Below are 144,179 nucleotides of genomic sequence, written 5' to 3'. Positions count from 1 at the left end.
TGTCCTTATTAGAAAAGGAAGACACCAGAGTTTTTTTCTCTCTGCCAGCGGGAAGGCAGTCATCTGCAAGCCCTCACCAAGAACTAAATCTTCTGACACCTCATTCTTTGGCTTCCCATCCTTCGGAATTGTGAAAAATAACTTTCTGTTGTTTAAGCCCCCCAGTCTATGGTATTTTGTTATAAAAGCTCAAGCTTGTTAAGACACAGACCAAAGTCAAATACCATGTGCCATCAGATAGCTAGTATAATAGGGGAACCTGGGTGGCTCAGGTCATGATCTCACGGTTTGTAGGTTCAAGCCTCGTGTCAGGCTCTGTGCCAATAGCTCAGAGCCTGGAGTCTGCTTCAGATTCTGTGTCTCCATCTCTCTCTGCCCCTCCCCTGCTCACAATGTGTCTCTTTCTCTTTCTCTCAAAACTAAATAAATATTTTTTTTAATTTTTAAATATATATATTACAAAGTGCCAAGACAAAACAATCTACACATACATTAAAATCAAATGTCCAGGAGTGACTGGCCGGCTCAGTCAGTGGAGCATGTGACTCTCGATCTCAGGGTTGTGAGTTTCAGATCCATATTGGGTGTAGAGATTACTTAAAAATAAAATATTCAAAAATAAAAATCAAATGTCCAAAGCCGCATAAAGCTTCTTCCTGTATTAATTTTCATCTCCAAGTTCTATTCTTTGTTAGATCATGCAATATTTCTGACCTATACAACAATGCTAGGACTTTCAAAGGGTTAATAAATACCACCCCTCTCTCCTGCTGAGATCATTTAGAAATTCAAAAAGGAGACATTTTAGCTGCTGGGCAACCAAAATTTCACCTTTACAGTTGATAAAGCCCCAAGTAGAGGACACGATTTAGTGTGATGGCCAAATGTACCTGCTAACTGAACCCTAGACTCAAGCAGACTTATTTATTCAGGCGTAGGCAGCACTGATGAGAGTTGTGGTCTTTGTGATGGGACGTGGGTGGTCTGATCCAGTAAGAATTACTGCATGGAAGGTTGAAGTTATCCTGCTTCCTGGTTCTTGCTTCCCTCGGGCTTTTATTCTCCACAAGAAAAAGAGTGGAAACCAAGACAAGCAGGTTTAAGTTATTCATCTAAAATGCAGAGCTCAGATGCATCATTGATTGCTCTCTGGGATAGATTAAGTAAAAGGAGTGAAATGACACTAATCAAGCTACCTCTACATTGAAGGATATATCTCTCTAAAATCAACAAATGGAAATGGAAAAATATTCAAAGGCATAATGGGAAAAAATGTCCTGCGTTGAAGGAAAAAGAAAACATGCACATTAAAATGGAACGCTGTGAATTCCACTGCTACCCATGAAGAAATTCCGTGAAGCCTTTTCAATTGATGGTACTGGAACAATTGGATATCAATTGTTTGAAAGTGAAACTTGACCTGAATGTCACACCGTATATAAAAATTTACGCAAAATAAATCATGTACTTACATTATAAAAATTAAAGAGCTATTACCAAAAGACAAGGCAATGGTCAGTGAAGAACTTTAATGGCTAAAAAAAAGTGTCCTTAACTAGCAACTGATTTGAAAGAATCTTTTCCTGCCAGAAGTATCAATGTTGTGTGGCACTGATCATCATTCATTCATTCATTCATTCATTCATTCATGTCACTCTTCTTGGGGGAGTTCAACACATGGGAAAATGACATATTTGTTCTTCTCCAGTCATTACAACTGCTGATTTGTGCTCATGTTAATCTGCCAGAAGAGGTAACACAGAACCCACAGGGGGTACCTACGCCTCTTCTGGGGCACCCTGCAAGTGCACCAAGAACACTGCATTGGCTGGATTATGGCGAGCAAGTGGGGAACTCTGCTATCACCAGCTCCCCGGACACTTCATGTCCTCTTCTACACTGAGATTCAGAGACAGGATCTTTTGGGTCCTTGGTAATTCTGCTCTCACTTTAGTAATTTTTTATCAGAAGCAGCACAGAGAGAGAAAAGGGGGCAAAAAGGCATTAGCCGTAGTATTTTCATAACCATGAAAGGCTATCGGGTTGAAGGTCTTCTGACTCCTTGCCTGCTTTCTATTGCCAAACACCACATTTATTAAAACATACCCAAAGCCAAATAGGCTGGTTGCTGGCAGCGAAGTTAATTTACAGAACTGAAGTAGGAAGATTACAGAACTGGAGAGCTAGGAGAACTACTTTCGGAAGAAAACTAGACAGCCAGGATAGCGCTGGAGTTTTTGCAACTGAAATGAGTGCTAATGTAGGCAGTTGCTCCAATATATCTGAAATACCCTCCCTTTGAATGTGGCTGTATCAGAAGTAATATTATCAATGATTTACTAATATCAAAAATGAACATGAGATATTAGCAATGATCCACTAATTTTTAGATTTAGAAACTATGTTGATTTTTATTATCAAAAACTCCATTTCTATTTCCTGTAAATTACTCTTATTTACATTCTTAAAGTCTGTATTTAGTAAATAATTAAGGGGAAGAAAGAAAGAGAAAAGGAAAGAGAGAGAGAGAGAAATAAAGAAAGAAAAGAAAAGAAAGAAGAGAGAGGGAGAAGATAGGGAGGGGAGGGGAGGGGAGGGGAGGGGAGGGGAGGGGAGGAGAGGAAGAAAAAGAAATTTCCACTTGTATGTTCTTTGTTTTCTAAATCATCTCTTAGTGAGCTGAATTTGACTCTTTCGTGCAAAGAAATCTTAGATCTTTCTGCCTGACTTTCAATAGAGGGTCCCAGTAGCAGCACCAAAGTGAATTGGTGAGCTCCCAGTTAGGAGGGCTTTCTATCCTGTCCCTTGTTAAGGACCATGAACATTTGCTCACTCTCAGGTTCAGTCCTATGCCAGTGCTGTTTCAAGCCCAGTCTTACTGCTAGTTCATCCTATGGAAAAATGTAGGCGCTGTCAGCAAGTGGATTTAAGATTTGCAAGGAGCTTTACAGTTTAAAAACACTTTCTTTTTACTGTTTTTTATGTTTTAAAAACTCTAACAACTTGCATATCACCTCTTACACAAATTCTTTCTTACTTTAATCGCATTTGTGACAATCTTCTATACAGGAACAAAACTAGATTACTTAGGATTTTACAGAGACTTTATATATTATATATGTGAAGTAGGTATTTTTACCCTTTTTTGTAGAGGCATGGAAAAAGATTCACCAACATGCTCAAGTCCCCCTAGTTAGTAGGTGGAAGAATGGGAACTTAGACTTGGGTTTTCTGAACAGGTTTATCAAGCATTTCCCTCTATTAGAAATAACAACAATCACTTATATTTTTATGACATTTGGAAATATCAAAGCGTTTCACATGCACCATCTCATCTGATCCTAGAAGTATGCTACAAAGTAAGCAGAACAAAGTATTGCATCTCCATTTTATAGATGTAAAAACCAAGGTCCTGGGCAGGGATGGAGATGGGGTTAAAAGATTTATCTAAGACCAAACAACTTTGAAGTGGCAAAGTGAGATGGAGAAGCCAGGCATCCGGACTCCTCACTCACAGTGTATCCCAGTCCCACTCCGTCGGCTTGGACTTTGCCTCTCATTCAACCACTTTCTCAGTTCATCTAAGTAAATTTGTCATAAACAGTTTTCCCTCCATACATGAAGAAAACTGGACTACTTGCATTTTAAGAGGATTGGGGGATATTTTTATGGGGTGAAAGCTTCTCTGGAAGAGTTCTGCTCACCAGGACCTAGAATGATTAGTGAAGAAGATGACAATGGTGATAAAGATAAAATAACCTGGTGATTATTTCCAGGGTGTTTGTAGCTTTCTGATCATGGAGATTATGCCCGATCTATTTAAAATACCATTAGTGTGGGACCCTCGGCTGGCTCAGTCCTTATGGCATGGGACTCTTGATATTGGGGTTTTGAGTTCAAGCCTCACATTGGGCCTAGAGCTTACTCAAAAAAAAAATTGTTTTTTAAATTTAGGGACACCTGGGTGGATCAGTTGGTTAAGAGACCCAGTCTTGGTTTTGGCTCAGGTCATGATTTCATGTTTGTGAGATAGAGCCCTGCATCAGGCTCTTGGCTGACAGAACAAAGCATACTTGGGATTCTCCCTCTCTTCACCTCTTTCTGTCCCTCCCCCACTGTGTGTATGCACATGCACGTGTGCTCTCTCTCTCTCTCTCGAAATAAATAAACTTTTTAAAAAATTTTAAAAATTTAAAAAATAAATAAAATGCATTAAAATACCATTAGTGTGATTTAAAAAAAAATTTTTTTTCATAGAATTGATGACTGCATTGTGAGAAGTATGGATGAACATTTGAGAGGTGTCTTTAAATAATCTACTAAGCTTTTATTTAAAAATTCTTTTTTTACATGTTTTATATTTAAAAAATTAATTCTTAAGAAATTGTGATACAATATTTGTAGGCATAGAAAAACTCCAACAACTGGTTTATGTGAGCTAGGATCATTTGATGTATACACTTATGTCTTTTTGACATGAAGAAGGTGAAATTACAGTTTTTTAAAAACAGAACTGTTTGGGCACCTGGGTGGTTCAGTCGTTTAAGCATCCAACTTCGGCCCAGGTCATGATCTCGGAGTTTGTGAGTTCAAGCCCTGCATCAGGCTCTGTGCTGACAGCTCAGAGGCTGTAGCCTGCTTCAGATTCTGTGTCTCCTTCTCTCTCTGCCCCTCCCCTGCTTGCACTCTGTCTCTCTCAAAAATATATATACGTTAAAATAAAATTTAAAATAAATAAATAAAAATAGAACTGTTAAAGATTGTGTCAAAAGTTTCCTCCACTTGATTTTTTATTGTAACAAAAAAAAAAATGTGTGCTTCAGCCCCATGTGGCATCACATGGAAATCTAAATGTCCTTGAAATGTTCTTGACTCAGTCCAAAGGGTGCAGATAGCTGGCCTTCATTGAATAAGAGCACAACTGTGAAGGTTGTACTCAGAAGGTTTAAAAACTTTTCTCTAAACATTGCTATCAGTAAATATGAGGACATTGATAGAAAGAAGAGAATAACATTCCCTTCTTTTGTAAGAAGGTAAGCTTTATTCTTGCTAACATCAGTTCTTACTACTACCAAAAAGGTAGGGCACCTGAGTGTCAGTTATTTAAGCTTCTGACTCTTGATCTCAGCTCAAGTCTTATCTCAGGGTCTTGAAGTCAAGCCCCACAGTGTGCTCTGAAGTGCTGGGCATGGAGCCTACTTAAAAAAAAAAATATATATACACACACACACACACACACACACACACACTAATAAGGTAGAGTGTGTGTGTGTGTGTGTGTGTGTATATGTGTGTAATTTAAATATTTTGCCAACTGCTGGGCACTATTCACATGTAGAGTATTTCTTTACCATTTCCCTATTTGGGAATTTAAAATATCTCATTTGTTTGGTTCCCGTTAGCCTTTAGTGTCTTATTACTAGGCAATAGAGCTTCATGGATAATAAAGGTGAAATATCAAATAAAACTTTTTTAAGGAAAAAAACCTCTAGCTATGCCAAAGTTCTGAGAGTTCCATGTTGTGCAACAAAGCCACTGGCTTTGAATCAGTGCCATGACTCTAGCACCTTGTGCCAGATACTACATTTACTCAGGGTCATGTGGGCAAAAGTAATGAAAAACATTAAAGCAATGTTTATGCAGCAGATATGCAATATCAATCATGTTACGTACATTGGTGGTATGAGTAAAGATTGGGTTGTTTGGGAGAAAAGTGACATTTTCTCTTCAGTAGTGGAAAATTACCAGTCCATAGTGTGTTTGAGTTTTCTACTTAACCTTATTCCTTTATTCTTCCTTATCCAGCTCCACTGTGAATCATTATGATAGCAAAAAATTAAAAAGAATCATCAGAAATGTTTTCTAGAAGTGATCTGAAGGTCAAAGTAACATGGTGATAATTATACATTATCCAGTCTGTTATTTCTATGATTAGATAAATGGGCAAAGTGTCGGAGCAATAATTACACTCAGAAAATGCTTATTAGTTGTCATCTAATGGCAGACCACTGTCCAGATCCTACCTTCCCCAGACTTACTCTGATAAATTCTAAAGACTTACAATTGTGGCAAACAAGCTACTTAGCAATGTATCACAAGCCCTAGAACCACCAATAGGTTCAAGCTGAAAGTTGTTTTGTGGCCCCAAATGTGGTTTTCTTTGAAATCCACTCGTTTACTAGCTGCTCCTCAAACCCCTGCTATGCTTGTTCCATCCCAGCAACTGAGTTTTCTGTATTAGTTTATTCAGTCAACATTTTGTTGGGTCCTTAATTCCCTACCCAACTTTTATAACTCCTGTCCAAAACACTAGCTCTTGAAACTGTTTTTTTTTTTTAATTTCCAAACTGAATGTCATTTCCCTAAAATACAGGGTTCTAATGATTATTAATCCCAAAAGCCTAAGTAGGTCCAACCCACAAAAGCCCAAGTCATCCATATACCTCTGGATGGTATACCTAAAATTGTATTTCAGGTACTTCCACCTATTTCCTTTGCCACGTCGTTTCCTTTGGAGAGAAGTACTGAATTCTCACTAGAGAAGCCACGGGAGAATATCTTTCCTTCAATGTAACAGAAACCTTTACCTATCCTTTAAGAGACAGAAGTGGAACTAAACTTACAGCCTGTATTGCTGCCCCAGGCACTTTACATAGGTTATCTCATCTAACCCCCAAGTAAAGAGTACACACATATTACAAATGGGGAAACTGAGGCCCAGAGACCCCAAAGTGAAAAAAGGAGCAAGTGATCAAATCAGGATTCACACCGCTGGTAGTTGAATTTCATAATTCATGCTCCTTCCAAGAACACCATCCTGCCTTTCAAAAGAAGAGGGTGAAGCCAAAGTCAACTACTGCTTGGGTGTTCTTAGGAGGAACAAAGGGAAATTATTCCTGTTGCGGGCTGATTTGTATCCCCCAAATTCATATATTGAAGCTCTAACCCCCAGTGCTTCAGAATGTGACTGTATTTAGAGACAGAACTTTTAAAGAGGAAATTAAGTTAAAATGAGACCATCAGGGTCTGGTGTCCTTATAAGAAGAGGAGATTAGGACACACAGAGAGACACCAGAAATGCACATGCACACACACACAAAAGAAAGATCGCATGGGAATAGAGCGAGAAGGAAATCATCTGCAAGCCACGGAGAGAGGACTCAAGGAAACCAACCTTGCCAACACCCTGATCTTGGACTTTCAGCCTCTGGAATTGTCAGAAATAAATTTCTGTTGTTTAAGGCACCCAGTCTGCAGAATTTTGCTATGGCAGCCTTAGCAAACGAAGTCAATTTGCATAGTAAGAAGTGCTGGGTCTCCTATCCATTCAAGTGGGATGAGTTACATATTTTTTTTACTTTTTTTTAAGTTTACTTATTTATTATGAGAGAGAGAGAGGGAGAGAGAGAGAGAGAGAGAGAGAGAGAGAGAGAGAGAGCATGCAAGCAGGAGAGGGGTAGAGAGAGAGGGAGAGTATTCCAAGCAGTGCAGAGCCTGATGTGGGGCTCAAAGCCACAAACCATGAGATCATGACCTGAGCCGAAATTGGAAGCTTAACCGACTGAGCCACCCAGGTGCCCTGTGGGATGATTATTTTGAGGCTATTGTTGAATGATCCAATTCATCTTTTTCTAGGCTTGAGGTCCAACTTCTGTGAGCTTCCTACAGGAACCAACTCAGTCTTATTCCTATTAGGTCTTCAAGTATTTTCTTTAGGCACAGAAGACCACATCAGTGTACGGGACTGAGATAGAATAAACATGAAAAAGATGCCTAAATGTACCTAAATGACTGGCACCCTCCTGTTCTGTGGGAGAACTCAGCTTCACACCCCAAGGTGGTAATGAGGGTAGGTAGAGATTTAGCTCTATAAAAACTCTTGGACAACAGGATTTGATAAGCTTCGGAACTGGTGAGTACATGGAGGAACTGGAAGGGTAGCCACCTTAGGAAGGCATGGAAACTATGCCCCTTCCCCCTTCCACATCTTGCCTCATTCATCTCTTCCATATGGTTGTTTCCAAGTTGTATCCTTTGATACTAAATCAGTAAATGTAAGTAAGCATTTGCCATTCTAGCAAATTCTTGAACCTAAGGAGGGGGTCAGAGATTCCAGCCGGTAAGTATAGGTGGCAATCTGGACTTGTAATTGGCATCTGAAGTGAGGGCAGTCTTACGGGACTGAGGCCTTGACCTGTGGGATCCAATGATATCTCCAGATAGATAGTGTCAAAATTGAGTTAAATTTATAGGACACCCAGCCAGTGTCCACTGAAAGTTGGAGAATTACTTGGTGTGGGAAAAATTTGCAAAGCTGCTATTGGAACTATTGGTAAGAGAGGAGAAAAACAGTTTCCTTTTATAATACTGTACGAAGTTCCTAAACCTTGGGCTCACCTCAGAACATCACTGGCCCCCCACTGCCTCTAGAAAGGGAATGACCTACACCTGAGCAAGGTTCCTGGCCTGCTTCCAGGATACACTCACGCTATCCAGGAAGAGGAGGAAGTACCAGGAGTACTGCTAAAGGCTGCACTTGCCACAATGTAGAGCCTCAGGATGTCGAACCTCAGAAACCTACTAACTTCTGCTTTCGTCTGAGAGCTTTAATAGTTACAATGCAGGATGAAATTGAGGCGCCTGGGGGGGGCTCAGTCAGTTGAGTGTCCGACTTCTGTTCAGTTCGTGAATCTCACAGTTCGTGAGTTCGAGCCCCGCGTCGGGCTCTGTGCTGACGGCTCAGAGCCTGGAGCCTGCTTCAGATTCTGTGTCTCCTTCTCTCTCTGCCCCATCCCCACTCACGCTCTGTCTCTCTATCTTAAAAATAAATAAAACATTAAATTTTTTTTAAAAAAATGCAGGATGAAATATTTAACCAGTACTGCAAGACACATTGCCTTCTTCCACATGACATGCCTTGATATGCCTGATGACTTTGAACTAGCACATGAGCTTTTTATTTCCCTTAGCATACACAGAAGTTGACTTGGACAACTATGTTTCCCTTCATCAATCCATTCCAAACTTCTGGTGTGGGTGGGAGGAGAATGGTGCTAGAATTATCACTGCGTTTTTAAATTTTGTTTCCAAAAGATGCCATGGGCAATACATTATTGAAGGAGTTATAAGCTCCTCAGGAGCCTCCTGGGCGAAATCTGAAACCAGCTTCTGAATGCAGAGAGCAGGGAGAGACCAGAGGAAGGGGAGGGCCACTTGGGTTGGTAGATGGCAGTTTTAATAAGCAGAGGGAACTTACATTCGAGGCTTGTGTTGGGCGGCAGCAAGATATGTGGATCCCTGCACCTGCCCACCATATCTTAAAAGTTTGTAGAGACCTTAACTAGGTTCAGTCACATATACCGTGCAGGCGTTGTCAATACCAAATCACTATCTCAAGGTTATGTGCTTGGAGCAGCCTCTGAGGGCAGGAAAGGAAGGAGCACCCACGTTCCAAGGAGAGGGGAGAGGGTGAGAAGCTTCTGAGAGCCCCAGGGCCTGCTCAGGGATCAACCAGTGGCCATGTCTTTTTGATGACCTTCCCCAACAGAAGCCCCAATCTCCTTCATAGCTGTTAGTCATGAGGGCGAGTTGACTTGTAGGGAGGGACGCATGCTGGGATTCATGGGGCTTCCCCTGCCACACTCAGTGTGTTGCTCCCTGGTGCCCGAGGCACTCACCTTACTGTGCCCATGGACTGGAGACTGTGGGAAAGCGGGAAGGACATAAGGGGAACAAGAAGGGAGGTCAGAGATGAAAACTCTGTCCTCCAATACGATTATCAGCTTGTTTTCCCCTGTCAAAGAATGAGTTTAATTATGCACCATTTTCCTGGTGCCCTGGAAGAACTAATGGTAATGCCAAGGCAACCAAGACATGCCTCAATTCATGATCAAGGCTAGAGAAATAACAGCCTCTGAGGGAAATGCTAGCACTTGCCCAGACTCAAAGGGAAACTGCCAGCCTAATGTCCACTAGTCTGGCATCACAAATACATGGGCATCAATGTTATTTCACTAGAACTCAACCCTTTATCACAAATTACTAGTATCGTATTTTTCAGGAAAGCATATTCCTTTATTAAAGGTTAGCTCCCGCCTGCCACTCTTTATTTTTCATCCACAGTATTCTGAGATGAACTAAGTCCTCTTTCGGCACTCAGGGCAGGAAGGTATCTCTGGGGTGGTGAAGGAGACACCCCCTGTTCTCTCTCCTTTGGCCCCTGGCCGGGGCTGCTGGCAGAAGTGCACGAGTTACACCATCTAAGAAGCCGTGTAGGAATATTCCCTTCGGGGAAGCCGAATGGGGGCCAGCACTGGAGGGGAGAGCAGCTGCACCGAACAGCTTCCCTGGAGCAGTCTCAGACACACCATCTTTCTGGGAAGTGCAGCCAAGAATGTCTGCGGAGCCAGGTAAGGAGATGAGGCAATGTGGGAGCAAACCAGGTATGCAGCTTTTCTCTGAGGAAATCTGAGGAGGGACAGGAGGAAGAGCGAGCATGCCTCACTGGTTACTCACCGTCCAATAACAGGAGAAAATGGGCTTCTGGAAGTCTCAAACAACAGCAGCACCAGCAATAAGAGTTCCTTAAGAAATTCCCTTTGCCGATGAGTGTTCCCATTTCCTCTCACACAGCAGAGAATGAAGAAGGGAGGTTGTGACAGGACATGCTGCAAGTCATGTAACATCTGAAACTAGGGATTCTGAGAGGAAGAGAAGAGGGATAGTCTTTTACTCTCATTGCGAAAATCCCCCATTGCTGATCCACTAAAGAGAACTGATTATCTGGAGAAATAATGGATTAATAAAACTATTATTAATAAATAATGTTATTTATTAATATATTTATTAATAGTCATCAATATTATTAATAAGGGGAAATAAAATGAGGCATTACCCTTGTTAATTGCGGGAAAATTTTTTCATTAAAAAAAAATAGGTTTGACTTAGGAGAGCTTGGCTGGCTCAGTCTGCAGAGCATGTGACTCTTTTTTCTTTTTTTCCTTTTCTTTTAAGCAGGTCTCACACCCAGCACAGGGCTTGAACTCTTAACTCTTGAACTTGAGACCCTTGAACTCAAGACCCTGAGATCAAGAGTCAGAGGCTTAACCACCTGAGCCACCCAGGCACCCCTAGAGCCTGTGACTCTTGATCTCAGGGCTGTAAGTTCAAGCCCCATGTGGGGTATAAAGATTACTTAAAAATAATATCTTTAAAGAAATTAGCTTTAGCTTAAATATGATATATCTCACCATGGACTTCTTATAAGTTAGAATCTAAGCAAAGATCATAAATGGAAAATAATTTTAACAAACACGTAGAGTTTACAATAATATATTACCTTTGGTGCAGCATAACATCCTTGTAACACATACAAGAAAACTTAATTAGACATAGAAAAATGATTACTTTTCCCATTTCTGAAAAATTATGAATGACATTTGTTAATGCTTTAATAGCCTCATATTAAATATTTCTTCTGTAAAACCAAACAGCAATATAAAATTGATTATATTGCCTACTGTTGCTATAATTTATGATTGGTATCCCTTATGCATCTGATGGCAAAGGGAGTTTGCTGAGGAGCCTATACATGGATAGACAGCCCCCTCCACATGTGTGTAAAATCAACATTTTCAAGTCATGCTACCCAAATACATGTGTGATTAAACGTTGAATATAGGGGTGTCTGGGTGGCTCAGTCAGTTAAACGTCCGACTTTGGCTCAGGTCATGATCTCACAGTTTGTGAGTTCAAGCCCTGCATCAGGCTCTGTGCTGACAGTGCAGAGCCTGGAGCCTCCTTCAGATTCTGTGTCTCCCCCTCTCTCTGCTCCTCCCCCGCTCATGCTCTGTCTCTGTCTCTCTCTCCTTCAAAAATAAATAAAAACATTTTTTTAAAAAATTTTTAAAAATAAATAAATAACATTGAATATAGAATTTAGAAGTTGATTTTCACTTCTTAAAATCCTTTTTACTGTATTCATTTTTTGTAGGTTTCCTCTTGTAAATCTTGGTGTGGGGTGGGGGGTGTGGGTGTGTGTATTTTTCTCCTGCTTTAAAATAATACAGGCAAGGGGCACCTGGGTGGCTCAGTTGGTTAAGCATCTGACTCTCGATTTCGGCTCAGGTCATGATCTTATGGGTTCATGAGTTCAAACCCCTCATTGGGCCCCTCGCACTGACAGCGCAGAGCCTGCTTGGCATTATTTCTCTCCCTTGTTCTCTGTCCCTCCCACACACATTCTCCCTCTCAAGATAAATAAATAAACCTTAAAATAATAATAATAGTAATACATGAATAGAATTCAATATAATTTAACTACACAAATTCAAATAGTACCAGAATATACAATAACAGACAATGAAAGGCCCCAACAATACCACTCATAAGGCCGAAGAGTCTGATGTTTTCCATGAAAACATTGGTTTTAGACTGCCTGCATTCAAGTCCCATATTAGCTACTTGTTACCAATGGGCTGTTGGTTGAGTTATTTCCATCCATGAAAAGAGGTAACAACAAAACCTACCCCCAAATGTTGTGAATAATCAACAAAATAAAACACATAGAACATAGTTCAGTTCCCAGCACATACTAAGAACCCAATAAATAACAGCTCTGCCTCTTCTTCCCCCTCCTCCTCCTCCTCCCCCTCTTCCCCTCATCCTCAAATCATGTTTGACAGGCAACCACCTTCAATGCTTTGATTTAATTTTAAGTTACTTCATTATTCTCAGTGACTTAAAGATCCTTTCAGTTCACTTCCCTTTAACAGATACTGAGGCCTATTTCTCTGAATTTACAAGAACCAAATTCTGTGGATTACAACTAAATCCTAGAATAAGTAGAAGCAGAAAATTAAGACAGCATCCGCCCTTTTTCTCTGCTACCTACTGGAATTTCCAATTACTCATTTACTATCACCAGGAACAAATGTGATAGGCCCATTCACAAATGGGTCTTCCTGACTTATTTGGGCATAGATTAGAAAAGACTTGTGCAGCTAAGTCATTGTGGTTGATATCTATAGGGAATCTACCTACTCTGCCCTGTGAATCCAACACATCTCCTCTACCTTCATGGATCCCGCCCAATTACACATTCATTCTCTATGGTCCACTCGGGGCTTCACAAATTGCTCATCAGGCTGTCCATCTCACCCCTCATGGCTGTAGCCCCTTGAAAGAACCTAGTGTTGGCATTTCAGCTTTGATTCCTAATGCTTGGCAAGCTCTAGCAGTCCTCCAGTCTGGAGGTCGCTGGCATGAGCTGTATGTAACAATCTATTGTGGTGTGCGGACCTACAGTCAGTTCCGCTATAATGCCCGTTTTGAAAATGAGAATTTATTCCAATGTGACTAAGTTAGGAGAAATTTTAGGACCATGCTAATTTTGCAATTGCTTGTGCCGGTTTCATCACCAGGCCCATGCAAAAAACTGCACCTGGCTGAACTGGGCTGCCCAGGAACCATCGCAACGCATGCACACACTCATCTCTTGAGGACAGTGAGCTCTACATGTGCTGTTTCCTTTACTGCTGCAACTTTCTACGCCTGCAGCTTTCCATCTGACTTCAGGAAACCTCTTTCAATGACTCACAAGCTGCAACCCTGGCCTACCAACCACTTGACCCTACTCCTCCCCTTGCATTGTTCCTCTCTTCTCACTCGGCCTATTTTGTATTTTTTCTTCCGCTCTCTGTTCTTTTTCTCTCTTTATTCTGCTTTCTCTCACTCCTTTTCTATCTCCCCATTGTTCTCTTCCTCTGGCACATAGGGTGGGAGCCATGGGAACAAGGTGGGCATGCCTTGGGAGCAATTGTAGGAGTGCTCACTCTCATAGACAAATGAGACATTTTTCAAGGTAAAGTGACATATTTATTTCAGTTGATGTATTTCTTCACCATTTACCATGGATAAAACCATGCTACCTTTTCATTATGTTACTTTCTTTTTTATAATGTATCATTGATGAAATTTTTTTAGTTTCTGTATTTATTTTGAGAGAGAGAGAGCACAAGTGGGGAGAGGTAGAGGGAGAGAGGAAGAGAGAGAATCCCAAGCAGGCTCTGCACTGTCATTACAGAGTTCGACATAGGGCTTGAACTCACGAACCCGCAAAATCATGACCTGAGCTGAAGTTGGATGCTTAACCTACTGAGCCACCCAGGTGCCCCTTTTTTGAGCATTTACCCCAATCCCAGCCCTATAGCTTCTACTGCATGATTTTTGCATAGCATAGTGAGACTTAGGAACACATATGTTAGGAATAGTAGAACTGACAATATCTACCATCTCTATAATTTATTGAATTTTAGCAGATTCTCAAGGGAATTCATTATTATTCAAAAAAAGTTTAAGAACTTTTGGTCTAGACGAGTTCTCTCCATTATAAATGTGAGCTGCTTATGTAACAAATAGTGTTAAGTAATTAAAAAGTAAAAAGAAACAGGTTAAATTAATGTTAACAATGTTTTATTTAACCCAACTATTGTCATTTAAACACATAGTCAGTATAAAGTATATAAATGAGATATTTCTCCTTTTTTGTACTACGTCTTTGAAATATGGTGTACATTACAGTACAATTCAAGTACTCAGTAGTCACATATGGCTAATGGCTACTGTTAACAGTGTATCCCTAAAGGATTCCTGTCCTTTTGACCAGAAAAAGATAGAAGCAGGGAAGAAGATAGCTGATCCACCTATATTTCTCAGATAATGTAAATAAAGCTAAAAGGTAGTTTTGGTTAAAGAGGACCTGATATGCTTTCTAACCTGATTCGGATTAATGCCTTGCTTAGTGTTAGATTTGATATGGTCCAAAGGTGGGAAAACGTGCACCCATCTAAATATATAATCTAATCTATTCCATGTGGAACTCCTGGGAATACAGAGGAACTCTTCTCTTTGCAAACTGCCATCTCTTAGACTATGAGACTTATGAGCAAACTTTTGACTAATAATTCTTCTAACAATAAGAAACATAATTTTAAAAATAGCTTTCATGGGGGTGCCTGGCTGGCTCAGTTGGAAGAGCATACAATTCTTGATCTTGGGGTCCTGAGTTCGAGCCCCACACTGGAGGTAGAGATCACTTAAATAAATAAATAAACTTTAAAAAAATAGCTTTTGTGAACAAAACAAGATAAAGACACACATTTAAGTTGATTTACATAGGACGAAAAATTCATAAAGGATTTATTCATAAAGAAATTAATTCCTAAAGAACCCATCTTAGAAAAATGTAAGCTTTCAGTGAAAAGTTTCCAAGTTCAGTTGCTTCAAAGTATCAATTTGATCATCAGCAGAACACTTTCATAGTTTTCTGAAATTTTTTAAGGTAATTCTTTCTTCATGAGAAATACTATGCAAATGCCAAATATGTAAAGTCAAAGCTCCATTCCCTCCTCCCCAGCATTATGTGGATTGTTGCAACTCTATAGAGCATCACAGAAAAAAAAAAAAGGAAAAAAAAGAAAAAAAAAACCCTAATAGCTCTATCATTAGAATAGTCTGGGTAGAAAATTAAATTAAGCACTTAGGGAAATGCAAAAGATGTGAACAGCAGTGCTGGACTTAACAAACTTAAAATATATCATCTGAAAAGACAGAACTAAAAACAAATACATAAAAAAATTAGAGAACAATTATGTGAGTCCAATAGTAAATGTAAAAGTTGAAGAAGGGGTGCTTTGGTCTCTTTAATTCTTACACTCTAATGCAGAGTGACTTTATAAGTAGGCTAAGTAAGCATTAGTCCACATATCACAGTTTGAGAGGCAAAGGGCATGACCCAATAATACCTCCCAAAATTCCCACTTTGGGGCAGTTGTCTATGTGGCTTGTAGGTCCTAACTGAACATGCACTCATGTGTACAAACCCTCTCCAAACTCAGGATGAAGGAACATAGCAGCACATTGGGGTCAGTATCAAATCAGTCTTAGCCCTGACTGCTCCTACCCCATGATCCAGAATTGGGACCCTGCCATAAATCCTCCTGACTCCAGAGCCCCGCTTCAGGAATTGTGTCTTGTCTTTACTTCAATTCATGCCTGGTACTCCAGGTCTTCCAGCACTGGAGTCCTAGAATATACGCACACTTCAAACACTCACCCTCCCCGTTCTTTCCAGAGGGTAGAAATCCCATACCTAAACTCCGGTAGCTATGGCTGGATCTCGGCCTCTCGCTAACATTGCCACTTGCCTACATCTTTACCTGGTGTTGTCTGGGGTGTTAGGATGATCTGACCCTCCAGCTTATCAAGGTTGGGTTAAGTTTGACTTAGGAGCTCTGGCTTTCTACCCTGTTATTTTTTCTTCACCATTCACGGAGCACTCCTCACAAAGATGCCTTTTTGAGAGGAAAGTATTGTTAATTTCTATCAAGGAAATGCAGCTCTTGTCTTCCCTGCTAAACAGCACCTCCCCCACTCTTTATTGTCTATTGCTTGGAGATTGCTTCATTCTCCACTCTATTCCCAAGGGCCTGTCCATTTTCTAGAAGCAACCCTTCTCCCGTCTGCTCTATCTTACTAGCAGCACTGTCTCTGAAACCTACTGTTAGAAACACTTCCTTTGAAAGCTTAGAGATTCTCCAGAGCTCCTTATTAAATGCATATATCCCTAGGCGAAACAGAAAAAGTTGAAGATGTATAAACAGAATCTTCACATTAAACACCTTTAAGACACAGAATATAGTACTATAATAAAGAATATAATAAAGATTTAGAAATGGTTTAATGCAAGTATTTGATAAATGAATAATATATATGGCTCAACATACTCTACTCCGTGAAAGTCAGGAGTCCCAGAAAACCAACTGATGAATTCAATGAATTCTAAAAATCTTTAATTATAATTCAGACAGCAATATTAACTAAATTAATGAATTTCCAAATATCTTCTATATAGGAAGGTATAGATTGCAGTACTGATACAACAAGGCGTTTAATAAAAAAAGGCAATTGTCCAGTGATAATGTCACTTCCCCGTCAATATTATTTACTAGTGTAAAGATGTTCAAATAGCCTACTGACTACTAGATCTGGTTACTGAGAATTAGTTATACAGGACTAATAGTCACCCTAATAAATTAAGAATAGTTGTGTTTTATGTCCTCCTTTATGATATGAGAAAGGAAAAGTTCATTTAAAAAAAAAAAAGGATTATGTGGCACCTGGCTGGCTCAGTCGGAAGAGCATGGAACTTTGAACTCGGGGTCATAAGTTCAAGCCCCACGCTGTGTGTGGAGACTATTAAAAAATAGTAATAATAATAAACTTGAAAAAATAAATTTAAAAAGAATTATAATTATCTAGATAGCCCAATTACAGTATCACTGTTAAATGTTAGGAAAGAATCTATTTTCACAACCTACATTGACACATGTTTCCAATCAAGGAAAGACTTGTATGTAGAAAGGGTATTTAAAGATCAAACAATTATAATTTCTTGTGCTGTCTTTTCACTCGCAAGTTGGTGAGCTAACTATTGCAGGAAACCAGCAGAGGGAGCACCGACCATTGTTTTTTTGTATGTGTGCTCTAAAAACAAAGGGACTATCTTTTCTTTACACTTTAGACACTTTATCAAGATTGGCAAAACCTTCGTAAAATACAAATATGATTTGTGACTGATAAATTTTCTTTTCAATCGTTTTTATTAAATCAGTACTGAAACATTTTCTTTGTTAATATTTTAGTTAAGAAAGTACCACATTTTGTACAAAGTGAAACAAATCAGGAAAAGAAGTTTAAAAAGTTAATAATCTCTTACCTCCCCTTGAGATCCTCTGTGTTATAAACAGACTTGTATGTGTCTTTTCATATCCTCATTAAAACAAGGGGGAAAAAAGTTGTAGGAGTTCCTCACTTGTTTTTTTTAAGTGGAGTCCTACTAAAAAAAGCCTATCTGTAGGTAGCAAAATACCATGAAACATCCATGAATATGCAGTGGATTCAAGAGGAAGTATCAAATAAACACAATGTCAAGCCATATAGAAACCATGTGTGTACAGAGGGTCAAAAGCATAGAATACCAAAATGATATCAGTGCCTTCCACATGGAAAAAAAAAAAAAAATCTAAACACATCTCAATGAATGTGTGGATCTGGAAAAACAAATAAACAAGCCAGAATGCTCAATGACCTTTTAAAATGGCATGAGGAATACTAGGTGAGTTAATTTCTAGTATACAATTTATATTACCAAGCTCTTCACAAAACAAAAGGAAAACAAAACAACCATAATAAAACTCAACCAAACTTTTTAAAAAGCGGAATGTATTAAAATGGATTTTTTTCAAATTCACAATATTTCACATATTTCAATTGAAGTAATGGACCAAACCCTTTCCATTCAAAGCTGTGTTCCATTCATTTGCATAATTTAACTGGAAAAGAAAAAAGGATGTAGCCATAGATACGGCCAGAAGAGGCCCTCCATCCCATCCCATTGAGAGAATCCATGGATTTCTCCATAGGTTCCTACCCTCATCCAACCTCACCTCTTTGCAAAGAGAACCTTCTAAGTAACTGGTTCCAGGTCCCAGAGAGACCTATCTAGCCGGCTGCTGGCTAACTTCTGAAGATTTATCTTTGTGAGCCCAAGAAAGTTGCAGAAGCTTCCATAGCCCTGGCTGTCTCCCCCCTTCCAGTTAACTCAAACAGCCTTCCTTATTTTCCTCTGTGTCTCTGAATACCCACTTTAGACAGAACCTACTAGAGGTTTCCCTCACCTTTGCCAGTTCCCTATGCACCTTGATCATATAGCATGTGGCTATGAAGGAAACATTGCAGGGGTGGAAGGAAAGGGAAAGAAAGGGATGAAAAGAGAGAAGGGAAGAGAAAGAGCAAAAGAGCAAAAGAAAAGGCTGAGAGAAAGCTGACCAGGATAGGAAGGGAAATTCCCTACAGGGAGGATTATAGAAAGAATTCCTTCCGGAAGCGGGGAGTAATTAATCAGCCGTGATTTCCTTTCCATCTCCCCAAAGCAGAAAAAGTCATTTTATCTGATTTATTTTTCTCCTTTTTGCTAAGGGACTTAGGGATACCAAAATTTTTTCAATGACCGCGCCTTCGTGAGAAAATAAGAGAACACAGCATACGAATCCTCATTTGATAGATGAGGAAAACTGAGGAATGGAGAGGTCAAAAGCCTGGCTCAATGTCACAGGAAAGGCAGTCACAAAGTTAGGATAAGACCCTGGGTTCTTGACTCCAGCCCTTTACTTTATCCACAAAGTCAACACAAGCAGTCTAGATTTGTTATCTCACCCCCTTCTTTCTCAAAGGCTGAGTGACAAAGAGTGCTTAGTGTGATACTGAGTGTAAATGACAGCACAGGAAGTCCATTCTCAGGGCAAGCTGTGAGACTGGCAGCTGAACGGGAGGCTAGAAAGCAAGTCTGTGCAGAGCACTTTCAGTCTACACTCGCTATCTCACCCCTGCAGCGGCCAGAGTCTGCAGGACCATGGGAGGAGATGTGAGGCTGTCGGGAACATCAGCAGGTTCAGAGTCCACTTAACTCATCGAGTCCTGAGCATCTCTTAGCAAAATGAAAGGCTGTGACTTAACCAGGAGGGAAGGAGTCACCTACAAAAGTGGGTATTTTGTATCATTCAGAATACGTGATTTATAGAACTCACATATGAATTCTGAATTGTATTCTGTAGTCATTTATATGATCGTATACATAATTATTGTGCAAATTTTCAAGGAACATTGTTTTCTGACATGGTATTAACCTCAGAATTGAACTCTTTGAAACCTGTTAATACAGTTCTCAAGGAAGTCTATCCAGTCACATATCACATGTTTGAAGTTAGAAATGCTGAAAGTAAAGAAATGTTACATCTAAACAGGTTCAGGATGTATCAACCATATATGCAAGAACATTTATACGGACACCACACCCACTGCTGCGTTCACAGGCTTCACCTGAGCCATGGTGTATATACAAAGTAAAGTGTGCCGGTCTAGCTTACAGCTCAAAGACGGATTTATTGTGCTGTTATGGCGCTGTCATTTACTCAAAACACAAAGAAAAAGAGGTAGATGAAGAAAAGAATAGAAACAGAAGCCTACAGTAGCTTAATTCTATGTAAATTCCACTATTATCTTCCTGTAAACATACTTTTTACTGTAATTGTTTTATTACAAATGAGTAATCTCTTTAACAAAATGAAGGAGAAAAATAAACTTATCGTACAGATAAGAAAGCATCCCGAAATTTAATTAAGTAGTTTCTTATATAATGCTAAGCTATGATCAGTAATTCTTTTTGTAATTTTCAAGTACTGGTCAAAATAGCATATGAAAGAGGTGTGTTACCTAATCTTTATATCTAATCTTGACTGTTTAATTATATTTAAATTGATTAAAAGAGATGTAGTGCCCTAAAACTTGACAGATACTCAAATACATTTCCTTCCTAATTCTAAATGTCCACAAGTTGTGAAAAGCTAATCTCTGACACACACATTGACTAATCATACAATATTTCCATATAGAATGGATCTGTTCAAAGTACCAGTCATCTATGAAATAAAGAGTAATCATCACAGAAGGGAGTTGTTTTCTGTCACTTATTTATACTCAAATTTCTAATTATTCTTAAAGTCAATCAGAAGTTGGCAGATGTTTCCAGAATCCAGAGGGCAAACATATTCAACAAGGGAGACACAAACAGAGACACAAAGAGACAAAAAGAGTGCACAATGTACTTTCTTAAAATACCAGACTACTTCAGTTACGACATATGTACTAGCTTGGGGTTTCTAAATCAACAGACTGAAGAAAAAGTGCCTTGTCATCAGAACTTCGAAATATATGGATCTCACGAGAAACAAAGACGTGAAGCTGTAGATCTACAACCAAACTCTGTCTGTAAAAGAAAACAAATTTGAGCTGTCCACGTTGAGCAACTTGACCAATACACTAGAAATTGCACCGAAACTATTCTGACAGGAGACTGGGCTCATTTTCCTTTCCAAACTGAGAAGAGAATAGATAAGAGACACGCGCAGCAAACAGAATGCAAAACTGAAAAGCCTAAATAAAAAAAGACCGGTGAAAGCATAACATTAAAAAGAGAAGTGTTTAGCTGTTAAATCATCCAAATTGCTTTGCCAAATTTTGACATGCTTGACTTCCTGTAGTAAAAAAAGAAAAAAACCTCTTCTTTTTTTTGTTTTTGAAAAAAAAAAGTGAGGAAAAATAACCAGCTGTTCCTTGTATAGTTCAGGAAACGAGTTTGATTTATTACTTTAAGGTTATTTTTGAATGAGCTGCTTGTGGCAGCCAGAGTGCAAGAAAAGTCACTGAGGCCTGTCCACTTGAAGGGCTCAAACTGTTTCCTGAACAGTCCTTCACTCTGCACCTCCGACGGCTATTATTGACAACGTGTGACTGGGGCCTTCCAGGATTTTAAAACAGCAGGGGTCCCGGCCAAACAATCGGGCTGTCAATTACCTTTTCCCCTGTTGTGAAAAAGGGACCCAAGACAATGCAACTTCTCAGCAGGGAGGTGTGCGGCTCCAGCACGTAACCCCCTCTCGCACCGTTCGGCATTCAAATCCAAGTAAATGCCTGGTGCCTTCACTTTTGTCTGCGTGTGTCAGCTCCAACCAGAATTACTGCAAGGTAGATGTCTCCATGGAAGGATTTTTACGTTCTTGCTAGGGCAAAATGGACTCTGGATATTGTTGTCTCTGGGCTCCGTGGACATTTTTTTCTGAGATCCATACAGACACAAAGAGTGCCCCGCTCCCAGCCCCTTTCTGTAGGCTTGTCCTCCAGGAACGCCCAACCCTCTCTACCTATATTGTGGCTTAGAAACTTCCTGTGGGCATTGACGACTTGCTGTGAGGACTGTCCATCATCCCGCCCCTTTGTCTGGCAGTCACTGCCATCCGAATTTGACTGACTGAGGAAGCCTGAGTTATTTGTAAAGAACAACAAGGCTTTTCATTCATAATTTTAGTAGGGGGACAGGGTGCTAATGACTGAGCTTGAATAACTAGGGAATGTGGTATTCAAGGCAGGAAGAAGCCCAAACCGGCTGCCAATGAGGGAAGGAGAGGATGTAGGTGAAAAGTTCCTGGGTAAAAAGCCAAACAATGACATGAGGATCACACATATATACAAATACAAATCAAGTTTTTAAAAGGTGAGACAATCGAAAAGGTGGAAGCAGGAAGGAGGGCAGGGAAAATCTAACAGGATTTCATTAGCTTTGGGGTCAAGTTACATGGCAGAGTTTACAGAATCCGAAACCCATAAAGTGTCTACGGAGGAAGTGATCTTTTCTTCCACTGCTGGTTCTCCTACAAAAACAAAGTTAAAAAAAAAAAAAAAGAAAAAGAAAGAAAAGAAAAAAAAAGTAAAACTGGTTTTCACTCTCTTTTGGTACCTTTCATATGTTCAGACAAAGAGAGTTTGTTTTCCGAGGGTATTCAGCCTGGCAATCAAGTCTGGGTTCCAAAGAGCTTACTTTCGGGGTTTCTACTGAATTTTATGTGCATGCAGCATAAACACAATATGTAATAATTTTACATACCTGCTGCTTCCCAGGAGGAGAAATTATAAAAATGTAAATTTCTAGTTGAGTAACTGTATAACTCAGTATTAGGAGATTTATTTTTATTGCTACAATAATAAAATCTTGGTTTGGATTTTCTTTATTAAGAAATTAAAAGTATCACATTGACATTTTTACATGCATGATTTTATACACAGATTCATAGGAAATAATCCAAAATAACAATGTTGCACATTTTAAATCTATTACGAAGTAGCAGAATGATGCAAGCTGCTTTTTAAAAAACCATTGTAATTCCCTAAGTGAAGAATGTTTCGGTCATTACTAGAAAATGTTTACTATGTCTCTTTTGTTAAAGCAAGTTAGCAAAAGGTAAAGTTGAACAATAAAAAAAATGCTGATTTGCGTGGAAAATAAATTTCCACATACAAATTTTAGACAATGAGATTCTTTAGGTTTATCTAGCTTTACTGAGTCTATTAGGACTCATGGTCTTAAGGAGTACAGAGGGCTACTGAGGCCCGAAGTCAAAGTTCAGACTCTGGGCTGGGTGCCTTACTTTACCCTAAGTTCTTAGGTCATAAACTGACCCAACAAATATTCTTTAAAACTGAGGCGGTAACTACAAGTACTGTGCGATTATAATCCATTATCTCATTTCATTGTGACAAACATCCCATTCTGATCAATAAGGAAACTGAGGCACAGAGACGCTCCAGTACTTTTCAATACTTTCCAACTATTTCCACTGGAATACCCAACGAAGGCAAAGGACTGTAAATATGCTCCTGCAGCATTCCAAAATTAACCTTAAGTAGGTCTCAAGTGGGATTTCATCATCATCATCATCATCGTCATCATCATCATCACCTCGTCATCATCATGGTCATTATTAGCTGCTTGTGTTTTAAGAATTTAAGTGAATGAAACTACACGCACCATGTTTATCTTATGGCTGCCTGTGTCCCCCCGTATATCCTGTGAATCCTTAGTGTTTCACCCCACTTTACTGAGGTATAATTTAAAAAATTGTAATATATTTAAAGTGTACAACATGATGATTTGATATATGTATACATTGTGAAATCATTCCCACAAGCAAGTTAATTAACATGTCCATCACCTTACATAGCAACTGGTTTGTTTGGATTTTTTTCTTTTCTTTTGGTGAAAACACTTAAGATTTACTCTCTTAGCAAACTTCAAGTATACAATACACTATTTTTAACCATAGTCATCATGCTGTAAGTTAGAACCTCAGAACTTATTCATCCTATAACTGACAGTTCATACCCTTTGACCAACCTCTCCCAATTTTCTCTGTCACCTAGCCTCTGACAACCACCATTCTACACTCTGTTTCTATGAGTTTAAATCCTTAGGTTGTTGAGAACAGGTTTAAGTAATTTACCTCAAAACTTAGAATTAATGATTAGGTAAGAGTTCAATCACAGTCTAATGATTCTCGATTCAAAACCAAGTGAAGACCACCATGCTCTTTCTCTTAGAACCCTTTGGGACTCAAAGCTCAGGCCATGGAACCATGAATGGCATAGGCCATGTTTGGCCAGGCCCATGTAGTACGTATATTTTGTTTTTCACTCCAGACTTCCTTGTCAACTGCCTTGGCCCTCTCATGTAAATATAAATGTTAATAACCAGATCTCTGGGGCAAAAGAAAGAAAGAAAGAAAGAAAGAAAGAAAGAAAGAAAGAAAGAAAGAAAGAAAGAAAGAAAGAAAAGAACACCTTGATTTTAGCATTCAGTGATTTCTTTATTGTAAACATACCCATCTTGGCTGATTTTCAAACCTAATATTGCTAGGTGTAGAGACAAGAAGAGATATCCACAATCAGCCCTTGCAAGCAGGTATGAGCCTGTTCTAGCATCTTCATCTATCTATACTTTGTTTGATGTCTATTCTATTTTCTGTTCTTGTTCTTGGTGAGCTATGAATCTCTATTATAGTCTTGTTATAATAACACAATGACTTTCATTTATTGAAGAGTTATTGTAGATCAGACTTCTAAAATTCCAATGCATTATCCCTCACAATGATGCTTAGACATAAGAATAGTTTTATCCTCACTTTTTACTACCACTGTGTGTGGGGGATGAGGGTGGGGGGAAAGGAAACTAAGACAGTGGAAGATGGAGAAATTTATACAAGTCCTCCCTCTGAGATCAACCTAAATCAGACTATGTAAAAGATCTTATCATCTGATTTTTTTTTAAATCTCCAAGTGGAATTCTAATATGCAGTCAGGGCTGAGAATCACTGAATTTGAAAACAAAGCAAGGACTCTTGTTATTTGAAAAAAATATTTAATAAGTTGCCAACTGAATGTGGCTAACTTTATGTTAGGTCTTGAATAAAGCTTAATTCACACTTCTATAAAGGATTTTTAAAATAAATATTCATCAAATATTAAGCATAAGTGGGATTTGATGGAAGTCATCAAAATATACTAGAGATTTTTGGTAAAATCCCCACTCTATTACTGAAGTAGTCTAAATCCCTCCCAATCCCAGCTGATTTGATTTATAATACATGCTGAGCAGGAATGCTGGTGACTACCACATGGAAGATGCCTTTTGCCACTTAAGTACCATGGACGCAGGATGTCTGACATTATATTAAATTTCAGAAGTATCATGATCCACTAATAACCAGAAAAGTGGTCAAGAAGATAGGGCATGAAAGCAACTTATTTTAACAATTCTATAAAGTTCTTGAGAAAAGCATGCCAAATACAGGAACACAATCATTTTTTTGCCCCCAAACCTGGCACTGCCTGATTTTGAAATGCCCCGATGATGTCTTGAATATACTTACTTATAGGACTTTTTAATGCAATTAACATATTTCACCTTCTATCTAGAACTGTCTTAGTTGACTCTCCACTATAAAGTTACAGTACTACAAACATAAGGGTCTTTTTTTTTTTAATTTACTTATTTATTTGAGAAAGAGAGTGAGCAAGCAGGGGAAGCGCAAAGAGAGGGAGAGAGAGAATTCCAAGCAGGTTCCATGCTGTCAGTTGGGCTGCAGAGCCCAACATGGGGCTCAATCTCACAAACTGAAATCATGACCTGAGCTGGGATCAAGAGTCAGATACTTAACTGACTGAGCCACCCAGGCGCCCCGTACAAACATAAGGGCCTTTTTCACCCACACTCTCTGTATATATTCAGAGAAATGTTAAATTCTTTAACAAAACACTTAAAATTTGTACTGCCAACCAACCAAACAAACAAACAAATGAAAACAAATGCCAGACCTGTAAACTGGGGACCAAAGAAATCAACTAGCCAACTGTCTTGTTCAGAGACTGCCTCCTTCATGAGCCTTGTTAAGCATTACCTCTATTGGCCCAATATACCCGCAAGCATCAGTAGCAACCAGCTGAAAATTGGCTTAGTAGATTCCCTCAAATGGCTTTCTGGTACCTTCATGGCTATTTGCCTCATCTCCTCATTAGATTTGCTCTAAGAAAGTAGGTAATGCTCATCTCACATCCATTGATCAAAGTCATAGAGCCAGCAGCTCCCCAGGCCTAGGCCATGAAGACAGGAATTCTGCTTCTAGAAGGCCACACCACATTGATACTAAATAAGAGGACTTGATACGTACTTGCTGATATTAAATAAGAGAGAGCACTTGATATCTACTTGATTTCCCAAAATGCTGTAGAATAGGACTCCTTACACAGCGCAAGACTCTCAACCTAAGAATTGCATTTGACTGTTATTATTCTGAGTCATATGCAAATTCACCTTTACACAGTCACAATAATCTAAGGAATTTAGGACAGTGAAATAGAGCATTCTAATATACAACAAATATCTCTGCAGACAACATTTAATGTAAGTGAACATACATCTTCCACCCAACAAGAGATGGGGCTTCAATACCATTTCAGACACAAGGCTCCATCCCCAAAATATACAGTGAAATTCAGTGTGGGACAAGAGCCCAAATGCTGAAGTCACTCTCAAATAAGAGGGAACTCACACTTCTCTAGCTTGCAGATTTCTTGAACAAGGAATTCCATGAATATACATCCCAGTCTGAAACAACCACATCAGCTTAAATAGGTCCCTTTGTCCCTAAAGTACTTTATCTACTCTGAGGAGATCATAATGAAAACAAAACAAAAACAACAACAACAAAAAATCAATGTAAGCTTAAAGCTTCTATAGAAATATTAATAGCTGAATATAGCTAAATACAGTCATTAAAACTTGTTCTAAACCTGGGTTCTTATTTCCATGTAAGTGCAAATAGGATACATAAAGTAAAGCAAATTGTGCTTAGTGATTTTAAAAAACTTTTTTTAAAATGTCAAGGCAAAACAGCTAATTTCATCAAATAAACCACCTAGCCCAAGTTAATTGAAATTATCATGGTGGCCCACTGAGAGCTCCCCATATGGTAGGCTTTATATCATCCCATCCTTATAGCAACCCCTTTACAAATGGGAGCTAAGGTTTATTACCTCATTCATTCTTTATTCATTCATTCATTGCATTTAAAAATAATGTTTGAGTTCCTTATTTGTGCCAGGCCCTTCAGTGCTGTGGGTAAAACGGTAGGCAAAAATCTAACTTGGATTCCTGACCTCATGGAGCTTAAAATACAGTGAAGGGGACAGTTACTAATTGATTACCTAATCACACATATGCTTGTAGCAGAGAAGGTCAGGAGAGGAAAAAGGGAGATCTGACCTATTCGGAGAGGTCAGAAAAGCTTCCCTGAGAACAAGGTAACTGCTAGGTGAAAGATTAGTAGGCATTAATATGGGAAAGGCCAGAAAAGTGAATGGGGGAATAGCATATACAAAGGCCCCGTTGCAGGAGAGATGTACTTTGAGCACCCAAAAGGTAGTAGTTATAGCCATAGGGCAGACAACAGAGGAATGCGGTGTAACAGGATGCTGGGATGGGAAAGGGGCTGGCTGGATGGTAGGACCTTGAAGTTGGGTTAAGGACTTGCATCTTTATCCTAGGAGTAATGAGAAGCCAGGGTGGAATTTAAGAATTAGGGGATCGCATTGCCCAACGTGACTGAGACCAAATCTAAATCCAGGTCTTGAACTCCCAAAACCTATTAGGACATTTGAGAATCCTACCTTCAGTATCATTTTCTTTTAGCAATTACAGCTAAAATTAAAAAATTTAAAAAAAAGACAAGGAATAATAATTTTGAAGCCCTAATTTCTCATTTTTCAAATGCATGACTTTAGTATCTTTTAGGGTATAATGCAACTTTGTCTCTGCATGATGTCAAACTAGGGTGAGACGAATATTTAGCAAAATGGCAAGGAGATTCTCATATAGAACATGAAAGTCAAAATTGTTCACTATTTGGTGGCTTTCTTGCAACTGTGTATAAAATAAGTTCTTGAAAGTTAACAAGTGCTAACTCCTTTCTTCCTCCAAGTTTGTTTGTTTGTTTATTGTTGAGTAATCTCTACACCCAACATGGGGCTCAAACTGAGGACGCCAAGATCAAGAGTCACATGCCCTTCTGACTAAAGCCAGTCAGGTGCCCCAGTGCTAACTTCTTAATTTGACACTACAGATTAGTACTTAATTTTAATTATTAATATGGTCATATTTTTGCCAAATGTACTTTTCAAAGTAAGAAATTCACAAGGGTTTACTTTTAGCTATATTCTCTAGCCACCCATCACCAGCCTGTTTATTAACTGCTTTATTATATACTTTAAGAATAGGTGTTGGGGCGCCTGGATGGCTCAGTTGGTTAAACATCCAACTCTTGATTTCCTCTCATGTCATGACGGGCTCTGTGTTGATGGCACAGAGCCTGCTTAAGATTCTCTCTCTCTCTTTCTCTCTCTCTCTCTCTCTGTCTGTCTCTACTCCTTCCACACTTGCACACTTTCTCTCTCTCTCAAAATAAATAAACTTAAAAAAAAAAAAAGAATAGGTGTTCTCTACAGGCTTCCTTCTTATTACACAAAACTTCCATAGGGATTTATTTATTTATTTTCATGTTTATTTATTTTTGAGAGAGACAGAGATACAGAGAGAGAAAAGGGGAGGGGCAGTGAGAGAGGGAGACACAGAATCTGAAGCAGGCTCCAGGCTCTGAGCTGTCAGCACAGAGCCCCTTGGGGCTCGAGCTCATGAACTACTAGATGACCTGAACTGAAGTTGGACACTTAAACTGACTGAGCCACCCAGGCACCCCAGAATTTATTTTTTAATTTTATAATATTTGCTATTTCAGTGATTGAAAATCATGGTGTTAACAAACATGTTCCATTCACTTCCATGATAATGTCCAGGCTAGAGGAATGACTCTTAAATTCTGTCATTAAAAATTTCAGGGAGCTTGGATGGTTAGGTCAGTTGAGGGACCTACTCTCAATTTTGGCTCAGGACAGGATCCCAGTGTGGTGAGTTCAAGCCGTGTGTTGGGCTCTGCACTGAGCCTGGAGACTGCTTGGGATTCTTCTTCTCTCTCCCTCTGTCCCTCTCCCTTGCTCGTGCCTTCTCTTTCTCTCGCTCTCTCGCTCTAAGAAAAAAAAAATCTCTAAAAAAATTCAAAAAAACTTACCAAACTAAGAAAAAATATTTGCTTATATTAATTATACTCATTAATTTCATTCGTTAACTGAAAAGCACTACTGAGCGTCTAATGTTTACAAAGATCAGAGTGTGTGTTTTCTTTTTTTTAAGATTGAGAGGGTGAAGAATCTTTCTATTGTAGTTTCAGGCCCCTAACAAAGAAGTATATGGCAGCTCTTATATACACTCCCAAGATACCTGGGATAGTCTATCCTTTTGAAGAGTCATACTCAACACAGAGTGTGTACAGGAAAGCTGTTTTAGGGGCATCTGGGTGGCTCAGTCAGTTAAGCATCTGACTCTTGATTTAGGCTCAGGTCATGATCTCACAATATGTAGGTTCGAGCTCTGAGTGTGGAGGATTCTGTGCTGGCAGCACGGAGCCTGCTTGGAATTCTCTGTCTCTCTTTTTCTTTCTGCCCCTCCCCCTTCTCAAAAATAAATAAATAAATAAATAAATAAATAAATAAATAAATAAATACATGAGCAAAGCAGTTTTATATAAACACCATAATATCCTCAAATGATTCACAACTCCCTGTAGCTTCAAAACACTTCCTGTCCAAAGAAGCAAACAAATTAAATTTGCATGCACTCTTACTCCATTTACCAAATTAAACATTTTTAGATTTGAGTTGTTAACTGAAATTAAGTCAGGGCTTGCTGGCATCCTCAATATTGTGGCATCTGGTCCATAAGAATGACTTTAGTGGAATCTGTTTGACTACATCTTCCTTAGAAAACAAGTTGAACTTTCTATGCTCTTTTGATCAAGTGTCCTCATAATGAAAAATATAAAACCCAAATCTCTTATTTATTCAGAGGCTAAAATCTTCCTACTGCTACTAAGCTTGGCCAGTAATATCCAAATACTCATTTTAATGTATGATTTTCACTTATATGAAGCTTTAGCATTGATAAAAAGATTGCAGAACAAAGTGGATCAAATGTTAAAAACAAACAGAAAAACAAATAAACCTCAGGCTATTAGAGTAAAGGCAAAGCAACAATGCAGTGTTTACACTGATTAGAGTTTCTTTGCACATATCAGTCCTACAAAGGAAAAGGCTTAATCTTCAGGTCAAGGGACAAATATACTGTATTAAAAATATAATGAGAAAATCATGTTGGCCAGCAAAGAGATTCTGTTTTGCCTTGTTAGAGAACTTCAGTCCACATCTGACTTTGCATACATTGTAGTAATAACTTGCATGGTCATAGCTGGAAGATTGATTTACCAGTAGAAACCACTAGGTGGATTCAGGTTGGATATAAGGTCTCTGAAAAAGACAAGACTCCCGGGAGCCTCCAGTTCAAAGTCAACTCATCAAGACCACCCTCTTAACCACTCCAGATCTTTCTCCCAGTTTGGTTACGGATAAAGGACATCATCAAAGAAGGTTAGATGCAGAGATAAACTGTTTCCAGTTCTCCAGGCTATATAGATAAGAACTCTCCTGGTCTATTTTGAATTCCTTGGCATCTTTTAGTGTAGTCACTCCCAATCTCTCCTAGAGGCAGTATCAATGGAATTTGGAAAATCAAAGCAATTCAAAAATTGAATGACCACAATCATGGCCACCAAATCTTTAAAAGGTCCATGATGGCAAAGCCCTTGAATTTAGGAAGGTCCCTCCTAGTAGAGACCATGCATAAATTAAGTTTTCTATTGCATTTGGGATGTGAGGAGAAAGACCTAAATAGTTTCCCTTGGAAGCAGTATACAGTATTGTGTTCCAGGCCAGTTTTAATTGTGAATATATAAATAAATTGCCTTGATTATAAAACTAACAAAACAACCAAATAGTCAGTACCTATTAATTTTTCTTTCTCTCACATATCATATCACTGCAGAATTTCCCTGTAGGCATCAAAACTGGGTCTGAAGCCAGTAAGGCCAAGTGGTTTGTTCAATTTCACAAAGACACTGGAAGTAGAGTTGTTTTAAAGCTACATTTTCCCATTACTACAACATAAATCAGAAGCTTAGATGAGTAAATACAACCTTGAAAATACTGACTTAACTCAGCCAGCAAACCTACTGGTAAAGAAGCATGTCTACACTGTCCCTATTGATGCCTTCGACTAAAACTTGGAGGCAAAATTCACAAAGGTTTATACAATGCCTCATCTAGAAAAAAAAGGTATTGAGGACAATTATACTTATAAAATGAAGTAAATCCAAACGAATACAGAAAATAAAATGAATGCAGAGATGAGATTCCAAATGTATGTCACACAATCCTGTTCAATAGCTAGGACTAAGAAAGCATGTTACTTGGTGCAACCTGAGAACTTAGAAGTGACTTTTGGTGCAGCAAGTGTTTCCATGGATTCAGTTTTTTTCAACATTAGGAAAATGGCAACACCTGTTCATGCATCAGGGTTGCTTCTCTGGAACTTTGCACAACACCTTTGAAAATGGGCTTCACTGTGAAATTTTACATTAACATTCTTTTGTAATTCTGAAATATCTTCCAAAAGTAATCCCAGTTATAACTTTGGAATGCAATGTGAGAATTAATTTGGGGATACTTTACAAGAGCTGCACCCAACATTGCATTCTGTATGTGTGTGTGTGTGTGTGTATATATATGCACACATGCACATGCATACACATAAACATAATTCCTCTCTGGGGTTATAATTCACCAAGCAAATTTTGGGGACACAATATATTGTTCTATACATTACATCTAAAAAGAATAATAATTTCACTAAATAAAATAATAAAGAGTAAGTTAGAAAGAATCCACCAGGTTCTTGTTTTTACTCTGTGCTTAAGTTATAGGTTAAATGTTTTCCCAGTTAAATGCTGTGGGGGAAGGATGGGAGAGCTAGATAACATGGGATTCTTTATAGCTCATGAAAGAGAAATATAAATTCCTAGATTCTTCTCTATTGACTCAATAAAAATATAAGGTACTCTGACCAGCTGGAAGCTCCTAATTTAAATTCCATTTTATGCTTTGATCCAGAACAGTGTGTCTTCAAAAAGTTCCTATAGTGCTGGGAGAATAACACGGGCACAAGGGTCTCCTAAAGAGCAGTCATTGGGTGCAGGGATTTGAGAAGACTAAGAGAAGGCGTATCTTCCACCTGTTCTGCCAGAGACTTGCTGCCCTCACACGGGAACGAGTACCCCACTAGCCTTGCACAACTTGCCTTTGGCCCCCAATTCCTTCTTCTCATTGATAAAAGCTGGAGCTCTTCCGAACCTTGGTACCTCATCTCGTATTCCAAACGGAATGTGTCCGAGGAGATGGTAGAGAAGGCTATCTGAATTTTATTCATTTTGAACCAGACTACAGGATATACATTTTGGACGGCAATCTCCCTCTCCTGCCCTAGTCCAGTGCCGGGGAAGAATATAGCCCCAGCCCTGCGCCGGTTGGGCGCCCCCTGGTGGCTGGATAGGCTGTAAACGCAGCGGCGCCTAAGTTCACCCGGAGGCTCAAAGGACTTGGGCGTTGGACGAACAGCCAGGGCTGGGAAGACCCGACTCTCTCCTGCCCTTAGCCTCAGGGACACAGCGGAGCGGGCCGACCTAACCTTGTCCACACTCACCGAGGGGTGGGGTGGGGGTAACGTAGGCCAGCACCCGGAAATAATGTATGCCACTTCCCCTGCCATCTCTTGTTCCAAACCCGGGACAAGTGGGGAGAGCCCTAGAGAAACATGGAGAATGAGGGCGAGAGCGCAGCGCAGTGGGGAGCGCGCCCGGGACATTCTAGAGCTAGAGCTCGGGAGAAGGCAGCAAGTGCCAGGGTAGCTACGAACGGATGTGAGCTGGAGCGGGACCCGGGGAATCAAGCACCACGTTTTCCTAGCATTATTTCAAGAATTCTAACCCCTCACGGGGGCAGGTGCTATTCGGGAGATTTAACCGTACTTCCCTGTAAAGTAAAAACATTCTGTAAATTATTAGAATCCAGTAACAGGAGTGTCTGGGGGGGTGGCGGTAATTTCCCACCGGTGCTCCCACGTGCAAGCACGTTTCTTAGTAAATGAACGGCAGTTAGAGCAATGGTTATCTACGCGTTTTCTATCTTTATGTTTCTACTTTTTTAAATGGGAAAATACAGACCACCTTCAAAATGTACAATAGGATCTTTTTGGGATACGTTCTAGGTGACAAAGAGGAGTCGGAAATGATGACTTCTCGTTGAGTGAAGGAAATCTGCAGTGGAACAGTGAGCCCCCTCCCGTTTCAGAAGCCCGTCATGTCGACCTTGAGTTATCCTGTATGTTATTGAATTAAATAATTTTTAAAAGGCATAGACTGTAGAATTTCCTTCACCTACTGCGTCAAACAAAACAGAAAGATCTTCAAAAAGCCTCCATCTATAGCTAATTCTTGAAAAAAAATCTAATATTAAAACAAAAACTACAGAGCGACACAATTAAAAGCAAATATCGGCCAGAGCATAAAGTACTTGAAACCCGAATCTGCATTCCGTTCCTCTCCTACAGGGCTGTGAGGTGGGGGAGGCGGTTTGTGCTGGTGCCTGGTGTATAATCGGGTTAATCCAGAAGACAAAGAATAAACCAATAGCCCTCCCACCTCACTTCCCGCTCCCCGTCCCCTCCCCCCTCTCCTCTCCCCGTCGCCCCCTCGAGGGGGAACAGAAAAGGGGAGAAGTGGGCTTGAAATGGATTCCGAATAAACTCTTAAAACCTGCAACTTGTTTTAATGCTAACACTGCGTGGCCCGGATTAGTTTTAAATGTTCATTCCCTTTTTTCCTAATGGCAAGGAGAAAGTTCCATAAGTCAGTCCGAGCCTAAAGCTCGTCCTCATGGCCTCTGGGGAACCTTAAGGTCAGTGTTTCCTTGAAACTAGATAAACTGACCCCGCCGTGCCCAGCCCGGCCCCGCGGGCGTCCCGCGTGACGGCGCCCGGGCTGCAGGACCGGCCCGGGGACGCGCGGGGCGGCGCGGTTGCCCTTTTGAATGCCTCCTGCGGCTCGGAGCGCTGGCGGGCGCTGAAGTGTGAGTGAATGTAGCCCCGCGGAGCCAATGAGCTGGGACCGGATGCGATATATCCTCTGGGACAACAACTGCTCTGTTCCGCCTCGGATCCACATGACGCCATTTACTGCTGCCGCGGCCGCCGCAGAGCTCCCTGCCTCCTCCGGAAAGGCGAGGGCGCAGGCCAACGGCGAGCCCCCCCGGCCGGGCCCCAGACCCTCCTCCTCCTCCTACACCTCCTCCTCCGCACCCACCGCCCCCGCCTCGGCCTCTCCGCCGCGCCTCCACAACGCCCAGTCTGCACCGCCGAGAGCCGCGCGGCGCAGCGCGAGCGGAGGAGAGGGGCCGGCGGAGCGCGCAGCGCCCAGGCCCCCGCGCCCGCCCGGCCCGGCCCGCGCCCCCGCGCCACCTCCGCTCCGACGCGGCGGTGGCCGCACGACTTGGCCATCTGGCCTTAGATTCTGTGTAAGGCCGTTTTCTTTTTCTCCTTCGCTCATCTGCCAGGAAAGGAGACTCGCCGTTGGCGCTTCGGCCTCCAGTTCATTGAGAAAAAGGAAATACTCCGCGTGCGTTTCTAGAAGGGGGGTCGCCCCCAGCCCCGAACCCCGGAGTGTTCATCGGCTGGGGACTTGGCTCGGGATTTTCCTCGCCTTTTTTCCTCCCGCCGATCGCTCGGAACTTGGACTGAAGCAGAGTTAGGAAGAAGGGGGAAAAGTTTGCATCGGGGCTGGATTTTATTTGCACATCGCTTGGAAGAAGAGAATCCAACGGAGAGGGGTTGGTGCAAAGCCGCGATCACGGTGAGGCACGTTTGGCTCTTACCCTCCTGGCGCCGTGGCCGGCGCGTTGTGGGCAACATGGAGTAGATGCAGTCGGACCGGGAGTGGGGTCTGTCTTTCCTCAGGCCTCCCTTTCTCTAACCCCGCAGGTTCCCAGGGGGGATCCAGGGAGCTGCCTGTGGAACTGCCTCGCCCCAGGCTCGGCCTGCCTTGGCGGGGGCAGCAGTGCGCGCCGGGTACGGTGTCCCCAGCCCCAGGACCCCACGCGCCCGCGCTCTGGGGGGTTGGGGTGGCGGACCGCTCGTCGCGAGTCGGCTGCTGGCCCTACATTGACCGCGAATTCGGCGCTGAGAGCGGGAGAGGGAGGAGGAACACTTTGTGTTTTCCAGGTCCCCGTTGTAGGCGCCCGCATTTCTAACCTGTTCCGCTCCGGGGAAGGCAGGTCCTGGGTGAGGCTGTCCCGAGGCAGGGGCGCCAGCGGGACCGGGGACTCGCGGGTCGGGTCGCTCGCCTCACGGGGGCAGCGAGACCCCGCGAGTGAAAACTGGGCAGGGTGCCCGGCACCGAGGCTAGCCGGGTGCGGGTGGGAACGTCGCCCTGCCGGACGCCGGGGCTACGCTTCGGAAGTGGCAGCTCTTTCTTTTTTCCGTTCTCTGTGGTCGGCCTGGGTCACGCTTTTTTTATTTTTGGAAGATTGGGCTGACCTAGCACAGGAAGAAAGTCATCAAGCGGTCGCGATCGTTTTCCATTACCTGAAAATAGGTACCCAAAGAGGATAGTTTTATTTACTTTGAAAGGCTGATTTACTTTTTAGTCGCTGCTGCTGCTTTGAATTCGGGATCTTGTGCGTTTTTACAAAGCCATTTCTGTGCGTGCCCCACCCTTGTGCTGAAGTCCTTTCCCCTTAATCCTTAGTCTGATCACACACAGTTCTTCATGGGGGTTTCTAAGCACTTTCGGAGTGGGGAGTGGGGGGTGGGTGGCGTGCGCTGCGAAGGAGGCCAGAAATGGGCAGCAGTCATTTTTGTTAAAAAAAAAAAAATCCCTCCCAACCCCCCTATCAAAGATGCTAAAACTGCAAGCAAATCTGCGCGAAAGTTTCCAGACCAGGGATCTGCGTCCTGCAGACCCGGTTTGTTCAGTGAGGCCCTGGGACTTGCCCTTCTTTTATAAAGCAATTTTCCTTTCACTTTTTCTCTCCACCCAAAAGGAGATGGGTGTGCGGATCGCAGGCAATGTCCCTTCGGTCAGTGCGTGGTGGAGTTGCCCAGTGTACGTGGGTTAGACCTGTCCGGGCAGCGGGTAAGTCAGGGCTTTCGGCGGCAGGGCTCGAAACCTGTGTCCGACACTCAAGGGCCTTAGCCAGAACGCCCTGCGGTGGGCTGCGTGACCCCTGCCTGGGGGCGGAGTGGCTCTCTCCAGTGCTCTGGGGCGGGGTATATTTTAGCCCGTAGGTCGGGAGGGGGAAGTGTGCTCCAGCGTTTCAAGGCACGTCCCCTAGGGAGGCGCCGGCACCCCCCCCCCCCCCCCCGCCCTCTCCTGCTTGGCAGTCTTCGGATTGTGTGCAGGGGGAGGGCAGTTTAGCCCCTGGGCTGCGTCAGTCTCCCCGGAGAAAAGTCCCCCGGGGCTCCGACTGAGTCCCACCTGCTGGGGACGGTGTTGGGACGCCGATAGAGCCGATAAAACGGAGTGAAAGCAAAGATCAACGTTGTCTTGTCTGCCTTTCTGTTGGAAGTGAGATCCGGTTTCCAGCTCTGCCTTGTTCCGAGTTGGGAGGCGTGTGTCACCTGCCTGCGTCTCTCTTCTATAAAAATCGGAGAGTGGATGAAGGTCCACTTTTGCCCGTTTTTGTTCATTGTAGACTTGCCAGAGGGGATGATAGTTTTGAAATATACAGAGGGATTGCAATTACTTGTCAGAATGATAGATTTGAGACGTGACACCAATTTTTGAAACACTTCCTGTTATCACTAGTCGGTTTATGTCCTGAGCTATTAAGGTTTTGGAAACGGGCAAAGCCATTAAGATTTTTGACATAATTTATTTCTAAAACAGAACAATCTGTATGCTACAGAATTTAAGATGTTCTCCTAGGCTATCAGGCTGTAAAATATTTGATCCTCAAGTTGTTGAGAAGTTGAAAATAAATTCGGCTGCTGGTGGATGATTGTGTAAGTTTGCTTTCTTGTGTTGCTGGCGCTTAATAGGATTTGAATGGATTTGTTTTTAATTTATAACTTTTGCTACTGTATACTTAATAATGCATGACTGTTGTAAAATTTGTAACTTCCTTGGGGGGTGACTATTTTCTTTTTTGCAAGTCACATTCATTCTACGGTATTCTAAAAAGTTCCTGAATACTGGATAAGTCATAGTTAAAGGTATCTGATGTAAACACAGACAAAATAAGAACCAAGAAAGAATTTCTAGGCTGCATTTATTGATGTTTAAGGCAAAAATGACCACAACAAACTTAAAAACCTATTTCCAATTTTGAAAAAGTATTCAACTTTCATGTATGTCGGCGGCAATGTTATGGTCTAACGTTAGTTTCTTGCAATCTTTACTTTGAGCCTGAACCTTGCAATTTTATGTTCATTTGAATAAGGAATCGTTACCTGTGTGATTGAAACAAAGATCAGCTTTGTGTAACTACACAACACAGGATTAGAGAATTGTCTAATCCTTCCATAACCTGCACTTTTTGATATGGTATTGGTCATATGGCTATTCTGGTAGCCTCCATAGCCACTCCATTTCAAATCCTGTTTCTCTAGGGGAGTGGAAAGCCAAGAGTTAATCCAGGTAGGCGGAGAGTGGGAAGTATCCTGGAGTGTAAACCAGCTCTTTCCTCTTGGTTTCCGCAGGAATTCAGATGTGTTCTAAGCCCGCTGGAGTGACCACACTTCCAAGACCTGATGGAGGCCAGAGCTCAGAGTGGCAGCGGGTCGCAGTCCTTGCTGCAGACACCCCGTGACGGTGGCAGGCAGCGCGGGGAGCCCGACCCCAGAGATGCCCTCACCCAGCAGGTACACGTGTTGTCTCTGGATCAGATCAGAGCCATCCGAAACACCAATGAGTACACAGAGGGGCCTACTGTGGTCCCGAGACCTGGGCTCAAGCCTGCTCCTCGCCCCTCCACTCAGCACAAACACGAGAGGCTCCATGGTCTGCCCGAGCACCGCCAGCCCCCCAGGCTCCAGCACCCACAGGTCCATTCTTCCGCACGAGCCTCTTTGTCCAGATCCATCAGCACAGTCAGTTCGGGGTCTCGGAGCAGTACGAGGACAAGTACCAGCAGCAGTTCCTCTGAACAGAGACTGTTGGGACCATCTTTCTCCTCGGGACCCGTCGCTGATGGGATAATCCGCGTGCAGCCCAAATCGGAGCTCAAGCCAGGTGAGCTTAAGCCACTGAGCAAGGAAGATTTGGGCCTGCACGCCTACAGGTGTGAGGACTGTGGCAAGTGCAAGTGTAAGGAGTGCACCTATCCTAGGCCTCTGCCATCAGACTGGATCTGCGACAAGCAGTGCCTTTGCTCAGCCCAAAACGTGATTGACTATGGGACTTGCGTGTGCTGTGTGAAAGGTCTCTTCTATCACTGTTCTAATGATGACGAGGATAACTGTGCGGACAACCCGTGTTCTTGCAGCCAGTCTCACTGTTGTACACGCTGGTCTGCCATGGGCGTCATGTCCCTCTTTTTGCCTTGTTTATGGTGTTACCTTCCAGCCAAGGGTTGCCTTAAATTGTGCCAGGGGTGTTATGACCGGGTTAACCGGCCTGGATGCCGCTGTAAAAACTCAAACACGGTTTGCTGCAAAGTTCCCACTGTCCCACCCAGGAACTTTGAAAAACCAACATAGCACCATTAATCAGGAATATGACAGTAATAAGGATTGTCTTTTTTTGTTGTTTGTTTTTTTTTTTAACGCATATGCAACCAACTAAACAGTTAGAATCTTGGCACTGTTAATAGAGGGTTGGGATAGCCTTCGCTGTTTGCAGTGAAATGCTTTTTGTCCATGTGCCGTTTTAACTGATACGCTTGTTAGAACTCAGCTAATGGAGCTCAAGGTATGGGATACAGAACTTGGGGACCCACGTGTTGCATAAGCTAAAACAACAGACACTCCCAGGCAAAGTTTTTGTTTGTGAATAGTACTTGCAAAATTTGTAAATTAGCAGATGACTTTTTTTTTCCCATTGTTTTCTCCAGAGATAATGTGCTATATTTTTGTATATACAATAATATTTGCAACTGTGAAAAACACGTTGTGTCATGCTATATGGCACAGTCACAAAATATTATACTAATATGTTGTACATTCGGAAGAATGTGAATCAATCAGTATGTTTTTAGATTGTATTTTGCCTTACAGAAAAGCCTTTATTGTAAGACTCTGATTTCCCTTTGGACTTCATGTATATTGTACAGTTACAGTAAAATTCAACCTTTATTTTCTAATTTTTTCAACATATTGTTTAGTGTAAAGAATATTTATTTGAAGTTTTATTATTTTATAAAAAAGAATATTTATTTTAAGAGGCATCTTACAAATTTTGCCCCTTTTATGAGGATGTGATAGTTGCTGCAAATGAGGGGTTACAGATGCATATGTTCAATATAAAATAGAAAATATATTAACGTTTGAAATTAAACTGAGCTGTTTTGTCTTATTTTACCTTTGCTTTGTTTTTGTTTTTTGAAGTGAAAGAGACCACATTTTATGTTAAGGTTAGCATTTCCATGAAATAGTTTCACTTATCTATAAACTCTTCAAAGACGAGATTCAGTGATTTTTTTTTTCAGAGATAATTCTAGCAATCAGGAGGGAAATAACCGAGCATTTGACTCACCTGTATTAATCATGAGTGCTTGTTTTGGCCATATCGTTGTTACTGTTCTTGCCTTTTACAGATTTGTTGGCTTCCCTTTGTTTTCCTTGTTTTCTTTTTCTTTTAAATCTTAAACTCATTCAGGAGACTTCCCTAAAAGATTAACAATTAGATTTTTTTCTTTATATACAGAATTCAGTATTAAGAATAGCCATGAGGCTAATTCAAGACCAGAAAAATGAGTTTAGTTCAACATTTATTGAATGTCCTCTGTGTCAGGCATGCAGCATACACAGATCAATGCTTGTAATTGAGGCAAAAATGTTTTTTTCACTTAGCCAATTATGGCTGTATTTTTTCGTCTTGGTTTCAGACTCAAGGTTATCACCATGATACCACAACTTTCTTATGTTAGGAAAGACAGAAATCATAACTTGTTTTGATTCAGGTGTTGGATATCATGAAATTTCATCCAATCTAGGCCTCATAATTCAAGTCCAAGGAAGCCAGTTGAGAGGCCCTGTCTTATTTAATCAAATTATCCAGAGAATTGGTTAAATTGTACTTTGGGAAAAAGATGCGACCCAGCAAGAAGTCCCCGTGTTTGCATTTGTCTTTTGGTAGCAAATACACTGCAGGCTGCTATAGCCCATCTCAAGAAATACTAGGTTTTCTTACTTGGCAATAATTATGTCACTTCATTAATTAGTCACTTTGTGGATGAGGATTTTTTTTGTTTCTTCCAAAGCAAACCTCTTGCTGCCAAGAATCACCGGAAGTCTAGAAAATGATTTACCTGTCACTGTTTAATCTTGGGTCCTGTTTCTGAGGCTTCTCTTTAGGTCTTATCATAGTACAGGCTGTCTTGTTTTGTTTTTTAAAATCTGCTTTCAAGGAAATATGCAGCCTTCTAAACCAAGACCTTGCTGTAAGGACCTTCATAGTCCTATGAACTTTCTCCAGAAAACACTAGGTTAAATTAATTTAGAAATGGTTTACTCTAAACTTCAACTTTGGGATTCTGAGTGTTGCAATTCTAATACTCTTAGATTTAATCCTGATAGTCTAAGAGAAATTACAACGTTGAAAGTTGGGCAGAGTTTCTTGTTCATTGTATGGTTTTCAGGATTTGTAAAGCACAAAAACTTTGACTAATTAGCTTTACTCATCAAAAACTGCCATACGCGCTGATAGGATTTATTTGGAATAGAAATTGAGTCATTTTTTCTTCAGCATGCAAGCAGCTTTCCAAGTGTTCTACAGACACATCGCATCAGATACAATTGGGTGTTTATTGAAAAAGTAAATTAAGACCCCTCCCTCATGGTTACTCAGTCATAAAGTATTGCCTAGGAATTTGCATTTTTAATCACTCCACTAGTCATATACAGTTTGAAAAATTACTGACCCGAGGAACTGCTTCTTAATTTAGCGCCCTTTTTTTTTTAATGGAGTGGATATAAAGCATAATTCACTAGCTTAAATGCACAATCTAGTGATAACCAACTGAAATTCGAAGAGACTGTATAAGTACATGTTAAGTCCTGATGAAAACTACTTAAAGATAAACAGGAAAACTGGATTCCTCAAGATGCTTCCAATGAAACTGTTAAATGTTTAGAATATATAACAGTATAAAATTCATTTTCAGAATATGGAAAATTAAATTTCTATCTAAACAGATTGAGAGCAGCTGGTACTGTAACTTGAGTGAGTGAGTTTTTAAATGTTGTAGGTCATCTTGATATGGAGGAATAACCACCCCAGGTTCTTAATCTCTATAAAGTTTGCGAAAAGTCCTATATAAATATAAGGAGTTTATAATCCAGCGGCCATTATTTTGATATTGTGAGAGGTTAAAAGTATGATGCAGCAAACCTGTCAACTGACTGCTAAGCAGTTAGGGAGATCTTAGCTATATTTCTGGTTTCTTGCCTTTCAATTTTTTTTCTTTTAAGAAACCTGTATGTTCTCTCTATTGAGATTCATTTAAGAATGACAAGATGACAGTTGTTACTTTGGTTGTTACTTTAAACATTCATTTATGTGCACTGAGATTTTAAGGCCTTGTCAAATTTCTGCCATGTTGGAGCAGGCTCTGGGGATTGTGGGTGAAAGAAAGACAAAACCAAGTACCCAAACTTTTCGCATAACTTCTTTCTCCAATACACTTTGTCTCCAGGATTATTTGCCTCCAGGATGTATCAGTTAAGATATTGATGATGCCAGAGAAATGAATTTGATCTTTGCACAGTGTTGTGAAGTAACTGATGGGTTTTGATGTAATTTATTAACTTGAGCATATAGGTCAAACTCTTCAAAGGTTTAATGGGTTTAGAGTTTCACTAGCATTTATACCCACAATTGGCCATTTGCCTCCCTCTCTTAAGTGTGCCCAAGGACCCAGATACAGATGCAAAAGTCTCAACTTTGAAAACTGATTAAACTATAGATCAAGAACAGTTTGTCATCTTGTGCAGAATATTTCCCACTGTTTTAGTAAAGAAAAATAAAAATGGGGGAGGAGCGCTTGGGTGGTTCAGTTATTTGAGAGTCTGACTCTTGATTTTGGCTCAGGTCATGATCTGAATCCTGGGATCAAGCCCCCCTACCCCGTCAGGCTCCATGCTAAGCCAGGATGAAATGGAGCCTGCTTGAGATTCTTCCCTCTGCCCCTCTCCCCTGCTCACACACTCTCCCTAAAATAAATAAATATTTTTAAAAAAGAAAAATATGGCATTAACTTGTTATATCAATACTGTATCATGAACTAGCTACATCAATATTGTATCAATATTGGTTTTCAATATTCATTAAGGTAAAAGTTATGTTAATTTCTATTCTAATTAAGACAGTTGCCTTATTTTTCTGTGACCTACCAAGGGTGGGTGGGTTTCCACTGATAGAAGACCAGAGCAAAATTTTAAAATAAGGACCAACTGATTATCAGAATGATTATACATCTGGAACATTTAATCACTGGTTTGGTCATTCCTAGGAGGATAAAGCTGTCAGACTATATACATCCTATACTTGGATTTCATTTGGCTGCCACACCATCACCCTCCGTACAACACGAGAGACAACCATGTGAATGAGAGACAAATGTGAACACCACTAATGAGAGTGCATCTCTGGTCAAATTAAACTCGAAATATTCACTTAGAGTCAAAAAAAAGGGGGGGGGGATAGAAATACAGCAAACAAAAAAAGGTTAGCATTGAAATATCTATGGCTAGAAAATGTTTTACATTTTTATCTAAAACTGCATTCTGATTGACCTAAAGAATTTTTTTTTTAACGTTTATTTATTTTTGAGACAGAGAGAGACAGAGCATGAACGGGGGAGGGGCAGAGAGAGGGAGACACAGAATCTGAAACAGGCTCCGGGCTCTGAGCTGTCAGCACAGAGCCCGACGCGGGGCTTGAACTCACGGACCGCGAGATCATGACCTGAGCTGAAGTCGGCCGCTTAACGGACTGAGCCACCCAGGCGCCCCGACCTAAAGAATTTTTAAAAGCCAGGTTTATTTGGCAACTTTAAAAAAATAAACTATTAAAGGAGATTAGAAAGAAGCTTTTTTCTCAAAACAATCCTAATGTACAGAGAAGAATAAATGATTTGGCTTAATACAAGGACCCACTTGGAATGGAATTTAGGCAGCAAAATAACTTGGCATTTCAATTCATTTGGATGTCTACACTTTACAAATCATAGAGCTAGTTGATGCAATACAAAAGGAGAGTGTTAGTGACTTTAATGCAAGACAGGACTTTCATAGCAAAGGCACAAGCAAAGTGCTGTGAGAGTACAGAAATTGGAAAAGCATGGATGCATTCTCAATAGCGGATTTGGTCTCCAGGTCTTTGCAACGGTAATGGTTATGGCTACCAAAATAGCCAAAGAGTTCTGCTAAGAGAGATGCAACAGAATTAATGTTACTCATTAAATAAAACTATGTTCACCATGCTCATATCCCAAATCCTAAATGAAATGTAGAGATATTTGATTAATAGTTAAGCAGCTATATCCTGCTATGTTTATTCTTAATTTTAAGATTCATGATTCACTAAAACCTTTCCCTAAAAAAAAAAAGGTAAAAAAATACATTCTTAAGATACAGAACTAAGAAAAAAGTCGAAACAATTCATCAATTCTTGTTCTTCCAGTTTTTGCTGGAATTTACCTCTTGCCCTTAGCTCATAATCTTAGTTTGCTTTTGTACCTAGAAAAGGATAATTACTTATTAAGAGCAAATTGAGGATAATCAAGTAGAGGGGGAAAAAAGAGCATACGTCATAGTGTGAAGGGAAGTGGTTGAGCTTTGGAACAAAAAACAATACCTGAGGCCAGGCTGCTCAGATTCATGTGACTTTCAAACCTAGGTGACCATCTCTAGCACTTAAGGCAACACAATTACACATTTTGACATGGTTTTGTGCTCCAACTAGCATCCGGTTTATTGACTTGCATCAGTGGGGCTTACAGTCAAGCAGGGCTCTGGTAAATACCATATTTATAATCTCTCATTACTCCAAGCTCTTAACAGGCTCAGTGAACTCTTTGTAGCCCAAACCTGGTTTTCCTGCTCGAAAGTAAGCACAAAGTAGTCATAATATCTAGCTGGTCATACCAGAAAACTGTTCCTGAGACCCTTGTTAGAAAGTCATCTTTGTAAGTTCAGAACAGCATTTAAGGATGCATATCTAATGGTCACTGTGAACATTATAAAACCTAGTAACCAAGAGGCCTAGCATGCATCAAGCCTTAGGGCATACAGAGCCTTGGGATACATTTAGTACCCACTATGTTGTTGAGCTAATGGCTAGGATATCCCACGGGATGTATGTTTCCAACCTGTCACTGTGCTAGTGAGGAACTGTCCGGAGGCAGGAGCAACCATACAGTCAACATCTGCATCAGGTCTAGATATCACCTGGATTCTCACCTACCCAATTAGGATAGAGCCTAATTGATTTAGTTCATTCACTAGCACTCTACCTTTAAGCTTAAACTTTGGAAATGGATTCCTTTACAGACTATTGGCCTGATTGTAATCATCTGCCCTGCCACCTGAGCAATCAAAACTACAAGCCTAGGGTGCAATCGTTTGTTACTGAGTTAATGTTCATTGTGTATCTTCAGCATAAACGATGTTACAGTAAGTGGAGAGGAAAGCATTCACTAGGTCTGTGATTGTGGACTAGTGGATTAAGAATGATGTTCATAGCCCTTTGGAAGCTAATTATCTAGGATTTAGATTCTAAGTCACAGAAAATGACTGGTAGCATTACCGACTTGCTCTCCTAGGCAATTTGATCCCCGAAGGGACATTTGGCAAGATCTAGAGATATTTATGTTTTTCACTACTGGGGGTGCAAGGGAGGGAACTAGGGAACTATTGGTAGAGGTAGAGGCCAAGGATGCCAATAAGCAACTAACTATGCCCAGTACAGTCCTCTATCACAAAGAATTATTTAGCCCTAACTGCCAATAATGCTGAGTTTCAGAAATCTTGCTATAGAGGAAGCTGGGGGAGTAGAGGAAAATGTACTATATCCTGACACAGCAAGGAAAGCTGTCAGCTGTGTGAGGGAGGGTGAGGTCAAAGGACTTGGGGAGATTGCTGGGACCACAACTTTGGAATTTCCATTCTGAGTGCTAAGCCTCTGAAATTCTTCTAATGGAAAAATGCCCTACATTTGTAAATATCTATATATGTCCAATATACCTACTTTTCTGTAATACTTTAAGTTCACGCGCTTTGGAGATAAGTCTCTATGCAAATGCCCTCTTCTGTTACTTATTAGCTGTGCAGCTACAGGCAAGTTACTTAACTTCCCTAAGCCTTCTCTGAGAAGATAGTAACTCTTGACCCAAAGGTTTTTGTGAAGGTTGAAGAGATATGTGTAAAATATTAACCCTTGAGATTGGTTCAAAGTAAGTACTAAAGAAGTATTTATTATTATTTTGTATTTCAGTTGAATTTTTTTTAACCTCAGGCACAACGTTAAATACTAGAGATATAAGACAGTATCTCCTGCCCTCCTAGAACTTGTCTACAGGACGGATAAACAAATATTTACTATATAGCATAATACATGTGATAACAGACTTAAAATATATATGTAGAGGGAGTGATTAACTATCTTGGGTGTGGTATGTGGGATCAGGAAAGTTTCTCAGAGGGAGTAATGTCTGTAAAAGAACTTGAATGGATCTCTAAAACTGAGGTGGTGGGTAAGGAGTCCACAGACAGCCAGGTGTGAAAGAGAAAGATACTCTTTCTTAAATGTAAAAGAAGAAAAAAGAATTGACATGAAGCCCAATGGATTGATAAATTTCACACAAATATTTCTTTATAAAAGATTTGGTCCTGATAATTAGCTTCTAATCAATATGTATGTATATACATGTATGTGTATATATACATGTACTCAAGAGATGCACATCTTTAGAATTTATTGATGTTGTAATTGCCTCTGACATTTCTTAATGGACATAAGTTTGTTTCAAGTAGCAAACTTAGTTAACTATCCCATAAAATTCACAAGATCCCTTTGTCACCAAAAAAGTATACCAAATGAAAACCTTATGTTAGGATAATTCTGTAAATGAAATTATTAGCTATCCTACTCCAGTTTTAATTAATTTGTGGTGTGAATACTACCTTTTATCTTAAGCTATTTGAAAGCTCTTGGAAAAAAGGTAGATTATCAATCATTTTAAATAATATTCTAGTTAAAAGAAAGATGTTGTGTTGTTAAGATTAAAGATCTTTTCAGAAGCCCCTTCTTTATAGACTTATCTTTGATTGTTGCTAGGCACTACCATGTTATTTTCTTCTTGCTCACCTATGTAGTTGACAAATTGAAGCATACATTTAAAACAAAGTTCTACTGCAAAAAAACCACAGGTAAGTCCCTTTGTAAAGCAATGAAAGTTTTCATATAACATAATTAAGAGAAAAGTCTGAAAAGAAAAATTGTGTGAAACTGTTACTGTTGGATATTAACTACCTATAAGATATTAAAAGTGGCTTAATAGAAGGAACATTGGCCATATATCTTGAGCAAGTTGTTTAACCTCTGTGGGGCTGTTTCTTCCCTGCAAATAGTGGGTGATAATACACACCTCATGAGGGGCCTGACAGTGAAATGAGATACTTCCCTTTAAATACAGTACCTGTTAACAGGGAAACGTTAAATAGGTATGGCTAATAATGTAGTTATATGTTCAATAGACTATAATTTCTCCACAGAGAATGTGTATATGCATGTATGTGCGTATATCTGTGTTCATGCGTTTGTGTGCATATATAGACTCATAACATTTCGACTAAAACAAACAGCTTTGCCAATGGATTTATATACTTCAGTTTTATCCAATGTTAATTTGAGAGCACTATCAGAAAAAAAAAATCAGAAGAAGAAATTTAGGAATCCATTCATAGTCCCAAGTACTGTATCTTTACATCAATAACTTCATGATTGGATTTATGGCAATGCTATGGATTTAGGTGTGTTTTGGCAGGGTGGGGATGGTGGTGGTAAGGGTGGTAGGGCTAGTGATGGTTGTCCATTTGGGGAGAGTCCAACACTGGCATATAGGAGATACTCAATAAAGATTTTTGATGAGTGGATGACTAGATGAATGAACTCAATGGAAAGTAAAAGTATACTGGAGCTAAGAAAGAAAAGGTATGAATAATAATACATGGTAAAATGTAAGTATCAATTGAATGGTATAAATATAATATAGGTCTTCAATTCTAAGGTGAACATTGGTATTCTCACTTACACATCTCTGAAACCAGGATGCATCTCACAATGAATGATGTTTTACAATTGTCATTGGCTAGGCAGCAGTCATGGCATACTTATCATTCATTGTTTGCAGTGCTTAACCTTGATCATTGCTATTCATATTATTCCACTCCAATTGAGTTAATATGCATTGTTGCTTCTACACATTTTAAGGTTTTTTTTTTTAATTTTTTTTTTTAACGTTTATTTATTTTTGAGACAGAGAGAGACAGAGCATGAATGGGGGAGGGTCAGAGAGAGAAAGAGACACAGAATCCGAAACAGGCTCCAGGCTCTGAGCTGTCAGCACAGAGCCCGATGCAGGGCTCGAACTCACGGACCGTGAGATCATGACCTGAGCTGAAGCCGGTGCTCAACCAACTGAGCCACCCAGGCACCCCTTTAAGGTTTTTTTAATTAATTTATTTATTTTGAGAGAGAGAGAGAGATCATGTGTGAGAGTGGGGGAGGGGCACAGAGAGAGGGAGAGAGAGAATCCTAAGCAGTCTCTGCACTGTCATCACAAAGCCCAATGTGGGTCTTCAACTCACCAACCATGAGATAATGACCTGAACTGAAATCAAGAGTTAGACGCTTAACTCTGCCACCCAGATGACCCAAAGAAAGATTTTTTTTTTAAAGTAATTTCTACACCCAATGTGGGGGTCAAACTCCCAACACCAAGATCAAAAGTCACATGCTTTACCAACTGAATCAGCCAGACACCCCTATTTTAATTGTTGTTTAAAATGTCTTCATGAAACAGCATGGAAATGAAAAGTTATCATGTATCCAATAAGCAAGGATATTAAATATTGTGCTATTGGCCTTAAACTTAATGGTAAGGAAAAAACATGTTCCTGGACAAACTACTGTGATCAAACTTTTCTTGAAAAAACAATTAAGTGCTTTATAGAACCTAAGAAAGGGAGAAACCCATAAGTACATGAATAGATGGGAGAAATTTCAAAGCAATGCTAAACTAAAATGACCACTTTACATATCTCAGCACTCTAATGTTAAGATTTTGTCATGAATTTTTCAGCAGTACATTCACTTTATTCATGATTCAAAATATTGGTGTTTGTTACAATCCATGGTATCTTAAATTTTCAACCTTGTAGCCATTTGAGATATTTACAGAAATGAGCAATGTTCAACCAGGGTACTGAGGACAGGTGAAATTTTGTCTGGTTCTTGAAAAAAATACGTAGTGAAGAGGTGTTCTGGAAAGCCAAAAATCAGGAGTGAGCAAATCCTGTTCAGGGGAGAGAGAATGGATGGGTCTGGCTGAAATGCACATTCATGTAAGAGAGAAGTGATAACGAAGACTGGAAACAGATTTGGCCTCAACTCTGAGAAATTTGAATGTCAAACTAGAGAACCTGGATTTTGTCCTAACATGTCTCCCAAAATCTATTTTTGGCCATTCCATAACATTTTCCAATGGAGAGTAAAAATGATCCTTCAAAAGTGTATTCTAAACATTTGATCCCTTTTTAAACAGATGTGATGACTTCCTTTTGCTCTTTGAACAAAGTTCCAGTTTTTTCAAGACTCTGAATGATCTGGTTCTTTCCACTCTGATACCTGTTCCTTTGTCCCTTTACACCCCAGCCATCAAGGTCCACCTTCTCTCTTTTTCCAGTATCAGTTTCTTTTCTTCCCTCAACACATCTTTCACAAATAGTATTTCTTTTACATGGAATCTTCTCTATGCTTAACCCTCATCCTACATCCATTCACCTGGGAAACTCTTACTCCTCCTTTTTTTTTTTTTAATTTTTTTTCAACGTTTTTTATTCATTTTTGGGACAGAGAGAGACAGAGCATGAACGGGGGAAGGGCAGAGAGAGAGGGAGGCACAGAATCGGAAACAGGTTCCAGGCTCCGAGCCATCAGCACAGAGCCTGACGCGGGGCTAGAACTCACGGACCGCGAGATCGTGACCTGAGCCGAAGTCGGACGCTCAACCGACTGCACCACCCAGGCGCCCCTTACTCCTCCTTTAAGAGTTAGTGAAAGGGGCGCCTGGGTGGCGCAATCGGTTGAGCGTCCAACTTTGGCTCAGGTCATGATCTCGCGGTCAGTAGTTCGAGCCCCGCGTCAGGCTCTGTGCTGATGGCTCGGAGCCTGGAACCTGTTTCCGATTCTGTGCCTCCCTCTCTCTCTGCCCTCCCCCCCCCCCCCCCCCCCGTTCATGCTCTGTCTCTCTCTGTCTCAAAAATAAATAAACGTTAAAAAAAAAAAGAGTTAGTGAAAATGACACCTCCCAGGAAAGCTTCTTCTAATCCCTCATCTAAATAACATTCCCTTGTAACTGGCTGTCATATTAAGTCTTCTTCTTTCATAGCACATAATACAAAGGTAGCTATATAATTATTTGTGTGGTTACTTGTGGACTATTTCTCTCCATTAGACATTTTTTTATTTGGTTTACAGCTGGGTTTCCAGGGCCAAGCTCAGCACCTGGTACGTAGGAAGTGCTCAATAAGTATTTGATGAAAAATGAATGAATGAATGAATTCAATCGAGAGTAAAGATATACTCATGGTTCCTAAGAAAGGAAAGGTATGAAGAAGTAGCCATTTTAGAAATCTCCGCTGATTATTTTAGGTGGAATAAATTACAAGAGTAAGAATTTAGCGGAAGAAAATTTGACTTCCTCCTTTCATGGCAATTTATGGGGGCAGCTGTACTATGTTACTGCTCTTCCTTATTTACACATCTATCCTTCTACTGAACTGATTGTAAAGTTTTTAAAGACAGAAATGAGTACAGCGTGTGACTTTTGATCTCAGGATCATGAGTTCAAGCCCTTTCAGTGCAGAGCCTCCTTAAAAAAATAAATAAATAAAAGTAAAAAGACAAATGAAAATTTCTGTCTCTTGTGCTTATCACATGCCTAGCATAAAATAGGTGCTCTCCAAATATCATTTGAATGAGTTTTTTTAGTTTATATATATTTTTTTTAGTAGTCCCTATACCCAATGTGGGGCTCAAACCCATGATCTGAGATCAAGAGTCGAAATCTCTTCCAACTGAGTGAGCTAAGCACTCTCTGCATGGGATTTTATTAACACAATCCAACAATTATAGAGATGAGTCTATTATGATTTTATATGTATACATTTCTTATCTCAGATACTCATGACCCTTTAAAATATATTTGTGTTTTCCTTAGCTGAGCAGTTCCTGCCTCTATTTCATCAACCCAAAGAGAAATGAACAAGCTTTCCTAGTGGCAATAAGTTAGATTACAGAACTAGAAAGAGTTTTATTACTTTTTTTGAAACTTTGGTAGTAGTCAAATAGAACCAGCAAAAATTTACCTCATTAACCTTTTCCTTGCCCCAGAGCAATCAACCAACCTGAAATCAAAAGACCCTCACATGCTATGAAGACACGTGCCAAGTCTAGCAGAGATATAAGCATAAAAAGAAAAGGAAAAAGAAGGAGATAAAAAGCATCTTGAATTTCTGATCATCCTGGGTAGGACTTCTCCAACTTAGCTCTGCACACCATCACCTGGAGACACTGTTAAAATGCAGATTCTAAAAAATAGGTCAAGGAGGGAAGGATCTGAGATTCTGCATTCTAACAAACTCTCAATGATGCTGGTTATACAGATCCTGCAGGTCTGCTCATCACACTTTGGACAGTGTGTTAGTTAGGGTTCTCCAGAGAAACAGAATCAATAGGATACACACACACACACACACACACACACACACACACACACACACACAGATTTATTTTAAGAAACTCACTAATGAATATGGAGGCTGGCAAGTCCAAAATCCGTAAGATAGGCCAGCAGGCTACAGACCCAGGGAAGAGCCAATATTACAATTCGAGTCCAAAGGCATCTGCTATGAGAATTCCTTCTTTCTTTTTTGGAGGTCAGCCTATTGAGACCATTAACTGATTAGATGAGGCTCACCCACATTATGGAAGCCAAACTAGTTCACTCAAAATCTGCCAATTTAGGAATACCTAAGTGGGTCAGTTGGTTAAGTGTCTGACCTCAGCTCAGGTCATGATCTCACGGTTCGTGGGTTCAAGCCCCATGTCAGTCTCTCCACTGACAGCTCAGAGTCTGGAGCCTGCTTTGGATTCTGTGCTCCCTCTCTTTTTCTGCCCCTCCTCCACTCATGCTCTGTCTCTTTCTCTCTCTCAAGAATAGATAAACATTAAAAAAATTTTTTTTAGTAAGTAAATCTGCTGATTTAAATGTTAATTATCCCATACAAATAAAACCCTCCAGAAACACCCAAAATAATGTTTGACCAAATATCTAGGTACCATGGCCTAGACAAGATGACACATAAAACTAACCATCACAAACAACAAGGATCTAGGAAAACACTTGGTTCTTAATTAAAATAGTTATGCCTAATTGGCTTTGCCTTTAGGACTTTAGCAATGCATCATACATTAACTGCTTGATGACAAAAAAAAATGGGGCTTTAAAAAATGAGACTTTAAAGGGCACCTGGGTGGCTCAGACAGTTGAATGTCCAACTCTTGATTTTGGCCTAGGTCATGATCTCACGGTTCATGGAGTCGAGCCCCGTGACAGGCTCCACACTGACAACGTGAACCCTGCTTGGGATTCTCTCTCCCTCTCTCTCTGCCCCTCTGATGCTCGTGCTCTCTCTCTCTCAAAATAAATAAATAAACATTAAAATATATACTTAAAAAATTTTAATGAGAGCTTAAGACTGCTGTATTAAGCAAAAAGTCATATTAAAGAATATAAAATATATTTCTCTTCTGAAAACTGACATTTCAAACATCATTATGTACATAAATAACTTTACAAAGGAATAGTTTAATGTCCAAACTACCTTTTATTTATTTATTTATTTTTTTATTTTCCAAACTACCTTTTAGAGCTTTTAGTGGGTCCCTAGGGAAGCACCAAAAAAATTATTTTGATGCAATACAAATGTACAGTCAAAATTATTGGCTTTGGAACTTGATGGATGGTATCTCACATTGGTGCTCCCACCTGCTGGCTGAATGGCCTTGGGGTGGTTACTTAATATCCCTGAGATCAATTTACTCATATATAAAGAAGGATTAAGATTATTCTTTTTTAAAAAATAATTATTTATTTATTTTGAGAGGGAGAGAGAGTAAGCATGAGTGGAAGAGTGGCAGAGAGAAAAAGAGCTGTCAGCACCATGGAGCCCAGCGTAGGGCTCGATCCCACGAACTGTGAGATCATTGCCTAAGCTAAAATCAAGAGTCAGATGCTTAACCTACTGAGCCACTCAGGTGCCCCAAGACTATTCTTTTTGTGAACTGTTTCATTATTAACACTATACTGCATCACCACTGTCTTCTTTAAGCTTCTTGAATTTGGACAGGGCAAAGGATATTGTATTCTCAGTATCTAGCATGTGCTTTAGTTTTGCAATGTTTGCAGCGCAAACACATGGCAATAAACAAAGCACTTAATAAAGGGCAGCTTTTGCTGTTAGACCACCACTTCCCTTCTTTTGCAGGGTTAAGTAGGATAGAAATAAAACCATTTTAAATTAAATATCATTATGTACCAATGTACCTTACCTTTGTTTTTTCCCTTGAGTTCTAGATCCAAACCTCAATATGGAAACTGAGGCCACATCTGTGCAAAACATAACTGAACAGAACTCTACTGTTGCTTTCACATGCAATATCTCATTTTGATTTTTGATCCTCACTGCTAACCTGGAGATGCTTATAGGGCAGATATTCATATTCCTATTTTACATAAGAGGAAATTGAAATTTCTCTGGATGAGAGAATTGTTCCAAATCATACAGTAAGCAAGTGAAAACACCTCCAAGCCCAGACTTTCGACCCCAAGTCTCATGTTTTGATCATATCCTAGCTGCTTCTTCCTATCAATGTTTGCAGAGAAACATCTCTTAAATGCATTTTGCACTGATGACATTTTTCTTCTAGCGTCTTCATACACAGGTAACAAATTATCATTCAAAATTAAGATATTACAAATTATATTCTTATATGGTGTCTCATACTATTTTAATTATAATTGCCATCAACATTGCTACTATTCCTTCAGTGATTAGTGATCAATTTGGAAACATATCAAAAGAGAAAGTTATGAAAATATATTTTCTATCCTCTCTATGTGTTGCATTTTAATGAACCATAATTGAAAAAGTTGTTGAACAACTTAAAAGAATGGTCTCATGGTCCTTGAGTTTAAGAACAGTTTATCTAATAGTTTACTCAAAATTTGCCATTCAATTTCCTGTTTAGTTATCATTTGGAAACATACCATTTTATCGATATTCTTAGCCCTCATAACTATAGAACGCAATTGTGCTTGTTCTAATCAGACTCATCTAAAAATGGACAAAATATTAAAATTTAAAAACTAAAACACTAAATTTCATATTCTATTTGAATTTGGTAAAATGCTAGATAAGGTCTGTCCAAGGAACGTACTAGAGTTATAATTACAAGCTTCCTAAATTCTAGGATGGTTACTACTGTGTTTTTTTTTTTTCTCTCCTGTGTAGGAAATGAAAAGATGTTGACCTATTGAGTGTGGCAGATCCATTTTTATTGTTTTAATTTGTCAGTCTCATACATTTTTAAACTCTAAGATTCACATCCGCAAATGTGCTTATTCAAAAGAACAAAAGAATCTAAACTTTTGCCAAGTTCAACGGATTTGCAGGTATTTAGATACATATAATTATCTGCTTATCTTGTAACCCACCCACCCCCCAAAAACCAAGTCTTTCCTAGGACTTCAAGTTTATTTTTTTACAAGAAAAGTCCTTGTGTACACATTGAAGGGAGAGATGAGGCAAGGATTTGACTTAAAAGGCCAAACCTTCTATTAGTTACCTGACGAAATCCTTGCTACAAAGCCTAAACTTTAAGTAGCAATTTAAACAGTAAATAAATTCCGTTAATGGTTATTAGATTGCTAGCTGGGGAGGTTCATATAGGAAGCAATTATAATTAAACAGAGAACACTGAAGAAAGTTGAAATGTTTCAAGAGCAGATTTTGTCTCCCATGCCTCATTTAGGAATATAAAATCAGTTTCTATTGTGAGGACAACCTTTCGAAAAAAAGATTGCTCTTTTGCTGTAAAGAGGTTGTATAACCTTCATGTACAAGTTTTGCATTCTTTTTTCAGTAGCAAAGGGTATTTTTATTGCCCAAATCCAATTAAAGCCATGCTAAATCACCACCACGTCCTATTTTAAGTGAACAATAACTTATCTCCCACTTAAGATACAAAAAAGGCTGACTTCAGCCATTATAGCAGAAAGTAAGAATTCCCGGTGGTTCTTATATAGGGCTTGGAGGAGTGGGTGTCAGGCTGATTCACCTTCTTCACCTCCTTTCTGTACCCAGAGCTGACGTGACTTGCAGCCCACTAAGTATAACTGGTAAACAAAAGCAGAGATGAAAATGGAGGTAGAGTCACTAAGCAATTGGTTTGGTCAGCCTGATGGTCAGTCTTATCAATTCTAAGTTTAATTGCATCTTATCAATTCTAAGTTTAATTGAATAATTCATGAATTAAAAAAAAAAACAGGTGTGAGTTTTGTGGTAAAGCTAAGCTATGAAAGTTTACAGATAAAAATTGTGGACTTGCATTTGTTGTGTTCCTTTCTCCACTAATTTAAATGAGTTAGCACTAGTTTGATAGCCTTTGCCGGGATTCTTTGACCTGTGTTTGTTTTGCAGGTGTTGAAAATATGAGAGCATTTAATATAGGAGAGACTGTAGTGTATTCACTTAAAAAATTTTTTTTAATGTTTATTTATTTTTGAGAGAGAGAGAGCACGAGCGGGCAGGGGCAGAGAGAGATGGAGACATGGAATCTGAAGCAGGGTCCAGGCTCTGAGCTGTCAGCCTAGAGCTCGACACAAGGCTCAAAACTATGAACCAGGAGATCATGACCTGACCTGAGCCAAAGTCAGATGCTTAATCAACTGGGCCACCCAGGCGTCCCTATTCATTTTTAAATGAAAAGAAAAGCTTAGACATTCAGAGCGAAACAAACCACTTTCTAATTTTTGAAATAGACTTTTAGGGTAGCTCTCTGAGTGTGGAAGATATAGGAAAAAACCCTGTGTTACTCTCTGCTCTGAGTGTCAGGTAACGAAATCTATCAGGTATCACGGCCAGAAGGAAGGACCCAGAGCCTGGTTCCACCTCCCTCCTTCTTCATTCAGTTATTCTCCACTCCAGTTGCTCCATGTGGAACCAGAACAAATTACACTACAGTTCTGTCACAGATTATGTCAACATCTTCAAGGTAGGTTAATCCATTGCAGGGATACATGTGCTGGTAGGGAGCACATCTAAAAGACTCCTGTTAGTCATCTTGTTTATTAGTTTATTTGCTTATTTTACTAACAGATTAATTTCCTACAAAAATAAATAGTCCAATGATTTCTTTATTCTATTTGTTTATTGGTACAGGGTCCCAGAAAGAGCATGAGCTTTTTAGTCTGTGATACCCTAATTGGATCCTTGTTCTACCAGTAGAAAACCACATAGGCTTCAGCAGCTCTCAGGCTCTCTGAGTTGCTTCATCCTTATTAAGAAAAAGGAATACTTACCTGTCACGTTTTATAAGAATTCATGATAAGGTTTTGCATTTCCAAGTCCAGCACCTAGCTCATGGTGGATGGTGGATAAGTGTTAGTTCCTTTTTACCTCCAATTCTCTATATCTCCCAATCCGATCAATCTCTGATGTGACAGCCTGTGTCTCTCCTGTTAACCATGGTTTTGGTGTTTCAGCTTTAGATTTGTAGTTAAGCAAGACACACAGGCTGAATACTGTGAATAATTCTCTTCCTACAATAGTGCCCTTCTCATCCTGTTCTGAAGGATTACACTGAAAAGTTCTTTTGAGGAGTCACGTTGTTTCTCTCTTTAACAGGGTGACCAGCATTTCCTGGAGTTGCTCAGGTATCAGGGAGGCAGCCCCACAAAACTGGATAGATCCCTGGAAGCTGCTTTTGAGATGCTAGGACATCGGCATTATCTGAACCATGATCCTGCAGTAAAGATTCTCCAAGTTCAACCAACCCTAAGGTCCTACATAGTCTCTGCAAAATACAACTGATGGGAGTCCTTTGTAATTACACTATTATGGCCTTAGGGACAATACACCTATACCAAGGGACAGGACCTTGTCTTGGACTGTGAAAAGGAGTTCCAGAGATCTAGCACGACCACATTCACATGCCATACGTGCAAAACCACCAGGTGGACACATTTCATCCTACAGACAACCTAAAATGAAGCTGCAATAACTGCACTGGCTTCTGTTTCCTTACATCCTCCCGTATGCGTTGTTCCCGCTGCTGTGAACTCAGTCTGTCAAAATAACACGAGCAAAGGGAGTAACCAGATAACACTTCCTTGAGTGTGTCCTATCTCAAGGTCATTATACTGCTTGCATTATCCCCGATTTGCTTCCTCTGCCCTCACTCTTTTTATCACCTCTAAGAGTCTGAAGCTTGTGAGTGTAAATTGTTCATTGAAAAACAATGATAAGGATGCTGTATGTCATGGAAACTCAGAGTTTCATGAAGCAGTTCAGCAGAGGCATCCTACAGACAAGATTCCAGGACAACAAATGCCACATCAAGGAAGCATGCTTTATAAAACAACAATTTAATTGCTTGATTGCCCCAAGAAAGGCTTTGTTCATCTGTATAAGACAGTAAATTACTGGCAGTAAATAATCTGCACAAGGGCTCTGCACCTTGGGTGTGGGCTATTCCTCTACAAAAGGCATTTGTAGTCTATTCTTCCTAAGTCAGAAAATGCAGAGTAAATGGAGCAACAGTGAGGAGAACCGGATTCTGATCCTGATTCTTTCACCAACTGAGTAACAGCAGGCAAGTCATTCAATTCATTTTTGCCTCCTGTGAAGTAGGATAACTGGATTAATACTACATGGTCACCAAAACCCTTTATCGAAATAATCAGTTCTGATCTTAACAAAGGGAAATCTAGAAACTGGGAATAGCTAAACTCTTCCATTGTTTTCCTATCTAGTCACCAAGAAGCAATTTGCCTTCAGTTTCTTTAACCACTCCTAGCATCCCCAAAGTGGACTCTCAACCTCCATGTCCTCTGTCCCCCTCTCTCTACCCCTCCCCTGCTTGTGCTCTCTCTTTCTCAAAAATAAATAAACATAAAAAATCAGTCAATCAATCAATAAAAAGTGTTTGGCAAATAGCATGCACAGTACAGTGTTAATGTGTTAGACATTCATTCATTAATTCATTCACTCATTCATTTATGTTGTTACTGCAACATTTCCTAAACTTTGTTCCAATATACTTTTCTGGAAAAGTGCGTAAATTTGAGCAATGCTGCATAGTCATCTTGGAGATTTGCAAAACACATTACTATGTTAATATTTTTGAGACTTCCTAAAGTAAAGGAACCTGTTTAATTTTATTTAATTCTTCATTTTTCAGAAGTATTTTCCCCAGAAGTCATTTTTTTTTTAAGGAATGTATGAATATGTCTCCAAACACAGTTTGGAAAAACTGCCTTCCTGATCATTTATGTCTTGTCTTAATACTGTTCTGCTATCTATATGTTATGAATATTAAAGTTCAAATTGGTTGATACCAACCCTCAGTGTCTAAGATCTGTGTCCGGAGAAAACTCATGTTTATGAGTTCTGATTCTGATCATGGCATCTCTCCTTATTGTAGTGGTTCACAGAAAATCAAATCAGATATCTGGGCAACTCACTCAAATAATAATGAATAGCACAGTGGATACTGTAAAAGAAATCAGAAAGAAAGAGAGGAAGGAAGGAAGGAAGAGGGAGGTAGAGAGAGAGGGAAAAAAAGAGAGAAAAAGAAAGAAGAAAGAAAGAAAGAAAGAAAGAAAGAAAGAAAGAAAGAAAGAAAGAAAGAAAGAAGAAAGATCAAAATAACAATAAAAATAGTAGTAGTACAGCACAGTGGCTTCATTAGGGAGGTGAGGGGAGATTCTAATCTCATTGGACTGAAATTCTTAGGCTGTTAAAATAAACGAATTTAAACATCCCTTGACCTCTCTTTTATAGAGCATGAATCAGGTATGAACATTGCTGAGCACGAATTTAGCAACAGTCTCTCCAGGGAGAGTTTGCAAAGTATAGTACACCGATTGTTAACTCTCTCAGAAGAATGAATTTCCATTTCCGTCTCTGGTGCTTAAAGTCAGCCCAGTAGAATCCTAGTTCCCTTCCCTCATGGGAAAGTCACATTTCCTTGCAATCTCCTGTAAAAACTTTTCTAAACAACTGCCAACATTAGCTAGTGAAACTTCTAAACCTTCCTGAAAATAGCAGAGGACATGGAGAAGCTTTTGGACATGCTTACTTAAAATGTCACTGGAATCTTTCCAGTTCTTTCTATTCATTTTGTGCGTGTGTGTGTGTGTGTGTGTGTGTGTGTGTGTGTGTGCTTTTTTTGGATAATATTTCCCTGGAAATTCTCAATGAAAAGCATTTTTAGTAATAGTTGTTGAATGTCAGTTTTGGAATCTCTTTATTTAAGGCTATTAAGTTTTCTTAAAGCAGTTAAAAGAGATTCTTGCATTATATTTTGCTTTTCACATAAAATATTACACATTTTTTTCGGAAACACTAATATTAAAATGCTTTTCCGTTTACTCCACTCATACATGGTCAGACACCAGATTTTTTTCATTTCTTGCCTGGAATATTGCACTAAGCTCCTGGCTTGTTTTCTCTTTCCAGTTAGCCTGTGTCTGTTTTGCCTTTCAATTATTGCTAGTTATCTTTCTAAAACAACAATATCACTGAGAATGTCTTTCTGAAAGACAGGTAGAATTCAAGACCTGGATATGCAAGTAAGGATTTGCAACCAAGTGTATGTCCTTGGGAGAGATACATATCTGTTCAGGCTTCAGTTTCTTCAAGGCTCAATGGAATAAAAATGGTACCCATCTCATAGGAGTTTTGTGATAACTGAGCAGTGTAATGCACATAATTTTCAAAACAAAATTCATTCTACAAAAACGCTCTGTCAAAATGCTTGAAATATAAGCTCCTATTACATTATTACCATCATTATCCTCACTTTCATACTGGCTAAACTCCTCAGAGTTGAAAGGGTGAATTATTAGCCATCATTAAATAAAGAAGAATTTTATGAAATAAATGAACTCTAATAATAAGCAGGTTGATTGCAAATCAATGTCTGCAATTTGGAACATTTGCTCTTAGAGCTCATAGTTGAAACCACTATTTATTCCTTTGTCCACAGTATTTTAATTTGTTGTTAATCCTCTCCCAATGGGCTGCACACAAGCCTCTTTTAGCTATACTGGAAGACATATTCTCCTATGGCCCCCAATTTAAATCCAACACATGCCAAGAACTTTATGTTTTAGGGCTCATCAATCCAAATAGAAGTTCCAAATTTGACGAAGCAAATTCAACTCTTTTGCTGTGGTGAGATAAAGGGCACTCAGAGCATTTAATGTATATTGCTCTGCTGCTTTAAAAATTTAAGTTCTTTACTACCATATTCAAAAAGTCAAGATACTTCATAACTGACTTCAATGTACGTTTGCAGGGTTATCACTTTCCACTACCCCAGGTCCCCTGTCCAGTATAAACACACTTTAACAGGTCAGCTATACTTGTAAGATCATATGTTCTCTTAATGTCTTTCCTTATGAGCCTTATGAGTCCAGAATCATCATCTTCCCTTCCTTTGCCTAGTACCACATTGTCTTATTCTCCTAGGTCCATCTTAAATATTAGCACTACAATAAGACCATTCCCATGACTGATTTCTTTACCTACCCACAATTTTCTTTTGGACTCCCATGCACCATTTTACTCATCACATACATGAATAAATCACATCACAGTGTAGTTAGCTTTATGTATCTGAGTGTCCTCTGGGTGGATCATTAGCTTCTTGAGGATTATTAATCTTTATACAATAATGTCTAGGATAGCACCTGGTATATAGATACTGACTGGATGTTTGTTGAATAGAATACAGGCTGTAATGATGTTTAGTACCCCTTCTATAAATTGACTTTTATGAAGCTATTTCCAACCAAGTTTTCCCAACTAGACTGTCAGTTCCTGGATGGCAAAGACCATGTCTTATTCTTTATTTCTCAGAAGGCCTATAGCATTTGCCCATAGTAAGCTTTCAACTTGATTGAATTAGTGGCTTAATAGCAATTGTTTTGACAGTTTGGGGATATTAAATTGCCAAAGATTTGGACAGATAAATGGGTCTACCCAAGGTGGGTGGTACAGGAAAGGTAAAGAAGGTAATTGAAATACCTGGTTTCAGAATCCACTAATCTGCACAGAGAATGAGGAAACTCTTGGCCTCATTTGGCATAATCAGTATATTCCCTTTTTGGGTGTTTAAAACATCTAACTCATGTGGTAGGCCCAATGAAGGAAACAGGCATAATCTTCCCTCTCTGCTCCTCCCCCCAAAGTAATATGCCTCCAAAGACCTCAGCACTCCTATTTCTTCATCAGATATACAAGTTTATAATTCAGTTTTATGATACACAGGGGATTTCCAAGTAGTTTCATTCAATTTAATATAGACAGGGGGAAACCAATGATGCTGCAAGCAAAGAACATAAATTTTACTGAATTGGGGTTGTTTATTAAACAATCTGAAAATCTGGATAAAATTAATGCTCTTCTAAGAAAATGTGAGTTTGCAAGATTTATTCAAGGAGAGTGAAATATGAATAGATGAGCAACCACAGAGGCAACTGGAAAACATTGCTAAAGATTTATACCTGAAAGAATGTCAGGTACCAGTAGATTTATAGGCTATTCTCTCCATGCCATAATTTCTAATTTCTTACAAATAGAAATTGTATTTCCTATGTTATTCAAACTATTCCAGAACACAGGAAGTGTTGTAGGGAGTAAAGGAAGGAAGTGTCTCAATTAATTTTATGAAGCCAGTAAAATAGTAATATTTAACTTGACAAAGATGTCTCACAAAAGAAAAACATAGATCAAACTCATTTATAGATAGAAATGCAAAAATATTCAAAATAATATTAGAGAATCATTACCACACAAGGTTTCTGTCCAGAATGCAAGATTGGGTCAATACATTTTAAAGGACTAGAGCATGTGACTATTTTGATATTTATGAAAAGAGACATTTAGTAAAATTTAACATCCATTTATAACATAGCTAAGTTAATTGAGAGTCAAAAGAAATTTCCTTAAGAAAGAGTATATACCTAAATAAATGATAAGTAACAGAATAAAAAGTCGAAATCTGAGAAAATTCCCACAGAATCAGAAACGTATAAAAGATACCTTCTACATCCATTTGTTCTTTCAGTGATTATTTGTTGAGTGTGTACTATGTGGCTAGCTCTGGAGATTCAGCGGTGAACTGAAAACCTCTGCCTTCATGGAGTTTACATTAGAGAAGAAGACAACACATAAGATAATTAAATAAATAAAATGTGTATTAGAAAAAATATATGTTAGATAGTGATAAGTACTCAGAAGAAAAATAAAGCCATGAAGGGTTATAGGAAGCGCTGGAGGGTGTAATGGTTGGCAGTATTAGAGAGGTTAGACCAAGAAGGCCTTACAGAGAATGCAGCATTAAAGTAAAGACCTCTAGGAAGTGAGGAAAAAGTCCAGAGATATTTGGAGGAAGAGCTCTGAGTAAAATGAAGAAATGAAAGGCCACAAAGAGGAACAGAGAGGCTGAAGCAGGATGAACTATGGGAAGAGTTGAAAGAGACTGAGCTAGGGAGACAGTGAGGACAGATCATACAGCCTTATAATTCATGGAGTGGACTTTGAGGGGACGTTTTGCAGGGTTTTGAGTAGAGAAGTGACAAGAAAGGAAGAAAAGCATTCATGTGTTGTGCACAGACCACACAGGTAGACGGCAGAAAAAAGGAGACTAGTTGGAAAGCTATTGCAATAATGCAGGGTAGAGATGGAGGTGGTTTGAACTTAGGCTGGTCACATGGAAGTATAAGTGATATAATTCTATTTTAGAGGTTGAGCTGCCAGGATTTCCTGATAGACTGGATGTGTGACAGGAGAGAGAGGGGAGTAAAGAACCTCTTCCAGATTTCTGGCCATAGCAACTGAAAGAATAGAGATACCCTAAGACAGAAAAGAATGGAAAAGAACCAGGATTGAGAGGAAATACTCAACGTTTAGTTTTGGACATCTTAAGACTGAGATATCTATTAGATTCCATGGGGGGATATTGAGAAAGAAGTTAGGTATAGGATTATGTGGCTTAGAGGAAAGATCTCTGTCAGACATATACTAGGGGTCATTGGCAGGGAGACTGTATTTAGTCATGACTGGATGAATGACTGAGGGTAAATAGTCCTGGGAGGCATTCTGTTGTTTATTGCTGGAAATGAGGAGAAGGAACAAGCAAAAGAGGCTGAGAAGGAGCAGCCAGAGATAGAGAAGGAAAACTAGGACAGTGTGAGGCTTTGGAAACCTAGGAAAGAAATTATTTCAAAAAGCCAGGGAATAATCTGTAGGGTCAAATGTTGCAGATAAGACAAACAAGATGTAGTCTGGGAATGAACCACTGGATTCAACAATGGGATGTTACTAATGATGCTGACCGAAGCAGCTTGTGGTAGAACATTGCGGTTAAAGATAATAGGAATAAAGACATTGAAAGCTGTGGGCATAAATAAAAGAGTCTTGTTGAAAAGGGAAGGAAAGAAATTAGTTGGTAACTAGAGGGAGAATTGAAGTCCAGAAAGGTTTTGTTTCAGTATGTGAGAAATGACAGTTTAATATGGGAGAAATACTACTGAAAACGATCCAGCTGAGAGAAGACGTTGTTGAGCCATGGCAAAGGACTTCTAGATCATTGCTCATTAAGCAGCGAGAGGGATTTAGAAAATAAGAAAAGATGCTGACTCTGGCTGGGAACATGGACAGATAATTCACAGAATTGGGAGGAAAAATAAAGAATGATGGAGCCAGACACAGGTGTATAGTTTGTGGGAATTTATGGACATTCTCTCCTGTTTATTTCTCTTTTTGCAGTGAAATACGAAGCAAATTGCCAGCTGGGAGTGGCGAGAAGGAAGCAGTTTTGGGTTAAGTTTGAAGAGAAGGAATAGTTATGAAAGAATCATCTGGTCTCTTAGGTAATACAGAATGAACACTGCTGGGCAGCACTGAGTCTACTATATGTTAGTGATCATGCATTTTGTGAGACTAGCCAGCAGGGAGATACGGTTTTCTCCAGCTCTGTCCAGATGTGCTGGTGCAGAAAAAAGTAGACAGAGGGCTGTATTCATGCTTATGGTTTAGTTAGATGAGGACAAAAATTGAGAAGGGGGCAAAGGAATTAAAGGTGTTTGCATTTAGGGGTGCCTGGATGGCTCAGTCGGTTGGGCGTCCGACTTCAGCTCAGGTCATGATCTTGCAGTCCATGAGTTCAAGCCCCTGAGGTCGGGCTCTGTGCTGGCAGCTCAGAGCCTGGAGCCTGCTTCAGATTCTGTGTCTCCCTCTTTCTCTGCCCCTCCCCCACTCATGCTCTGTCTCTCTCTCTCTCTCTCTCTCTCTCTCTTTGTCAATAATAAACATTAAAAAAAATTTTTTTTAATTATAAATAAAGGTGTTTGTGTCTATAACAACTGACCAAGAATTTAAGTTGAGTAAGAAGGGAAGTGAATATTAGAGGGGCATAGATGTGCTGAATTAAAGTTGGCTACAAATTCTTTGCTACTCTGTCTTTTGAGTGGTGGAATTAGCTCTTTCCCTCTACCATATTAAACCTGAGCCTGCATGAGGGGTAGAAGTGCAATCCTAGGACCCATGACAGTCCCAGGTGAACTTCCAACCTGTAGTTAGCAACAGCTGACTTTGGATGTCTAGCCTGGCTGAGTGTAGGATAATCGTGGCCCTGGTCTCCCTACATCTGCAACTGCCCCCAAGACCACAAGTGAGAACAGCCCACCTGGGCCAAGTCCAACCAAAGAATTATGAGAGACATTAAAATTTTGTTTTAGGCCAAAATATTAGGTATAATGAAAAGGTAGTGGGATCAATGGACTGTTTATCCCTGTGAGGGTGGAAGTACTAGAGGAAAAAAATTTGAAACATGATGGCTCAGTAGTTAAATATATGAAATTGAGATTATAGAGGGTTCAGTTATTGGAAATAACAAGGTCTGGAGCAGCACCAACCATAGAGATGTAATACTAGTTACAAATGAAATTTAGAATGTTTTAGTAACCACATTTAAAAAAGTTTAAAAAAGAGGCACCTGGGTGACTCAGTCAGTTGAGTCTCCGACTCTTCGTTTCGGCTCAGGTCATGATCTTGTAGTTTGTGAGTTCAAGCCCTGCATCGGGCTCCATGCTGGTGGCCAGCACAGAGCCTGCTTGGGATTCTCTCTTTCTCCCTCTCTCTGCCCCTACCAACCCTCCCCCCTCAAATAAATAAACATTTTTTAAAAGTGAAAATAATTTTAATATAATTTAATTTATCAATAGTATTACCATTTGATATGTAATCAAAATTTAACAGTTATTTATGCGATACTTGATCTTTTTTAATACCACACTGTCTTTGAAATATGATATGTATTTACCCTGATAACACATTTTATTTTGGACTAGCCACATTTCAAGTGTTTAATGGCCACATGTGGTTATTGGCTACTATGTTGGACAGTGCAGATCTAGAATAAGACTTTGGGGCTGAATTAGGGTGGAAGCCAAAATGCTTAATAGAGATGCTATTAAGCAACTGAAAAGCCAGGGCAATGGATTGGATAGGCCAACAATTATGAAAAAAGTAACTTTGGAGAGAATGGGGTATAGATATCCTCTTAACAACAAGAACAACAAGCAAGAACAAAAAAATGGGAATTACTAATAAAAATATATAAAACCTATATGAAGAAAACTATAAAAGTATATTAAAATATACTTAAAATTAAAAGTAGATTCTTTTTAGGAAATGAAAAAAGCTACCACATTTATGAATGAGAAGCCTAAATATTTTAAACATGTTTTCTTCATGAAATATTTGTCAGTTTCTTTTCATTCCAATAAAAATGTCATTTTGGTAGAGTTTGTACATTAATCCTAATAAGTACACAAAATTAGCAAAAAAGTTTTGGAACAGCATGTGATGAGAGTAATTTGCTTTAGCAGATATAAATTATGCCCTATAAGCAAGGTAATTAACTCAGCTGATACCAGTGCAGTAATAAAACATCAAAAAAATAGAATAGAATACAAAAACTGACCATTCATGTATGAGGATTTATAATGTATGTAGGGGAGGAAAAGAACAACAAAGACAACAAAAGCCCCTCTTCCTCTACCCTCTTACATTCAGTAACTAGGGCATGTAAATTAAACTGACAGAAAAACAGATTAAGAGGAGAAAAGTATACAGATTTCATTTGATGTTAATATTTTAATTATTACATTTCTGAAGGCCTTCATAGAAAAGAAGTGAAGACCCCAAAAGGCTTATGGACCATTTTAATAAAGGGTGATGAATTTGAGGAGAAGATAAAGGCAAGGGGGTTTGGGCTTCTAGGGATGGTAAATTACAGGAAGTGCACCTCACAGACACGGTGTTTTTTGTTTTTTGGTTTTTTTTTAATAAATGGAGGGTCTGTTGCAACCGTTCATTGAGCATGTCTATTGGTGCCATTTTCCAAAAGTGCCTGGACACTTTATATCTCTGTATCACATTTCGGTAATTCTCACAATATTTCAAACATGTTCATTATTACTACATTTGTTACTGGTGACCTGTGATCTTTAATGTTACTATTGTAATTGTTGTTTTAGGACGCCATGAACCACACCAGTGTAAGACAGCAAAACCGAGTGGATAATAGTGTGTATTCTGACTGCTCCACAGACTGGCTGTTCCCCCATCTCTCTCCTTCTCCTCAAGCCTCCCTATTCCCGGAGACACAACAATATTGCAATTAGGCCAGTTAAAAACAATACAATGACTTCTATGTGTTCAAGCGAAAGGAAGAATCACACGTCTCTCACTTAAATCCAAAGCTAGAAATGAATAAACTTAGTGAAAAAGTCATGCTGAAGGCTGAGATGCGCCAAATGCTAGCTAGGCCTCTCGTGCCAAATAGTCGTGTTGTAAATACAGAGGAAAAGTTCTTAAAGGAAATTAAAAGTGCTACTCCAGTGAACACGCTAATGATAAGAGAGCAAAACAGCCTTATTGCCGATATGGAGAAAGTTTTAGTGGTCTAGATAATCAAACCAGCCACATTTCCTTAAACCAAAGCAATAGCCTTTATCTACACAAAACAAGACAAACAAACACACACAATTTAACATACAAGCAGTAACCGAGAAATGTTAACCTGAGCTGGCAAGAGAAAGCCACGGGCACCACCAGCAATATTGAGAGTGGATTAAACCAGCAACGTCCAGTAAATGGAGACAGCCGACTGAAACTGGGGAAAGGGATTGCAAACATCTGGGGAATTTCGGACTGAGCCAAAAGCCAGAGTCTGGAGCTCCAGATGGAACCATCTGCCAGTTCAAGCTGACCTACTAAGTCCTGGGCTGGAAAGCCAATTAGATCAGGAGCTCAACGCCAAAGGAGCAGAACTCAGAACCGGAAGAGAATCTACCCACAGCCTTGGGCAACAGCAAGAAAGACAGTGAACTGAAAGGGTTCACAGCATACCATGCCTGTGCTTCTCATGTCCTGGAAGCCGTCAGAAGTCTCTGTCAGTCCCGCTGTTGCCACTAAATCTATTAAACAACAAAAATTCAACTGAGTAAATTTAAGGATCAAATTGGCTTTATTCAACTATTCATGAATTGGGCAGCATCCTGTCTAGTGACAGAGAAGAGCTCTGCCAAGCTGCAGAAAAGGAAAGGTTGTTAAATGCGGAAAGGGGGTAGAAAAGAATGCATTGTTTCAGGCAAAGTCACCTTCCAAAGGGGGTTCTATGGGGCAGGTTACCTCCTAGCGTGGATCAGGTAATTCCGCGTGGAGCAGGTAATTCCACGTGCACTGTGAAAGGTTACATTGCTGTGGGTTTGAAACTGCAATTAGGCTGGGTATGATGTCTTTGTTTGCTGACATGGGCTTTAGCACAAGTGACTCTATTTTGAACCTGCTGTCTCCTTTTTAACAAGTGGTATTCTTAAACTGTTAAATATTTAAGCACTAATACTGTAAACAGTACTATTCAAGACACTGATAAAGGAAGACAATTTTTGTCTCAAAAATTGCATCTATGTCAAGAAACAAGAGGAAAAGAGGAAACAGGTCATGCATTGGCTTTGGTTAGGAGTTTCATAAAACAGAACTGTCAAAACTTTCTGTGGTCCCACTTCCCCTTCTATGCAATGGAAATATTGTGAATATAATGCCATACATAATTGTAAAATTATGCATGCATGTCATCACATGCATGTCCACCACACCCCACAAATATGTCCATCCCCTAACCCCCCCCCATCAATACCATCATATAAACGACCATTGTGGCAGACCCACTCTCTGTTTTAAGGACATGTATCTCCTTCAGCAATTATAACTTGTTTGTCTAAACTAGTCTTACCAAAAACTGAAGAGATGATCATGCGTCTGGTTGCAGGGCACACAACACAAATTAAACGTATTTAATAAATACTCATAGTACATGATTTATGATCTTTATCAATATTAAAGCAGGGTTGGTCTCCCCAAATTAGGAAATGCACTCTTAGATAAAACAAAACAAACAAAATAAACAAAACAAACAAAAATTAGCTCTAAGTCAAAATGTGCCACTGTAGAAGCCCTGGGTTTCAGTTGTTAAGCTGCCTGAGCACGTACATGTGTGTCCCTTGGTTGTCTGTCTTATAATAAGACTCTAAGACATCTTCCTACTCTGGAGTTGTTCTGCTTCTAACCGCTGAGGTAGCATCATGCTTAAATATTTTGATTTTAATTTGAGAATGTGTATGCACACTGCTGGCTGCTTTATTTACAGTATTGATTTCAGGATATAAAAATTTCAGGGTATCCAAAGCTTCTGCAATCTAGGAAAAGACTTGCTTGGCCATCGATCTCATAATTACTACAAAAACCTATGTCAAGTCTCTGCCATGGATTGCTAGATAAGGTAGAGCTAATTAGAAAATAAGATTCAAGAGCTTCTAGCCAAACTCACCTCCCAAGTCAAAACTCAGCCAAGTGTAAATGCAGTAAAACAGGATTTGCATTGAGCTGAAAGTAGTGACCAAAGGGCGGGTGGGGGGGAAGGAAATGCACTAGTCAGCTAATGTGGACCTCTTTTTTTTTTTTTTTTAATAAAAAGTCTGCTACTAAATTATTCAATGTCACAGGTTCTCTACCATATTTTTGTCACACATAGGCCCTAGTGAAACCAATATCTAATTTTATCATTATATCTTATAAAAGGGAACTCGATACTTTCTTTTTTTTTTTTTTTTTTACCCGAGGAACTCTTGATTGCAAAGCTCTATTATTTGGTGAGGGGTAGTTTCTAGAAGGCAAAGAGTTAAAGACGTCACTTTAAATGACAAAAGCTAAACACTTTACCCTACTTTCAGTCTCTCATCTATTCATCCTTTTCATTGTGAATGATTTCAGCTTTCTAAGCTCTTCAACTACCTGCCCCTAATTTGTATTCCTAGGGAGAGGCCTGGCTGGTTATTTTGCATTTGTGTGCTAATGTTGATGAGCTTCCTTGTCTGGGGGAGGGGAGAGGAGGAAAGCAAGGAGCTGAGTGGGGGTGGAAGTGAAGGTGCCCGCTCTGCCCAGAGAGTCCAGCTGAATTTTAACCTTGAATGCCTCTTACGGAGCTTTTAACAAAGTCTTCCTGATTTTGAGAAATAGCACATCCTGCTAAATTCCGGTGTATACACACATTTGAACCTAATGTTAGCCTCAAATAAAGTATGGATTTAGAAAAATTATTTAGTTATTACAATTATAGCTAAAGGATAATAATGTGCAAGACCTTGCAAGCATATAAATGCTTCAGGAGAACTTTTATAAGTCCTGAAAAGAGACAGATTTACTAGTTTGGGTGGGAAAAAAAGGAAAGAAGGAAAATGGTAAATATTTTATGAAAATCAAGGGAGAACATTTTTTTCTGCATTATTAATAGAATTTGGAAAACGAAATGTTCACAGATTAAAGTATTATCAGACATCTTTATAGTTTACAAATATTAATACCCTAATTTATTTCAACCCACCGTTTCATTCTGTTTCTGAGGGCACGTCAGTCAGACTAAATGAATTAAATACTTCTGATCTGCTTTTTGTAAAGCAAATAACAGTGTGCTCTCATGCTTATAATGGAGTAAACAGCAGTGCAAAACAGACAGCTCTATCATGAATAATTAGTACATATATTCTAGCATTTAATGAACTAAAGGGGATGCCAAATCACCCACTAGAAGGAGTGGCCATAACCCACTCTAGAGGTACACTTATGAACCACAAGTTAGGGGACAATTTCACTTTTCTACCAGCTTTGCCCAAATTCACAATTCTGATAAAGACAGAGAGTATCACTGCCTTTGCTGAATCAGTACGATTAGAAGTTGTGTGTCCTTTTTTTAAAAATTGTTTTTTAGTGTTCATTTATTTTTGTGTGAGAGATAGAGGGGCAGAGCGTGAGCAGAGGAAGGGCAGACAGAGAAGGAGACAACAGAATCCGAAGCAGGCTCCAGGCTCTGAGCTGTCAGCAAAGCCCGACGCAGGGCTCCAGCTAAGGGACCATGAGATCATGACCTGAGCCAAAGTCGGACACTTAACTGACTGAGCCACCCAGGTGCCCCTGTTGTGTGCCCTTTTTGAAAAAGAGAGTGAATGATACCATTTAACATAAAAAAAATTTTTTTTTAGATGCGATCCTGACAATGTTTTGTAAGGGAAAGTGTAAAAGAATCTTGAAAAAAAAAAAAGCCCTTGATTCAGAATGTTGTAAATTAGTGAACAGAATTCTGAAGTAAAAGATCAGAAACCGGAGATCCGTGTCCAAACTGTGCATCTAATACAGGATCCTTAAATAATCGTTTGACACATGTCCTTCAATTCTGTCTCAGTGCTTTTATTTCTCAAATTAGGCTCACTGAAAAAGGCAGAATAATAAAAATGTTTTTTAAAAAAGATTTAAATGGCTTTAAAAATATCCAAAAGGCGATTATTGTCTTTCTTCTAATAGTGCAAATAGTTACTGGTTGATTTACTCTCACTTCCTCTGCAGTTTTACTAATTTAACATAGTGATATTTGCCCTTCCGTGCTGTGTTTATTTTCATCCTGGGAACACGCTTAATGGACTCATCTTGCAATACCAGTGAGTTATACACAACAAAATACAGGAATTCGCAATAAATGAAAACAAATAACACTTAGGTATAATGTCTCTGGTTAACCTGACAAATGTAGTTGTCAAAAACACAAGAAAGAAATGTGCATTGGGGCACCTGGGTGGCTCAGTTAATTAAGCATCTGATTCTGGATTTCAGCTCACATCATGATCTCACAGTTTGTGGGATCAAGCCCTGCATCTGGCTCTGCCCTGACAGTGTGGGGCCTGATGGGGATTCTCTGTCTCTCCTCCCCCACCCCCCCTGCTTCTCCTTAGCTTGCTCTCTCTCTCTCTCTCTCTCAAAATAAATAAAACTGTTTTTTTTTTTTTTAAAGGAAACAAATGCGTATCTTGTCTGATCATCCCAGTGTGCCCTGGGGTTACAGTCTAGACAATACTTTGAAATGGATTTTCCCCAGTCAGACCAAGCCAAGTGTCTGGCATTTGGTCCTTTCCTCCATTGAGTGAACTAAAAACTGGCCATTCTATCCATTTATTATTTATTCCATTGTTTATTCAGTACTTTTTTTTGTTAACACATTTTGTGCCAGGTACTATGTCAGGAAGATCTAGACATTTATTGTGTTGCACACAAGGAGAGGAGGCACATATATAATGCTATTGGAGAGTAAGTTATAAGCTTATATACTTATAAGTAAGTTATAAGTAAGTTCTTTTTGGATTCTTCACTGCTGTTGTATAGAAAGGCACATGATTCTGCATTTGGTATTGTATCCTTTAACTTTGCTTTAACTAACCTGCAGGTTATGCACTTAGAACGGTTTGCATCATTTGAAGCGCTTTCATGAAAATGAGCTATTTCACTTTCCTAATACCTCTCTTGGTCAGCATGGAACCAACACAGCAAAGTTGGTTCCCACATACCTCTAAGCCTCATCCTCAAGACAATACAGCTATCAGAGAGTGTTTATGGGAAATATTGTGGGTCTTGGAACTATGTTTTGAAGTTGTTGTCCTTTAACGAGGAGAACAATACTCACGTGAACGTTTCAAATTACAATTTGAGGTATCTTAACAAACAGAACAACCATGTCCAATGCTTTTTTGCCTAGTTTTCTATCTCCATTGCAAGGCTCCGTCTTACGTTAACTTTGTTACACAAATTATAACAGCCTTTCAAATGTATTCCTACTTCTTTTCTCTTTCCCACTACAGTCTATCCTTCTTGTTACTGCCTGCATTATCTTCAAAAATAATAAATACAACACTCCCCTCTTGCCAGACCTCAGTGGGATCCCTGCTTCCTATAAAATCAATCCCCAATCCCTTTGCACTGATGAGCCTTACCAGCCTCAGCCCACCTGTCTCCCAGACTCATCTCCTGAACTTCCTGGAAGTTCAAGGCCTGTCCTCATTTATAATCCCTTTTCTTTCAGGACCTGTGACTTTGAACAGGTGTTTTTCCTCACTGAAAATGTAGCTCCCAAGATTTTTCCCTCCATCACATCACTTCTATGATGCTTTCCCCAAGCCTCTTGCCCTGGGCATGGTTTCCTCATATTTCAAACCAACTCTATCAGAGAATTAATTTATAGTATTGCCAGTACTTTCTTACATGTGTGAGATTAAAAACAAAAAACAAAAACATGTCTGGTACTTGCCCAGGTTCCAGGCACATATATTTTAAAACTCTTAGAAGTTTTTGAGGCACCTGGGTGGCTCAGTCGGTTAAGTGTCTGACTCTTGATTTAGGGTCAGGTCATGATCTCACGAGATGTCTTTCCATTTATGTATATCCTCTTTAATTTCTTTCAATAATGTTTTATAGTTTTCAGTGTACTAATCTTTTGTTTTGTTTTTTAAAGAGAGAGAGAGCACAGGGGAGGGGCAGAGGGAGAGAGAGAGAGAATCTCAAGTAGGCTCCACACTCAGCACGAAGCCCAACGTAGGGCTGGATCCCACGACTCTGGGATCATGACCTGAGCCAAAATCAAGAATCAGATACAACCGACTGAACCACCCAGGCATCCCTCAGTGTACCAGTCTTGATCCTTCTTGGTTAAATTTATTCCTGACTGTTTTATTCCTTTTTTGATGATATTGTATATGGAATGTTTTTAAAATTTTCTTTTTGGATTCTTCACTGCTGTTGTATAGAAATGCAAATGATTTTGCATTTGATGTTGTACCTTGTAACTTTGCAGAATTTATTTGCTTTCACTTTTTTGTGTGTATGGATTCGTTGGATTCTCTACATGTAAGATTAAGTCATCTATGTATAAAAATAGTTTTACTTCCTTTCCAATTTGTGTGCCTTTCATTTATTCTTCTTCCCTAATTGCTCGGTAGGTGTGTACTTTTAAGAATAATTGTTATATCTTCTTGATGGATTGCATCTTGTATCAGTATATAACGTCATTCTTTGTCTCTTAATCTTTTTTTTTTTTTTTTTAAGTAACCTCCACGCACAACACAGGGCTCGAACTTACAACCCCAAGGATCAAGAGTTGTATGTTAATCCAATTTAGTTGTATGTTAATCCAACTAAGCCAGACAAGTGCCCCATTTTTCTCTTAATCTTTTTGATTTAAAATCTGTTTAATTTAAAGTCTGATTAATAATATAGCCACCACTGCTCTGTTTTGGTTACTATATGTATGAAATATTATTTTCCATTCTTTCCCTTTTTTAAATATACGTTTTGTATTTTAAAAATTTTAAAGTAAGCTCTATGCCCAAAGTGGAGCTTGAACTATTGACCCTGAGATCAAGAGTCCCATGCTCCATCGACTGAGTCAGCCAGGCATCCCTCCATTCTTTTACTTTCTTCTTCTTTGTGTCTTCGTATCTGAAGTAAGTCTCTTATAAATAGAAAATCATTTTTTTTTTTAAATATCCATTCTGCCGATGTCTGTCTTTTCATTGGACAGTTTAATCTATGTATGTATGTCTAAAGTAATTGTTAATAGGGAAGGGCTTATTTCTACCATTCAGTTCTTCATTTTCTATATGTCTTATACTTTTTTTATTCAATTCTTCTATTAATGATTTTTTTGTGGTTAATTTTTTGTAAGGTATCATTTTGATTCTTTTCCTTTGTTTTCTGCTTTGTTGTTATTTTCTTAGTGATTACCTTGGAATTTACAATTAACATCTTAAATTTATAACAAACTATTTTGACTAATACCAACTTAGTTTCGATAGTATGCAACACTCTGAACTTTTGTCTCTGCCCACTCCCTTTATGTTATTATTATAACAGATTACATGTTATGTGTGGCTGTTAACATACTTTTATAATCATTGTTTTACACTTTTGCATAAAAGAAAAAAAGAGAAGTCACCAATCAAAAGTAAAATCATATAGGCTTTAATATTTACTCATCTAGTTATTTTTATCACTGTCCTGTATTTTTGTCACATGACTTGTAGTTATTGTCTGCTATCCTTTCATTTAAGCCTGAAGGACTCCCTTTAGCATTTCTTTTAGAACATAACAAAATTCCTGAATTTGTTTATTTGAGAATGTCTTAATTTCTCCTTTATTTTTAGAGATATAGTATTCTTAGTTAACAGTTTATTTTCTTTCAGTGTTTTAAATATGTCATTCCACTGCCTCATGGCCTCCGTGATTTCTGATGGGGAATCAGCTAATTTTATTAATGCTTCCCTTGTACATTACGAGTCCTTTCTCTCTTGATGTTTCCAAGATTCTCTCTGTCTTTTGGCTATAATTGATGTTTTGATGTGGATCTCTTTTGAGTTTAATTCTTTTTGGAGTTTGTTCAAGTTTTGAATGCACAGATTAATGTCTTTCATCACACTTAAGAAGTGTCAGCCTTTATTTCTTCAAATATTTCCCCCTTTTCTCTCTTCTTTTTCTGAGGCTTCTATGATGCATGTGTTGGCATATTTAATTGTGTCCTACAGGATTTGTTCATTTTTCTTTATTCTTCTTTCTTTCTGACTCCTCAGACTGAGTAATTTCAATTTCCTTATCTTCAAGTTCACTAATTTTTCTGCTTGTTCAAATCTACTATTAAGCCCCTCTAGTGGATTTTTTATTTCAACTATTATACTCTTCTGCTCCAGAATATCTATTAGGTTTCTTATAATTTCTATCTATTTGTTGACATTCTCCATTTGTCTATATATTGTTTTCCTGATTTCCTTTATTTTTTTTTAAAGATTTATTTGTTTTGAGAGAGACAGAGAGAGAGAGAGAGAGAGAGAGAGGGAGGGAGAGGGAGAGAGCATGAGCAGGGGAGGGAAAAAGAGAGCGAGAGAGAGAAATCCATACATGCTCCATGCTGTCAGCCCACAGGCAGCCACAGGACTTGATCCTATGAACTGTGAGATCCTGACCTGAGCCAAACCAAGAGTCAGACGCTTAACCAACTGAGCCACCCAGATACCCCTTCCTGATTTCCTTTAGTTCTTTGTCCATAATTTCCTTTAACTGAATTAAGCATATTTAAGACAGTTAACTAGTCTTTGACTAGTAATTCTAATATCTGAGCTTCCTCAAGGATAGTTTCTGTCAAATCATATTATTATTTTTGTGAACGAGCCATGTTTTCTTGTTTCTTTGTATGCACTGTAATTTTTTGTTGAGGACTGGACAGATTGAATATTATAATGCAGTAAGCCTGGAAATCAGATTCACTTCCTCCTCAGAGATTACTTTTGTTCTTTGTTGAGGGCTTTGGTTGTCCATTTGTACAGTGACTTTTCCTATTTTTGCAAGCTTTGTATTCCTTGCTATATGTGACCACAAAACATTCTGTACCATTATTTCTGCAGGTCAGTCTATGACCTATTTTCTTAAATGCTTGAATTATATATATATATATATATATATATATATATCCATATATATACACACATAATTCTCTCTCTCATTTATATATATATGTATATATATGTGTGTGTATATGTGTGTGTGTGTGTGTGTATATATATATATATATATATATATATATATATATATATATAAAGGGTATATATGTCTAAATATTCCAGTAGAATCAGTTGCCAGGGACTTCCCTGCAGTCTGAGGGGGACAAAACAAAGGTAATGTCTGCATTTGTCCCTTAAGGAACTGACAGATCTTCCAAAACACACAATCCTAAATATGTGAAAGATAATGCCCTTCATGCACACCTTAGATTTAGCCCATTGCTCTAGGAGTGTTTGCCATCCCCATGTCCAAGGGGAGGCTGAGGTATGGCAGATGATAGCTGGTTCCCACAGGTCACTCTCTACCGAAGTTCAACAGCCTCTTCCTTTATCAAACACTCCTCTGGTTATCATAAATGTCTAATCCTGTTCCCAAGTTCCAAAATAAGTGATCCTGATGGTTTTTTTCCCCAGTTTAATTTTTCTTTGGATAAAATGATTGACTTTTGGGGCTTCCTGGTTTGCTGTTTTTCATAACACCACTCAGTGTATAGCATCTTAATGTATAGCAATGTATAGCATGCTACCTTAATCTGAGCAGACCTCTTTTAATAGGTATACACTGTGTCTTTGTGTGCTTTTTTTTTTTTTGATTAAAAAATGTTTATTTATTTTTGAGAGTGAGAACTGGGGAGGGACAGAAAGAGAGGGAGAGAGAGGATCTGAAGTCGTCTCTGCTGATCGCAGACAGCTGGATCCAGGGCTCAAACTCACGGACCAGGAGATCATGACCTGATCTGGAGGCTTAACCAGCTGAGCCACCCAGGCACACCCGTGTCTGTTTCTGTGTGTGTATTTCCCCAAATCTCTTAACTTTTAAATTTCTAGTTATTTTTAAGTTTTTCAATTATTTCAATTTTTTTTTTCTTTTTGAGAGAGAGAGCATGCAAGCACAGGAGTGGGGGCGGGCGGCAAAGGAGAGAACATTCAGCAGGTCTATGCTTACTGTGGAGCCCGACACAGGACCTGATCTCATGACCATCTAACATTTTTTTAAACAGATTTATTTTTAAGTAATCTCTACACTCAACATGAGGCTTGAACTCAAAACTCTGAGATCAAGAGCTGCGTGTTCTACCAACTGAGCCAGCCAGGTGCCTCTCTGACACTTTTTAAAAACTTTTTTTTTTTTACATTTATTTATTTTTGAGAAACAGAGTGAGACACAGCATGAGCAGGGGAGAGGCAGAGAGAGAAGGAGACACAGAATCTGAAGCAGCCTTCAGGCTCAGGCTCTGCGCAAGCGGTCAGCAGAGAGCCTGATGCGGGGCTCAAACCCACAAACTGTGAGATCATGACCTGAGCCGAAGACGCTCAACCAGCTCAACCAACCGAGCCACCCAGATGCCCCGACCCTCTGACACTTTTTATAGACCAATGCACCTGAGAATCTTCAACTCTAAGTTTTAGTAAACTAAAGTGTTATTAATTTTCCTAACGGTTATTGAAAGAGGTATTCTAATTGGATGGTGTAGATATATTCCCCTTTATAACTCTTTCCTCATAAATAGAAACAACAGGCTTTGTCATCATTTTAGTTTGATTATACTGTGGTTTGAATCAGTCAAAATGTTAATGCAGTTAAAATATATGTCAGTCTTCCTACTCAAGCAGACTGAAAGATTTTCTGTTTAGCACTCATTAACTATGCGAATCTTATCAGCTATCTGTGGGAATTTTGTAGTGAGTACTAGATTTATTGAATTCTAGATAGCTATAAACAGGTTAATTTAGAACTGTATATGTGTATGGAAAGCATGTAACAGATTTTGATAGATTGGAAGCTAGAATTAGCAAATCTTTTTTCAGTACTGTCTGTGTGTGTCTGTTAAAGCCCAAATATGATAATGTTTGGCTTATTGTGCCCTCAGAGCACAATAAGTGCTTGGGGAGATGGTCTTTTATGCTCAAATGTATGATGTGCAGGGAACAGAGGCAGATATGAAGGAAAACTCTCTGTCTTATTATCATAAACAGTATTGAGCTCAGGTGTTTTAGTGAATGAGAAAGAAGTGACTTTGAAATTATAATGACTCACATGTCACCCAAGGAATTTGAGAATTCTTGTCCCTCACAGCAGCATGAGATGGAGGACAAAATCGGATATATATATATTTACATGTAAGCCAACAGTTTGGTTACAAAACCCTCATTATTTGTTTGTACTATGCCAAGGATTGAAAGAAGTTTCATTTATAGGTCCTGCTGTTCACTCATTTACTCAATTATTCAATCATTCATTAAAAATTTATTAAGAGTCTATTGTGTTACAGGCATTAGGGGTAAAAAGATGAATACAATATGGTCCTTGAAACCTCTAAATTAGTTGGGAGCACAAATGAAACAATTAGCTAATATGATAGTATTGGAAGCTGACTTAGGAGTGGTGCCTTTTTATGTATGAGCAGAGTTTAGCACCAAAGGAATCTATCCTTTATGTAGGCAGAGCCTGAGCTATTTATAGGAGACAAAAAAGGGGTGAATGCATTTTCTTGAAAAAATAAAATGAAACCTGTCTTGCTCATTAAGCCTAAATTTGCCTGATGCCTTAAAGAAGCTAGTCAAAGAGAAAGGTCTCATGTCCTGGAAAAGAAAGGTAACTGAGCAGGATGGAATCACTAAGAGCATACTTCTCCAACTTGGTTTATTTTGATTAGGGTATCTCTAAGTTCAGGGGAAAATGAATTACTTAATCCTCTCTGTCTTTTCCTGTGCAGGTAGATTCAGTAGCAGCTGTTACTCATCATGTCAGGTGCAAATACAAATGAAATTATTATTCAAGTGTAATAGCTTCATCCTTCTCCTTGTTCATGTGAGTGCATAAGAACCAGGGTCTAGTGTGAAGAAGGTTTCCCAAAGGAGAAAGGCCTGATGAGGATGTGGGACACCAAGCAAGGTGAGAAAGGTGTTCACCTGTGCGGTGTCCTGGTATCAGTGTCACTGCCCAGGAAGGGTATTCAAGTTGGGCTGGCCAGCATGTTTAGCCCAAGTAGGGTGATAATAGCAAGTACGTGGTGATGGTGGTTGGGAGTGGGAGGCGGGTGTCAGCTGGGTGTAGAGTCCAAGCAAAGTGATGAAATTTTCCATTTGGAGAAAAGGCCCGATGGAGTTCTAGAGCTGAAGCAGATGAGGAGGGTTTCTACATGTTGGGGTGTCTCAGAGAGGGTCATTATGCCCTGATAAAAATGAGGGGTAATTGTGGTGATATGATTTTTGTTCCATACTGTGTGATTGATCAAATGTAGAATATATAGATAAAGTGAGATAGGTTCCTATTTTCTGACAAGAAAGTTATAAATGAGGAAAGGGGGAAATGACAGTTAACCCTGTGATGTTGCATTGGAATAGGAAGTATTGGTGTGGACTCGTGGATTTCAATGCACAAAGATATACATTAAATCTATCTATCTATCTATCTATTATATATGTATCTTTATATATATATATATATATATCTTCTTAACATATATTAAATATATTTTATACAGAAATAAAAATAGATGTTAATGTGTATGTATATACATACATACATTCCCTAGTTCTGTGAAGGGATCTGAGGATAATACCCCAATAGCAATGAATACGTCTAGCACCCAAATCTGGGCTTCTACATATCATTCTCTACACAAAGGAACCAAAGAACCTTGAAGAAATAGCTGATTCTGGGACCTTTTTTTAGAAAGTAATTGTATCAGAAAGTAAGGAAGTGATTTAAATAAAAAGTTAATGTGTTAAATGAAAGAATATAGAAGCCACCCTATATGACCTCCCATTGGCCAAAATAAAGATAAATATAATAATGATAGTAATGGATTATTAGTCACTGAATAAAGTAAAAATCTATGAGATGATACTGATATACTAAATGAATAAACTGAAACTTTGCTTAGCAATAGGATATTTTATACCTTCAAATAACCTCCCTCACAAAATACTTTAATTGTAAAGGAACAAAAAAAGCTTTATAGCACGAAAATCTGTCAAATATCACCTTGATCAAGAGATTAAAGTGGGAGCATCTGGGTGGCTCAGTTGGTTGAGTGTCGAACTTTGGCTCAGGTCATGATCTCAGGGTTTTTGAGTTCAAGCCCCATGTCCAGTTCGCAGCTGTCAGAACAGAGCCTGCTTCAGATCCTCTGTTCCCCGTCTGTACGTGCTCCTCCCCGCTCATGCTCCCTTTCTCTCTCAAAAATAAATAAATAAACATTTTTTAAAAAGAGAGAGATTAAAGTGAACAACATCATTGTAGGCCACTAGATAAGGTATAATGAGAACTCAGAATTACCTTGTGATACTTTGAATGTAATGAAAAGGAAACAACAGCAAAACAGAAATTGAAAGATATTCTGCAAAACAAGTGGGCTAGAATTTTCAAAAGTCCTGAAAATTAAGCAAAGACTGAGGACCTCTTCCAGAATGAAGGAGATTAAAGAAACATGACACGTAAGTGAAATGTGTAATTCTGACTGGATCCATATTCATAAAGGAGCTTATTGGGTCAATTGGCAAATATTAAATGGGGTCTAAGGGTTAGATGATGCTAATGTACCAAGGTTAACTTCTTAATGTTGATCACTGTATTGTGCTTATGTGAGAAAATGTCCTATTTGTAGGATATATACACTTAGCATTTGGTGGTAATGGGATATCAGATCAGCTACTAATTCTCAAATGGCTCAGGGAAAAAAAAGTTCTTTGTTCTGTACCTGCAACTCTTAAATATGTTGGAAATTCAAAACAAAATCATATTTTACATTATTAAAAATAAGATCCAGGACTCTGGTGTCGTCTTGTTTCATATTCCAGCTTCGGTCTGTGAGCTTGGTTAAATCCTGTAACCTCTCTAAGCTGCTGTTGCTTCCTCTGTGAAAGGGGATCAGAGTAGTAACTTCTTAAAAGGGTTGTTTTAAAATTTCAATGAAAGTGGCGCCTGGGTGATTCAGTTGGTTAAGCATCCAACTCTTGATCCCGGCTCAGGTCATGATCTCATGGTTCCTGAGTTCGAGTATCGGGCTCTGCACGGACAGTGCAGAGACTGCTTGGGATTCTCTCTCTCTCTCTCTCTCTCTCTCTCTCTGCCCTTCCCCCACTTGCACTAGCCACTCTCTCTCCCTTAAAATAAATAAATAAACTTGAAAAAAGATAAGAAAATAAAGTTTCAATGTAAAACGCCTTCACATAATTTCTAGTTTGTAGGAATTATTTTTCTTCATTAGAGGTTATTTTCTGTACTCATTTTTAAAAAATTGTTTTCAATGTTTATTTATTTTTGAAGGAGAGAGAGACAGAGTATGAGTGGGGGAGGGGCAGAGAGAGGAGACACAGAATCTGAAGCATGCTCCAGGCTCTGAGCTGTCAGCCCAGAGCCCAAGGTGGGGCTCGAACTCACAAACCATGAGATCATGACCTGAGCTGATCTCCGAGGCTTAACCAACTGCGCCCCTTCCTTACTCATTTTTATGGAATAAAATAAAGGCTATAATGCAGTTGTGTGTAAATGACTACAAATGAGAATGCATGGCGAGTTCAATTTTTCATATTAAATGATTAAGCATTACACATTCTTTAGTCACTTAATACAGAATCTTCTTCTAACTTTATAATAAAGAATCTCATCTTTCATCTTCAATTGTGAATCCAAGGTATGTTTCAGTTCAAATCCATCAGATGAATAATATAATTTAGTTTAACTATATTATAGCTTCATGTACTCTAAATGTCTCTATAATAACAATGTTGGATGCCACCAAGTTCCAGTTACGGAAATGTCTGTGTATAAATACACATATACTTTCACTGCCAGAAATATTGAAACATCATGGATGTCACAGTGGCAGAAACTGTGTCCATATCAATAACAATAGATGACAAAATACATATTCATATTCATAACTTTGCACTTGCAATTAAGAAAATTCAGTGTAGTGAAGAGAAGGAAATTTGTCTTTGGCCCTTTTTGTTTTTCCTGCCTTGACAAATTACCACGAACCTGGCCTAAAATAAAATCCATTTGTTATCTCACTGTTCTGTAGATACAGATTTGGATGGGCTTGGCTTGATTCTTCGCTCAGGGTATCACAGACTGGAATCAGTTATCTCCTGGGCTGGGCCCTTATTTGGAGGCTCTGGGGGAGAATTCCCTTCTACGTTTGTTCAGATTGTTGGCAAAACCTAGTTCCTAGCACATATAGATAGCACCGAGGCTCCTGTTTCCTTGCTGGCTGTTGTCTGGAAGTCACACGGAGCTCCTCCAGACCACCTACACCCCTTCTCACGTGGCTCCTTCCATCTTCAAACCAACCTTGGTGGGTCAAGTCCTTTGCACACTCTGAATCTCTCTTATGTGGGATCTAGAGAAAGTCCTTTGCTTAAAAAGGGCTTGTATGCTTAGACCAGGCCCACCTGGATAATCTTTTTTTAGACCAGTTGCGCCATATAACATAACACAATCATTGGAGTAATATCTTATCACATTCATAGGCTCCAGTGACTAGGGTGTGGAATTTTGAGGACTGTCTCTAGAAATTCAGCCTACTGACATAGAGCAGGGGGAGGGGGAGTAACAAATAATGCATTATTCTGTAAGATGATATTTAATTTTTGATGGGCAATTTAGAGGTATATTTTCTTGAAATGTCAACAGCATAGGTATATACACATAAATGGTAAGAGGAAAAAATTGAACCAACATGAAAGAATCATCCTCAATATTAGTTCTCCTGTGTATAATTACAACATAGGTAATTTTGAGGATATTTGAAGTTATACACTCAGCATGTATATATATATATATATATATATATATATATATATATATACACACACACACACACACACACACACACACACACATGCTTCTACAGATAATACAAAATTATTTCAGTATTGACTTAGGAATTTAGGTTTAGTTAAAACTACACAGTATTAAATATTTAATGACTTTTACACTTTCTCTGGTTCCCATTCTTAACTGCCAAATTGGCTAAATTATTATACACATAGATATAAAAGTCAGTGGAGGAAGAGAAAGATGGTTTGCTGCAGGAGGCTGCCAGGTGATTCTAGAATTACTGTCATCACACTTGCCCATACCGATTTTGTCTTTGTTGCCACAGTGAGGAACATTTTGAAACATTTCAGAGAATTGCATATTAGAAAGTGCAAAATGATAACAACTCAACTGGGCAATTACAGATTCCTGAAGCTGTGTAACCAGCGGTCTTAATATAAACAATAACCTGCATGTCTATGGGCTTTCATGCACACACTCCCAGGAGTGCCAAACCTGGCCAGCCCCTCCCCCATGGTTCTATAGCTCAGAGGCTTGGCTTAGGTGGGGTTGGAAATGCCCTAGAATGGCTCTTTGTTGATTTTCCCTCGTGCTAGAGCCTAGTGTTGCTGTGAAGCAAAGTGCTATTGAATTTGCTCACTCAGGCAGAACACTCAACAGGAAGGAAGGAAACAGCCATTCTTTCTGGTCCTATTGTCTGACCACCCGGCTTAAGCAATCAAACAGTTCTGTGGCCATAGCTGGATGCTTACAAGCCTGTCGTGTTTTTGTTTTTTTTTTTTTTTACCCCCGGTGGGCACTGGGGAAGGGGGCAGGGATGGATAGAAACTGGCTCTTTATGGTTTTCACTTACTTTTGATTATTTGGTGACATCGTTTCATGGCTCACTCTCAGGTACCCATTTTGTAACAGCAACGTGAAAAAAGAGTCAGGATGGATGAGAGTGTACATGTTTTGGAAGTGAGGTAAAGATAGCTATATAATGGGCTCTTGCTATGTATGATTCTGAAAATGGGAAGAAGTAAACATTTTGCATCACTAATATATTTTGAGATTAGTCATCATCTTTTAATAATAGTTTTTAATGTACTGCCAACTTCATGTCTTTAGACAAGCCATTTGTCATCTCTGTGCTTCAGTTTTGTTTTCTTTTTTAATTAATAGAATAAGGATAACAACCCTACCTTGTTTCTTTCACAAGGTTAGTATAATAGTGAAATATGTGAAGAACGGCTTAGAAAAACATTGCATTATCCTAAAATACAATATTTGGATTCTCTGGAGGAAAGAAATGCCACCGATTAGACAACCAAGATGAGAAAGAGAACTTAATAAAAGCCAAGAGTTACTGAATAAAAATAATACATTTTGTCATTGATATATCTGTTTCTAAATTATTGACAGCTACCTTCAAAGTCTGACAAGTTTCCCCAAAAACCAATAGCCTTGGGATTGCCATAAGGAGGCAGTTAGTAGAAATCTATACTTGGCAGCATAATTCTGTGCATAATTCTCAGTTTCTAAGTACAGTTTTAAAATGCATTTATTAAAAGACCAAAAATTCATATGATTATTCTTCTTTTACATATGAATTTTAAGGGAAATGAAAATTTTTAAATCAAATACAATTTGAAGAGTAGTTATAGTTAAATTTTGTTGGGGAAATGGTGCCTTCATTAACATGAGCTTTAAATTTAATTTTTTTTTTGATACAAATCCTAAGTAACTGTAATGATTACAGTTATTCAGAAGTCATGAGGAGTTTAAATTACCTGGGTTATTTGGGGACTTTCTGATAATTTCTGAGGACACCATGCCATAATCTTTAATAAGTAATAACTTTTAACATTAAACTGTGGAGAAAGGCAGTAGCTTTTGAAGAGCAAAGGCGGTCACGTCACCCAAGGCTGGATATGTCCTCTAAGGAACAGAGTCAAGGAAATATTCTCATTTGATTTGAATGGATTTTTCCTTTTTATGGCCAAATTTCATGGGAAATCCATGGATAACTTGTTAGTCTAGAATCGTGGGGTCTAGAGCAGAGCTCAGATGGGCATACTGAGATATCACCTGATTTGGTGCCCCCCCCTTGATTTGCCACTTTTAGAAGTTGGGTAATGATGTCAGGCTCTGTCTCTTGGCTATGTGCACTCTTCTTCACATTAGCAATTCAGTATTTGGCACCACCCATGTAATTTTCCCAAGTAGAAGTCAAAGCCAGTTCTTTAGGAAAAGATTCCCCACCCTTGGGTGCAGAATCTGTTTCACCTGTTCCTTAAGGATATCCAGACTATCAGAACAGTGAGGGGAGCTCATAGAAGCTGACAGCCTTATAGTGATTAAAAGAGACTAGTAATTCCTCAAATGTAGGTTAGGCTTAGATATTCCATGTGCTATGATTTATAAGGGAGCTTGGAGAACATCAAACTCTCAAAAACCTATTTACCCAGTTAACCCAGTGTCAAAACTTGATCATTTTGAGGTTATTCCCTTGGGTGACCATTCTGGTGAGATAGGGTCACTTCTTTCTTAGAATGAATTTGTTTTGCAGGCTCTCTTTCTTAGGGATGATTTGATGTGAAAACACCAGAGCCTGCGGAGTAATGAAAGTTGTGCTGAAAAAGGAGGAAGGTTACCAGAGAGAAGGGGGAGGCATTGAAAAAGAGATTATTTTTTAAGTGGGTCCCAGGCCCAAAGTGGGGCTGAAGCTACCTCCTGGAGACCAAGAGTCACATGCTCTACCCACTGAGCCAGCCAGGCATTTCAAGAGGTATCTTTACAATGCATCACAATGTACCTGGAGAGGAGCAAACTGATTCTAAGTAACTTAACTGTCTACTAGAACAGAGTATAATTGTCTTTAGAGGAAATTAAAAAGCTACAGTGTAAAATTTACAATGTCCAGAATTGACCATCAACCACAAAAATTACTATGCATGAAAAGAGGTAGACAAATGTGACCCACAGCCAGGAAAAAAAGGGGGTCCAACAGAAAGAGACCCCAAATGGCAGAGATAGTAGACTTGTCAAACAATATTAAAATGACTCAAGGATTATAGAGGAAAGCATAAGTATAATGAAGACAGTGATGGAAGATCTAATGAGGAGCAAACGGAAATTTAGTCAAAAATGTTATATCTTGGGGTTCCTGGGTTGGCTCAGTTGGTTAAGCATCTGACTCTTGATTTCAGCTCAGGTCATGATCTCATAATTCGTGGGATCCAGCCCTGCCTGGGGCTCCACACTGACAGCATGGAGCCTGCTTGGGATTCTCTCCCTCTCTCTCTGCCCCTCCCCCACTCATGCAGCCTCTCTCTCAAAATAAATAAATAAACTTTTAAAACACTCATATCTTACATGAAAATTTCACTGCAAATTATATGATGAAGAAGTTTCATTGGTCTTAAAACATACCATTGGAACTATAGAAAATAAAGCACAGGGACTCCCAGATCCCAGTTTTTCATGCAAGGGGCTTGGATGTCACCACTCCATCTTAGCAAGTGAAAACTGGACAAACTGAAAAATCAACTCTTCTTAGATCCTTCAGAGAAGTAAGGTCCCAGGACAGACCATTTCCCCGAAATTGAAGAGACAGGCATTTACAGAGAATCACAAATTATCAGAGCAGAAATCTAACCAGGCTCAGATAAAGGAGGGAGACTGACTTCATTAGATACTACTTTACATTGTTTGCATTTTAATTTTTTTATTTTTATTGTTTCAAATGTTTACTTATTTATTTTTGAGGAGGAGGAGGGGCAGAGAGAGGGAGAAAGAGAATCCCAAGCAGGCTTCATGCTCAGCACAAAGCCTGATGCAGGACTTGATCCTACAACCATGAGATCATGACCTGAGCCAAAGTCAGATGCTTAACCGACTGAACCACCCAGGTGCCCCTTTTTTTTTTTTTTATATAACATGTTTTGCATATAGCAGTCTATATTAAGTTAATGGTCACTTAAGTTTCAATCCGTTCTTCACTCCTCTTCCCCCACCAACGATGATTTAGGTATATGGTATAATACTCCACACTCATGTATTGTGAATCCCTTGACTAATTTTTATAGATGTATCTATTTTTACTTCTTTTGTGTTTCCTACTTTCTTACTCCTACTGTATGGTCTTTCCTTTCCACTCAGTCACCTTTAACATTTCTTGCAGGGCTGGTTTAGTGGTGATGAATTTCTTTAACTTTGGTTTGTCTGAAAAACTCTCTCTCTCCTATTTTGATTGGGTTTTCTGGTGCGAGGCTCTTATTTTCTCCCCACCCCCCACCCCCCACCCCATTCTGTGCCTGCAGTGTCCTCTCTTCCACAGACAGTACTGCTGGTCTGTTAGTTCCCAACCGTGTCTCTGCCCTTCCTACTCTCTTTGATGTGGCCTCTTCTCTACATTTAGCTGTGGAAAGTCTGTTCTGCCAGTCTTCCTTCCATTTTCTGGATTATTTACACTAATGTGGATGTTATCTAGTTGTATCCCTGGGTCAGGTTCAGTTTAGGGTCCTCCTACTCCACCATTTTCCCCAGAATTTCTGAATGCCCTTTATTTATTTTTTTCAATAGCAACCTAACATGATTTTTAAAGCCAAATGAAATATGCTGAATCCTTTGCTACAGCACTGAGTCAAATCTCTTTCTCTCAAGTGACAGAAGTTTGAAATATTTCAAGAGTTGTTGAAGCTGCAAAACTCTAGTTTGCTCATCTGTACCCTCCCATTATTGCCCTGTGGGTGCACAAAATGTCAACATTCCTTAAAAGAATGCATCAAAAGCAAAAACAAAAAGAATGCATCAAGGATTGGATGTAGTGATTTGGATAGGATTGTTCTATTGTGCTAAGGACAGTAAACATTCTCCTCCGTGGATATGGAGACCACAGATCAATTCAGCAGCCTAATTGAGGGCAATTTGTGAATCTCTTATGACTTGGCAATTCCATTTCTATTGAATTGTTTTTTTTTACAGCTACTTTGCACATGATTCACAGGACGCCTGTTTTCAACTTATAAAACTCATAATATGAATTGCTTTCATCTTCCATTTGTATTTCAAAACTGGAAAAAAAATTAAAAAATAGAAAATTTAACTACTTTCAGCTATTTATCAGTTAGCTTTATACCATCTCCTCTAAGCAAAACTCTTGCCTGGGGGAAAGAATACATTAAAATAAAATAAATTAGATTAAAACATTGGATTGGCTCCTCTAACAGAGATAAAAAAACAAACAGCCCATCCTCACATCTAGTTGCCTCCCTCATGTAAAATCCCAAGATGGTGGGTAATTCAGGGGAATAGAATACTTTAATCCACGAAGTTATATAAACATCCTCTGACCTCCAGTAGTGATTTCAGTAATCTCTTCATTGGCATCCAACATCTCTCATCTCCTTGACTTTTTACTATGTTCTGTTCCTCTATCCCCATTACTAGCAACTTTCTACAACTAATTTCTATGTTCTGGCCCCCATGTTGAAGATCAATGCTGGAAAGTTATGAGAAAATGTTGACGGATCTGTCAAAATTCCCTTTCTAGTACTAAAAATCTTTTATTAGTAGTTTTGTTCTATAACTATAATTTTCGTGCTTTATACCTTGCCTTTAACCTTTTAGTTCACAATCCTCATCCACCCTGTTGGCTGTCACTGAAATTGTGTAATTTGTACCTGTTTCTGAAATTCCAATGATTTTCAAATTTTGTTCCTTCTTAGCTTTTTCCTTTCACACTTCCAATCTGCCAATCTATTGAGTGTACTAATTAAAGAGATAAGCATAATTTTCTACTTTTCCTCCTACATTCTTTCCAATGTTATATGAGGAAGGGGTCAGAGGTGACTATCTTGAAGTTATTTTATTATTAGTCATTTTGATGTATGTGAATGATAATTTCACATGGTGCAAGCTAATTCTTCAGAGTTTTTTACAGTAGGAAGAAGATATTTGATATTTTAGAGTCAGCTGGTTTTTTTCCATCATATTCCCAACATAGCAATTAAGAATATTTCTATTGAGTCCTAAATGGGAGGCTTCCATGTTTCTTTTCCATATCTAGAAACAAACTCTCTCCACTCCTGCCCCTGAGTCGATAAAATTCCATTTTAGGGCTCAAGATTTATCATAGGAAGATGAAAATGAAAGAAGGAAAAGATGAGAAGGAGTAGTAGTAGCATAAAGGTATTACTCCCTCTTTTTCTTCCTTCCTTGCTCATCATTTCTCTTCCAATCTTTTTAAAAAGCAAACAAACTACAACAACAGCAAGATAGCTTTATGTGTTCCAGACTAACAATGGTAAGTTGCAAGAAATAATTAGTGCAAGAGTTAGGAAAAACTAGGTTATGGGGCAACGACAAACAAGTCTCCAAATCCCAGTAACTCAACAGAAAAAAAAAACAACAGTTTTTTCTAATTATTCTATATGTTTAAGCTGTTCTCCAGGGGGCCTTTATTTGTCATAATCATTCTGGGATTCAGGTTAATGAAAATACCATCCTGATAAGAATTTCCATAATTATTGAGGTAGTGGAAAGGAATGCTGAGAATCATACATGAACACTTAAAATTTTTTCATGGAAATGACAGAGACTACTTTTGCACACCTTTCTTTGACCAAAAAAGTTATCCATTTGTTCCTAACTTAGCATGTGTCGAGAAGGATGAGCATTAGATGACCCATATGTGGGCATCCTCTAGTGACTACCACTAATATTTGATGAAGGAGCCAGGTGATAATAATAGTTCTTACCTCATTGTTTATTGTGAGGATTTATATTAACACTTAAGCATAGAGTAAGTTCTATTATATGAACTAAAGTTAAAAAAATAATTTATACAATGTATTTTTTTTATAGGACTAACAACTTACATGGAGACCATGAGTGGTTAATATATTCTCTGGGAGACTTTTGTGTAATTCTTATATTTTATTTATGTCATCCTAATTCTGAGTTTATATAATCATTATTACATTTAGATGATTTTCATGTTTAAAAGATTATTGATTTCTTTTCATTGATGAAAATAGAGCTGGGAGGAGAAATATCAATTTTATCACTCCAAATACACACACAAATTCAGAATATATTTTCTTATCAAATATTGTTTAGATGGAATGTTAAATCCTCTTGCAAAAAAACTGTACATGATCCTTATGCAACATAAATAAAATAACTGGTCTTTGTCAATGGTCAATCGAGCTTTCAAAAATCCATTCCATCATTTACTTCATAATGAGTTATGTAGGTAACACAAAAGCCAGCTGTCTTGTGTGTTAACATAGATATGCCTCTGAAAAACTTTGTCAGGAGGCAGTTAAAGTCAGAGCTGGTCAGATGAGATAGCAGAATGAAGTCTCTTCTAGTTTACAGACCTGGCTAGTCTAGTTTAGAGGAGGCAAAATACAAAAACTGTGCAATGAATTTCATCCACGTAGACAATATCAATCTTGATAAAGTGAAAAAAAAAAGGCAGGTTTTTCTCAATGCATTTCTTTTGGGATGAATTATCTCAATAATTGTCTTAACTCTCCACTTAAGGAGTGCTTTCTAAAGCAAAGTTGTGGTTTGGCAAGTAGCCAATCATTTGGGCAGTAAAGTAGACAATTTAAGCCATTGCGGTAAGTAGAATAGCTAGAAATCTGTAGGCTGGGCTGGAAAGATGACACTGAAGAACTACAAAACTCTTATGCATCTGCACTTGATGGGTTAGATTGCTCTGGACCCTCTTGTCTTGCAATTTCCTTCAAACTAGATTCTTTCTTCCAGGTGATGGTAACCTGATGCACGTGAGACATAATGTGATCACAAAATATTCAAATCCTACAAAAGCTTATTGTTTTTCTAAACTATATGAAATATGGAAGGGGATTCAGGCATACAATAAACATGGTGATTTGTAAAAACAAGTTAGAAAGTAGTAATTTTAATACATATAAAATCAAAGATGAATATAACCAGAGGTAGAAAACCAATGAGAATCTGAGGGTCATAGAATTTTGCTATATCAAGAGGAGAAACAATATTCTCAGGAAGTAAATATTATTATTAGGTATTTTTCCCCTAGAACCTAAAGAAGTTTATAGTGATGTATCTTATTCCCAGAAATTTATAAAAATAAGTCACATAATTCCCAGAAAATACAGTTTTAAAATCACCTTTACGGAAACGAAATACTTATAGCAATTATTGCCAAAAGAAGAATTTATAGCCTTGAGTGAAAATTTGGAATCTAGATTTTTCTTTTTCAGATAAGGAGTATTTCTAACAATTCTTTGATAGGCTCGAGGACTCTATCAAATTAAAATTTTAACTTTTTAAAACAGAAGAGATCTTTCTTTTTATTGTGCATAGTTCTTAAATGATGGTAAGTTTAGAAAAGAAGATCAAATAGAGAACAAATATCATTTTACAGATATAATTTTTTATTACCAAAAATAAATGGACTGTCTGATCTAAATTCTTTCAGAAGAATGCCCTTTGAAAGATGCACATACAGCTGCTACTGGTCTGTAAGAAGCTCCCCTTTTGAATCAGAGAAAATTTTATTGTCCTCAAGATGGTGTGTGGTTTTTTCTTTTCCTAATAGTCCTTTTATTTCTTTCTTGCAATTGAAGATACTAATTATTATAAGCTAATACACTCAGATTTTTATAAAAGCAGATGTTCTGAGTTTTAAATTCAAATTATATTGTTAAGAAGCATCTTTTTACTCATTTTTCTCCTCCTTGTCCTCCCTCTGCCCTTTATTCTATTTTCAATTCTTTTATTATTCACAGATCTTTTCATAGATTTCCGTCCTTCAGAAGATTATGGTCTTCCAATGTTAAACCACTTAAATCTGTCCTTCTAATGGAAATGCTTTTTTTCAGTGGTTAAGAAACACATTGCTCTTGACATGACTGAGTCTAAATTTCCTCCCTTGTTCTTTTATGTAGCTTTTATTTTCTCACTGTCCGCATTTTTCCCCAAATGCCATTTTACGGTTTGCTTTTATAATAACATTGCCAATGTTCTAATACCTGTTGTTTATCTGATTTTTTACAGCTTTATAAAGCACTTTCATTTCTTTGGTTTATTTATTACATTTTGCTTCTTATAAATGTATTTGTTAAAACTTTTTTTTCATGTGGAAAATGAGTCATAAATGAAGCATAATATTGTTGTGGACTATCTACTGCCAGAAATAGTTTTCTTTTACCTACTTTCAGAATTATATTAATCCTGGAGGTTGTCATTTCTGAAATATATTACTCCTGGAATTTAAAGCTATAAAGCATTAACTGTTATCATATTTTTTCAAACTAGAGTTACTTTAGGTAATGACATATTTCTTTCTTTCTTTCCTACAGGCTATTAGGGCTATTACCAGTTTCAGTTTGGAAGAATAATGCCAAGATTTTAGCTTCTTCAAAAGGTAAGTATTTCTTGGGAGACATCTCTGGCTATACATATGTGATGGTCACACACTGGATCGCTTTTAAAGTGAATGCTAAAATTATGAATGCAACATTGGTATTTTTCATTCCCAGCAGGATTATCTTCTTAGTGCTAAAAAGTAGTATCTCTTTAGTGAGGAAAAGTAAACATTAAGAAAATTTCTTATAAAAACAAATTACTATAGTTTAATTTTCACTAAATGAAGGCAGAACAGAGTGAATTTTAGGCTGGCTGTAATAATGAACACAGCTGGTGATATTTCAGAGACCTTTTATTTTACGAGATTTGAGGAGAACATGTTCATAGCTGACTTTGTTATGCAGAAATCTCTCTTCAGACACTTGAGACACTGTGTCTATTACTAGAGTTAGTGGGAAATGGAATTAGCCATGATGATGTGTTGACCTTAGGATAGCACTTTAATTTTCATTTTTCTAAGTACTTTCTCTTATTTTACCCTCATAAGAATTTTCTGAGGTAGGTGCTGTGTAACAAATTATGCTTAACCTTAGCAGCTTAAAACACTTATTATCTCCAATTCCCGAGGGGCTGGAATCTGGAAACATACCTGATTGTTTCTGGCTCAGGGTCTCTCTAGAGGTTACAGTCGAGATGCCAGCTGGTGCTGTAGTCATCTCAAGACTTGACCAGGTCGAAGGATCTAGATGCAAGTTCACTTTCATGGTTATTGTCAGACTTCACCTCCTCACTGTCTGTTGGCCAGAGACTTTAGTTTCTTGCCATCTGGGCCTCCTCATAGGCTGATTTAATGTTAATGGCAACTGGGTGATTCCAGATGAGGGACAGACAGAGAGACAGAGACAGAGAAGGAAGAGGAGGAGAAGGAAAAGGCATCATCATCTAAGAAGCCGCAGTCTTTTTAATAACCTAATCTCAAAAGGGACATACCATTACTACTGTTGTATGTTGTTGGTCACAGACTTACCATAGTACAATGTGAGAGGGGGCTACAGACGGCTGTGAACTCCAACAGGTGAAGATCACTGGAGACCATTTGGGAGGCTGGCTCCCATAAAAGGCAAAGGGGTGTTATAAAGCTGAACCACATGAGAGCCTGGGAAACAACTGCCTTGTTGTAGATCATACACATAATTTTGTGGTTTTGAATGTGGCAATTAATTTTCTACATGAGAAACTCATGCTCTTCACAAGTTAGTTTTTTTCCCTATGATCATCGGTTTTTACATGATGATAAAAATGTACCAGTTAAAAAATTAAGTTACTGGACTTCATGAGATGTTTTTCAATTTATGACTGCTAGTTTTTCAAGCAAAGAAAGTGAGGCTTGCTGCACATGTACCTTTCCTATCAGCCATACATTGAACTAGGGCACCGTTTAGATGGAAAATGTAATGCCTCCTGTTTAATTTTGGATCACACTCTCTTCCCTAGTTTCATTTTATGTCAGCCACAGCAGAAGTTGTAAGATGGGGAGTTGTGACTGCAAAGCCCCTTTATGTCATGAGCACAGAGAGTTCTACAAGAGAGTAATGTGGATGGTGTCTTTGAGAAAGCTTAAATGTGGTTAAGGTTTTTATTTACAAAGCAGTAAGTGAAAACATATGTGGTAATCATCAGGCGAATTTTCTGAATTATTGTTTGGCTATTAAACAACCAGCTCATGTAACTGGGAACTTAAAGTAATCAAATTGATCATTTACTATTTTCCATCGTAAGACTGCTATAATCAACACACTGTGTTAGTCATTGTACTTCCTGCTAATTACTGTTTATGACTCTTTAGCATGGCACTCGTGGTCTTCTGAAATTGGATATTTACCTCTTTCAACAGCTCCCATTCCTCAGTTCCTGTGATCCGTGTTTGATGATTTTTAACATTGAAAGGATTTTCACGTATCTGTACTCCTTGCCATTTTTGTGCGTGCATTCATTCATCTGACAGGTGCAAAGCAAATGCCTGTGCCAGGCACAGGACTAGATGATAGGAGACAATGAAAAGAAGAGACCGGTTCCCTCCATCCATGGGCTTCTTATCTCTCTGTGGGAGATATTCCTGAAGAAATAATTACAGAAAAACTTATAAATTATAATTTTTAAAAATTGGATGATAGAAGAAGACCAGGGCTTGCAACATAGTACAAGGAGTGGGGGGTCTAACCTAATGTGTATGGGGGGAAGGCAGTCTCCCCTGAGGAAGTTTCTAATAGCAGGAAGCTTCCATGAGGATCAGCACTGGCAGACACCCAGGTATGTTTAGAGTTGTTTTTTGTTTTTTTTTTTTGACATGCAATTAACTTAAGTGTAAACTCTACAGCCAACTGCAAAGATATTATGTTGCTATCCTTTGAACATTATTGTAAGTGTTTAAGCATTGGCAACTGTTTTTGCACAAGCTGGTAAAAATAAAGCATGAATTTAAGCACAGAATTAAAGATAACTTTATATACTTTGTTATTATAATTAATGTAATTATTCACACATTTAACAAACTCTTGTTAAATATTGTCTCATGATTGCAAGAGTGACCTTTGGAATCAGATTTGAGATTGAATCTTCACTTTGGCATTACTGTTTTGTGGAAGAAGCTGGGGCTCTTTTAGACTTAGTCTATCCATCTGTAAAATGGAGACAATAATATATACTACTTTGAGAACTGTTGAGATAACGTGGACAAAGTACAGGTGACCCTTAAACAGCATGGGTTTGAACTGCATGGCTCCACTTACATGGGGATTTTCCCCAATAAATACAGTAGAGCACTCTAAATGTATTTTCTCTATTTTCTGATTTTCTTAATAACATTTTCTTTTCTCCAGCTGACTTTATTGAGAGGAAACAGTATGTAATACATATAATATACAAAAGATGTGCCAATCAACTGTTTATGTTATTGATAAATTCTTCCAGTCAACAGTAAACTATTAGCAGTTAAGCTTTTAGGGAGTTGAATGTAATGTGCAGATTTTCGACTGCACAGGGCTTGGCGCTTCTAACCCCCACACTGTTGGAATCAACCGTATTTACTAACAGCTGAGACACTGCTGGTCCTCAATACATGGTAGCTATCATCATCATCATTATTTACAGCTATCATTATTTGCCAGGGTTAAGGATAAACCAGATAAACTTAAGCCATAGTAATTGTTCCATAATTCAATCGTGGAAATGCCATTAAAGATTCAGTATCTTAATACAGAACTTTAGGACTACATTTGTAATTATGATTATCCAAGAATACTGGACTGCTGTATGCTCTGTAGAGAATGTGGTAATATATTCTAATTCAATAATTAGAGGTATTGAAGAACCACAGGTTGTGCATAAAAGAACAGGAAATGACTAAATAGTTTTGATTTTGGAAACTTGTATTTATGGTTATGCTAATGTATGTAATTAGAAACTACTTAGTGAAAACGGGAGCAGTGGGAGTTGGTGGGGAGAAGGAGGTGGAGGCTTAGAGAACACTGTCAGCCCTGCTAAAATCTTGGCCTTCATAGTGTTGGTGACAGACCATGAAAGGTGGTAAGCAGAGGTATGGCATGGGCAAATCATGTTTTAGATGGCTTGCCTGGGGAAGGGGTGGTGGAGAATGGCCTGAATGGGAAGCAGAGAGGCCGGTTATACGTGCCTTAATAGGCTAGGTGAAATTTGCTGAGGAACCAAACTGGTGAGGAGATTACAAAGCATTATTTTAACTATTATTTTATTATTTTAATAAAGCTGATAAATGGTGATGACCTGAACCAAGATAGAATTAAAATGAATCTTTAGGAGACAAAATTGGAAGGAGGTTTTGATGAACTGGATGGAATAAAGGAAGGAGGGGAGTTGAAGGAAATGGATGACCCGGAGATAGTAATACTATTGACAGAAAGGCAAGGGCAGATTTGGAAAAAATATATTTCAAGGGTCAAAATCAGCCAGACTTGGTGATTAAGTGGAAGGGTGGAGGCAAGTAAAAGACTTATGGAGACTCCAGGGAGGTACCACCTTATAAGCAACGGAGTGTATCTAGAAATATATTTGGAGGGGAAGTTTATAAGTTCTGCTTTAATCCAGTCTGTTGACTTTGAAACGCTTATGGGACATCCAGCTGGTTACAACAGGTAGATGCTGGATGATGTGCAGCCATCCTGAAGATACGTGTTTGAAAGATATAAACAGATACGTGACAGCTGACCATGGGTGAAGGACATCTCTTAGGAAGCATGGATTGAGTAGGAAAGCAGTGCGCCCTTAACTTCTCCCATGGCCTTATTCACCAAACATGTTTGTTGACTAAGACACGTCTTCCAAATGGGTCTCCTTTATTACGTTATCTCGCGCCAGGATCCTGATTCAGGCCCTTTCTCTCTGTCTCAGAGAACATCCTCAGAGAACATGGTCTGTCCCCAGTTTCCTTCTTTAGTGCCGCTAGAATTTTCTTTCTGTAATGAGAATCTGCAGTCATCGAATTTGGTGATTAAAGTCTGGTAGTGTCTGTTCACTGTGTACAGTGCATAAGTCCCACTTCGTAACATGAAAATACAGGCTCATCTCATTCCGCACCTTCTGATGTGCCCAAGTCCTCACCAGATACAGCACCATCCCCAGAACACATCATATACGCACACTACGCAGTAGAATCGCGAGCTACTACCCAGCCTTCAAGTTCCACTCACGCGCCATTCTGTGCTCTGACCTTTTCCCTGACTCCTCAATGCTCATCCCACTTCCAATCCAGCCATGTATGTATATGTGCACATCTACATCTGTGTTCACATTTGTTCACATTTTTGTGAGCCCTTTAGAGATAACTGCATTATCTTTTCATCTTGCTATCCCATTGCTGGCCCTTAAAACTCATCCAGCACTGGGGCGCCTGGGTGGCTCAGTCGGTTGAGCGTCCGACCTCAGCTCAGGTCATGATCTCGCGATCAGTGAGTTCGAGCCCCGCATCGGGCTCTGTGCTGACCACTCAGAGCCTGGATCCTGCTTCGGATTGTGTGTCTCCCTCTCACTCTCTGCCCCTCCTTTGCTTGCATTCTCTCCTCTCTCTCTCTCTCTCTCAAAAACAAAACAAAATTCATGCAGCACTTAAACGAAGTTTAACCATAACTGAAGCTTAAGTTGTAATTGGTGATTCTAAATAATATTAACCTTTTCCTGAAAAAAAGAAATCTCTTAGAAGAACATTAGGCACTTTTTATTCCTTAGTGACTAAGTAGAAAAACATTTTTTTCTCTCAATTATCTCAGGGTCATCTTTAAAAGAATGAAATGTAGGGGCGCCTGGGTGGCTCAGTCGGTTAAGCATCTAATTTCAGCTCAGGTCATGATCTCACGGTCCTTGGGTTCAGGCCCCACATCGGGCTCTATGCTGACAGCTCGCACCCTGGAAACATGCTTTGGATTCTGTGTCTCCTTCTCTTTCTGCCCCTCCCCCACTTGCACTCTGTCTCTCTGTCAAAAATAAATGAACATTAAAAAAAAAATTAAAAAAATAAACATTAAAAAAAAGGATGAAATGTAGTACAGAATAAGTTTGTGTATGTGCACACACACATAAATTATATAGAAAATTAACACAAAAATTCAGTAAATAAAAATAGCCCTTATAAAATAATTGTTATCACTTTCTCTTGTTGTAACAATTATACATATTCACTGTAGAGAAAATAGAAATGATGAGCACATTAAAAAAAATGAAAATGACCCCAAAGTATACCACCCAGAGTAAATGAGTATTTTTAATATATCTTAGAATTTAATTTACATGAATATGTTCATGTGTTTTTTGATAACTGGGATCACAACATGCATATCATTTTTTATTCTACTTTTAAAATTTGGTATTGAGATGTGAGTATATGATATCAGGAAACATTCTTCAAAAACCTAAATTTAGCAGCTTTGCAATATTTTATCACAGTGTCATTTCACAATGTATTTAATAATTTCCCTATTCTGAGAGTTCGTGATGCTTCTGTTTCTTAGTTACAAAATTCATTGCTGATTTCATTTCTTCACTGTCTGTGCTTTTTAAAAAACCCAATATACCTGAGGCTTCTGTTTGTAATGCACCAAAGAAACTGTTATGACAAAGATCACCAATAACCTTCTGATAGCTCAAATCATAGGATTCTTGGCAGCAACAGAGAAATAACACTGCATGCAGATTCTAGAATCGGGTCCGTGTGGGTTCCAATTCTGTATTTAGCACCTAGAAGCTGTGTCATCACGGGTGAATTATTTGATTCTCTGTGATTAAGTTTGCTCATCTGTGAAGTGAAGTTCATTTTTACAGATGTGCTTTACACAGGGTTGCTGGAGAATTACATGAAACACCTGACAGGCATAAGCACACAATCAGTGCTGGGTATGATTTTTGTTAAACTCTTGACCAGTTCATTCCTTTTGCAGTTCTCTCCTCCCTTGGCTTCCATAGTACTGTCTGATGGCACTTTGTCCGATTCTCTCCATTGATCATCTGCAAGGTTCTTCTGTGAACCTTCTTCTAACTTCACTTTACCTAGTGCCTGTAGATGACCCTCTCCCAGAATTTCTCATTCCTCTCTAGCTGCTCCTTTCCTGATCTTTAGCAGGATCATTCTCCTCTACTTATCTGTAGATGTAGACCCTTAGGGCAGACAGTTTCCTCTTCTCTCTCTCTCTCCTCTCCCCACCCCCATTCATTTATGCGTTAAGAATTCAGCTATCAGCTATGCAAAATTGATGCACAAACATTTACTTCTAGCCCAAATCTCTCCTCTGAGGTTTACACTCATATTTGATATTTGCTATCCTTTGACTATTATCTCCTCTTCACTTCTCAAAGGCACCAAAAGATTCAACATGGCAGAACAACATTTTGGTCTTCCCAGTCCTGCTCTTCTCTCAGTATCGCCTGAGCATCATCCTTAACCCACGTCTCCCCCATCCTCATCCAATCTGTCATCAAGGCATTGATTTCACCTACTGAATATTGCTTGAATCCACTGACTTTTCACCACCAGCATCCTGGTCCCAACTATCAGCATCTCTTATCTGCAATGTTGGTATCCCCACCTGTGCTCTCCACACCCCCAAGAGCAGTCACAATGCTGTCTCCACCATCCACTCTGCATTTTTTCTATATACAAATCTGACTGGATCACACTCCTGCTGTAAAAACTCCTCCATCTTCTTAGTGTTTTGAGGATAAAAGGGAGGTGCTATGGATGGCAATCTCTTTAGCATCACATATAACATATCCTCCCTCAGTGTGTCCTCCCATTTAGTTACACCCTTTACACCATGTCCTCCTCTCTTCCTCCCTCTTCCCCCAACTCCAATACTCAGCTGCTCAAAGATCCCATTTTCTTTCCAAGTCTTTATATATTTGTTTGTGTAACATTCGCTTGAAATGCTTTTTTTTCCCAAGCCCCAACCTGCCTGGCAAACACCTAATCTTTATTGAAGACTCAAATCAAAGATTACCACTGTCTAAATGTCTCATCTAAACCAACTGGCCACTTTTTCCTCTGACCCATCTGTATATGGCTATAAATTTTCATCATACCATGTACAACATTTTATTGAGCTTATTTATTTAGACCCTATATCCCTCTACTAGAAAGTAAGCCCTGTGATGATGAGATTTAAAAGAACACCTAACATAGGGCCTGATACAAGGTCATAAGAAAGGCTAAACATCTATCCTATACTGAGTACGTATCAGGTAATTCAAAGTGCTTTTACCCGTTTTAGTTCATGTAACTTTCAAACAGTCCTGTCAGAGAGGTATCATTAACAGATGGGGACGTGGACACACAGAGAGATGAAGTCATTTGCCCAAGGTCGCATGGCTGGTAAATGGCACTTTCAGAATTTGAAACCAGAGAAACTAGCCCCAAATTCCAGCTTTTAAGTACTTTCTTGTAGTTCCTTTTAGAGTGGGCATGTAAAAAAAAAATCTTTGCAAAATAAATTAATGCATTTCCTTCCAGCAGAGTGTTTCTGATTGTCTTCCCTAACTGCTGAAAATATTCTTCCATTTCTGCTTGGCAAAGTATGTACACTTTTAGCATTGTGTTTAAGTTTTGGGTTTCCAATCTGTTTCTGTTTTGTTCATTGTGCAGTTTTCTCTCTCCTCCCCAGACGTCCACTCTTCTTTAATACTTCAATTTCTCCTTTTCTCCCTTTTTCTCTCTTTTCATTTTCATTCCATCTTACAGAAAAAATAGGTAATCTATTGGCTGCTTACCAGGAAGTTGCTAGTTCTGTCCTCCTCTCCTGGATATCTTTCACTGGTCTCTCTCCCTGGCCCTGTGTCCCCAGAGGCTGCCCTCTGTGACCTGCATCAACAAACTCCCTTGTGCTCTGGTTTCTGGTTGCGTTCCACCAATAGGAGATACCAGCAAGGAAATTAGGAATGGAAGGAGAGTGATACCGCAGAAAATCCCTGTAAGTACCTCCTGCAAGCTTGTTCAGGATGGTTGGAGTACTGTCTGAGTCTCTTGATACAGTTCACATTCCTATTTCCTGTTTTTCCTCACTACTTCTCTCCCTCCTCCTTCAGGTGTAGGGATGGGAACATCTCCTGGCTGTTGCTAACTAAAAGAAACACCGTACTCTGACCTTTGTAATTTGAACTTTATTAAACTATTCAGTTTAGTGTACCATTTCTGTCTTCCTGGAACACTGACCGATAGACCCCATCATTCCTTTCAATTTTCCTAACAGGACTCCAAATTGATTTATGCATCTACCCTTCTGTCTCAGCTTATGTGCCTTGGGAAAAGATGATCACCATCTTCAAATCCAGGGCGAGATCTTTATTGGTAAAGGCCATCATGAAAATCTCTTCCCTCTTACTAGAAATGGGCCCAGAAAAACAGGCTTAAAATAATTAGGGTAGCTGATGACTGCCATCATGCCTCATGTGATGGGCACAGAGGTTAAGGTGTCCCCAGTCATACTATAAGGAGAAGTTTTATTTAATGGTTGAAGAAGGGCTTTTATCTCCTATCTCTTCTGCTGAACTTGAACAAAGAAGATGGCTATCTTAATTGTTGCTGGTAGCTATTTTGCAACCGTGAGGGGAGCCAGCCTGAGGACAAAATTAAACCAAAAAAGAGGTCCAACAGCATTGCCAAGACAAAACTGAAGACTTGATCACACCAAACCTGGAATCTGGCTTACTTTTAGATTCCTGTCCCATAAGATAAGATGTTTCTTATTTATTTATTTATTTATTTATTTATTTATTTATTTATTTTTTAAGAGACAGAAGGAGTGAGCAAGCACATGAGTGGGGTGAGAGGCAGAAGGAGAGAGAGAATCTTAAGCAGACTCCATGCTCAGTGTGGAGACCAACTCTGGGCTTGATCCCATGACTTTGGAATCATGACCTGAGCCAAAATCAAGAATCAGACACTCAGTCAACTGAGCCACCCAGGCACCTGAGTGTTTGACGAAATTCTTGATTCTTGCAGCATATCATTTCTAATGTGCTATGATTTTGCAATTGCTAATATTCATTGAGTGCTTACTATTTGACATGAATAGCACCGAACACAATAAGCCACCAGGTAGGCGCTATTAATAGCCTCATTGTACACATGAGGAAGTTAAGGCTTTGAAAGTTTCATTAATTAGTCTTGCTCACATAACCATTAAGTGCTTCAGTTGCAATCCAAACCTGGGTTTGTCTGACTACGGCCTTCATCCTTCAGCATCATGGCACTCAGTTTGACACGCACTCAGTTTTAGACAACTACAGCCTGACCATACCTCAGTAACTCACTTCCAAGCAACTGAGGCATTGCCAGAAGATTTACCTCCAGGTTACCTCATATTCTGGTAACAGAGATAAGGCATGTTGAGATACACAGTTCAATGTCAGGCAAAGGGTAACAGTAGAGAAACTCATGGTAAAAACTCAAGCACAGGGAACAAGCTGAAGGTAAGATTACTGTTCACCTAGATGATAACAATAGCAATTTATATACATTATGCGAATGCATTGGGAGAACAATCAGGTATCAGCTTAAATGAAGTTCTAGGGCCAAGGGAAATGATTTGTAGATGATCTTACTTGGTGAGAATATGTGAATATCATATTTTCAATACAAGTTTTAAATAAAGTTTGAGATTATAAAATGCAATCAGGACACAGAGATTAAAATCCGACTAAATCAAATCAAGGTCTTGTGTTTGGCTTTTCTGACTCTGTGGTCTTTGTTTTAGCATTAATACATGTGTGAGCTGAACTGAATTTCCAATCATGTCTGAATTATACCTTCAAAAGTCCCATCCAGGACTTTGTTTCATCAGTCTTGCGTCCTCTGACAACAATTTGTATTTGTTCATAAACATAGATCTCTTGGTTCTGATTGAAACCATTTTTTTAAAGTGTTGAAAGGAGAAAAATGTTGGCCTGAACCAAGTGTTTGTCTTCATGGGGCTGCTGCTTAAGTGGTGTGACTGAATCAGATGAAGCAGCCTCATGTAGGCACTTTGACACAAAGAATTTCAGAGCCAAGTCTAATGACAGCATTTACTCTTAATATGGATGATGTGAGAACAGAAACATAATGTTTATTAGCAGCGCTCACTAAAACAGTAGCTAAAAGAAAGAGCAAAGAAGATGAAAACGGGAAGTACTCAGCAGAGAGCTCCCATTTTTCTTGTGAAATTAATTCACATTATAGGGTGTGCTGCCTTGAATGAATTTCCTTCCTTTTACACTCCCACTTAGCTTTCCTTTAAGTGTCAAATGAAGCGGGTGGTGGAAAATGCGGTGCACCAGTCATTTTGACATTCCTTTGCAAATTAGTCAGGCTTTGATAGTACAGGTCGGCTCTACCAGGCAGGGGGGCTTTCAGCTTTGGGAATCTGGCAGGAGTTCAAGAGCAACGTGTTGCTTTGAACTCACTTGTTAGCCGTGCAAAATAAACACCATCCACCTTGCAATAAAAAAGCATCAGCAGGAGAAAAAAGAGAACATTCTAAACCCCTCCCTTGAGACTTCAAAACCCTTGCTGGGGCTGCTAAATTAGGACAGGAAAAATAAGGCCCGCTTGTGAAAAGAAAGGAGGGGGAAAGAACTATTCTACAACAAACACACACAAAAATTACAATCACCGAGAACTAATTATGTTTTCATGATCACAAATGCATTGAGTCTGAAAGCTCACGGACGCATCCTGATGCTGCTATAAAATGTTTCCTGGCTAATTATTTGCCAGTACAACTGTTCACTTCCTGTGGTGGATTTATGCTAAATCCTGTTATTAGTCTTGCTCTGCAATTGCCATTGTCTATGACTGGAAGCAAGGCTGAAAGCCTACAGTCAGCCTTTTATTACACAACATTGAATGGAGATTTGACCCAATGTCCGACCACTTCCCCCCTTTGGTTTTTATGTGAGCTCGCTGAGCCTTTTCCTATAAATCACAGGGTTCCAATGAACTTTTACTCTTTTTTCTCTCCTTTCAACTCTACTACTTTGTGTGTGTGTGTGTGAGTGCACACTTTAAATATAAACCACACAATTTCTTTTTCTCTTCAACAGTAGTTAAAACCTTTCATCACACACAATTTCTACAGTTCTTGCTCCAAAAAGATATATGAAACCAATATTTGATGACTTGATTGAGTTCAGTGCTTGAAATGGGGAGCGGTAAAAATAAATACAACAAAGACATCACTAAAATAATTTACATTTTAGCAAGGATATGCTCATAAATAAGTGTAATGTGCAAACTATCACAGTAGCTGTAGTATAAACTAAACACTTTCTGAGGAGATCCAGCTAAACATTTTCCAAAACAATTGATATGTCGGGCCTTATAAACAAATTTGATTATACCTTAAGTACAAATTCCCTTTCAAATAAAATTAACACAAATATTGTGAACTATATGAGAAAATTTCACAAATATAGTTTGTACCTTTTTTAATTTTTAGTTTGTATTATCCTAAATCTCTAAGATACAAACGTAATAGTTTTGATTTGTGGTGCTACTGTTTTCAAGAATTTAACTACCATATTTAAAAGTTATTCTTAGATTTAGAAATCAAAGCTTAAAGATTTAAAGAAACTATAGATTTTTAAGACCAAAATAGATTATGGGAATGAAAAAAGTTAGAATGATAACAAGCCTTGATTACCAGATTATTTACTCCACCCCCGCCCCCAGAGTTTTTAATGGTTGCACGCATATCTTTGTTATTCACTCTTTCTTTAAAAAAAATTTTTTTTAATCAAAATCACATCTGCAAGAATTTACAGGAGTAATCCTTGGCAGCCTTTAAATTTTTTCTCATAGATCTTTTTCTAACATAAATTTAGATAGTTGGTGTTAAAAACCTTGAGAATCTATCTTCATTGCAAATACCTTTTGTCCCTGAGATGATGTTTTTAGGAATCCATCCTGTTAGAAAAGTTTATCCAGAGGCACATGGATATGTACCCAAATATGTTCTTTGTTCTTTCTAGATTGTTTTTAATGATAAAGTACTGTAGGCAACCAAAACATTTACCAGTTAAATAAATTAGACCATAACCAAACTATGGGATACTACATATCCATAAAAGGAGGAGGAGGAGGAGGAGGAGGAGGAAGAGAGAAAAGAAAGAAGGCAAGAAAGGCAAAAAAGAAAACAGAAAAAGAGAGGGGTGGGTCTATGATACATGAAAAGATGTCCATGATCACTTTTGAATGAAGAGTTAGGTAGCAAATAATATGTATAGAAATATGTCATTAAAAAAACCTTAAAAAAGTGTTTGTATACAAAAAAGAGTTCTGGAGAGTTATGTACCAGCACATGAACAGGCCATTCCTAAGGACATAGAAAAGGACGTAAGCAGTTCATTGTCATTATCTGCCTAACATAATCTGGTAGTACTTGCTTTTTTCAGAAGGCACTGGTCATTTAGCAGTTTTTTAAAATAGTGATAATTAGGGTGAGAAGGCAAAATGGGTGATGGGCATTGAGGAGGGCGCTTTTTGGGATGAGCACTGGGTGTCGTATGTAAGCGATGAACCATGGGAATCTACCCCAAAAACCAAGAGCACAATTAACACACTGTATGTTAGCCAATTTGACAATAATTTATATTAAAATAAAACAGCTACCAGCAGAAAAAAAAGGAATAATTAAAGGCAGAGCAGCACAACAAAAAGAAAATGTGACCTAGACCCACACACACATCTTTGATTTGTGTTGGTGGTGGGTGTCACCAAATCTTTCATTTCTTCAATAATATATTGATTCTGTTGTGTTAGAAACCCATAAGGGTAATATTATACTGCATGTTAACTAACTGGAATTGAAAAAAATTTTTATAAAAATTGAAAAAAATTAAAAAAATAAGAAAAAGAAAGAAAGAAAGAAAGAAAGAAAGAAAGAAAGAAAGAAAGAAAGAAAGAAAGAAATGAACCCACAAGTGGATGTTTTCTGAGGACACATTGCCTCTTGGAAATGGTCTGTGGGAACTGGCCTACCATGGCCCAAGTCCTCCTTCACTCCTTATTTCCTTCTAATAAAAAGTAGACATGGGTATTGAGATGCTGGCCGCATTCCATAGTACCCAATAGCCCTGACCTTCTGGGGGCTTGTGAGTGTCTCCTTCATACTCAGAATGGGGGTCAGAAGGAAATTTGGGTAAACAGAGGTAAAGTTGCACCTCCTCAGTGCCCCACCATACTCCATTTCTTCTGGAGCTCCTTTATTGTGCATGCACCCTTCCACCTCTCCACGCATCCTCCCACACCCACACTCACTGCCCCCCTTTCCTCCTGTTTCTCTTCCAGTCCTGCAAAGTCCCTGATCTGATTCCCATGTTGAGTCTGTCTTGAGATCAACATCATTTTCTAAGGAGTCTATGACCCTGGAAAGAACTTGGGCATTGACTTTGAACCTTGACATTTTCTTATTTATATAACCCTAGATGTGAGGTATTCTTATACAAAGTTTAGATATTTTAACCCTCAAACCTGCCTATTCCAGGGTTAAGGTAACTTGTGTAATAGTATTTCTCTTATAGGTTTGTGTAAAGAATAAATGCTTACCATATTACCCAGCACATAGTGCTCAGTAAATGAAGAATGAAATAGATATTCATATAACAAATGGCAGCTATTGATAGTGGTTTTTTTTTGTTTGTGTGCCTTTTTTTTTTTTTTTTTTGCTAAAATATATTTCTATAAGATTCCTTGGGATTTTAGCAAACAAGTCTGAGGATCTGGTACTTTCTTTATTCTGTTTCTGGGGCCAGCTGTGTGGATTATATACTATATCTGAGGGTTGCATACTACATATATTACTCTTTATAAGTAACAATGTCAGTGTATGCTCTTAGAGTTCATTTTTATGTAAAGTCACATATCTGAATCCCACTAATTGAACCAGGCAGCTTCTTTCCTAATTTCTTGAACCTTGGAAAGATCATGACCCCCAAATGTCTCCCAGTTAGGCTGAAAATAGCTTCTGTAGAATATTTCCTTGATGTTAAAATACTTTCTCTGGGAAGTGATAATGAGTGCCAGTGTATAAACCCATTAACATCATGGTAGGAGGTAGTTCATGAGATTAGCTAGATTTAGCAAATTAGAAACCAAGTAAAAAAGTAACATATTTGTCAAAATCCATTGCCCAGTAGGTGGATTTGTAGAACGTGGAAGTATAATTGACAGACCAGGCTTGGAACCTGTCTATAACACTCCCTTGCTATATGACCTTGAGTCCATAATTTCGTCTCAGTTCCTTCATCTGGGAAAAGGGAACAATGATACCTACCTAATAGTGTTGCTGTGAGGATAAAATATAAAAGAGTTTTTTTAATCATAGAAGGCACTTGGTAAATATTAGTTACTTTTTTGTTCCATGGAGACCAGGGCCTTGCCTCCTACAAAGGCTTGGCTTTGATTCACAAGATACACTCTTGAGAACTGATTATATTCCGGACATTAGAATAAGTATGAGAACACAACACATAAATGGATGGATGAAGAAATGACTGGATGCATTTAAGGAGCTCATGTTGATTAGGACAGCCAGCTGAATAAACACATATTTATGCATTAGTGTGATAGGAGCTATGGGCAAGCACTTAACTCGGGTGCAGGGAACACAGACTCAGGGAAAAATATTCAGAGGACAAGACCTTTGAAAATAAAGAACTATCCAGAAAGTGAAAGAGAAAAGAGAGAGTCAGAATATAAATAGAGTGAACCATATGACCAAAGTATCAAATTGAAGAAGAAGAAGAAGAAGAAGAAGAAGAAGAAGAAGAAGGAGGAAGAGGAGGAGGAGGAGGAGAAGGAGGAGGAGGAGGAGGAGGAGGAGGAGGAGGAGGAGGAGGAGGAGGAGGAGGAGGAGGAGAAATAATCCTGATGCTTTGGGAACACCGAGAACAGGTAAAAGGGAAATCAGTACAGGATGTGGCTGGTATTGGGCTGAAGTAGACTCGGGTCACGTTATGAAAGGTCTTATATATCATGTTAGAGATGTGGGGTTTTAAACTGAAGACACCGAAGAGAGATCATTATGCCAGGGAGTGACAAGATCTGTTTTGAATTTTAGAAAGATCATTTGAGTATGGTGGATGGATGAGAAAGAGTTGAGTGAGGTCAACCTGATAACTGTACATCCAACAGTGGCCCAGCTCAACGATTCAGAGACCAAGTCAGAAGAAAAATGAGAAAGAAAAAAAAAACAGGCAGTGAAAGTAGGGATGAATGAAGAAGTTAGAGGGGCACCTGGGTGGCTCAGTTAGTTAAGCATCAGATTTCAGCTCAGGTCATGATTCCACAGTTCTTGAGTTTGAGCCCCGCATCAGGCTCACTGCTGTCAGCTTGGACCCTGCTTCAGATCCTCTGTCTCCCTCTCCCTTTGCTCCTCCCCTGCATGCACTCTTTCTCTCAAAAATAAACATCTAAAAAAAGAGAAAAAAATTCACTTATAAAATAGAGAGATTAATATGTATAAGATAGAGGGAGAAAAGAGATAATTTGCAAGCACTTCAAATATCCTCATTGTGAAAGCTCAATTATGTAAATTTAATGTATGGAAATACCATTATTCCTAGCACTGTGATTTGATTACTTGATTTTTAGAATACAATTTTCCACTTGAAATGTAAACATACACCATGAAATGAGCTCCTTTAAAATGCAAAGTTTAAGTTATGTTTGGTGGAAATCATTTTCCTTTGTATAAAGCAAACAAACAAAATTAGATTCTGCCTATCATATATCCCTGTATCCACTAATTCTCTGTGGAGAAGTTGACAGAATTAATTTGTTAGAAATTGCTTGTAATTGCTTTGATTAATCATTTATATGCCTTGAATTTATTTCCAGCAACATATTAAAGAGGGCAATTTCTACATGATATTATCTCAAAATCATCATCATCATCATCATCATCATCATCATCATCATCATCATGTCAATCAAAGGAATCCTTTCTCAACTCACCGCAAAGTTCTGTCTAGTCACCTCGTACCATTATCATTCATTGGGTAGCAACAATTGTTTTGGTCACTGAGGAAGCACCAAAATGTATAGAGCCCAGTCTTTTCCCTCAAAGGGATTATAATCAATGGGGATTCAGAGAAGAGGTCAGAAAACTTTTTCTGTAAAGGGCCAGATAGTAAATATATTTTGTGCTTTGTGGTCAAAGAGACAAAATGAAGAATATTATGTAAGAGAGGAAAATTTTCCACAAATTTTGCATTGATAACATTTTAAATAATAATAACAACAAAGTGTAATTTTTGTAATATAGATCTACTAATAAGAATATAATTCTTTCTTGGGAAGTGATAGCATTTCCTTACTTATGGTTCAATGTTAGTACAAAATTAGTTCTCTATCATCAAAATTGACTGTAAATATTTATCTGTTAATGCTGATTTGTAAAATGTGTATGAGATTTTATATATTTGCCTTTATTTATTTATTTTTATTTTTCAAAGATTTTTTTAAAGTTTATTTATTTTGAAAGAGAGAGAGGGAGCACAATCAGGGGAGGGGCAGAGAGAGGGAGAGAAAGAATCGCAAGCAGGCTCTGCACTGTCAGCACGGAGCCGGACGTGGGACTCCAACTCACCAACCATGAGATCATGACCTGAGCCAAACCAAGAGTCAGACATTTAACCAACTGAGCCATCTAGTTGCCTCTATATATTGCACCTTTAAAAATGTCCTTTCAGACAGATAGGTATCCATTAGCATCTGACTTTAATTGAGCATAGTCATCATTTGGAAGGCATTTATAGCATTCTATTAGATTCTTCTCTTGATATTTGCATTTTAGCAAGTGACCACATTATTAATTATTAATTTCCACTTGATTATTAATTTCCACCTGAACATTGGAAGCTCCTCAAATGTACATTTATTTTTTTTGACTCAAGTAATTATATTTTTTATTATTTTGTATTTTCTAAATGTCTTGCATAGGCAATATACTATTTGAATGTTAGAAAATAGCCAGTAATCCATGTAAAAGACAATTGAAGAAAACTACATCATTATGTGCAAATAATACGTCCTGTTTTTCCCACTGAGATGTAGGGACTGTAGCATTACACTAAACACTTATTTATTTATTTTTGTGTATGTATGTGTGTGTGTCTTCTTGGTTTTTTTGTTTTGTTTTCTATTCTCAAGTTAGTTAACATACAGTGTAGTCTTGGCTTCAGGAGTAGAACCAGTGATTTATCTCTTACATATGACACCCAGTGCTCATCCCAATAAGTGCCCTCCTTAATGTCTGTCATCCATTTAACCTACCCGTCACCTCCCACCCCCATCAACCCTCAGTTTGCTCTCTGTGTTTAGGAGTCTCTAATGGTTTGCCTTCCTCTCTATTTTTATCTTATTTTTCCTTCCCTTACCCTATGTTCATCTGTTAAGTTTCTCAAATTCCACATATGAGTGAAATCATATGATATCTGTCTTTCTCTGCTGACTTATTTTGCTTAGCATAATACCCTCCAGTGCCATCCATGTTGTTGCAAATGGCAAGATTTCATTCTTTTTCATCACCGAGTAGTATTTCATTATATATATACCACACCTTCTTAATCCATTCATCAGTTGATGGACATTTAAGCTCTTCTCATAATTTGGCTATTGTTGATACCACTGCTATAAACACTGGGGTACATGTGCCCCTTCATATCAGCATTTTTGTATCCTTTGGATAAATTCCTAGTAATGCAATTGGTGGGTCATAGGGTAGATCTATTTTTAATTTCTTGAGGAAATTCCACACTGTTTTCCAGAGTGCATGTACCAGTTTGTATTCTCACCAACAGTGCAAGAGAGTTCCCCTTTCTCCACACCCTTGCCAATATCTGTTGTTTCCTGAGTTGTTAATTTTAGCCATCAAATGCACAGTTCAATGGATTTTTGAAGTATGAAAATTTCCTTCACACTTAAATCATGTTTCAGAAATGTTATTGGAGGTCAGAAAATATATCTACTACACTTTTGTGAGGAATGGAGATCTTGCTCCTTACTTTAACCTTTGATAAAATTGGAAAGTGAATCAAGTAGCTGGACATTGCTTGTGATTCAGATAGTGTTAGTTTTTGTCAAAATGACTTTATTGCAACACATGTTTCTCATACAGTGCTGTTTGGCGTGGCAATTTTAGGTTGAATTCATAAAGAAACAGCATCAAGTCCACAGCAAAAGCTAACTTCCAAGGCCATTCAGTGTTTGAAAACAGTGGTTGAAGGCAATTCTTCTCATTCATAAAAATTTTAAAGTCTTGACCCTGAGTTGCACATAAAAGAAATCACAACAAAACTTTCTCACTGCTAAACCACTGGGTTTCTGCGTTATAGGGCAAGTCAGAATATTCATCTCCTATTTATGACAAAAATTCATAGAAGTGATGATGGTTAGCCCATAAGAGTAAATGAAATTTGCTACTGACACTATTGGTTTGGAGCATATGGTAGATTGATTTTCTGCAAAGCCCTGCTGATGAAATAAATACAATGAATAAAAGTGGGATTTAAACACTTTGCATTTAAACACTTTCTACCTTCTTTCGACTAAATCATTTTCTGTTCCGTGCACATTTTTACCACTATTAGTTTTAACACATCTTAGCAGATTCCAATTCAGGTTGTACTGATTTAGAGTTTTCTCAACATCTTTGAAAGTATTTTAACCTATAGTTGTTATATGCTAACTCTTCATAGGGGTTGATTCTTCAGTCACCTCTGAAGAACTCCATGTTGCCTCCTCACGTAAAAAACAGGGCGCAGCATCTTTAACATCTATCGATTCATCAAAAGCCAAGGAAAATTATTCAAAATCATTTGCTTCATATTTTATTTGGCTATTGATGCTGCCCTCAATATCCTCAATTTTTTGAGTAAATATTCTTAAATAAGTTTGTTTTCTCCAGACATGTTTCTTTGGCTATTATGTCAAAGTCAGTTTATTTACATCACCATCAATAAATATGTTTACTTGCATGGCTAACAAATACAACTTTTCTGGTTGTAGCTCGGCATAGTACTTTATTTTGTGAAAAAAATCTGCTAAGATGGAGACATTTTGTTTTAACTTTTCTAATTTTCCGGTCCTGCTCTCCTGCAAGTTGAGAATATTGTAATGAGTTCTTGGTCTAGAAGTGTTGAAACATATTGTATTCTTTTAGTACAGCTATGTTGCCTTTGCATAAGAAACACAATGCTTTGCCATTTAATTTTTTTTTTAATTTTTTTTAACGTTTATTTATTTTTGAGACAGGGAGAGACAGAGCATGAACAGGGGAGGGTCAGAGAGAGGGAGACACAGAATCTGAAGCAGGCTCCAGGCTCTGAGCTGTCAGCACAGAGCCCGACGTGGGGCTCGAACTCACTGACCGCGAGATCATGACCTGAGCCGAAGTCAGCCGCTTAACCGACTGAGCCACCCAGGCGCCCCTGCCATTTAATTTCCATGACAAAATAATCCATACTCATCTGTGCCTTAAATGTGTGACATTCAAAGTCTACTTGTATTTTGTTGTTTTGATATGATGGATTTATGCTGATAGTAAAAATCAAGGTAAAATGCCTCAGTATAGGGATATGTATGACACTTGACATGCTGTTGAGTTGTAGCCATGTCTCTATTATTTGTACTGTGCTTCGTTCTACTGTGAAATGAACGAGTTTGCCACAACTACTCAACTGTGCCTTTGTAGCATGAATGCATGCAGACAATATTGATTTTTTTATACTATTTTTAAGATTTTATTTTTTGGGGGCGCCTGGGTGGTTCAGTCAGTTAAGTGTCTGACTTCAGCTCAGGTCATGACCTCACAGTCTGTGAGTTCAAGCCCCGCATGGGTCTCTGTGCTGACAGCTCAGAGCCTGGAGCTTGCTTGGGATTCTGTGTCTCCCTCTCTCTCTGCCCCTCCCCTGCTCACGCTCTGTCTCCCTCTCTCTCTTAAAAATAAACAAATATTAAAAACAATTAAAATAATAAATAAGTAAAGATTTCATTTTTTTAAAGTAATCTCTACACACAACCTAGGGCTCAAAGTTACAACTCTGAGATCAAGAGTCACACACTCCACCAACTGAGCCAGCCAGGTGCCTCCTTCCAGACAATATTGAAATTAATGAATGTAGCTGTGTGCCAATAAATCTTCACTTATAGACACTAAAATTTCACTTTCATATAATTTTTATGTGTCAGAAAATATTCTTCTTTTGATTTTTAAAACCACTTAAAAACATAAAGCCATTCTTGGTTCGTAAACCACATAAAAACAGGTGGCAGGCTGGATTTGGTCTTCAGGCTATAGTTTGCTAATCCCCAGTCTAGAATAGTGCCTGGTGCATAGTAGGTACTCAGCAAATATTTGTGGTTGAATTAATAGTTTGCAAACTATAGTGCATTTGTTAATCAAAGAAATTCCTGCTATTCTCCCATAATCTGACTTAGTGGCTTCCATAGGCCACGGAGCTACATTTTTAACAAGTACACTTGGCCACCTGATGCTGGCAGTCATCAGACCATTCATGGGGAAAACTACAGTGTTTCTTAATTTCTTTAATGCTCTGATAATTTTCCTCCTTAAATACATTTTAATTAATCCTTGATAATAAAATTTCAGTGTCTTTTTCGTTTATTTGTTGCTGTTTTTAAGAGAAGAGAAAGAGAGGCAGAGGGAGAATCTTAAGCAGGCTCCATGCTCAGTGCATAGCCTGATGCAAGGCTCAATCCCCTGATCCTGGGACCCTGACCTGAGTTAATCTCAAGAGTCAGACAGCCAAACTAAGCCACCCAGGTGCCCCTAACATGGCAGTGTCTTAATTATTTTTTCAATATTGAAAAATCTACCTGAATATTTGAATTGATTGTTTTCTGAGCAGAGGGTATATAAATGTCACTGGACTGGGGCGCCTGGGTGGCTCAGTCAGTTAAGCATTCGATTTGGGTTCAGGTCATGATCTCAGAGTTTGTGGGTTCAAGCCCCATGTCAGGCTTTGTGCTGACAGCTCAGAGCCTGGAGCCTACTTCAGATTCTGTGTCTCCCTCTCTCTCTGCCCCTCCTCTGCTTGCACTGTCTCTCTGTCTCTCAAAAATAAACATTAAAAAAATTTTTTTAATGTCACTGGACTAAATTAATGTAATTACCAGTAGGTAACAAAAAATTAAATATCTATTGATCGATAGATATAGATAGATGTAATGATAAAAATCTTTCAAATCTGGTAATTAATTCATCCATCTCCCTTGGATCTGGGAAAGCAATTGCCAGGTTCTTTTTTTTTTTTTTTTTTTTTTTAATTTTTTTTTTTCAACGTTTATTTATTTTTGGGACAGAGAGAGACAGAGCATGAACGGGGGAGGGGCAGAGAGAGAGGGAGACACAGAATCGGAAACAGGCTCCAGGCTCTGAGCCATCAGCCCAGAGCCTGACGCCGGGCTCGAACTCACGGACCGCGAGATCATGACCTGGCTGAAGTCGGACGCTTAACCGACTGCGCCACCCAGGCGCCCCGCCAGGTTCTTATTCTTAATTAAAGATGATTTACCAAACTTCACAAGTTGCTTTCCAGGACTACAGGTTTATGAAATGGGGAACCATTTCAAATTTCATGAGATATTTGCAAACCCTATTCGCAAATCTATTTTGTCATTATTTCAAATTACAATCAGCTTTGAAACATGTATGTAGATATTATGCCCTATGCTGGGTATGACTCGAGAAGTTCTAAAATACCTCACAATAGTCTATGTGTTAGATGACAATGTCAGAGGTTTTGCTTCCAATAAGTCTTAATTATCACACATTTCATTAAGAAATGGATATTTGTACCGTACGCCCATGGAAAATTTAAACATTGCTATAAGAGGTTGTCAAGGGCCCTTATAATGCTGAGATTGTATAATTTCATGTGGCTTTATTTTTCCTGAATATATGGTTGAGATCCTGGGGTCAAAATCAATAATACAGGCAAAGTAATTTTCAACTATGGAATATAGAAAAATAATGCTCATATCTCTACAAAATTTTAAGAGAAAAAATATAGAGATTGTGTTTTTTATACAATATTAGATATAGTATGTATTGTATTATATTGTAGTATTAGAATAAGTTAGAGAATTGGAGGAAGTCCTAGACATGATGGTGAACAGTATTTCACTGAAGTAAACATCCTGTCCGTCAGCTATTTAAAATCACTCAGCCCTAAATTTTGATGCAACCAGTACAAAACAGAAAAAAAATAAAGTTACATATGTGTCTGAATCAGACAGCAGGCTTTTACATTAATTTTTGAACATTGGTTAGAATTAACCTCAGAAATGTCTTTTGAGACTCAATGAAACCATAAAAAATAATAAAGGTGATTCTCCAGTTTAGTGACTCCTAAATGAGTATAGTCTGATGTAGTTTATTTGAAGACAGATAATGTATGAAATATAAACTTGGATGGTTACATAATATATTGAGGGTTAATGCATTGGTAGAGACTGAGGAGACTATATATAATTCACTGCATACCATGAGATTGAGAGGATTACATTAGGCCCTTAAACCTATCTATGAGACAGCTTTTACAGCCCCATTTTATACAGATATAAAGCTTAGAGAGGTTAGGATACTTGTTCAAGGTCATGTATAAGAGATGGGACATGGATTCAAAGTTCTTCTTTCCACCATATGCCATTAAAACTCTGCTTTCTTGACCTTTACTTTAGATTGCACTGAGAAATTATTTTAGTGGATAACAAAGTTTCCATTTTATAACTTTCATGAGTCATTTAGGTATAAAATGATAAATGAGTCATGCTTTACTCCCTCCCTCCATAACTTCCCCAGCTTCCTCCTACCTCCCACATATTCATTAATATACTGCATCCATGAAGGTAAAATATTTTTTTAAAATATGAACTCCTGAGTCACCATGTCAATCAAATATAATAGTTATATGTCAAATAGTATTTTCTGTTCTAGGTGTTAGTCATAGAATAAAGTTGGTTCTAATGTGTATCATTTGTTTACTCATTTTGATGACATTTGTTGGCTTCTTTCAAGATGGTTGCTGCCTTTATATTACTATTATTGAGATAAATTTCATACTTCAGTGTGGTGGACAGAATAAAAGTTATCCAAAGATACCCTTATCCTAATCCCTGGAACCTGCCAATATGTTGCCTTACATGGTGATAGGGATTTTGCAGATGTGATTCAATTCAGGATGCTGAGATGGTGGGTTCTATCCTGGATTATCTGCTTGGGCCCAATGTAGTCAAGAGTCCTTAAAAGAGGGGGATGGGAGGATGAGAGTCAGGGGAGAGATGTGACAGTGGAAGCCGAAGTTGAAGCGATGGACTTTGCAGATAGAGGGGCCACATGTCAAGGAGTAAAGAAGGCCTCGAGAAGCTGGAAAAACAGGGAAACTGACCCCTTTTCCCTACATCCTCCAGAAGAATGCAGTCCTACCAACACTTTGGTTTTGGCCCTGTGAAACTCATTACACATTTCTGACCTCCAGAACTATAAAATGTATTTTTGGTAAAGGTCTTGATAATTTTTTAGAGTCATATTTCAAATGGAAACTTAGGAAGTAACAGCATCCAACTCTGATGGCCAGTACTTTGTTGCAGTAACTCTTTCAGGTCATGGATGTCTTCTGTATTATTATTTAAACCACCACCCTTGGAGCAGTGATATTGTAGACACAAATTAAATATGTTTCCCATGACGACACTTTCTTCCAAGGTTGACAAGCACCTATGAACACAATTCTCAAAACCGCAGTGTGCCAACCCTTATGTATGAAAGAGTCATATCCTGTAAGACAATCTTTAGGAAAATTATAAAGCAAATGTGATTAAGATTAAAAAATTTTGAGATTCAAAAAATGTTTAATAACTGTATTCTATAAATATAACTCTCTATGTTAGTATGAATATAAAATTTTAAACAATCAGGGTAAAGTTCAATTTTATTTTTCTTTTCTCTTCAAGTTTTATTTAAGTTCTAGTTGGTAACTTATATGGTAAAATTGGTGTCAGGTGTAGAATTTAGTGATTCATCATTTACATATAACACCCAGTGCTCATCACAAGTGCCCTCCTAAATACCCATCATGCATTTAGCCCATCCTCCACCCACCTCCCTCCATTCAACCCTCAGTTCATTCTCTATGACTTTCTCTCCCTTTCTCTAACTGATTTATTTTACTTGCATAATATACTCTAGATCCAACCATGCTATTGCAAATGGCAAGATTTCATTCCTTTTTTAAAGTTTTATTTATTTATTTTGAGAGAGAGAGAGAGAGCACACATACAATCAGGGGAGGGGGAGAGGGAGAGAGAGAATCAGGCTCTGCACTTAATCCCAGGAATTGTGAGATCATGACCTGAGCCAAAATCAAGAGTGAGATGCTTAACTGACTGAGCCACCCAGGTGTACCAATTACATTCTTTTTGATGGTTGAGTAATATTTCATGATATATATACACACACACACATATATACACATATATATACACACATATATATATACACATACACACACACATACATACACATACACACACACACACACACACACACACACACACCACATCCTCTTCTCCAACACCTGCTATTTCATGAGTCATTAATTGTAGCCAGTCTGACTGGTGTGAAGTGGTATCTCAATGTGGTTTTGATTTGTATTTCCCTGATGATGAGTGATGTTGAGCATTTTTTCATGTGTCTGTTACCCATCTGGATATCTTCTTTGGAGAAGTGTCTATTCATGTCTTTTGCCCATCTCTTCACTGGATTATTTGTTTTTTGGGTGTTGAGTTTGATAAGTTCTTTATAGATTTTGGATACTAACCCTTTATCAGATATGTCATTTGCAAATATCTTCTCCCATTCTGTCGGTTGCCTTTTAGTTTCACTGATTGTTTCCTTCGCTGTGCAGAAGCTTTTTATCTTAGCGAAATCCCAATTGTTCATTTTTGCTTTTGTTTCCCTTGCCTCCAGAGATGTGTCTAGTAAGAAGTTGCTATAGACTGTGTTTTCCTTTAGGATTTTGATGGTTTCCTGTCTCACATTTAGGTCTTCCAACCATTTTGAATTTATTTTTATGTATGGTAAGAAAGTGATCTAATTTCATTCTTCTGCATGTTGCTCTCTAGTTTTCCCAACACCATTTGCTGAAGAGACCATCTTTTTTTCCACTGGATATTCTTTCCTGCTTTCTCAAAGATTAGTTGACCATATTCTTTTGGTGATGCTTCTAGCTTTGCTTTTCTTTTTCGAGATTTCTCTGGCTATTCAGGGTCTTTGTGGTTCTATACAAATTTTAGGATTCTTTATTGTAACTCTATAAAAAATGCTGGTGGTTTTTTTTTTTTTTTGATAGGGATTGAATTAAATGTGTGGATTGCTTTGGGTAGTATAAACATTTTAACAATATTTTTCTTCCAATCCATGAGCATGGAATGTTCTTCCATTTCTTTGTGTCTGCTTCAATTTTTTTCATAAGTGTTCTATAGTTTTCAGAGTACATATCTTTTTACTTCTTTGGTTAGGTTTATTCCTAGGTATCTTATGGTTTTTCGTGCAATTGTAAATGGGATTGATTCCTGGATTCTTCTTTCTGCTGCACCATTATCGGTGTATAGAAATGCAACAGGCTTCTGTACATTGATTTTGTATCTTGCGACTTTGCTGAATTTGTGTATCAGTTCTAGCAATTTTTTGGTGGAGTCCTTTGGGTTTTCTATATAGAGTATCATGTCATCTGCAAATAGTGAAAGTTTGGCTTCTTCATTGCCTATTTGGATGCCTTTTATTTCTTTTTGTTGTCTGATTGCTGAGGCTAGGACTTCCAGTATTACGTTAAATAACAATGGTGAGAGTGGATATCCCAGTCTTGTTCCCTGCTTTAGAGGATAAAGTCAAATTTCAAATTGAATGGCATTAATTTGTTTAAATTAAGAGCAAGTAATGTTTAACATTTAAAAATCTTGTTTCTCTGAACTGGTTTAGAACCCCACTGCATAACTAAAAAGTATTTTGTCTAAATCTAGTTTTGAAGCAGTGGACAATAAAAAATTGCTGTAAAATCATAAAGAACAGGGTCAGTTTGTTACAAAGGAAACTAAAATGATACTAGTAATTGTTAATATTTACTGAATGGTGAAACATTCTAAGCACATATAAGTACAATGATTGCTCCCTTTTTCCAGTTTTATAGAAGGCACAACTGAGGCAGAGAAAAGTTCAATAATTCATCAAGCTCATATAGCAAACATGTGATAGACCTAGGGTTTGTAAATGGTACCATGGTATAGAGTGGGTCACCAACATTTAATGGCTATCTATACTAAAAATTGACTAGATGCTTTAAATACATTTTCAATTTTAATAAAGCATATAAAAATAAATAATCAAAAATGGTAAAATAAAATCAGAGTACAAAATGGCATACAATAAAATTGTCTCCTGACTCATACATTCTTATGCCCATACTCACTTCTCAGAATTATACATTTTCAACTACTGAATTTTTTAGTTTTTCTGGTGGTTACATACATAGATACAAATAATATGCTTATGCCACTATATCTTGTTTCATCCATTTTAGTGTGAAAATATCTTCCTTTTGCTGCCACCCCTGATTTATAGTTGAATTTATACTGTATTATGGTCTCAAGAAAATTTTCTCTCAGTACCTGAAAGGATTTACTCCAAAGACTTATCTACATCCAGTATAGCTGTTAAAAAAATTCTTATGTTTCATTGTGGTGGTCCTTCTTCCGTTATAAGCAAATGTTTTTCACCTTTTTTTTTAAGTTTTATTTATTTATTTTGAGGGGGGGAGGGGCAGAGAGAGAGAGAGAGAGAGAGACAGAGCTAAGCAGGCTCTGTGTTGTCAGCGCAGATGCTTTTTTGCTGCTAGCTTCCATTCATTGATTTTTTTTATGCTTGGCAGTCATATTTTTAATTTGTAAGAACTCTCTTTTTCTCTGTTTCTGTGTTCATGAAATAAGCTATCATATCTCTTTGAGCATAGTAATTAAAGGTAAACTTTTTTTTGTACTCTCTGAATTGTTTATATTTTTTTATCTTGTTTTTAAAAAACTTTAAAAATGAACTTAAAGAGCTAGATAGTACTTTATAGCTCTTAAGAATGTAGTTTCTTGGAGTCAGACTTCTGGCTTTCAATCTCAGCGCTACCATTTATTAACTATGTGGCTCTGGATAGATGCTTATGCATCTAATGCGACTTCGTTTCCTCAACTGTAAAATAGTAATTATAATTACCTATCTAAATGAGATTTTATTTCTAAAAGGATTAAATTATTAAAAACTGTAAAGACATTGACTGGTATCTATCATATATAAGTACTAATAAATTGTAGTTGTAATTACTGGTTCTCTACATTATCCTGATGATTTACGTTTTTCTGTTTTTACAGAAAACAGAAAACATGAAGGCCTGACTTAGTGTAGGTGGCCAATGGAGATAGAGGTAGATGTGTTATAGACAGGTCAGTTTCCACAATGACTTCTCCCCCACATAGGAAAGCTATTCAGGATGCAAATGAAGTTCACCAGCTCAGTTGGCAGACTTCACTTCACTTTACTACAGTGTGGTGCTGTGGGCAGGAAGAAAGCCAGAGGTCAGCTGGGCCTTCAAAGGCTAGTGCAAGGAGTGTTTGATCTTCCTTATCCATACCGGAAGTCTTAGCTTTAAATGGAAAGCTTGTGAACTCCACCCCAACTCCCCTTGCTCCCATAAAGCCTTATACTGTTTAGCCTGGGGGTAAATGCTGGCCTGCAATTCCAGTCTTTCTGTCGGCAGGAGGGTTGAGGGACTAGGGTTGGAAAGGTGGAGCACAGAAGTTCTTTTAATGCCCCTGTTTTAGCTCCATTCCTTACTCCCACTCTCCATGTGGTCAGCTCTGAGCCCACAGTGTTGCTGCCCAGAAGACTGGCTCCCATCAAGCTTCTTCATGGGCCTCTCTGGAATGCGGATTCCTCCCCTTTGTTTCTTTGGTCAGAAGCTTTCCATTGGTCCTATCTAACCAGAATTTGTTGAAATCTCTTATCTACTACTGACTACCCCCACTTTCTATCTTCCCTTTATTGTTATCAGTTTATTCCTTTTTCCACTTGCTTGGAGTTGGAACAAGGGTTGTGACTCCTGAGAGAATAGTTGTGCTTAGAATAAAAGTTTGATCCCACCCCTATCTCATTTGATAAAACATCTCCCCACCCGTCTCATTTAACTTTCATGAACTTTCACAATTATATGATGAGATACATGTTATTATTATTATTCCAACTTTATATATGAAAAATTTTAAGTTTCAGAGGTACGTCAAGAACACGTGACTAGCGAGTGATAGATAGCTTTCAGATTCAAATCCAGGTCTTTCTGATAAAGAGAATCCCAAATACTTTCCTTGAAAACACAAGAATGGGGACTCAATATGAGAATGAACATTATGATGACTTAATATTAAGGATTTAGAAGAAAATAAAAATATTAATCGTATAGATTTGACACTAGGTAGACAAAATACCAGGATTATTTCATGAAATTTAAAAAATTTAAGCTATAGATTCTTCTATGTAGTGCTGTTTGGATTCTGTAATAATGGAATTTAAGACTCCAGGAGGGGGTCGCCTGGGTGGCTCAGTCGGTTAAGCGTCCGACTTCAGCTCAGGTCATGATCTTGCGGTTTGTGAGTTCGAGCCCCGTGTTGGGCTCTGTGCTGACAGCTGAGAGCCTGGAGTCTGCTTTGGATTCTGTGTCTCCTTCTATCTCTATCTCCCTCCCCCACTTGTGCTCTGTCTCTCTCTATCAAAAATAAATAAATGTAAAAAAAAAGGGGGGGCTCTAGGAGGAATTTGAATTCCATGATTTGGAAGGTCTATGTTCTGTATTCTTCATTGCCCAATTCCAGCCAGAGTTTATTATCAGCTCAGGCAGTAGAATCTGAACCACATGGAAACCTGAACTTTGCATTCCTCTCCAATGCTCATTAGGTAGCAAAAGCTCTCACTGATGTTTCTCCAGAAGCAAATGCAGTATGATGTGGAACTTAAGTTAATTAATCCAAAACTACCAATCCACCAGAGGTCTGAATTATTATCTCAGATTCACATTTTCTGTTTTACAGACATGATGAGAAAAATGTTAAAAATCTATAAAAATTTTTGTGGATTTGTAGTGAAAACATTGGTACTAAACATAACAAGCCAAGAACTCCTTGGTTTTCAATTTGAGAAAATGAATATGCTGTTATTATTACTTTAAAAATTACATGTCGTATTGCCTGACAATAATCTCTCAACAAATGCAATCCTAGAGGAAAATAAGATTATCTCTGTATTTAAACAAAATGTAACACTCAGTTGTTAATGCGAGTCTAGCTCTACAGTTGAGGGAAATCATTAAAACATAGACCACTGATTCCTTTGTTATTTTTTGGATGAAATTTGTGATTTTAGAATTTACAAAGAAAAGATTGTGGAAGCATGAATGTTTCTACTGATGATAAGAAAGTGGCTGCAAAATAGATTCATTCTTTATGACCACATGACCAGTAAGAACAAACTTTGTCCAGGACACCTGGGTGGCTCAGTCGGTTAAGCGTCCAACTTTGGCTCAGGTCATGATCTCATGGTTTGCGGGTTTGAGCCCGGCTTCTGGCTCTGCACTGACAGCTCAGAGCCTGGAGCCTGCTTCGGATTATGTCTCCCCTCCCCCTCTGACCATCCCCTGCTTGCTCGGGCTGTCTCTCTCTGTCAAAAATAAATAAACATAAGAACGAACTTCGTCTGCAATTAGTTCTTTCTGTTGATATGGTTTTGACAGTCTGAAAATCTTCAGCAGTCTGTGCATGAATCAAAATTGAAAAGCAGAAGTATAAGTTTTCAGAGAAATAAATGGTAGAAGAAAAAGAGAATTTCCTAATCAAGTCTGAAAATATCATTATTGACCCAGATTTCTAAGACAATGTATCCATATAATTTTAAGTTCCTACCAGTGCAAATTGTTACCAGTGTCCTCCCCAATGTCATTAGGATTTTTTTTTAATGTATATACACAAGTCTGATTTTATTGATCAAATATAGCATCTGGTTGGTATGCTCAGCTAAATAAAATTTTAGTGAATTAATGTGTGACTTTTCTCTTTCTTAGCTGAACTATATTATTAGCCATATTTTCTATTAACGTTGTTGTGATTTTCTTATTTAAATATAGAAATCTGTGTATGCATGAGAAATATGAAATGGGGCCCAGTTTTTACAGTCAAGGACAACAGTTGAATTGAGAAATAATGCCTATGTATTTTAACAACTAGTGTTGTAGCCGCAATGTGTCTGCTTGCAATCTTTATTTCTTTCAAGTGGCATTTCTTGTGAAAGATGTTGTTTGTGTTGCTGCAGTCAGAGGAAAGCACACTCAATGGCGAGTTGGACATGGAAAATTTTCTGGAAGGACAAAGAGCACATGTTCTGACCATCACCACCTATCTCAGTTCAGATCTGAACCTAAATTTACAACACTTAAGAAACATCTAAACTTTAATATTGCTGTTTATGATGCAGCAGCTTCTGATTCTAATACCCAAGTTGTCAGGTGTTGCTAGAAAGCAGTTCAGTTAAAGACTATAGAGAAAGCTGAATATCTTCACTTCCAACTTACATTGCAGTGGAATCAATCTCTCTGATGTTCTGTAATGACTATAATTTTGTACCTATTTCAAGAAGGCTATTTATTATAGGATAAATTGGTGTCTATCAAAATGTGTTCAAATAGTTCATATCTGTTCCTATGGTAATATCATCAGGTCCCAAATAAATTCCCACTGTGATCTGCCCACATTCAAATTGGAAAAAAAATCTTTGTATTTGATTTACTTCTAAGGCCACTCTATCATTGAGAATAGGATTGACCCCTTCCCCAAATTTAAAGTTCAAATGTGTTTCAGATTGCCCTCCCAAACACATACGACCCCGTTAACTTGTTTAAAACATATTGATTCCCCACTAGGCAGCTCCACCTGGGAGGAACTGATTTCTATCTAACTATGTAAATTTTTGCCTTTCTCTTTGCTGAACACACACACACACACACACACACACGCACACGCAGAGTGAATGTTTTCACATTGAAACTGAAGATGTAAATGAAGGCCTGCAGTCTCTGTCTGGTTCTAGTTACAAGGTCTGTTTGTTGACATCACAGATGAAGGCCTGCTGGGTCTCTGGCACTGTCTACTTCATTTCCCCTCTAATTAGGCTTTGCCTTCAATTAAGTTAATGATGCAACTTTTCCTATAGATCATTTGCCCTTTCAATCAATTAACAGAATATGAGGGTGCATCCCTCCTTGGCTTGAGATGCATTTGCTTGAGGGCAGACTGTTCAATTCCCAGAAGTACCACAGAAGCAGAAACAAGATGTTTACTACCATATCACATATTATCCCTAAGAAAATCAGGCCTAATGGAAGCCTTAACAAAATCTATTTCCATATTGATTTCTAGCAGTGTGAAGAATTTATCAGAAACACTGGAGGTCAAAAATACGATGAATGTGTTATGAATATAAGGCAGTTCAAAATAAATTTAGAGTCAATATTTTCAAAGAGAAAATACAGACTACTGCAAGGTCAAGTAGAATTAGGAAACACACACACACACTTAAGTGACCTAGACAAATCATTAAAGTTTCCACTATTAGTGGAAGAAATCAGAATCATCCCTCCCAGACAAGATCACTTTTCTTAGCCTGTATTCAAAGATTACAGAATGGATTTTAAAATAACTCGGTTTTAAATAATAAAAATAACCATAATGAGATTATTGTAGACCTCAAACATCATCTGTATCATTTGAATGACATAAAGATTAAGACTTTAAGATAAAGTTCACTACCACTTTCTTGAAATATGTGAAAATTAGGTTAAGGAAAGACAAATATGGAAGTTTAGCATTTTACTGAAAGGTAGGACTGAAACAGACATAGAACCATCACAGGGTTCTAAGTAGAAAAGAAATACTGACTCCATAAGGATCATGAATCTCTCCTAGAATATTATTTGTTTAACAGAATGTCATCATTCTGTTACCTATACAAAGGTGTGTTTACGTGTAATAAATGATACCCACTTTTATTGAAATAGAACTTGACTTTTGATAGAGACTTCAGATAAAAAGAAATACTTCCACTAAAAAGTTTTAGAGATATTGCATTGCTGAGAGAAGTTAAAGAGATGGGGTTTGCAGATTTTGTGGAAGAGAAGATACTTCAAATAATGTAAACATATACAAAGGAATGCTATTTAAGTGGACTTGTTTCACTGAGTATAGCAGGGAGGAGGCCTATATCATAGCAAGAGATTTAAATTAGACACTAGAAAAGCATTGTACCTGGAAAGATTACAAACAATGGGCTACATACACAGTGTATAGAGGATTCTTCTTCAAAGATACTGAATACAAAAGATATATATTTCATTGTTGTAAGGGAATAATATGAGAGGTTTTCCTCCCCTTCAATATTAAGGATTGGGTCACCCCTCAGGTTGCTTTCCTTGATGCCTACAGACCTTAAATCTCCGGGCTGTGCGTGTGTACCCAGATGAGTTCTGTTTGCTCTACGCTGTAATCTCCAGCAAGGCAGAGTCATCTCACACCCCGTATACACAGAACATCATCACACTTGGAGAGAGGAGGCAGGGTGCACAGATAGCTTTAAACTTCATGCCATATTTGGACTTGGACCTGAAGAAAGCTGTGAGCCATGGGAGGTTTTAAAAGCACCCTGCTTGGAACAAGTTCAGATAATGTACATACCACTCCAGGGGTAGTTAGCTTAGATCCTCAACTAAGCGTCAGGTAAAACTGAAAACAACAATGGGCTCACCTGGCTAGTCACATTCCTATCTATTCAAGCCCAGCGTGTCCAAACATTAACTCATTATTTCCCCTCAGAGACAATGTCCATCTTCTTTCTAAGTTGCTCCATTGGTAGCCACACAGGAAAGCAACAATCACTAAAAGAGCACTTCTGGGATAAAAGCAATAGAATTCACCTACCAAAGGTCCACTGAGACCTAGAGAAGGGAAAACAACTTAGCCTGAGCCACGTAGTCAGGAGAGGAGAGCACTGGTATCCCAGTCCAGTTAGAAATTACTCTATAGCCCAGGTTCTTTCCATATAATCAAAGGTCAGTGATAATTAATGGAAATGAGAACAGTGATGTTCTCGTTACTATGGGAGATGGGGTCCAGATGAGAGCCTAGGTATAAGCATGAATCAGGACACTGAACACAACCACATGAAGAGATGGATGCTGCCTGTGTGCCCTTTGTTTTACTCAAAAGGGGAGGGACTCAGGGAGTGAAGAAAATCAGGTTCTCAGAAACCATTCTCCAGGAAGGCATGCAAACTTACGCTGAATAGGACAAAGGCATTTTAAGCAGTTGTGGCCTTCGGATATACACACATCATGAATTCACTGATATAATATTAAAAACAAATCAACCTAGCTGTGGGCTATAATCTGTTTCATCTGCCTTCCTTTGTGATCAGTATTTTACTTGGAACTTCATCTGGCCTCTCCCAAATTACTGAACTGTCTTTTGAGACAGGACTGGTTCCACTTCTTTTAGTGGATTTGGAGCCCTGTGGTGCACTAAAATTTTAAGTATACACAATACCCATTTCCTCCTTTAGGTCTGAAGTTAGCTAATGGCACTATTCGAAGATAACAGAGTAATGGACCAAGAAATATTCTGGGTGCCAAAAAGTTTGGTACCCTCTGCAAACATTTTCTTTATTTTTCTTCCTGTGAATAAATATCTTCCTCACCCTTATTTGGGTGGTCTTCCAAAGAGATGACTCCTAAGGTAGCTTCTTGGTTGTTTAGTAGATTCCCTGATTCAGGGCAATGACTCCTCCATAAACATCTTTAATTTGCACCATTTTCTTATTTATTTTTTCTGAAGTACCTTTGGCCCATGGTGTTCTGATATTATCACAGGCTACACAATTAGCAGGTGAAAAGTTCCCAACTAGTCTATATTTATAGTGGACAAAATCTCCGGGAACATATCAGAGATACTTGAGGTAAGTATAAAGTATACATCTCAACTTAAACAGAGAGACAACACCCACAATATTAATTAATCCAGAGAAGTCTACATTTTGCCATTTTTCAAGCTAACCATTGATGTTACTTTTTATTTACTATTTATTTATTTATTTACTTTTAATTATTCTATTTTTAAATTCTTTTATTCTTTTATTTTTAAAGGTTTATTTATTTTTGAGAGAGAGAGAGAGAGAGCACGTGCACAAGCAGGAGAGGGAAAGTGAGAGAAGGGGGACAGAGGATCCAAAGTGGGCTCCATGCTGACAGCAGCAAGCCCAATGTGGGGCTTGAACTCATGAACCACTAGATCATACCCTGAGCCAAAGTCAGACACTCAACCTACTGAGCCACCCAGGTGCCCCTTTTCTTTATTTTTTGATTAGTTTACTTTTTCATGTCCATATACAGACCAGACCAAGGCTAAGCCAATTTTGTGGGCAGATATTCTTTGAATCCTAAGCAGACAAACTTCCTCCAGTCTTCTGTGATTATATTCATTATTTCACAACGTACTGCATCTTCTGTGGTCCAGTTCACACTGGAACAGCCACCAGCAGTAAGGAATTTTAAAGTTTTTCTCCCTCTTTTCAAGGTCTGTACTTTCCCTCTTCTGAAAGTTCATACATTTCTTCCCATTTCTTCTTCCCTGTGGGAGGTGGGGAGTCTTTTAATCTTCTTTTGTAATCCACCACCTTTCCTGGGTCATTCCCCACAGTTTTAATTTTAATCAATGTTCCCATAACTGGTGTCAGTGGACTCAAGTTTCCTGAGAACTTACAAAAGTGGGTTTTATGTTGATAACTGATAAAAATCAATAGAGCTCTGGGGTGCCTGGGTGGCTCAGTCTGTTAAGTGTCCAACTTCAGCTCAGGTCATGATCTCACAGTTTGTGGGTTCAAGCCCTACATCGGGCTCTGTGTCGACAGCTGCTTCAGATGGTGTCTCCCTCTCTCTCTGCCCCTCCCTGGCTCGCTCTCTTTCTCTTTCTCTTTCTCTTTCTCACTCTCAAAAATAAATGAACACTAAAAAAAATCAACTGAGATCTACTTCAAATCACTTTGCCATTTCCCTATGAGGTAACTGATGTGAAAATTTTACAGACAAAAAGAAAATTAAGATTCAGAGAAATTATACGAATTTCATAAAGTCACATTCCTAAGTGATAGAAATTCAATCCCGACTCAAACCCAGGTGATTTGGTTCAAAGCCCAAATATCACACTGCCTCCCAGACAGATAAAGCAGATCTTGGAGACTGCAATTGCAGAGTGCAATTGCAATTGCACTCTCCAGTGCTGACCCTGGGGACAGCTAACTTACACAGGTTTATTTGTTTCAGTATCAAAGTATTCTCCGCGCTGGCACTTCATAGCTTTTTGTGCAGTTTTATGTTGTCAGCTTGCCTATCCTGGAAAAAACTTTGCTTCATGGTTGCTGAGATAAAAGTAAAACGGAGGGGTCAGACCAAATCTGATAACTTAGACTATTTAATTACTAAACTTATTTAACTTGAAGTCAATGGGTATAAGCTCTTCACACAATTACTACAGCATTCTTGGTTAAAGCAGTGATGTGTTTCTTCTTTTCTTCCCAACCATATCTGTTATCTGTCTCTCTCTCTCTCTCTCTCTCTCTCTCTCTGCCTCTCTCACATACACACACATTTAGACCATGTTTTACATATGTATATGTTTGCATAAATATACACACATATGCACAGATATAAATCTATGTAAGATTTGAACATAAAGAATCTTTTAAAAAATACTCCACAACTTACATATCCAAATGAGTGTAGCTCCAGATAGTTTGATACCATGGGAAGCCATACGAATCACAAGGACTATATTGCCTGAATTTCAACTTTTTCAATTCCTTTTTTGGAGTCTCTTTCAGAACATCTGTGATTTCAGTGAAAACTTGAGTGTTGGGGACAAAGTGAATAAGTTAGGTAAGTCTCTTTTTGTTGTGCTTGTTGGTCAGGGAGCAACATAGTAGAGAGGGCATGCAGTCTTTAAAGAGAGCAGTGAGCTTGTATGGCTTATAAACTAGCTCTAATTACTAGTTACTAGTAATCTAATTACTGTAGTCTAATTACTAATGCAACAATACAGTTGACTTCCTAAAAATTAAGTGATCAGCCATATTGGCCAAGCAGAGGTAGAGTAACTACCAAAGTTATATATTCAGCTCTGACATTTTATCCTAATTGCTGGATTCCTATATCCAACTATGTGACATTTCCATATGAATAATGGCCAAAATCAAACCCTTAATTTCACTACCGCAAACATGTTCCTCTCACGGTTTTTCTCATTTCAGGAAATAATAACATTTTCTACCAAAAAACTACAGGCCATGTTGGTTCCTTAGAATCTGTTCTCAACAAAGGAACCAGTGTAATTCTTGAAACTTAAATTCCATTGTACCACTGTCCTACATACAATTCTGCAAGGTTTCCTTTTCACTAAACATAAAATTTGTACTCCCAATGTTGGCAGTAAGTTAGGGGAACTGTTTAAATATCTACATGATATCCATGATCAGCATAGCACTCTGAACTCATTTTGTATGACTCTTTCTCTCCACTATGAAGCTTCAGCCATGCTGATTTCCTTTTGCTTCCTCAAATATGTCAAGCTTGGTTCTGCTTTGAGTTCCTTTATTGGCTGGTCTCTCTTCTTGGGATCTCTTTCCCTGATTTTCACATAGTTGGTTTCTTTTTTTGTGATTTAGGCTTCAACTTAAATATTACTTCTTTAGAGAAATTTTCTGTAGTGGATTGAATGGTGGTCCATATCCTAATCTTGGAAACTGTGAATTTGAACTTCTTTTGAAAAAGGGTCTTGGCAGATATATATAAGGATTTTGAGATGAGATGAACTATATTATCCAGATGGACCTAAAACCAATGACAAGGGTCTTCAAAGAGACATGCAGAGAAGAGACATGGAGAGCTGAGAAGGCTTTGTGAAGACTGAGGTGGTGACTGGAGTTATGCAAGCACATGTCAAGCAATGTCTTATCTTCAGAAGCTGGAAGAGGCAAGGGAGAATTCCCACCCCCTCCCCCACCCCTGTCCCGGAACCCTGAGGGAGAGCACAAGACTGTCAACATCTTGATTTGGGGTTTCTGGCCTCCAGAGCCATAAGAGAATAAATTCATATTGTTTTAAGCCACCCTTTATATGCTAATTAGTTATGGCAGCCCTAGGAAACTCATGCATCTTCACTTGAGCATATAATCTAAAGAGGCCAAGCAGTCACCATCACTGTTTAATTTTCTTCAACGCACTTACCACTACTTGATTGTTTTTCCTGTTTCCTTATTGTTTTTCTCTCTCACACAAATGTCAATTCCAAAAAAGCAACTATAGTCTGTTCTGTTCATCACCATATCTTTAGGCCTATACTCATATCTAAAACATAGTAGATATACAACAAATATCTGTGGAATGGATAAATAAAGTATATACTAGGATAAATAAAGCATATATGCTTTGGGAGAAGGGACTGGATATCTCTGAGATTCCTTCCAACTGAGGTATTCATGATTCCATAATTTTAGTATTTCAAGATGATTTTTTTGATATAAAATTAGAGGCCATTGGTAAAGGAGTTCCATTTTAAGATCAGTGTTTTAAGAAGAGCATTATGGCAGAATATACTATGTGGGTTATGGAGGGAAGAAACTGTAGAGAATTTTATTAAGTAGGAGAGAAATGATCTAGTTTAAAATGATGGAGGCCAAACTAGGGTGGTTGTGCAAAAGACAAATGAGAAACATATATTGATTACAAAGCAAGCCAAAGTTTACCCGAATAAAATAGATATATGGTAAAGTCAATGTAACCAGTAGGAGATTTTCATTTACTAGCTCAGGAAAATTTCTTAACTGTCCATGAGTTGTGGTCTTGAGCTACCAAAACTGCATCACAAGCTTATAGATGAATGTCTATATTCACCCAATAAATGAATAGTTCTTATTTATTTATATCTTTTGAGTGATTGATGATGTGTACATCTGAAGGTTGAATGTACCTGGCTGATTATAAAATAAGTATTTCAGAGAGCATTTTCTGTGAATCAATGAGTCACCTCACCTCTTTTAGTTTAATAAATTCTAACTGGTTGCCAGATTATAAGTCATGCATTTTATTAAGGCTATTATTGATGGCTATTTTAGAAGAGCAGTAGAAATTCAGTAAATTATCACTTATGCCTAATGTATGCCTTATTCTTTAAAGGAGATTTCTTGACGAATGGAAATTGAAAATGTATCTGAAACATTTCTTGGGGAGATAGATGTTACTGGTTTTGTTAATTATAAAGGATAAAATATATCAGTTATAATTACAGCTTTCTTTTTTCTGGATATCTTCCTATACGTAATAGAAATAAATCTCTCTTGAAATAGTACTTCCTAAAATTTGATTGTACTATATTAATCTAAATAATAGTCAAAGCAAATTAAAGCCCTGAAATGAGAGGCAGAAATGGATCCGTAATCACATTACATAAAGAAATAGCAAAAGGGAGAGTTCTCCAGCAGGAAGAGAAATTGTTGTTTGGTTTCATTGTAGAGTTCAAGTACAGAGAAAGCTACCATATCAGAAGTTTAAAATATGATGATTTTTTTGCACTCACCCATAGAAATTTATGTTATGAATCACATACTCTTCCTAAGTAATTATGGATTAATTTAAAGAATGTAAGATTTTAAGCTTAAGTGTTGAAAGCCGTATTGTACTTTCTTTCTCAAAGTATTTGAGTAAAAGGACTTGTGCTTTATAAAATCATGATGTTAAAATATACAACAAGTCACCTTATTAATGAAGGAATAAGTCTTGTGAATGAAATACGAAAATCTGGGACAGATTGTGATATGCTTCTCCTTGAAAATGGCAATTGGGAAACCTCTAAGAACAGATCATGAAGTTTGGAACCCGGTGGCTGGATACTCAAGGAAGGCTTCAAAATGAACTACTGGAAGAATAGGCTGTGCTATGAAAAGTTGAGATCATTTAAGGGCATTTGGCTACAGAGTGAGAACTGCTATGCTTGTATTTCACATTTGTACGTGAACTTGCATCTAAGAATAAGTTTGAATAGAGGCAAGAGTACTTAGTAATGAAAATGGTATACTAGATACCAATTGGAAAGCCTTCCTGACTCATGTTTCCATCTAAGGGATAGCCCAAACGCACAAGGTCTGCTCTCCAAAATCGCAGTGTTCAATCACACATGACCTCACTTCTTTGTCTACTTCTAGCCATGGCCCATTTGACGCTAAGAACAGCCTGTTTATAGCTCACTTGGAATTAAAATCTGTGTCCTGCTCTAGAGATAGGATGTCATCACAAAGTCTACATTTTCATCAAGATTGAAGTTGTGTAGGAACAGAAACAAATATTAAGCAAAGGAAACCTGTCAGTGAACAGAGAGGAATGGGGTTGATATAATGAAACAAGGAAAGACGCCATGATAGACAAAAAGAGGATTGGGTGGTTGGACCATAAAACTGAGTGATGATGGTTTCTCTGAAGTTTTATTGAGCTTTCTTACATTATATGCCAGTACATTCTCTCAATAAGCTCCTTTCTCTGGCATAATCTGGACAGAGTAGGGTGACCAACCATCCCAATTTGCATGTAACCATCCTCGTTTTATTGGGAAACCTCTCCATCCCCAGCAAACTGGGACAGTTGGTCACTGTCAGAGTCTCTATTTCTTGCAGCCAAAAGAACCCTGACTAGAGTAAATCCCACTTCTAGAAGAAAGGTAAGAGCCAATAAATAGAGAGGTTGATAAAAGTTTAAACTGATAAGATGAGCTTCAGTAATCACATAACTACAACATTGTGGGTTGAAGGAATCGGGGAGAATTATTTATAAAAACCGTAAATGTTAGACAAGATTTTGAGTTCACCTAGTTTTACATTATATCTTTTCTAATATAGAAAAGAGGCCCAGAAGAGTTGACTGCTTAACCTGAAGCAAAGGTATACTAAAAACCAGGTCTTACAAAAATGAATTCTCTGATATTTTACTGCTTCATGCTGACTTTGATGTTTGTTGTTGCTATTTTCAGATACTTTTAAAAAATTTGTATAATGTATAAGCTTCACAAAGAAATTAAATAAGTCAATTGGTATTCTATTATTTTTACACTCTATTTACATTTTATGAAATATGTTATTTATATAACATATAAATCTTAAAGTATATTAGATGTGCTTTATTATACATTATTGTGTTATACACTGTGTGTGTGTGTGTGTGCTTTAAGTCAGTGCCTCTTACACTTTAATTTGCATATGAATCGTTCTACCTGGGGTCTTAATAAGATATACGTGCTGATTCAGTAGGTCTGGAGGCCTGAGATTCTGCATATCCAACCATTTCCCAGGGGATGCCAGTGCTGGGAGGCTTTATGTGAGGTCATGCCCAGCTATCTCAATTATTTTCATCTACAACAAGAGCTTCTCACAGGTTGGAAGAGTAGAGAAATAGGGACAGCCAAATTGGGTTGGGATATGGAGCAAATCAACAGGGAACAGACCGAGCAAGCTAGTCAGTGGTCCAGTTGCATAACAGTCACATATAAACCAAAGGTTCCAGGACCCCCTGGGTCTAGGACACTCTGAAGTCTAGATATCCAGATATGTGGAGCATATCTTGGCAGCAAGGCAGTTACCAGCAGGGTGCTGGCTGCACAAGGTTTTCATCAACTAGCAACCTGAGGCAAGGCTTTGGGGATGAGATGATGAGTGAGTAATGGAATTGGTTTGGTCCTCAAGGAACTCACAATCTAGAGGGGTAGGTTTGAGAAGCAGGTGACTAACACCCCTGTGAAGAAAGAAAAATTATAAAGGGTCATCAATTCAGGCAGTTAATACCTGATTGGGTTGAGGTCCAAGTAGGCAGACTGAATCAGTGTCCCCTGGGGGACAGGAGTATAAGCACTAAGATGTAGGCACAGAGTATTCATGCACCCAGGATGTGAAAGTGAGACTTGATATGCAAGGAATTCCATGTAATGTATGGGAATTTTATGCCATGGGCAGTGAGACAATATCTTATTAGGCGAGGGGTCCTTGATTAAGGCAGAGATACACTCAGAGTAAGGGCTGGGCTGGACTCCAAGTCTAGGCAAATCAGTGTGCTTGATGGGCAGAAGCCAGGCACCATGCACTGACCAAAAATCAAGAACGGTTGACATACAGTGAGAGAAAAGGTTAAATTCGGAAGAGCAGCTAATATTAGAAAAGAACAGACCTAAAGCAAACAGCTAAGAAAAGCAAATCTCCTTGTCCCTTTATTTCTCTCACAACCTACCCTCCAGACCACAACCCACTTTCCAGATTATAGCCAAAAGCAACATATTATCTTGGTTTACTTGAGGAGATAGTGTATAACTGGGAAGATATGGCATTAAATATGTACTATCTGTGTATTAAGACACTCACAGCTGTACATGACCTTATCCTTCAAGGCAGTAAGAAATGATACAACATAAAGCTGCATTATTTAATAATATTATCTCTTTGTTTAGTACTTTTTAGGTTTTCAAGTACTTCCACAAATATTATCTCACTTAACCCTCACAGCAACATCACAAAAAGTGTATGGCTGGCATGCCCAAGTCATCACTGAATCATAGGTTAGAAATAGAAAGCTTAACCAAGGTTAATTAATTTGCCAAAGACCAAGTTGCTTCTAAGTTGATGCACTGGAGTCTTTGACTTCAGGTCATTGCTCCTTTTAATTTGCTAAAATGTAAAACATTTTATTCGATTTCAGATTTCTTTGTATAGAAGTTCTGGTGTCCAAATCCATAGGTGGGTCAGGCAGTCCATCCTAGTTTATAGCTAAAGCATTTGGACATTAGAATAGATGATAAGGAAAAAACAAAGTATATATAAGGGGGAAACAAGTGGTTTAGAATATCTTTGGGTATTAGAGAATAAAGAATCCAAACAAAATAATTCTCAGGGAATCAAAAGCGAAGGTAACTAATTTATAATGTAATGAAAGAGGCTGGGATATGAGTGTCAAAACAAGTAGCACATAAATTGTTCCATAAGAGAGGGGAAAAATATTTCAAGGGGGTTGGAGAAAGGAGGATAGAAAGTCAGTTGAAGTTTGAAGGGACTGGTGACTGAATAAAGCAGACAGTAACTATTTTACTGTGGTCGACAGGAGCACATGATTCACCACAAGACACCATTTTTCTCTTCAGTGCCAGGACTGAAGAACAAAGACACCACCCTTTATGGGATTAGCAGGTGTAACTCAGGCAGAGATGCAGCTGTGATTCTACAGTGAGGCCCAATAGAAAGTGTTCCATTGACTTGGGGTCTTGGGTTCACTAACTGTATGAAGGATCTATGAAAGGGGGGGAAGATCTTGTTTCTGAATACTAATGTCAGAGTTAGAACAAAATTGATTAGGGGTAACTGAAGACTTTTTCTCCCATAGGAAAAGAATAGGGTTCAAAAGGCAGACTAGAGCTCATGTAAAGTCCACATGAAATTGAGTAATGGAGGCAGAAATGGAAGTCTGATGCAGATTTGATTAAAATTAACCATAATCTTATGATATGACTTGTAGGATGACAGGGAATGTACTAACCTTGGAGAGGAAGACCCCATGGTTGAATCAGTTTCGTGCCTGTCTTTGGCTACCTTCAGTATGGGCCACAGTGATAGAAAGTAGCTACTTCAGGCTTATCTCAAGACAGGTAAAGACATTCAAACTATGACTCCACTGTGGCTGAACAGTAGCAACATTTACCATCAGAACAACCCCACTGGCGGAGGAGAGACAGAAGTTAAAATTGAACTAAAGAACCAGACAACATGGAAAGGGACAGAGCAAAATTTGATAATAATCTTGATTTTAATATGAATACTAGATATCTTAGCAAATGGAAGCAGCAAACTACCAAGAAATATTTCTTTACGAATTTATACACTAAGGAAAAACAGAAGGCATAGATCAGAGATTGTAAATTTGCTATGTGTATGCTGAAGATGGGGAACTGACACATTCTGATGGCCTAAAGTGTATTTTAAAAACTCAGAAACTATTTTTTCATGTAAAAATACAAGATCTGGCTTCTCTTAAAAAAATTAGTTCTGGTATTGCCACATGACTACGATAGTCTGGACTGAGTAGAACTCTTTTGTCAGGACTAACCATGGATCTCTATGTCCAGCCCTGACTGGCCCCCAAAGAAACTTCTGTTTGTTCCATGCCCTCCCTACTTTGACAGCTGTTGGTAACCAAGTAGGCTTGTTCTAGACTACAATGAGAAGAATGAAAATAGTCACCTAAACTGAGAAGACATATTCTGTTTCTGTTCACAGATCCAGTCAACAAATATTAATTAAACAACTAGTATAAGCCAGCTATTTAGCTAAGTCCTGCAGAGATGGACTTGAATAAGTTGCAGTCATTGCTCTCATGAGGCTTACAATCTAAAGGGAAAGACAGATATTATGTAAATAATGATCAGTGTGGCTAGTAGTATACTGGAGAAATGCTGAGTGTTTGGGAGTCTGAATCTGCTGCTCCAATCTCATGGGGTATCATTCTGACTAAACGTAAGCTGAGTCTCTGGGACATGACTTAGGGCTTACAGTTAATCACAGATTATTTCTAAACTGGTTAATGATACTGAGGTGCTGTATACAAAGAAAAATGTGAAGAAGTAGAGCAATTATCTTTCAAAGTTTTGGTGTTTTGGTCCTATTTCAGTAATGCTGCAAACAGCCCACCATCTTTACACCTAAGGACAATGGCTCTGTTGCACAAAGAATGCTGGTTATAAAGTTAATGTCTTTCCATTAAAAACTATAAACAAGCAAAAAAAAAAAAAAGATTCCAATGGCTAACACAGTTATCTGACAAGTTGGAAAGACGAAGAATTTTATTTTTTGTTGGAATGACAAGAATGTATGGGTAGCAATAATGGTATCGATTGAAACCAAAGCTTGGACAGAAATGCAGTCTGGAAAAGGAAAGGCAATGTTATTTGATATTTATTATCTCCATCAAAGGCTCCTGTAATTCACAGTTTGACAGCATTTTGTGAGTAGCACTGACCATTTCACAAAGCTGTGACTTACTTTAAGAAGAAGACAACAATTAACAAGGTGCATCGCGTAAAGATAATGGTGAACTTAAATGAAATGAAACAATGAAATCCTAAAAGACGGATATTTTAAAATCGAAATTTCAATTTGCAAGTGGGAAGTGCTTCATACTGTTTGTTTGTTTGCTTTTTCCCCTTTGGAACAAAGGGTAGAGTTTGAGTATATGGACACATGTACACATAGCAAATCAGGTAGGAACAACCTACATTCTGCAACAAAACCTCGTATGGATAGTTTTGCATGGTTTTGCATAATGATGGCTAGATTAGTTTATTTCCTGGCATAGCCCTTTACTGTGCTTTTTACAGACTAAGCTATTAGCACCAATAAGGAGTCTTGCTATGGTTGAGAGAATAAACTGCTAAATGTGGATTAGAACACTTTAAAATTTCAGATTTTATAAAAAAAGATTGAACAGCTAGAGATTTCTTGACTTGGGATAAGATACAGCTTTATAGTATCAAAGCAATTATTATTCACAGACCATTCATTCAACTTGTGATTACTCTGATCATCTGTTTTGCTTCTTCATCTAAGCAATTTCAAGTGCAATATTCCTTTGAAATGTTGTTTTATCGAAAAACTAATTTAAAATTGGAAGCTATGCCATTATACAATGTGCTTATTTGGGAATTAATAAGTAATGTTGGAATTACTTGATTCCTCTTCCTTAACGGTAACATGAGTGGATGCTCTCAACCCATTTCCCCCCTTTGGCAGTTCAGGAAAGCCCAGAGTCCTCTTCTCAGAATGATGCTTGTAAAGCACTTAGCATAGGGTTGAAGACATTATTCAATAAATGCTAGCAATTCACTAATGTAATAAAGTATGTAATTAATAAATTGGATTAGCGGTTCATTTCAAATTTCTTTTTTTCTCTGTTTCTCTGCTTCATCTCTATGAACATTTAGCAAGGATTCTACTTACATTTACAGAGTGTAAAAAAGATGCAATCAGTTTTAATAAAGAGACATCTACATTAGCTACCATTTGTTACAACACTTCTGGTATAATTATTTGAGACAAATTTCAATTACACTTGAAAGCCAAACATAATCCAGTTCAGAAAGACACTTGCAAATGACCCTTGATCTTTATTTCAGTCAGTTACAGTTAAAATGATTCTTCTGTTTCGGGATGGGGGTGGGGGTTCAACCACCAGTTGTGCAAGAGGTATGTGGTAGTTTAAATGAAGCATTCATACAATAAGTCAAAGAAATCCAGTATTTGTAATTTTCTATTACCCTGACTTCTGTATGTTTTTAATGTCTGTGTATCTATCTATCTATTTATCTATCACCTATCTACCTTCTTCCTAGGACTGAGTTGGCCATACTTACTGTATTTATCCAACAAGGTATGGGAAGATCTTATTCTGGGCCACTTTTCAGGGGCAAACTTGATTCTTCAATGAAATAGAGGAAGGGTCTGCTTAAAGAAGCATAATGATGCCTCACAAGCCACAGTGGCAATATTTAGTAGGGGAAGTGAAGAATTTATTTTTCAGCTGAAACTCTGAGGAAAATTTTTAGGTAGAAAGTGCAAGGTATAATTATGTGGTTTGGAATTCCGCCAGGGCCCTGGAATTCATACCTCTTCACTTTCAAGATGTGTCACAGACCCTTTAATTACCTGAAGTGGATCAGGACCTCTGTTTTCTGTCTATCCCATCAAAAAGACAACACATTTTGTTACACATTTACCTGATGCCCCTTTGAATTTTACATTTGCTGAGCACCGAGCAGGAATCATCTTAATCTCTCCTATTGATATATATTTTGGGGATTTTTTTTTGAAATCCTGATTTAGAGGATTGATAGCAAGGTGGGAGCCATTCTCTTGTGGGAGAATGACCACAGATGCCTGTGGGGTTCAGGGGAAAGGACTGAGACCACTACCTACTAAGAATCGGACAGCCTGGACTTAACATTGACTTGTCTACTTCTTAGCAAGAAACTCTGGGATAGTGTTAGTTAGCCTTAACTTGAGCTTTAGTTTCCTCATCTATAAAATGGTCAATATCCATATTTTTTTATATTATATAAGTGGCATAGTGTTCAAAAGGCTCTTAGCCTCATACATGGAATATAGCAAACAGTCAAATAATGCGAGTATTACGATTATTATTTCCAGGGCCTTCTCTAGGTCTTAACTCCGATACTTAGGCTATAGCCTGTGGAGAAGTGGTAGAAGTCCAGAGCCTGATTGTGAAAAGTTTTGTACATCAGGTTAAAAAGTTCAGATTCTTATCCTGTAGGCAAAGGGGAGGTAACTACTAAAAAGTTCTAAGCAGGGGTATGGTTGAATTTAATCTCAGTTATTGAATTGTCCTACAATGCTTTAATGCCTTCATCATCCTTTGAGAGACATAATAGATTTTTTTTGTCTTTATATAAAATGACCCCAAAATTCTCTTCATTTTTTTTCTTCATCCCTTCCCCCAAGGCAGGGTGTTTTGCTGTCTGGTGCCCTATTTCAACATGCTTATTTGTTATGTTATCTGTGGCTTTTAAAAATTTTATTATTTTCTTCAGAGAGAGAGACTGCAAGTTGGGGAGAGGGGCAGAGAGAGAAAGAAAGAAACAGAAACTTAAGGAGGATCCATGCTCATCATGGAGCCCCGTGCAGGGCTCAACCCTACAACCATGGGATCATGACCGGAGCCCAAATTAAGAGTCAGATGCTCAACCGACTGAGTCACGCAGGCACCCCTGTTATACTATTTCTACTTCTTCTTCTTCTTTTCTTTTCCTTCTCAGCTATTGTGTGCAGAGCATTCGTAGAGCCAAACATCTTAGGATGATGTCTAACAGAATCGTTGCTTGGCTACTAGAAATAGGGTTTCAATACAGAAGTATTTCGCTTGCTAACATTCAATTTGTAAATATTTATAGACATAAAACAAAATAAGCTACAGATAAGAGCAAAAGCGTTCCAACTCTAACCATCACAAATAGAGTAAAATTGTCACTTGAATGCTCTTGCTGGGATGTGGGAAATATGGAAGTGTCACTCACATTTTTCTAAGTTGATGTCTTTCTCTGCAGCAGAGGCACTAGGGATCAGGTCTTTGGCCTGTTTCTGAGCCACATTTTTCTCCACTGTAAACCACTGTCTTTCTATCAATGGCTTAAGCAGAGTAGAAACAGATTTTGAAAAGTTTTTCACATCCATCACTTCTTTATGGCACAACATCATTGATTTCCTGGAAAGATGCATGATATTACTTAGGAGGTTAGCACTGATGCATGATCACATGAAAGTATTAGAAAAATCAGGTCATTGATTTAGCTGACCTAATGTGAACTGTGTGGATTACAGGGAAAAGAATCAATACTAATAAGTCTAGTAATAGGGAATATAGGATAGAAATGGAAGTTGTCCAGCTCAATGCAAAGCTCAGACACTGATAGTCAAGACGTGACTCCAGGGTTGAGATGTAAAGTCCAGGTGTTTGATTAAGGCCATGAGATAGGAACAGAAACACAAGCACAGAAGGGACAAAGGGAAATATCTAGTATGGTCAGAGTCAAGGGAAGCAGATAGCCAAGAAACTGAGGACGCAAATGCTGGTGGCCTGAAATCCAACAGAACAGTAGCCACCCAGGCACCCTGTAAGCCTTTCATTTTTAAATCTCTGATAAAGGAGTACACTTCTAGACCCCACTGATATCCTCAAAAGACACCTGTGTAAAAGTCTCAGTGAAGAACATGTCTCCTCAGTAATAAAGGCAGTGCTAGGTTCCGTGAAAGCCTCGGCTTGGAAATGGCTATTTGACATTTTCAACTATCTTGTAGAGTTTCTTGCAAGTCATGCATCAATAATGCAATAATAGTGCTTTAGAAAGACTGCAAAATCTGTTACCATTAAAGGTCAAAACAAGATAAAATGTAAGTTTTAAATCATTTTAAGGATCAGAAAATGCATAAAAGAAAAACAACATTAAAACCATTCATAACCAGTGACCTAGGGATGTTTGTTAACATTGCAAAATTTAGGGGCTTGTGGGTGGCTCAGCAGGTTGGGCGCCCGACTCTTGATATCAGCTCAGGTCATGATCCCACAATTCATGAGATCAAGCCCCATGTTTGCCTCCAGGCTGACAATGTGGGGCCTGCTTGGGATTCTCTCTCTCCCTCTGTCTCTAGCCCTTTCCTTGTTTTCTCTCTCTTTCAAAATCAATGAAAAAACTTAAAAAAAGAAACATTGCAAAGTTTATTGAATGACTGCTGTGTGTGGAAAACTAGACTTGGGGTTTTACATGAATCATTTCATTGGATCCTCACAGTATTAACCTTTGAGGGCATTACTTTTATCCCTACTTTATACAAAGTAGGACATAGACTTAGGGTGAACAAATAATAGATTTAAAACTATATAGTCAATGAGTATGTGGTTAAATCCAGAAATAATAATTTGATCTATTTCACTGCAAACTCATACTTGTAATCAATTTGCTGTATTGACTTACTTCCCAATATATCTTTTCAAATATATACCTCTAGGAATAAATATATGCACATTTTAAAAACAGAATATGGGGCACGTAATTTTATAAGAATATATTGAAACTTCCCATGTCAATGTACATGCATTAGTCACAAATATTTTTTCGATGAATCATTTTTAATGGCTATACAGTATTCCAATAAATGGATTATCATGATTTGTGAACTACCTTAAGTTTAAATATTCATGTTGAACCAAAAAATAAATAAATAAATAAACCAAACAATCTGATTAAAAAATGGACAGAGGACCTGAATAAGCATTTTTCCAAAGAAGATATACAGATAGCCAATGAACACATAAAAATATGCTCAGTATCACTAATTGTCAAAGAAATACAAATCAAAACCACAGTGAGATATCACCTCACACCCTGTTAGAATGGCTAAAATAAAAAAGGCAAGAAATAACAAATGTGGGCAAGGATGCAGAGAAAAGGGAACCCTTGTGCCCTGTTGGTGGGAATGTAAATTGGTGCAGCCACTGTGGAAAACAGTATGGCATTTCATCAAAAAATTAAAAATAGAAATACCCTATGATTCAATAATTCTAACACTGGGTATCTATCCCCCAAAACAAAAACACTAATTGTAAAAGATGTATGCACCCTTATGTTTATTGCAGCATCATTTATAACAGCCGAGATATGGAAACAACCTAAGTGTCTATCAATAGACAAATAGATAAGGAAGTTGTGGTATACACACACACACACACACACACACACACACACACACACACAAATATTAGCCATAAAAAAAGGATGAGATCTTGCCATTTGGAAGAACATGGATGGACCTACAGACCTAGAGGATATTATGCTTAGTGAAATAAGTCAGACTGAGAAAGACAAACACTGTATGATTTCACTCATATGTGGAATCTAAAATACAAAACAAATAAACAAACAAACAAAAAGCAGAATCACATCTGTAAAGACAGAAAACTGCTGGTTGCCAGAGTGAAGGGAGGTTGGGGAGATGGGAAAAGTGGGTGAAGGGGAGTTGGAGATACAGGCATCCAGTTATGGAATCATTAAGCCACAGGAAGAAAATGTACAGCATAGGGAATATAGTCAAAGATGTTGTAATAGCGTTGTATGGTGACAGATATAACTGTACTTGTGGTGAGCATAGCATACTGTATGGAGAAGTTGAATCACTGTGTTGTACATCTGAAACTAATGTAATATCGTGTATCAGCTATACTCAAATTTTTAAAAAGATTATTAAAAAAGAAAACAAATATTCACGTTGATTCCAACTTTTTGCCAATCACTTCTATATAAAATTCTGTTTTTCTTAATTTTTTAAATGTTTATTATATATTTTTAAGAGAGAGAAAGAGAGACAGAGCATGAGCAGAGGAAGGCAGAGAGAGAGGGAGACCCAGAATATGAAGCAGGTTTCAGGCTCTGAGCTGTCAGCACAGAGCCCGACGCGGGGCTGGAACTCACGAACAATGAGATCATGACCTGAGCCGAAGTCAGACGCTTAACCGACGAAGCCACCCAGGCACCCCAACTTCCATATAAAATTCTTATTCTATTCTCTCTTATGTTAAATGGGGGAACGACAGCATTATTCTATTCATCATAGGGTTTGTATGAGGACAGAATCAAATAATACTTCAGAGTCAGTCCAATCAGGGAAAGCGACATGTTATTATCATTTCTCCTTTCAGGAAGGAAATATGCCTAAGCAGTACGAAAATGAAATGATCATTTTGTACACACAAGTGAAATAATGACATTGTGAAAATTCTCTGTTCTACTCCATTAACTGTGAGCGATATCCTTTACTATTCAAAACAAAAATATGTAAGAAATTGTCATTTTGTTTAAAAACCAGTCAGATTGCCCAAAGTGCTGGCTAATTACACAGTTGGTTTACAAAAATAATAATAATAAAATAAAGGGATAACCACAGATTGTGAAATTGTAACTCCCATCTATGCAGACCCAGGGCTGCATGGGCAGGGAGAATGAGAATAAAAGAGAAGAGTTAAACCTTTCTTGTACAAACAACAATGTATCAGTAAATGGTTCTATAAATATTTTGTTTAGACTTACACTTTAGCAGCAGCGGTAAATTATATAAGCACAACTGAGTATATACTTCTGTCTTCTTCAAAAATCTGACTCAAATATATAAATTATTGACCAACATAGATGTGTGATCAGGAATTTCTCATTAGTAGATTCAGAAGGACATGATCACGTTTGTCTATAGAGTAACTGGCAGGAGAGCCCCATCCCCATTTGAACTGGTACATTATTGGCCTGCTTGATTTTAAAGCCCAGTGAAACCTGCGGTGTCTCCCTCCCCTCTTCTTTCCACACCTTGACTGTCAAGTGCACAAGCTGTCTTGGACTTTCTGTAACTCTCGATGGCATCTCTACCTTCATTGCCTTGCAAAGTAAAATGTGCAGAGAAGTGCCCCTCAAATACTGATTCAAATTTAGAATCACAGATTTTATATCTGGAAAGGGCATCGGGACTGGCTGCTTCTCTGAGTATGTCAAGTGTTATACAGAGTATTTCCATTTCACCACTAGGCACATGGAGACTTGAAGAATTAAATGACTTGTCCAGAGTCTCTCAGGAAGGAGACCAGAAACTAAGTTTTCTGATTCCTCAGGTAATAAAATACCAAAACTGAAGAAGGTTTAAAAATATATATTTCAAAGAAAGGGATACAAACGTATGTGTCTTTCTATACAACTTCATTTGGGTATATTTTAAAAGAGCACAACACTGTTATTGCCACTGTATTCATAGGAAAATAAGTTCTGCCACCAAATCTACACCGTTTTCCAGATTTGTAAATGAACAAACTAGAT

General features: G+C 38.3%; 1 protein-coding gene and 1 long non-coding RNA gene across 2 annotated transcripts; one reads left to right on the top strand and one right to left on the bottom strand.

Moving 5' to 3' along the window:
* The first annotated feature begins 34,850 nt into the window (after positions 1-34,850).
* Positions 34,851-39,566, top strand: SPRY2 (sprouty RTK signaling antagonist 2). Its single transcript, XM_053216988.1, has 3 exons — positions 34,851-34,907; positions 36,097-36,188; positions 37,754-39,566. Exon 3 carries the CDS (start codon positions 37,805-37,807, stop codon positions 38,750-38,752), a length of 948 nt encoding a protein of 315 aa, XP_053072963.1. The 5' UTR covers positions 34,851-34,907; positions 36,097-36,188; positions 37,754-37,804; the 3' UTR covers positions 38,753-39,566.
* LOC128314470 (uncharacterized) lies at positions 39,542-94,102 on the bottom strand. Its single transcript, XR_008296154.1, has 3 exons — positions 93,864-94,102; positions 92,631-92,844; positions 39,542-39,878 (listed from the first exon to the last, which is right to left on the bottom strand). It is a non-coding gene; the product is annotated as an uncharacterized LOC128314470 (long non-coding RNA).
* Positions 94,103-144,179: the final 50,077 nt, after the last annotated feature.

The sequence above is a fragment of the Acinonyx jubatus genome, chromosome A1 (genome assembly GCF_027475565.1).
Source record: "Acinonyx jubatus isolate Ajub_Pintada_27869175 chromosome A1, VMU_Ajub_asm_v1.0, whole genome shotgun sequence".
NCBI lineage: Eukaryota > Metazoa > Chordata > Mammalia > Carnivora > Felidae > Acinonyx > Acinonyx jubatus.
The sequence above is the reverse complement of the archived record's forward strand: the minus strand, read 5'-3'. Positions and strand labels throughout refer to the sequence as shown.

What these genes read in the sequence shown, in the direction of transcription:
- SPRY2 (XM_053216988.1), top strand. Translation starts at nt 37,805, where the DNA reads ATGGAGGCCAGAGCTCAGAGTGGCAGCGGGTCGCAGTCCTTGCTGCAG.